Source organism: Nelumbo nucifera, chromosome 3, assembly GCF_055504915.1.
Source record: "Nelumbo nucifera cultivar China Antique chromosome 3, China Antique-T2T, whole genome shotgun sequence".
Lineage (NCBI taxonomy): Eukaryota > Viridiplantae > Streptophyta > Magnoliopsida > Proteales > Nelumbonaceae > Nelumbo > Nelumbo nucifera.
Window position 1 is genome coordinate 29,994,760 of NC_142651.1, and position 143,742 is coordinate 30,138,501.

The following is a 143,742-nucleotide window of genomic DNA, read 5'->3' on the forward strand; positions in this document are numbered from 1 at the left end:
CTTCTGTGCAATATTGGATAGTACTCAGATCTGAATATCGGTTCAATTGATATTCTGGATGGGACCCGATGGAATGATGGGTCTTATATAAGTTTTGGGGTCTTATATAGGTTACCCGTTAGCCGTCCCTAGTAATCGTCCCAAATCCACAAGCCTAACCATGCCTTGGGTCTAATCACAATTATGAAAAATGAAACCTAACCCAAGGCATGACTTAACTTTAGGAGAATAATGATTGGAGGCATTAGAATAGAGAGAGGGAGAGAGACAAATACCGTTGAGGACATCGCAAAACGTGGGATGTCGCCATTAAATAATAGGCCGGGCAACTTTTCAATGCATCCCAAATCATATGGGGCTCTTTATAATTGGGCCGCTACGGGGCCCCTCATGTGAGGGTTCTTTTCAGTGCATCTTGTCGCATGGGGAACCTAACGGTCCTACCTTATTAGTATAGATGGGTTGGGCCGTAAACGGACATATTGGATTCATGGATTTCATGAAGAACGTTTGGGATTTTCAGCTCCTTGTTTGGAGGTGGTTTTGTGCCTGGAGATGGACTTCGTATAAACGGGTAGTTTATTCAGTTACGTTGAAATGGGCGGGGTGATAATCACCTCGTGGCGTTGTGATCCTGGAAAAGTTGGAGGTGACAATTCATTCGAAGAGGAGCTCGCTGGTCGCATCACGCAAGTCGATAATTGAGTAATTACTAGGTTGGTGGAGGCAGATCACCTCTTATGCCGACTTGACGCAGTTCGATTTATCTGTAGGTCACCCTATTGAGGTGAAGCTGAGGAGTTCGCAACAAGGGTAGGGTACTTGTCATGCTTCCGAAGTATGCTTACATGATGCTAAGTTGTCATTTGGCGGTTTTGCGAAGCCACGTGTCACAATGTTATTGGAGGGCTAAACCTGCCATCATCACTATTTCTACTAGAATGACATTTATCCATTTGAGTGAATGGCTATTCCTTGCCCCTTCCTTGGGAATGAAATCTCATTCCTGTTGATTCCAATTCCTATTCTTATTCTTATCTGAACCAAACAGATTATGGGAATAGACAATTCCGATTCCAATTCCAAAGGATTTTGATTCAAATTCTGGTTATGAATTCATTTTGAAAAGAGTATACAAATACAAATATGTGCAGTGTAAATACATACAAACCAATATAAAGTACAAGATTTTGTACTCTTTGTATTTGTACTCCTTCCAAATTGAATCTAATGTAGAGTGTAAAAGTAAGGCTGCAAGTCAGGCTGGGTTAGGTAGGGTTGAGGCCAACCTTAGCCCAACCCTAAGTTTTAAACCCTAACCCTAACCCTAATCCCAACTCAACCCAACCTTCACTTGACCAACCCAACCCTAACCCTAACCCTAACCCAACCCAACTTTCTTCCCATCCCTTAAAACCTCATACATTTATCGATTTTATATCTTAACTCAACTTTCACTACCTATATTAATCTTATGTTTCATTAGTATTTGTTTGTTGACGTTTTTCTTTTTTGGTACACAATTCAGAAAAACAAGTGTTAGAAATAACTATAGTTTATTATGAGTTATGACTTACAATAGATCTTCTTGGGCGGCTAACAACATAGAGGAGATGATGAATAAATTTTTCAAAAAAACATAAAATAATATTATTTAGGTTTTAGTCTTTTTTATTAGGATTAAGTGAAGTGATTATCTTAAAAGAAATACATGATACTATGTGGTGGGGGGCTATACAAATATCATGAATTTAAACAAATCGATGTATGCTATATATTACATATAACATATATTTATATATGACATGTACTATAGAGTTGGGGTTGGGTCGGGTTGGGTTAGCTAAGGGGTCAACCCTAACCCAACCCGAAGTAAAGTCATGTTCATGAATTTCAACCCGACCCAACCCAACCCAATATTTTCGGGTTGGGTTTGGCCCAACCCGTTGCAAGTTGCAACTTTAGTGTAAAACCTTATGTTATGTGTACAAATACAAATATGTAGAGCGCAAAACCTTGTATTTTGAATTATTTTATTGTATATATATTTTGTATTATTAAAAAAAATATAAATACAAATATATAGAGTGCAAAAACTTGTATTTTGTATTATTTTGCGGCTGTTTGGCATTGATGACGTTTCCTGGAGCAACTGCACCACATCAGCGCCACGTCGGAAAAACGGTGCTCCAAGAAACGACCTCTTGTTTGGAAACATTTTTTCAAAAAATGGTACTCCAAGCCATGCCTCGGAAATCGGGAGGCCATGGCTTGGAGCAACGCCAAAATTTGGTATTTCCTGGATCTGCAGCTCGTTGCTGCCATCAGGGCACTGAAGTGGCAGTGACGTGGCATCCTATGTGTTCTAATTTGAATTGATATGGTGCATCGCAATGCACCATATCAAGAATGTTTCTTATCTGCTTTAAACGAACCCTAAACTCTCTTCTTCAATTTTTCAGCCGTTGGAGTTGGAGGTCTGGTTTAAGCAGTCACCGGAGATTTATCCGCGCAGCCAGTCAGTCGTTGGAGTTGGAGGTCGAGTGCAAGCAGTCACCGGAGGTTTATCCGCACAGCCAGTCACCGAAGTGCAAGCATTCAGCCGTTGGAGTTGGAGGTCGTGTGCAAGTAGTCACCGAGGTCACCTGTAGTCTCCTTTTTTCAGTCACCGTCTGTTCGGTCGTCGGAGATACCAGATCTGTATTCTTCAAGCATTCTGAGTTTTTTTTTCTGTTCTTTTTTGTTTTGGTCGAATAGTGTGATGTTTGCTCTGTTTACCGTTTTATTCAAGCATTCTGTTCTTTTTTGTTTTGGTTGAGTAGTGTGATGTTTGTTCTGTTTTGGTGGAGATACCAGTCTCAGTTTTGAACAGAGGATGTGGAACTGTTAAAACCTTCATACCCCAAGTGCTCATCCAAACAATGGGTCTGGTCTTCTCCCAGGTTAAAACCTGATTCAGATTCCTCTACATAAATCCCATGTGCACGGATAGGAAGGATAACTATTCTTCTCATCCTTCCATATACTCCTGATCAACTAAGCAATGGACCTTACCCAAGAAAAAAATGATGGCAGAGAAGAAGCAACAAATTAATGGTTTCATGACATTGATTTCAATGCTAGTATATACGAATTAATTCAAGTTTGGGCGTTTAGTTTAGTTGGTTGCTTTTTAACTTCAGAAGCCAACAACCTGTTTGAGGGCTAGCCCTCTCCATCCTAACAGCTTACTTGAGTCAAAAGTCAAAACCCACTTATCTTCCTTCCTCTATAAAAGACTGAAATCTAATGAGAGAATGTCAAATAGAAGCTACCATAATTCATAAAGCTGAGTCTGGGAATAATACTGAAATTTAACTACCTGTGATAAAGTTAATAAAACATCAAGGGTTATATTTTTACATTTTTCTAGAATTTATATTTATATCTATATAAATATATATTTATATTTATGTTTATATATATTATATATATATAATATATATTTATATTTATACGTATATTCTTTTTCTCCATGCAATTCATTCAATTTTTCTGATTTTCATACTTTGTTCTATATGTTTGCATTTGTCTAGAATTTATATTTATATTTATATTTTTGTTTATGTTTATGTTTATATAAATATAAATATATATTTATACTTATATAAATATAGTCTGTTTTCTCCATGCAATTCATTCAATTTTGCTGATTTTCATGCTTTGTTCTATATTTTTACATTTGTCTAGAATTTATATTTATATTTATGTTTATATATTTGTATAAATATAAATATATTTATATATATATATTCTGTTTTTTCTATGCAATTTCATTTGATTTTGCTGATTTTCATACTTTGTTCTATATTTTTACATTTGTCTAGAATTTATATTTATATTTATATTTATATAACTATATATTTATATTAATGTATGAATTTTTTAGCTTTTTCCCATGTAATTTTCAGATTTTTTTTTCATTTCCCTCATGATTTCCTGAATTTCCTTTTTTTTATAGTTTGTTCAACAATTGGGACCGTAGGATGAAATAGGTATTTTTTCCACCGTTGGATGTAAGATAATATTTACATAGTAGAAGCATTGGATATTAGGTACCAGTGCATAAAATATTTCCTGGAACATTGGTACCAAACAAAAAAGCGGCTGTTGCTCCAAGAAACGTCCTACCTGACAGCAACAGTTCCAAACAAAAAATAAAGGCACACTTCAGCAGCACCGTTCTGCAACATCGATGCCAAACATATATTTTTATATTTATTTATATTGTATATATTTGTATTTATAATGAACCATACAGAATAAACTAATGAGATAAAGTTTCAAATAAAAGAGATTATGGAGGATTTGATGTTTATGCCTTATGAATCATGAGTGACGCCAGTCTCTTGTCCATAAGCAGTAGGAAAGTGCCAAAATCTCATAAAAGAACGCCCTCCAAAAGAATAAAAATCCATGACAGTCACAAGCACCATCGTCACCGAATGATCCTTCCTGCCGTGCTTCCAAAGGTCCAAACCAATCAACCTCCCACTCATGCTTTTGATAAGCATCAACAGCAGGAGAGACCCCACTAGCTGATGTAAGTTGGACCAACTTGTTTTCTTAAGCAACTGTTGCCGGCTTTTGTAAATCCAGCCAGTCCCTACCAAACATCGCCTTTGGCATGCAAATTTGTTCTTTTTATACCTGTGAAATAATGAGAATTACAAGTAGACAACTAGTTTATGCAACTTTTTCATTCATTGTCAATGTGGGACCTACGAAAAAACATCTCCAGATTTAGGTCATGTTTGAGAGAACTGCTTATTTTAAAAACTAAGTGCTTATTCCAATAAGCACTTAATTGCATTTGGTATCCAACATACTTATTTTAAAAAATAAGTGCTTACTTCATATTGAGCGTTTGGTAGTTTTTTTCAATAAGTATTTGTGACTAGTTTGCCCTTCATTTGCTTTTAAATTTTCAAAATATACCCTTATGAAAATACTTTTATTAAATAACTTTTATAAAAGTATTTTTACATGAAGACATTTTTATAAAATTTAAAAATACTTTTGCGAAATCATTTTTATGAAAGCACTTTAATAAAAGCACTTTTATGAAAATAATTTTACAGAAATACTTTTATAAAAATACTTTTACGAAAGTACTTTTATAAAATTCAACTAGGGATAATTTTATAAGTGGTATTTTAAAATTCAATTGGGGATAACTTTGGAAGAAAAAAATTGAATAAGTGCTTATTGTATAAGCATTTAAAAAAAGCTGAAAATTTAGGCTTAAAAAAACCCTTATTTTCAGAAAAAGTCCTTATTTTTAAACTACACACTTATTTCAGGCTTATTTCCCAAACACCAATAAGTCCTTAATGGTATGGTCCCAGCCCAAATAAACACTTATTTTTAAGCACTCCCAAACATGACCTCAATTTCTACCAACGTGTGGTTTTTCATGGGTTGCATTATGTCTACAATGAAAAGCTTAGGGCAATAAACCATATTTGCTTGTCCAAATCTGAACTTGAATTTGATTATATTAAGGATGATTTCAATTCGATCCATTTATAATTGGAAAATGAATCGGGTTTGGACATAATTCAATTCGATTTAAATATATATGCTCATATATACTTAGGTTGCACTTGGCATTTCTTATTTTAAGGACTTATCTCTTATTTGTAATTAAAAATCGAATGTTCATAGGGGCATTTTAACTACAAAAAGGAGACAAGTCTTTAGAAATATAAGGAATGCCAAATGCAGCCTTAAAAATTTATATTGTATTCTTTAAGTTGGTTTTAATGTTGTGTTTTTTAATAAATTGTCATAGGTTAATGTTTCATACATGTTATTTTTTTCTTCACATTTTGTTCATGAAACTGTGACCTAAGGTTCATCTTTTTTTTTTTTCGATGGAACATAATAAGGTTCATCTTTTAGTTACATATCTGCTCTTTAGAATACTAGTAATTTGGCATATGCGTTGCACATGAGAAATTTTTCTTCATATTAGTTACTTGAATTTTAGATATATCATAGTTACGAACTTACGATAGAAATTGAAAATTAATAAAAGTAACAATATAATTAAAAATAAACTTAAATGCTTGTAGTAAATGTGTACATACATTGCATGTGAAAATTTTAAATTTTAAATAATAATAATAATAATTATTATTATTAAAATTTGTTTTTCATTGCTATCAACCTATCCTAAATAAAAATATTTTTATTTTAACAAGCATTTTTATTTAATATGATGTAACACTAGAAATGTTCCAAAATGTTTTATTTCAATTATGATATCATGAGTTTCTTTGAAATTTTGGATCGTTGACCTACCATCTAGATAAGAAAATAGATTAATTTTCTTTGGGACTAGTTTTAAATTATATATTTCATCATAAAGATTTTTTTTACTTATTACACTTAAATTTTTGTTTGAAATAATGTATCATATATTTTACTTATTTTTAATTTTTTATAATTTTATTATGGAATTATTTATTAACCAATTTGACCCGATATTGTTAAATTGCTTACCCGTCACCAAGAGGAAAGAAAATGGTTTTATTTTCGAACTACTTTTCAAAATATTTATATTTATACTATTAAAATTAATATTATGGGTTTAATTAATAGAATTTAATGATGAGAACAGTATATCTTAAATATTGGATTTAATAAGGGAATATACCTTAGAGATGAGGTTTAATGAGAGAATAGGAAAATGGTTTTATTTCCAATTGGTCTTAAAGCTTACATTCCATTTTCATCGTTAATAAAAACATTTCTTACTTATCATACTTATTATTGTTTAATATGTCAATACAATGTTAAAAATGTTCCTTTTTTAATTTCTATATATTTTTTTCATTTTATCTATTTTTTAATTTTATTATTTAATTGTGGCAGCATGAATTGACCAATTTGACCCAAAATGGTTTAATTTCATATGACCGCCTAGATGAAAATACTATTTTTTTAGGCAGATTTTTAAAAGTATAAGTTTTTATGTTATTAGAATTATTAATTTATTATGTATGAATTTAATTAATAGAATTTAATGATGAGAAGAAACAAAAAATGCCTTAAATATATGATTCAATGAAGATGAATGCAAGTTAATACCTTAAATGTTGTGATTTAATGAGAGAGAGTTGAATGCAATGATTATCTTAAAATTACCTATTTTTAACCCATTTAATATCAATAACTGATTACCCTATTTGCCCTCATTTTTTATTAATAAATTTAAACAAAGAAGGATAAATTTTGTCTTTAGAAAAATCCAAAAATATTATTGAGACTATCGTGCTTTTTAATATAGTATAGATATAGATGTTTACACACGTAAGTTTGGTTTTCTAGAGATAAAAAAAGAAACAAAAAAAAAACTTCAAGAGAAATGTGACAAAGAAGTTTGGTTTTTCATCTATAAAACAACTTTGATAAATAAGGTTTTGTTTGGATAATCTTCAGGGTTTGTGCTCCTAAAGCCTAAAAGCACAAATCCCCAATTTTGGACTTAAAAGTTTTTGACTTTAAATTATTAATCATGTTTTAAATAGAAACTTGTACCAAGTGCATAAAACATTTCTCACTCATTTTTGTTATCCAAATCCCAAAATCTAAAATCAAAAGATTATCCAAATGGAGCCTAAATGTGTAAATTAGGCTAGACAAAACACTCACCTGTGATCAATAATGTGATAAGCTACTTGTTTTGATAAGTAACTTACAATATAAGCCTTCTAAGCAACTAAATACTACTTAATTGTTGGTGGTATTTTTGGGTAAATATATATCTATACTACTATTAAAAGTTTGAATGAAAGTGTGGAACTTTTGTTTGAATAAAATACTCTAATTTTTAAATTTTGTCATTATCTCATGGTGATGAAGGGTGATTTGGCCCGACCTAGCAAAAAGGGAACACGTGGACATGGCCTGACCAAGAAATGACAACTCAGCTTGACAAGTTTAGTTTGCAACAATTGAGCTCGGGTATTTAGTCACCTCGGCTTAAGGCTCACCTTGATGTAGGGCCACCTCGGCATCGAGGCACCTCGGTATTCAAGCTAGTTCGGAACTAAAAGACCAAAGTACCAGTTCGAAACCAACAACTCGAATCGCCATGTAACTGACTCCCACGTAACCAACGCCAGAGGTCTCTCCAACGGGTCCCGAATCTCTCAAGATCATGATGATTTAACAGATCCCGACTTTTCCGGGATCATGATAAGGACTTATCCTGACTCCGCCGAAATCGGAAGTGGAATAAGATAAGCCTTACCTATATACTGCTCCTTCGGAAGTAGACTCTATCTCCACACCCCAGATATCCTGGAGCTCTTTCGTGTGCCCCATGACTATTACAGTATATAAAGGCACCAACCCCAATGGCGCAAGGTACGCATGTTTTTTCTACTCTCAAGCTCTCTAAACTCTCAAAGCTCTTCAACTCGCATCAGATTACTAACTTAAGCATCGGAGCGACCTCACCGGGTTAGCCACCCCGGGTTAGTCACGGTCCCGAGTATGCGAGAAATACAAACAACCAAAAACTCTGAGATGTTTATAAGACGGACTTTGTCCAAACAACATCTCGTAAGGTGTTTTACCACCAAGAAAGGTCGAAAGTGTCCGGTTAATCAAGTATCATGCGGTCAAAATACACTCACCCCAGAAATTGATAGGAAGATGTGCTTGAAACCTGAGTGCTCTGGCCACATTCAAGATATGACGATGTTTTCTCTCTACATGACCATTTTGTTGTGGTGTTCCAACATAAGAAGTTTGAAATAAAATTCCTTGCTCGTCAAAATATGACTTCAAGGATTTAAACTCTGTTCCATTATCACTCCTCACCACCTTAACCTTCTTATCAAATTGTTGTTCAATCATTGCATAGAAATTTTTGAGTGTTCAACCAACTTCACTATTTTCAGCCAGCAAATATATCCAAACCGCTTGAGAAATATCGTCAACAATTGTCAGAAAATATACATCAGCACAAGATGCAAGTACTCTATAAGCACCCCATAATTCACAATGAATCAATGCAAAACAATCAGTCACTTTATTGCCACTTTGAATAAAAACATCTCTAGTTTGCTTTGCCTTCAAACAAACATCATAGACTTTATTCTTATTACTATTATTGATATTAAGAAGCAAGCTAACCATTTGATAAGAAGGGTGTCCCAATCTCCAATGCCATAAATCACATGACCCAACTCCATCTGTTTTGTAAGCACGAATTGAAGCCACACCCTTGAAGACATAGACCCCATCAAGCTATTCACCCGCACCAATAAGAGTGCTTGAGATGCGGTCCTGTATCACACACAACTTATTAGTAAATGTCACAATACAATCTATGTCATGAAGTAATCGACCCACTGACAACAAATTACAATTGAGTTTTGGGACATATAATACGTGCAACAATTTAAAATTATTTCCAAGTACAACAGTGCCCTTTTTCACAGCCTCGGTGTGCACACCGTTGGGTAATCCAACAGGACAAGGTGCAACATCATAGGTGCCAACGGGCATATTTAAATTCCCCGTCATGTGATGTGACGCCCCAGAGACAATAATCCATTCAGTGGAGTATTTCTTACTAGAGAGTTTTTCATTAGTCCCGGTTTTGTAAGCATTAAGTTTGCTTACAAGAGTCTGCCATTGCTCGTCCTTAAGCCCGCTCAGTCCAGTCTGATCTCGATTAGTCACAATAGCATTAGTAGCCATCTCACGCCTCGTTGATGACTGAGCAGCATGAGCTTTTGCCGTGCCTCGGCCACGTCCACTAGAGGATCCTCCCCCTCTTCCTCGTCCCGCTCCACGCCCGACTAACGTACCGCGGGGTCTGTCTCCCCACCATTCAGGGTATCCAATCAACTGGAAGCAATTCTTTGCTTCATGGGCAGATCGACCACAATTGTTACACACAATTGATTTGTCTTTTGAAGCGGCTTTACTGTCTCACGATGTCTGCGAGGCTTGTGCTGCAAAACCAACAACATCTGCCCGTTCCTCCTTACCTCATGCCAACGATCAATGTTGATCTTCTTGTATGATCATTGAGTAAAATTTGTTCATATTTGGAATTGGCTCCATACTCAATATGTTGGAACGCACAGTTCCAAATATATCATCGTCCAAACCCATCAAAAATTGATAGATTTTCTGTTCTTCTCTTTCTTTTACTAACTCAGCTGCCGCTCCACACTTGCACCCGCATGTACACACAGGCACCTTAGAGTAGCTTCCTAATTCGTCCCACATTACCTTCAATTTTCCGTAATATGCAACCACAGTCTGTCCATGTTGCTTGCAGTTAGCAAGCTCGGATTTAATCTGATAAATTCGTGGTCCGTTGCCGATTGAGAACCGTTCCTTCAAATCATCCCAAAGTTCTTTTACCGTCTCCATATATTTGATAGTTGAACGCAGTGACGGATCGACGGTATTGAAAACCCAAGCCACCAACATCGAGTTCACAATCCACCGAAGTCCATTTCCGGAGCGTCGTTCTCCGGCTTTGTGACCTTGCCTTCGATGAATCCGATCTTGATTTTGGCACGAAAAGTAGTTCTCATCGCCTTTGCCCATTTGTCGTAGTTATCTCCTCTCAAGACCACTGGACTGATAATAATTCCAGGATTATCTGAAGGATGCAAATAGAAATGAGAGGACGGTCCAATAAACTTACTCAAGCTCTCACTGTTCTTGTCGTTGTCGGCAACCATGGTGACCGATCAACAAGATTTGTCTGAGGTTGGGTAGATCTCCAGGTTCAGCTCTGATACCATGAAAAAAATTTGAGAGCCAAAAAGTTCACTCTTTTTCAGTGTTATTTTGTGGTATATATACAAGTTCGATAGTCTATTGCTCCTAATTTCATACACAAACTTTCTAAATCAAAAATTTCTTAAAAGCAACTTTCTATAACCATAAAGACTTCCTAAAACTGCTAACTATCCAAAAAGAATATGTACAGAAAACATACAGAATATCTTCCTAAAAAAATAAAGCTGCTAAACAAAACTTCTAAAAACAAAACTTCCTAAAAAAACTGCTAAGAATCTGTACAGAAAATATACAGATTCCCTATGAACTTTCTTGCCTAAAGTAGGTGAAGAGAATCTCCTAGGAATCTCGCCCAATAGGATCCAACAAAAATCATGTTAGACTAGAGTTTGCACAGGTTTGGTAAGGTCTAAGGCTCGATTAGGTTCAAATGTCCTTTTATTATGTGTAGTACATTCTCTCTTTCATTTGGATTACATGGTCCGTTTTACATATTCTAGTGTAATGGCATATGCCAATACATGTGTACAAGTAAAGATAAAAGTATTGATATTATATGATATGATACTTTTATTTGACTTTTATGACATGCATGGAAATTAAGGTAACATTCACATTAAATAATATAGTATAGATATGCATGTACATGCATGTGTGAGGTTGGGTTAATTGCCATTACCCAATGTTGATCCCATCTATCGGGGATCTAGGAAGGGGTAGTCTGTGTTAGTTGATACATATTATAACTAATATTGTAGAAAGTAAAATAGTAGTATAAATATATAGCTGTTTAAGCCTTACCTAATGTTATTTTTTGTTTGGTCGAACTGTTTTAAATAAAATGATTGTAGTTGTGTTTCGGTTTTTGCCTCAGTTTTGATGAAAGTAATTTCAAATAGTGAGAGTACCAAACAGAACCCTAGTTGTAGTAGTTTGTAGTTGCTAGTTGCTACTATTAATCTTTTGAATGAACAAAGGGAAAAAGATTTGAATATACCATGGGTTTTCATTAGGGGTGGATTGGAGTCGAGCTAAGCTGAATATCTGTCTATTTGAGCTCGGTTCATCAAAACAATGCTAGGTTCAAGCTCAAATTCAGCTTGGCTCAAAACCTCGTAAGTTCGAGTTCGATTGCGAGCCAAGCTTCCTATAAAAAATAAAAATTATACATATAAAATTTTCAATTTTACATTCAAAAAATTAAGAATTATAAAAAAATGTGTTATCATATATATAAAAAATAAAAATATTATATATAATATTTATTATTATACATATAAAAAATAAAAAAAATATACATATACAAATTGTTTTTATTTTACATACGAAAAATAAAAATTAGGCTCGAGAGCCTTATGAGTCAAGCTTTACTAGGCTCGAGTTTGGATTGATTGGCAAACGACCCTATATATCAAGCTCGAACTCAGCTCGAAGCTTAATTTAAATCGAGCTGAATGAAGTTTTTCACGATTCATCCTTAAGTAGCTCATGAAAAGTTTGATTCATTTCTACCCCTACTTTTCATAAATTGACTTAAACTTGTGGGTTGATTTGAACTTGAGCACATCCTCCCTTATTGAAGCATGGCATTAATTTTTGTTTTAAATCTACTTTACCCTTTAACAAATGAGAATTTTGGTCTTTTACACAACATGGATTACATGAACTAAAATCTCCCATTTCATCTCATCTAATTTGACACATCGAAATGGACCACTCAAATGATCCCTGTAAGACGATTATGAAAAACCAAAGGTATGAGAGAGGGAAGTTCATCTCTTCATCTCCCATTATCCTTTGCCAAAAGGAAAGCCATGAAAGGGGAAAAGGGAAAGAACCTCCCATGTAAATCTTATTGGCTTATCATTATTTGACTTCAATTAGCAAGGAAACAATTTAGATTTCAATGGGCTCGGTGTAGATTGATTTTGATTTCTTTTTTTAGAACTTGAGGCCAAATATCTTCTTCTTTTTTCTGTCTTTTTTTTTGTTTTTTGTTTTTTGTTTTTATTGTTTTCAACATAAATGTCCTCCAACCTACAAGGAAATGATGCACATAATTAAATATAAGAAAGGAGATGCTGTTTGGAGAACTCCAAAGTTCAAAGATGAGACTCACAACACAAAAATAGGGTCTTTCAAAAAGAAAGGTATAATTGCTTTTAGCAAACTCACCCATTTTCTTAGAAAACATGGAAAAAGGAAATTTGATTACAGAATCTTCTTTTGTTCCAATAGAGAAGATCTAGATGCAAAAGAGTAAATTGTAGTCCATGAAGTGAGTTGAAAAGACAAAATCTCTTATCCAAGGACTTGTTACCACCTAGCATAATGACTATCATACTTTGGCCCCGTTTGGCGCATCTTACCGTGCGGTCTTTCGGCTGTTTACAAGCCGGGCAGACTGTGCCATGATCTTTTTCCATTTGGTTCGTAACAGATCTAGTCGGCAAAAGTCGATGCTCCAAAAAGATATAAGAAGCCCATTTTGGGTTGATCTTGGGAAGCTCCTTTCCCGTCGGGGATAAAATCTGTTCTCCATCCTTGATCCCTGACGAGGATGACCCGAATCCCCACAATCCCCACCCATGACCACGACCCCGATCGGAGATTCCTATTAATCCCCATCCCCGATCTGATGGGATCGGGGAAGACGGGTACCCTTCGGGTATGGGGAAAATTGCCATCCGTACTTTAATTCTTGATTTATTCTCGCATGGAAAGATGCACAGTAGCCAAAATATCTTCGGACTGCTCAGATCTTCATACAAAAGCTCAATGCATCTTTTGACTATCCGAGCTACCAGAAGATCTTCCCCATAAAACTTGCCAAATGGCCCCTTTGTTATTGAGATTCTTGAAAACATGTTAGGTTAACATTGAGAAAACAATACAAATGCTGAAAGAAATGCTTCATTAGAGAAGAGAATATGGAATGAATATCATATCGGAAGAATTTAAATTTGAAGAGATTCAAAAGGTTTTGCAACATTACCGTCAAGGTTGTCATGGGATTGATAAAGATGGGAGGTCCGTAAGCATGAATTTGTCTTTTCTTGAGATTTTGAAAGAAAATAAAGTGTAAAATAATCACATAATATGTTTAAATCGAATTGAAAAACACAAGGGTGTATTTTTTGCTCGAAAAACAAAGGATGTATCAACAGAAACTTGAAATAAATTCTACAATGCTAGAAGGGGGCTGCTCCAAAAAAGACTTATACAGGATGATAACTTCATTTACTGAACTAGACTATGAGCAGCCCTGTTAAAGAGGTCCAGGCATTAGACTTAGCCACTTCCAAGGCTGTATGTATAATAAAAAACTCCATTTCGAACTTGGACCCACAAACTTACTACCTGCAGCAACAAGGAATCTAATTGGTCAGTCAGATTCACGTTGCAAAAAGGTATATTTAAATCCATTTGTAAAGCTTTTGAAAAAAAAAAAACATTTAATAAGCCCAAGCTATGTTTAAGTTTTGTGCAAATTTCTTAAATTATCCTTAAGGCTTAGAAAATTGACTAACTCTATCCCTACTGTTTCAGTATTGTATTAAAGTATCCCTACTGTTTCTGGCAATTGTTTAAAACCTCCCTTACTGTTAACCGTCCGTCACACTAGTTCATACATGACATCATGTGACCGGTTTTTTTTTCAAAAATTCCAAAGATTCCCTTTAGCTTTCTCACACATACACTCTCTCCTCACCTCTTTCACACAGTGGACTGTCAACAAAGCCATTGACGCCAATGCATCCTTAGGGGAGGTGAGAGAGAGAGAGAGAGAGAGAGAGAGAGAGAGAGAGAGAGAGGAGCTTCTTCTAAACTCCAATGAAGGTCTCCAATTTCTGCAGGGTACACAAAAACCTCTATAGCAGTAAGTTTGTGGCTGTGTGAAGAAAACCACTTCTCTGTGTTGCAAGCTGCATAGAAGAACAAGAAGAGGAGGTTGCACCTAAACGGTAAGGTCTTCGTTGTTTCTACACCCTTGTCGATCGGAAGAAAAGCCGAACGGACCATCACTGAAAACACTACGCCATCTAAAACCCAAACTAGTGCCTAGCGCATGAACAGTAAGGTGGTGTTTCAAACGGTTAGGTCTATAGTGTAAAGGAAAACCTTCTATTCCTCCTCCACCGTTGCCTTGAACTAGCGCCTAGCACCTAAACGGTAAGGTCTTTGGTGTTTCGAACATATGGTCTCTGGTGCAGAAGCAAATCCTCTATTCCTCCTCCATCCTTGCCCAGGACCCATCCTCTATTCCTCCTCCATTGTTTCCTAGGAAAATGCAATGGCATAGATTTCTACTTCTTTAGGCTCAATTTGGAAGAACTACAAATGCAAATATGCAGAGTGTAAAGCCGTGTGTTTTATATTATTTTGTATGTATTTATATTATACATATTTGTATTTGTACTCTTTCCAAATTGAGCCTTAGGTCATAATTCTGGACAGATTCATAAATTAGGACTTTAGCTTCTTCAGGGCTTCAAAAAAAAAAAAAAAATCAAATGCCACAGTTTCAGCAGCAATGTTCTTCCTCTTCCAACGAGCACAGGGTGGTCGAGGTGGTCCAAGCGGCCTCAGTGGTCCGATGGACTTCGATAGGTCAAAATCCAAATTCTTGGAGGTTCTGGAGATTGGGATGACTTTTGTTGATGTTGCTGGTGTTGACTACATGACCTGGTTGTTCCCGAAACAATCCTGCATCAGGAATGATACAAAAGACACCTGTTGTTGTTGTTGTTGACGGTAGATGGTAGAGGCCGATTGTCATTTTCAATTGGAACGATTCAAAAGACACCTGTTAATTATAGAGTTAAAATAGTAATTTACTATTTAGCATCATTTGTTAATGTAAGGTTAAAACAAGGGATTATAGCTTATAAGGGCAAATTTGGGCACTAATATCAATAAAAGTAATATTTTTAGTAAAATTTTAAAAATAGATTAACTTTTTAAAAATAATATCAAATAAGGGCAACAACAATGTTCATCTTTTTTTTAGATCATTCATCAATGCTGCCATCCACCACCGCCGCCTCCGTCCACCTTCATCTCCGCCTTTGCCCAACACCGCCATCTCCACCTCCGCCTCTGGAGGTTCTTAGAGTGACGCTGCAAAAGCCCCTAGTCAATGACAATGTCCCATTATATGCTTCATGCTGCTGAAATGGCTCACCACCAGGATTTTATTAGCCATTTAAACAGCGGAAATGGTTTCTGATTCGATATTTTGAGCCTATCACTACTACTGTATCTTCATATTTTCATGAACTGGAGAAAAATCCTAGATCATCAAACGTGTTTTAGACCAAAGGACGACGTAGCTACGACTGAATTTCATATGGGAATTAGAATTGCAGTAAATTTCTTTAAAAAAAAAGTTTAAAATACTGGGACCTTGTCTTTTCAGCAGCGGGAAGCACATACTGGGACGTTGTCATTGATTGAGGGTTTTTGCAGCGTTACTCTAAGAACCTTCGGAGGTGGAGGCGTTGCCGGAGGTAGATGGAGGCGACGACGCTGATGAATGATATGTAAAAGGAAGAAGGTGAATGATGTAGCGCGATTTGGTCACTCCTAGATGGCAGGGGCCTCGCTCTTAGTTGGCAACGGACAACACCTGAGAAGGAGAAGAAGACGAAGGATTCCCGGGGAGCTCGACCGACGGGAACACTCCGATGCTTAAGTTAGAACTCAGTGGAGAGCTTAGAGAGTTGCGAAGAAATAAATGCTAAGAGTGAAATGCACAATTTTCGATTACCTTTGCTCCTTGAAAATCGGGGCCTTTATATACTAATGCTCTGTGAAATCGGGTGTAACCGCCTTTGATTCTCTGCTACAGCCGTTATTTGCCAGGCTGATTCGATTGGTGCAGGTATCCGTCGCAGAGTACGGTCCTGTCAGTTGAGAGACGTTATGCAGAGCTGACGTGCACGATGCCACTTAACGTGAGACGTGGGTGCAGTCCTCTGGACTGACAGGTGCTGTGCCGCCAGACAAGAGACGTGGGAGTAGTCTGACAGGCATGGTCTTGTCGAATAAGAAGTTTCCTGAAGACCCCGGGTTACTTAATAGCGAGCTCCCTTGTAGCGAACTCCTTCGTAGTGAGCTCCAATAGCGAGCTGCCTTGCAGCAAGCCGTCTTGTGGCGAGCTGTTCTGTTGGGATTTCAGCGAGCTCATTACACCGAGTTGTGGCCAAGCTGTCATTTACGTCGAGTCATATCCACGTGTCTCTTGGTTAGGAGGTCAGGTCAAATCACCCTCCATCAGTGAATGTTATTTTTGCCCTTATTTGATATTATTTTTAAAAAGTTAACCTATTTTTAAAATTTTATTAAAAGTATTGCTTTTATTGATATTAGGGCCTAAATATTGCCCTTATCAACAATAATTCCTTAAAGCAACTTTTCATGATAATAATTGTAGTAACAATACGAGTATTTTAAGACAATATTGAAACAATAAGAATAGAATTAGTCAATTTGGTAAACGTTAGGGATAGTATAAGAAATTTTTCTAATTATTTTACCGCAAAAACACTTATATTGGGTCATTGCAACGTGGCATTAGGGCTGACATCGTCAAAGAAAATCTTTCTAAAGTGAGTCCCAATCCCTCAAATTTCCATAACCTCACGTTATTAATGGCATCTGATTCTATCTTTTTGACCCATAAATTCGATGGCCAGGATCCATTCTTTGGTCGGCAGATTCGTGCCTCGTTCCTATCCTTCAATGGCATCCAATTCTCAATCAGACCAGAGGCAAATCGTATTATCAGCCGTTAATCATGGAATTGAATAACAACCCACAAATCCACAACGTAACGAGTCCAAATTGGCGCCCACCCGCGCATCTCAACGTGCATTAAGAATATCTCCCATGCAAATTCCAACGTAACTACTAAGGCGTCTCTCTCTACAACGTAACGAATCCAAATTGGCGCCCCACCCGCGTCCCACATACACATCTCAACGTGCATTAAGAATATCTCCCATAGGATAGGAGATATTCCCAATATACGGTTAGGACGTGCTGTGGGGCGTCCATGCAAATTCCAAGGTAAGTACGTAAGGCGTCTCTCTCTCTCTTTCCATTGGAACCCAAGCTTCAAATTTTCGGAAAACCAGGGGCGTATTTTAAACAATGCCGTCGTCTAGCTCATTGGTTAATCATCAGCCACCACCAGCCGAACAAGCCAACGCCATCTTCAATGTTGAAGTCTGAGCGGAAGTCTCCTCCCCTAAAATGCGCACAATAGGTATAAATTAATATCCAAATCCAGCCCTTACTTCATTGTCCAGAAAATTGGAGAAAGCGGTCTCTGGTTCTCCTCTTCTTGTAAGTCCTCCTCACGCGTCTTCCTGAGCTTCCTCTCATTAATCAAAACCAAGAAAAATTGTAGAAAATTCTCTTTTCTGTTTTCTTTAAAACCTAATCGTCTTCCTTCTGATATCTAATCTGAAATTTCTTTTAATGGATCGGTTGATTTCAAGCTCGTAAACAAATGAACTTTTTCATGAATTTATCTTACCAGAACCTGATTCGAGGATTTCGACCGCTAATCAACGTCGAAACGTTGGAACTTTAGGGTGTTTTGATCGGAATTGAAAATTGGTTTGTGTAGGATGGCACGAAAAGAGAGAGAAGAGAATGATTCCTCGGAGGAACCAGAGTTCGAGGCGGAGGAAATTGAAGATAGGCTCCAGTCACGCAGGGGTAATTGTAGGTTTCATTTGCTGAGGAAGGAGCTTGGACTAGATGCGACTCGGCGAAGCTGCGTTCGAGATAGCTTCAGTACCTTCGTTATTCTACCCGATGACAGGTACCACTCCCTCCCTCCCTCCCTCCCATCTCTCTCTCCCTCTCTCTCGTGGTCTTAATTTGAATTTCAACGGTCGTGCAGTCGTGGCAAAATGCAAGGTAGCATTTGTTTATTATTATTTAGGGTAAATTAATTGCTGAAATCTCCATGAGGTTTCTAACCATTAATCTGCCTGAAGTTTTATAATTGTAATGATCTCCCCTGAACTTTATAACATATTTCAATTAGACCCCTTTTATTAGAATCCTCTAAAAAAGAAACATTAAAATGTCCAAAATGTTTTATTTTTCAAATTTTCTCTCTATAATAATTCTAGATCACTTCCAATCTATTTCTTAAAATTGTTTTTTCCAAATTTGTCTTTCATATCAATTGCTAAAAGGTAAATTGCAAGTTTAAATTCTCTAGTTTTTGTTATTTATAAAGTTTGTATTGTTTTTTTATGTAGAAACCAACTTCAATATAAATTGTATGGGCATTTTAAACATTTCCATGCTTCTTTTTTGAGCATTCTAACAAAGGTGGCCTATTGGCAATAATTGTGTTAGAAAGTTCCGGATAGGTGATTGATTGCAAGTACCAAATTTCAAGAGAGGTTTAGCAATTTACCCAATTAAGAGTTTAGGTATTGAAGTGGCATAAGTTCAAGTATTAAAATGAGGCTATTGCAAAATGCAAGATTCTAATCAGCAATTTATCCTTTATTATTTGTTAAATAAACTACAGGTCTGAGGCTTATGTCTCTAAATTTGGTGAGACATGCATTTGATGTGGCCACTGTTAAAAAAAAAAAGAAACCTCTCTTCAAATTTGTCCTAAATATTGATACCTCGATCCCCTCATTTTTAACATAGACTAGGACTTCCCTTGTAAAATGACATGATCGGACAAACACCTTCCCTTTGTTGGCAATTTGTAAAGAACCATTTGCATATGACATCATCGGTGGGTGATTCTTTTAATCCCAAATTTGCCCCTTCAGATTATATTGGTTTTTATCTCTCGAGTTTCTTCCTCCTGAGATACCAATCTCTACACCAAACTTGGAAGCATACATCTTAGTTGGTAAGTGTAAAAGCCCAGTCGAGCAGAGCAGCAGAAAATGCAATTGTTCCTTTCTCTTGGTAAACCTAAACATCGACAAGGAGAGGATCTTCATATGTAGCCATAATCAACTTGGCATTCTCAATCACTCTTTTGAGAAGTCTGATAAGTCTCTTCCACATCAAAGAAGCACCTGTCCATCTTGTTTACAGTCAAGACAGGTCTAATCCTCTCACCAAGGGCATGTTGGAGGACAGTTTCGGTCTGGACACATGCACACTCACACAATCAACCACCACCAGCGCACCATCAATAATACGGAGAACAGTAGTGACCTCAGATGAAAAACCAACATGCCTAGGGGAATCAATGAGGTTTATAAGGTACTCATTCCCTTGTCTTTTCACCCTTGTAGTTCTTCAGAGATTCATCAGTCATCGAATAATACAGAGAAATACCAATAGCTTTAATAGTAATGATACACTCTGCTTCTTTGCGTGTATTTGTCATCCAAACATCTCCTGCAACTTCCTGAGCAATGATACTAGCTACAACCACAAGTGAATTGGTGAGTGGAGACTTCCCATGATCAACATGAGCAATCACAGACACATTGGGGATGTTGTGTTTCAGCCTTTCAGGTCCATAATCGTGTGAAGCTCCTGCACTGTAAACTTCACCATCTTGATGGATTTTTGTTATCACCCTTTGAAGAATCTGGAAGGAGGATGAAGAGAGGGGTGAAAAGCAAACAACGAGCTCTTGTGGTTGGAGTTACCTAACGTCCCTATGGTAGTTGAAGTGAAGTTTCCTGAACAACCAAAGCTGGGTTTACAATGCTATTGTTTTGTTTTTTTAGATATGGGAGGTCTGAGCTTTGAATGAAGTCTTCAGTCTGAAGCAAACACTTGACGTACGTTTAGTTTTCACAAGTGGTTAACTCAAAGAGTAAAGTAGTCATTGTATTAATTATGTCAAATAAAATAGAGTATTGTTTTAGCGGGGAGGTTTAAGGCCGGGTTTGATGATTAAGTACTTGTTAAAAGAAGTGTACTTTTTAATTTTTAAAAGTAATTGTTGTAACAACCCTTTAGGCTGTTTGGTAACTCACTTTTCAAATCACTTATTATGTTTTTAAGTACTTATTGGGGTGGGAATGTTTGATAAACTACTTTCCCTATAAGTGATTATATTTATTCAAATGACAATTTTAGTCCTCACTTCTCTCATACATATATACAATACTTTTCAATAATAATAATAATAATAATAATAATAATAATAAGTAATCATAATAATAATTATAAATAATAATAATAATACGATGAACAAGGGGAAGGTTGTCGCCGCTGCAACTCCCCTATTCTCCCTTCGAGCAATAGAGAGCATCGACAACCTCTCCTTAGTCTCTCTCTCTCTCTCTCTCCTTTTCTTCTTCTCTTCTTTTGTTTTTGTTCTTCTATAACCACTAAACCACGAACAAGACACTATTCATCCTCCTCTCCAAAAGAGAACTAGCGGCAGCTGAAGGTCTCTCTTTTAGTTCTTCGACACCTGAATGGCGGCGACGACTAGATCGAGCTTTGTTTCAGAGATCTGAGATCGAGCTACAAGCTCTGATTTAGAGATTTGAGATTGAGCCACGAGCTATGCTTCAAATATCTGACTTCAAAGCATAGAGGAAAGAGGCCAAACGACAGGTCCACCGGCCACGGTTCCTTGTCGCCGGTGGACCTACAACTGGTGCATTGCTGCTGCTAGGGTTTGAAGATCAAATGAGTAGAGAAGGGGGAGGTATAACCTCACGGGGGTATTTCAGTCATTATACAAATTTGTCAAGGACTGGTTCGTCCTAATATTTTGGAGAAGTATTTAAAAAAAGTCAACTTGAAGTTACTTTTTCAAAAAAGTACTTCTTTAAAAAAAAACTTTTCCCCACTTTTTTACCGAACATAAGTACTTAAAAACCACTTAATGTGTGGTCCCATCTCCCATGTCTTAAAAGAAAGAAATACTTATTAAAAGTATTTCAAACGGGCCTAAATCCACCACTCCTCTTAGGAGAGGTATAAGTAATTATTCACAACTTTGGGTAGATTTAAGTCTTTTACTCTAAAAACCACATTCTGCCCGTGGATTTTACGTCAATCCACGGTCGGGATTCATCTCCAATTCTGAACTGGGCTGATCAGTGATTCTCCCTTTTTTTTTTTTTTTTTTTTTCTCCCGGTTCAGTTAATACGGCATTATTAGTTACTGATAAAGAAGAAAATGCAGGTTATACGAACTCTGGGTGCATTTCATATTGATATGGGCCATCTATTCGTCATTCTTCACCCCTTTCGAGTTCGGATTCTTCAATAATGGATTGCCCAGAAACCTATTTTTCCTCGACATTACGGGACAGTTAGCTTTCCTTGTCGACATCGTCCTCCGGTTCTTCGTTGCTTACAGAGATGATCAGACCTACCAGATGGTCTACAAGCGCACTACCATTGCTATTCGGTCTGTTTCCTCTTACCTTCTTGGAACAATTTAGACAATATTACATCTTTTTCTTCCATTAAAGTAATAACAACCATAAGCTGAACTTCATGCTCAGCTGCGTTTGCTGATGTTATCTCCTCTTATAACAGGTACTTGAGGTCACAATTTGTGATCGATTTTCTGGCTTGTCTACCTTGGGATGTCATTTACCATGTAATATTCATTTTCCCTTACATTCTTTTTCTGGGTTTTCTGTTCTTTTAATGGTAATATCTGTTTCTCATGTTTGTTAATTATTCTGCAATTAATGGATTTCTGGTGCATTCCTGTATTCTAATGTTTTTGTGTTGCTTAATACGGAGTACTCATTAAATGAATTATACCCTTTTGCCTATTTTTAACGGGTAAATGGGGTTGGATGGATCTTCCTAGACTGTTGACCAAAAGAACAGGATAGCTACATCTCGAAGCATGTAGAATCACTGGCATTTATGTTAGCCATGATAGTGAGCTGATGGGTAAAGATGATGCTCAATATCTACTATTCATTTAAACAATCACAGAAAGAATCCATATGATCTCTAAGGGATGGTGGTGCATCTGTGCAGCTTCTTGTGAAAACTTGTATTCCTGTACACGTTGCTCTTCTTTCCTGTAAAGAAAGGGTTCTACATTTTAAGATTCAGATATATGTATTTTATTTTCTTCTCGAGGCATTTTGAGACTATGTAGATTTCTCTTAACATCTATTATTCATTCAACTGATTACAGAAAGAATCCATAAGATCTGAAAGTGCTGGTGGTGCATCTGTGCAGCTTTTTAACACTTATATATATTCATGTATACATTGTTCCTTTCCTTAAAGAAAGGGTTCTACACTTGCATGCATTTTATATACTTATTGGGGCATTTCGAGACCATGTGGAATGAAACATTTCATTTAAGGATTCTATTAACATATAGGAGCTTAATTTCATCATCTAATATGGATTAACTATAGGTCCATAAATAAAAAAGAAGATTCAAATATCTCATCTCTAACTTTTTTAGTAAAACCCAAACAAAGGGTTATCTCCTCTGATGAACTTATGCGTTCAAATGTCAATAAAAACTGAAGTGGAATGATTATTCTATGTGCTTATTCCACTTTATGAAACTTGTATTTTTCACAAGTTCTCAAAGAAGTTAAACATTCTCTAGGGTATATGTTTAGAAAGATACTTTCTGTTATTATTCTGAGACAATATGGTGTAACCAGGCCTGTGGACGGAAAGAAATCATCAGGTATCTTCTATGGATTAGGTTGAGTCGAGCACAAAAAGTAATAGATTTTTTCCGGAAGATGGAGAAGGACATACGGGTTAATTACTTGCTTACCCGAATTGTGAAACTTATTTTTGTTGAGCTCTATTGCACTCATACTGCTGCCTGTATCTTTTACTATCTTGCTACCACCCTGCCTGAATCTCATGAGGGGTATACATGGATAGGGAGTTTAAAGATGGGTGACTTTAGCTACTCAAGTTTCAGAGAACTTGATCTTTCAACACGATACTGGACATCACTTTATTTTGCCATCATAACCATGGCAACTGTTGGTAAGTTTGTTATTTCTAATATTTTAGAAAAAATAGCAGTGAGCATTTTGAATTCATGTTTTTTTTTCCTTTCTCTCTTCTGGTCTTGGTGTCTAATTTGGATAAATAAGAATAACAAAATGGAAGAAAACCATTGGATAGATATCATTCTAATAGGATTTTTAGAGCAAACCAAGATTAAGTGAGAATTGTAGAACCTAAGCAAAGACCATTTGCATAGATATGATGATGGTATAATTAGTAGTTCTTACATTTTATCCCAAAGTCTGTAGAATAAAATGTCTTAATCCAACTTGTGAGGGCCTACACTCTACATTGCTTCCCCTCTTTCTCTCTATAATGAATGAGTGCCTGAGATAATCTCTAATTTATTGATAGTATTTTTCATTTGATTTCATTATTGCTGATCTTTTCTTTCACAAAAGTAAGAAGAAACTTTCTTATACTCCATAACTTAATGATCATTCTGACAATGATTTCTCCATTGCTCATCTCTTTCTCCATGAGACCAAATTTTATCTTTCCCTCTCTTGATGCTTCCTAGTGTATCCATGTCGAGCTTGTGCTAGCAGTCCATGTCGACCTTTCTTATACTACAATGATTTCACTGTAGAACACCCTTCTGCTTCTGGCTCTTAGGAACAAGTAAGCACTTGATTCACAAAGCACACTTAGGCACACTTAGGCACACTGAAGGCAATGCAGGTACAGTGTAAGCACACAAGACACTAAGAAGGAAAGATCACTTAAATTACTCAAGAGAGGGATTACATCTCTTTGCATCATGGATTACTTATGCTGTAAAGTTCAAAATATGGCAAAATTATATGAATGATTTAGCTATTTATGATACAGGTTATGGAGATATACATGCAGTCAATGTCAGAGAAATGATATTCATCATGATCTTTGTCTCATTTGACATGGTCCTCAGTGCATATCTTATTGGTAACATGACAGCTCTAATTGTAAAGGGATCAAAGACTGAAAGGTTTAGGGACAAAATGGCAGATCTGATGAAATATATGAATAGAAACAGACTTGGAAAGGACATCCGGAACCAGATCAAAGGCCACTTGAGGTTACAATATGAGAGCAGTTATACTGATGCTGCTGTTCTTAAAGATATTCCTGTATCAATTCGTTCCAAGGTAGAAAATTACATAATAGCTCATATAAATACAGTTAAATAAGTAACATAACTGACCTAGTTCTTGTCCTTAACTTCACTAGCTAGAAAATGGTTCATATGCATCTTGGTAAGGTGAATATATGATCCTCTTGGGGGACTGTTTTTGTTAGTTTTAGGGTGAAAATAATTGTTGTAGCTCAACAGCATTGTACTATGGAACCTATGAGAATTATTTAATCTAGTTCACAGAAGTCTGTACCAGCAATTCATATAACTTAGTTCATTGATGCATTGGTCCTTGTACATCTTTTTTTGGCATATAAAATTCCATCAATCCATGGACATCAAACTACTGAACAGTGGAAGACATGAATAAATATACAATATTTTTTTGCTAGGAAAATAAATATACAATATAATTTTACAGTTTTCCACCCTTGGATCCATCACTTTCTCCCTCTCCTCTCCCCTCTCATAGATATTCATGTGTATGTGTATTTCTGTGATGTAGATTTTATAAGCTAACAAGTACTATTTAGAACACCCATGTGGAGAGCCTCTTAATTTTTTTTTGCTATTTTTGAAGATTTAAGCACTGAATTGTAGTTATCCACTATAAACAGAATAGAGAGGGGTAGATCTTTGTATTTCAAGAGAATAGAGATGAGAAACATGCTATAAATGAGATCATTGAATTTGATATTTACTTTTAAGGGCAAAATTGCAGGTTAAGTTTATGAGGAGAATCACTTATTACATTAATAAATAAGGTGATACTTAGTGTATTATTTCTTAAGGTTGTTTACAGTTCTCCATAAAATTGATGTAATAAATTTCAGACTTAAATACTTGAGTTATTATTTCCATCTCTTTTAGAGTGAACATTTCACTTTGCACATTCTAGTTTATTTTGAAGTAAATAGCAAGGAAAATAAAGTTTTCAAAAGTGGGCAAAGTTAAAGCTTATATATTTCTGCTTGAAAAATTTACTGTCTATTTTACACTGAAGCAAACCTACCCCAAGGTAGGTTTGTTCATTCAGTCGGTTTGGTTCGGAAGTGGATCCGAAATTACCTAATGGACATTTTGCTTAGGCCATTTTTGGTTTGGTTTGGTTTTAAATCGGTTAATTCAGTTAATTAAAATATAAATGTATGTTATATTTATAAAATTCTACTAATATTTATTATTAAAATATATCAATATTTATAATTAAAATACATATTATTTATTAATATTAATATATATTAATGTTAAAATTAATATTAATATTATAATTAAAATGTAAATATATGTATTTGCTTTGGTTAATTTGGTTTTTGGATTGGTTCAACTGAAAAGTTTTCTCAAACTGAACTGAATTGGCTTATTTGGTTAATTCGGTTGGGTTAATTCAATGTTTTCAACCCACCCTTGACCCAACTAGTTGAACCATTCGAACCGTCATCCGATCATGATTCCAGGTCCAGTTCTAGTAAAACCCAAAAATTGGTCAGAAACTGTCCGAATTGGGTGGTTGGATCGTTGGCCCGTACCCAATGACCAGGTCATAGGCTGCACACTAAATATGTATGCAAACCTTTGGAGGTAAAAAAAAACCCTTTTGTCCTCAAGTTACATTTTCTAATATTTTTTACAAATAAGAATTAGAAACTGAATTACAAACATAAATTGAATATAAAATAATACATATGTTACATGTAGAACATAATTATACATTGTTTATTAATAAAATGTGTTTACACACACACAATATATATATATATATATATATATATACACTTAACATGTAGAGTGCTGACATGGCACAGTCTGACCCGTTTGACCTGACGGCTGGACTGGTGACCCGTGACCTGTAGGCAAAAACGGTTCGGATGGACACAATTGTCCTTGAGAAATCATGAACCAACCACTTGCTTTCTGTTGCTTTTTGTACAAAGGTAATTAGATATAGCTAGATAAATAAAAGACTACCATGGTGGCATGGTCAAAAGGGGTTCCTGGCACATCCTCCATTTACATGCATATCCTAGATTATGTAACTAGGTCATGCTGCATCTGTCTATTTCATAAATAATGTTGCATTTGTCTTCACTTATTTGCTCTCATCATTTCCTGAATAAAAAGCATTCTTGGCTGGGCTGAAAAATCATCATCATCTTCCATGCGTTATCCCAACTATATGGGGTCGGCTACATTGAACCCTGTTTCGTCAATCCGTTCTATTTAAAGCCATATCCACTGTTAAGTTGTTAGTTCTTAAATCATTTCTTACTACTTGTACCAATGTCCTTTTTGGTCTACCCCAAGCTCTTCTAGCCCCTTTTCTGGGCTGATTCTTATACCTATGATATATCTGTTCTGATATTTTCTTTTGCTTTACCTTTTGTTTTAGTTTATGTTTATTTTTCGTATGCTTTCATTGTTTCTTAATTTTTCCTATTTGCAGATTTCACAAAGAATATATAAACCATTCATTGAACATGTTTCTCTCTTTAAAGGATGTTCTCCAGAATTCATCAATCAGATTGTAAGTCATTTCATCATATACTTCATGAAATTTATATCTTCACAATCAAATGTGAATGAACAATCTTGCATGTACAGTCCTTTATGTTGAAGTTTCTATTATTTTCTGTGCTTAAGTCATTCCAATGTAATGGAGGAATGCATGGCAAATAGGATAACTTTGTGATGTCATATGTTTTTTTTTTCTTTGATAACATCAATATTTGACCTATCTGACCTGTAATATGTCTTCAATAGAAGAATAAACAGAAAAAATATGTAGAAGAGACAAGAATTGGAGTGAAAAAATAATTCCTGTGTTCAGTTTTCAATTTATAATTGTAGATATTCTTCTTGTTCATGACTTCCTCCACCTACAAAGGGGTAAAATATTATCGTGAAATGCGGAAGATGTCTACAATGTTTACTACGAAAGGTGTGTCTATTAGGGAAGGAGGCAAGGTTGAAGAGAGATTGGAGTTCCTAAATAGATGTTTAGTAGGTAGATTTGTTCACATGGACCCTTGTATCAGAGATGTGGAGATTTGGACGAGCCAAGAGTGGGGAAACCTGAGCTTTTCCTATGTTTGAAGATTGGGGGTGCCACTATTTCTGTTCAGTTTTAGGTGGAAAGAAGATATGGAAGAAGCCCTAGCAAGGAAATGGAAGGGGAGAAAAAGAGATCCCGAAGTTTTTTCAGCCGATGGTCCACTTTCCTTGTAATGGATGCAGAGAAAATGAGATTTGCTTGGATTAATGTCTATGGGATACCGCTGCTTGCTTGGAGCACAAAGGTTTTAGGGCCAATGGAAATGCTGTTGGAAGTTTTAAAAAGTTTGATTTTAGAAATAGAAAGTGGGAAAATATTCAGTTTGCAAGAATTTTAGTTCAGGCTGAGGATGTGAGATCGATTCCAACTCTCCTCAATTTATTCTATCTTGAAGAAGTCTTCAAAACTCAGGATCATAATAGTAGGTGAAGACCCATTGTTTTGCTTGAAAGACTAGGAGGTGGCAAGAGAGGCTCGCAAAGCAGATAATTTAAAGAATCATACTATCCTAGGAAAGATGTAGCGAAAGGGGATTTTGGAGGTGAAAGGTCAGGGGCTTGTAGTGTGAATTTGAAAATTTCCAAGCCCCTAGATTGAAAAGAAAAGAAAGTTTTAAATGGCGATCCAAGTGGGTCTAGTTTAAAAGATAAGTGTTGGGTCAATTGGGGTTGGGCCAAACAACTTTTTGGCCAGTTCGATTCAATAGCGACCCGACTTTTTCTTCTAGGGCAAATTTCTTAAAGTACCCCATATGGTTTAGGAAATTGGCTAACTCTATCCTTATGCTTATATATTGTCTTAAAGTACCCCTAAATTTTCTCAATTGATATCGTCGTTAAGCACTAACGGAAAAAACAAAATGTCGAATTTGCCCCCACTATTCCTCAAAATTTCAAAATAAAACGAAATGTTGAATTTGCCCTCCACCATTCCTCAAGTTTTCTGACAACTACTTTCCTCTATCAATCTTCTTCTTCTTCTTCTTTAGTTTTGAATCAATGTCTCGCCACCACTTGTAGAACCTTCATCAGTACCAGAAAGTCTCGGTCGTTTGCCACATTGTCTTCTCACCATTCCATTTTCTTAAAATCCTCTGTCTTTCCCTCTCTTCCACGATCAAATCAAATGTGGTGGCTCCACAAAAGAATAGGTCCCTTGTCATTTGCATGTCCTAGGACGGTCCTCTCTCCTCTGTCAAATTGATCCTTTAAAGCAAAAATATTGAGGTTTTCCATCCACACTATTTTTTTTTTTGTTATTTTGGGATGAAAGTTGTTTTAATTACTGGTATTGCAGTTAACAGATACTGTCAAGAGCTATGTGGAGGAGAAGGTTGGTAAGGCCGTCCAGAAGCAAAACCACCATGTGAGAGAAGTTGACGCACGGTTATCGGTTTGGGGTGGGTGAGCTTAGCGAAGGTTCCAAGCTTCACAAATGTGAGGTGCACAGCTGAAATCTTTAACATGAAAACCAACCAGCGTTAGCCAAGGAGGACATGCGAAAAACTAATTCAAGAAGCCATTCTCCTCTGAAGAGAGGATAACTATAACATGAAAACCATGGAAGTTAATGCTTATTCACATCATGTTTTGACGAGGTAACATCTTCCCACTATAAATCTAGAAAACCTCTTACACATGTGCATGTATGCATAGATTTTCATGCATTAAATGCACCAAGAAATCTGTTCAGACTTGAGCTAAAGACACAATAGAGATTCAATGGAACAGTTTAATCTTTTAGCTGGGAAATTGCCCATTCAAGAAAAATATTATTCGTAATGCTTGTATACAGGATGGGTTGCAGGGAGCATCACAAACATGTAAATTCCATCAGTAACGAGAATACTAACAAAACTTACCACAATCCTTATCTACGACTTTAGCAGACTTTAATTTTTTGAGAGAAAACCAAGTTGGAGGCAGGGTGTTGAGGTGTTCTCCTCGGCAAGGATGGACCAAAGCAGAATCCGAACACGACCGATTAAATTGCCGGAGGCATTGAAGAATCCATGGTAATCGTTAGGGTGGAAGAGGGAGATGGTAATCTCTTCATCCAGGTCATGGACACTGAATATGAACTCCTTGTTCCGGACAGGGTTTAGGGCTTTATTCACGACTCTAGTCCGGGACTTATACTTGCCAACCCAAAGCTTGACATAGAAGCCCTCTAGGGAATCCTTCACAGGAAAATCCTTAGCGTCTAATATGTACACATATAAAGCCTCATCTCTGTAACTTCTGTTTTTACTTCTTTTGCCATTGTAAGTGACCGAAAGCAAAAGAGTGCTCTAAAGAATGTTTGGGTCGGATAGAGAAGTAGGGTGGGAGGTGCTTTTGTACATATGAAGTGTCTGTTTTTCGTAGGACATAAAAGGAAAAGTGTAATGTTACTGTTAATGAGCAACATAGCAACAACGTGGAGTCGTGGACATGAAGGAAGTAACACGATGGCAAAAGATTCCACCGCTCCAGAGAGAGAGAGGGGAAAGCGACTATCAAGACTCTATAGTCGGTTCGCTTGCAGTTGTAGAGACATGAATACTGAGTCATTGAAACATTCTTTTTTTCTTTTAACATTCGTTTTGAGTACAATACTACAGTAAAAGACTCCATTGCTCTGTTATGCATGCAGTATTATGGGGCATGCAGGAAGAAAGGAATGCGTGCATTTTTTAGAACAAGGAAATATCCTTTGAGACATAGGCAGAGGGTATTTTAGGAATTTTTAAAAAATGTCAGTCACGTGATGTCACATGTGAATGGAGTGTGATGGAAAGTTAATGGCAAGGGGTATTTTAGACAATTGTCAGAAAACTTAAGGGTACTTTAAGACAATATGTAAACAGTAAGGGTAGAGTTACGTTGATCAAATCCATCTTAGCTAATCTGCCCACCTTTTACCTTTCCACCTTTAGAATCCTAGTGAAAATCGCAAAGCAATTAGAAAAGTTGATGAGGGATTATTTGTGGGAGCCATGAGATGAAAAGAAAGATCATTTGGTGAAGTGGGAACAGGTGTGTAAACTAAAGGAGCAAGGAGGCTCGGAAATTGGAAACCTAATTTAGAGGAATACAGCTCTCTTAGGAAAGTGGTTATGGAGATTTCCCTTAGAGGAAGACAAATTGTGGCATAAGATCATTAAAAGCTTTCATGGTATTGTGGAGAATGGATGGGATGCAAAACTGGCGCTTCACACTTCTGCAATTTCCCCTTGGAAGGCAATCTCTGAGGTACTACCTACCTTTTTAAATTCTATCCGTTATGATTTGGGATGTGGGAACAAAGTCGTATTTTGGGAAGACTTTTGGCTTGGTGATCTACCACTCAAACAACAATTCCCAGTACCATACTCTCTAACAAACCTCAAGAACGAACCAGTCTCTAGGATCAGCAGGCCTTCATCACGCAGTTTAAATTGGGACTTCGGGTTCAGAAGGGGGTTGAGGGACAATGAGTGTGAATTCCTTATCCTCTTACTCTCTCTCTCTCGGATCAAAATCTCTTGGGTGGTAGAGTTTGGTACCCCTCCCTTGATGGTGACTTCTCCTGTGCTTCTTTCTTTTACCTCCTTAGTAGTTCAGAACCCTTGGTAAATCTCCCGGTGAGAGAAATTTGGTACAAACCCATACCCCCTAAGGTATAGGCTCTATGTTGGGAAAGTTTCCTCAAGAAGTTAAACACCTGTGATGTGCTTCAGAAAAGAAGGCCAAATAATTGCCTCTCTCCTCATGCGTGTCTCCTTTGCAAGGCTAGTGGTGAGACCCTTCCTCATTTACTACTTTCCTGTTTGTTTGTAACTTGTATTTGGGACTACTGCTGCTCTCTTTTTGGTTGCAGATGGGTACCCCCTCAGGATGTGGCTAGCCTATTAAACTCCAGTTTCTTAAGGCAACAGAAGAAAAGGGGAGGATGTCTATGGAAAATCACAAGAGCGGCCTTGGTATGGACCATTTGAGAGGAGAGACACCAAAGAATCTTCCAAGAAAAGAGTAGGTCAATGGAGGAAGTGATTGGATACATAAGGATCAGATCTGCACATTGGGCTAAAACATTGGAGCTGTTCAAAGATGTTTCCACAAATGACTTATTATGAAAATGGCCTGAAGTGGTACAAACAAATATACACTATACCTGTTCACGGGCCGGGCCGGGCCGGGTTCGAGCTGGACTTTGCCTCTACATTAATAGAATAAGTTTAGGCCCGAGCCTGAGCCCGGCCTGACCATCAGGCCTAGGTCTTGAGCCCGAGCCCAAGCCCGGCCCGAACCTGAGTCCGGTTAGAAATTTGGAAAAAAAGATTTTTTCCTTTTTAATTCAATTAAAATCTGTTTTATTTATACTAAAAGACCTCAAAACCTAAAAAAGTAATGAAAAGTCTTATTATTACTTGAAAAAAGAGAAGAAAAATATATTATATATGTGCTTTTTTATTATATAAAATATATTTTTATTAATATAATACATTATTAAGTCAGACTCAGGCCAGGCTTTTTTGAGAAAGCCTGAGCCTGACCCGAAAGAAGTCGGGCCCGAGCCCGCATGCCTGAAATCTTGTCCAAGCCCGACTTAGATTGGGCCAGGCCGGCCTGTTGGGTTGGGGGGGTATAGGGGCCAAACAAACTGAAATTAAATTTTGATGGGAGCTCCTTTGGTAATCTGGGGAGGGCGGGTATAGGGGGAGTTTTCAGAAACCATCAAAGTGCAGTTGTGGCCTTATTCTTTGGGCCAATTGGATTTGGCGACTTGGTTAAGGCTGAGACAATGGCTCTCTTACAAGGACTAAAACTGGCAACACAGATGGGTGTTAGAGAGCTTGAAGTGGAAGGAGTTTCCGTATTGGTTATTTCTTGGGCAAAACAATTTATTTCAGCTCCTTGGAAATATAAATTATCCTTAAGGGAAATTGACTACCTTGCAAAAAGTTGTAACACTAGCTTTGGATGGGTAAAATGAACAACAAATGGACTGGCATATGTTCTCGCAAAACAGGGAGTGGACAGATCTACTCTATTTTGGGCAATGTTGTAATCTGTAATAGTAAAAAGGGGGCATGATAATTAGGGTGGCCAATCTGGTTTCTGCTGTGTATTCTCTTCTGGAGAGAGAGATCCGATTGGGGGTCAAAAACTATAGCTGGCGGCACCCAACTTGTTATTTATATTCACTTAATATAAAAGGATAAGAAGTTACAAGTATGCCCTGGTGGCACTTCCTAATAACAAACAAATAAAAAAGAAAGAAAAGAAACTAGCTGACAACATCTTAGGCTAATAGCATACTAACAATAACTGCAGAGTAACAAATAAATAAGCTTCACAACACTCCCCCTCAAGTTGGGCTGTATATGTCAATCATGCCCAACTTGTCACACAACTCATTGTGCCGCTAGTATGGAAGTCCTTTTGTGAGGACATCAACAAGTTATTCCTTGGAGTTGACATAAGGGATGCAAATTTCTCTTTTTTTCAATTTTTCCCTTATGAAGTGTTTGTCCACTTCAATGTGCTTGGTCCTCTCATGTAGGACAGGATTGCTAGCGATGTTTATGGCTGCCTTGTTGTCACAGTAAAGAGACATAGGATTATGAACAACAACTTCAAGTTCCCCTAGAAGGTTTTTTAGCCAAATAACTTCAGCCACCCCATGTGCCATAGCTCTATATTCCGCTTCAACACTTACCTTGATACCACACTTTGTTTTTTGCTTTTCCAGGTCACTAGGTTTCCTCCCACAAATGTGCAATACCCACTTGTGGATTTTCTGTCATCCACAACACTTGCCCAATCAGCATCTGTAAAGACTTCCACCTTTAGATGATAATGTTTACTGAATAGTAGACCTATTCCTATATACTTTTTTAAGTATCTAAGAACTCTCTCTGCTGCCTCCATGTAAGGTTTATTAGGAGAGTGCATGAATTGGCTTAGGACCCCAGTTGAATAGGCAATGTTTGGATGGGTCATGAACAAATAAATCAACTTCCCCACTAACCATTGGATCTGTTTCACATCTTTCAGAGGTTCACCATCATAGTTACCCAATTTATGATCAACATCCATAGGAGTATTTGTTGGCCTTGCGCCTAACTTGCCTGTGTCTTGTAACAGATCAAGGGTGTACTTCCTTTGAGAAATGAAGATCCCCCTTTTTGAGCAGGCAACTTCAATTCCAAGAAAATACTTTAGAGGGCCTAGATCTTTCACTTGAAATTTAGATGCAAGGAATTGTTTCAACTATTGTATTTCTGAACTCTAATTTCCTGTAATGATGATATCATCCACATACATTATCAAAACAACAACTTGTTCCTGACATCTCTTCACAAAGAGTGTGTGATCAGACTGACATTGCTTGAATCCTACTTGCTGAACTGCCATATGAAACTTACTGAACCAAGCTCTGGGAGATTGTTTTAAACCATAAAGAGACTTTCTCAGCTTGCACACCTTATTTTCACTTCCCTTGGCATAGAATCCCTGGGGTTGAACCATGTACACCTCCTCCTCTTGGTCACCATTTAAAAAGGCATTCTTAATGTCCAATTGATGCAATTCCCAGTCAAGGTTAGCAGCTAATGATAGAAGAACTCGAATCGAGTTCATCTTAGCTACTGGAGCAAATGTCTCATCATAGTCAACCCCGTACACTTGATTGTACCCCTTGGATACTAATCTTGCTTTGTACCTTTCAACTATCCCGTCCGCCTTGTGTTCAACTGTAAACACCCACTTACACCCCATTGGGTCTTTCCCCCTTAGAAGATCCACAAATTCCCAAGTTTGATTTTTATGGAGGGCATTAATCTCCTCCTTCATAGCATCTGTCCATTCAGGGTATTTTAAGGCTTCTGCAACATTTCTGGGTACAGGGATGCAATCAACTGCAGATAGGAAGGTTCGGTATGAGGGGGAAATGTGATCATATGCAATCAACTGCAGATAGGAAGGTTCGGTATGAGGGGGAAATGTGATCATAGGAGGCATACTGGGTAATAGAGTGTTTGGTAGTGCTTGACCTGACTCCCTTTCTTTGAGCAATAGGAATGTCAAGGTCATCCACAGTAGGAACAAGGGTATCGATAGGTGCAACAGGGTTTGGACTTTACCTCCTGGGAGTCTGACGGTGTCGGATGCTCAATGTTTGGTAGCTCCACATCTCTGTCACATTGCTAATCTCTACGGCGTGTACGTTGGAAGACACGAAGGGGGGCAAGGTCCGGAATAGACGGAAGAGAGACTTGGAGGACTTGAACTTGCTTCTCCTCTTCTACACTACTCTCCCCCTGAGGAGAAGCAGGGAAGAACGGTTCAAACTCAAAGGACACATCCATAGGGACAAAAAACTTATGACTAACGGGATCAAAGCACCGATACCCCTTTTGAGAGGAGGGATACCCTAGAAAGATACAAGGAATGAACCAAGGGTCTAACTTACCCCGAGACGGAGACAAATCATTGACAAAGGCACAAAAACCAAAGACTCTCATGGGAATGGAAAATAAAGGGGACTGAGGGAACAACAACTGATGAGGGGCCATGTAGTTCAACACTCTAGAGGGCATGTGATTGATGACATAAGCAGTGGCAAGTATAGCATCCGTCCAAAACCTTTTTGGAACATTCATGTGTAACATCATCCCTCAAGCTACCTCAAGGAGGTGTTTGTTTTTTCTTTCTGATTGGAGGCAAAGAACTCATTGAATAGATCTATTGGAGGCAAAGAACTCATTGAGCTCACCATGGAAATATTCCTTTGCATTATCTGATTGAAAGATCTGTATTTCAACATGAAACTGTGTAAACACCATCCTCTGGAAGTCTTTCACAATCTTTGGAACTTCATCTCTGCTACGCATGGGGAATACCCATGTATAGCGGGAGAAATCATCGATCAATGTGATAAAGTACTTATACCTGCCCTTAGAGATTATAATAGTAGGCCCCCATACATCAAAATACACAATATGAAAAGGAAAACTAGATCTTTTATTACTTGAATGAAAAGTTGTTTTACATTGTTTGCTCAATTGACATGTTTGACACTGGAAATCTGACACTGAACATGACTTAAATAAAATCGGAAACAAAGACTTCACTATTTCAAATGAAACATGACCTAACTGACTATGCCACAAAAAAGTTTGACTCTTCTTTGACTGACTATGTGAATTCGAGGACGACACCGAAAGACCATCTTTATTGTCGAGAATGTAGAGACCATCCACTAGGCTTCCTCTACCAATCGTCATTCCAGAAATTAGATCCTGAAAAACACATGAACTAGGAAAAAATGTTACACTATAGTTTAAAGAGTTTGTGATACTATTGATTGAAAGCAAATTTATAGGAAGTTGGGGGACATGCAACATACTATTCAGGTTAAGGTCATGGGGAAGGGATATTGATCCTTGGCCTACAATGGAGGAGAATGATTCATCTGCAAGCCTCACTTTATCCCTTCTTAACAAAAGGCTATAAGTCTGAAACAAGTTTGGCTCACCGGTCATGTGGTTAGAGGCCCCTGAGTCATTGATCCAAGGGGAATCAATGGTAGTGGTGACATGGAATGTAGAAGCCGCATTACCTAATGTAGATGCAAATGAAGTAGTACCAGTAACTGAACTATCCATCTGTCGCAAAGTCCTACCATATGACTCCAAGTGATCACTGAAGGAATTCATGATATCTTCCTTGGGGTCAAAACTAGTAAAGTGGTCACGTGTAGTACCAACAAACTGAGTATCTTGGGTTGCCACATGTGCTGTATTCGACTTCTTCTGACCTTGCACTTTACCTTGTTCTTGGTTCTTCATTGCCCACTTGGGCTTCTCCTGAATGTCCAAACATGTGTCACGTGTATGTCTCGAGCGCCAACACTGGGTACAAAACAACTTGTCTTTATCATCAACCCTCTTGGAGTCACTTTTCTTTCCCATATTGTTACTACCCATTGCAGCCAATGCTACCTGTTTTTCCCCCTTAGTTGTAACTGTCACACTCCGCCTACTTTCTTCAGATTGAACAAGGGCATATACCTCTTTAACCGAAAGATACTCTATGCTTCCTAAGGTCTGAACTCTCAATGGTTCATATGCAGGGTTCAGTCTCAACAAGAATGCAAAACCCGCTGCTAAGAAACCAACTTCTTATAGGCCTTAGCATCATCATCATGTTTCCATTCTATAGCCTGATAATGATCTAATTCTTTCCATACTGAAGTAAGGGCTGAATAATAGGCAGACAAACTACGATTCCCCTGTTTACAGGTTGAGGATTCAGCTTGCAACTGGTAAATCTTGGCATAATGCCTTTGCTCAGAATATGTGGTTTTGGCCTGTTCCCAAATCTCACTATTGGTTCTGCCCACACAAAGTTCTTCACATCGGGTTCCATGGCTGCAAGGAGCCAAGACATTACCATGCTGTTTTCTTGGACCCACCTATCATGTTCAGCTTTCTCACACTTGGGTTCTTTCACTCTTCCATTTATGTAACCAGTTTTTCCCCTTGCTGTTAAAAGTTTCACACATTTAGCCCACTCCAGATAGTTTAAGCCATTTAAAGGGGTAATTGGTATGGGAAACATCATGTTTTCACCCCCCATACCAGCTGTGCTACGGGTTGGTGTAACCCTAGATGATGCTGAATCATAGTTTGCCATTGAGGAATAGGGTCTACACTACAAGAAACAGAACCACAAATGTAACAGACCAAATCCCACACAATCAGAATGCTAAACCCCCAGTAATTTTACTTCTGGAATGAGAAAGATACTGCTGAAATCAGTCCAGCAATAGTTCGGCATTAGAACAGCCCAGTAATTAGTCCAGCTACCAGTCTACTAACAGTATGCTGAAATCAGTCTACTAACAGCAATAGTTTGGCCACAGGCAGTCATTAAAATGGCCTACTAACAGTTCGACTACAGCACATGATGAAAAAAAAAAACACATACCCCTGTCCAGCGCCTGTACGAAGGTGTAAACCCCGAAAAACAAGGTCTTCACAGCATAGACCACAGAGAAAAACGGGGACACATACCCTTGTCCAGCACCTGTACGAATGTGCAAACCCAGAAATCAATTTTCACAGCATCGAACAAAGAGAAGAGATGTCATAACAGCATCACCCCTCTTCTACTAGGGTTTCCTTGGTGTTACGATCAAGGAAGAACCCAAAGAAAGCAGCCACATGTAGCCTGACCAGTCCGATTAGGTTTCTTGGTCTTCCACGTCCAAGAGGTCAAGAGAGAAAAAGAAACTGAGAAAGGGCTTGGTTCAGATGAGAGAAAGGGCTTGGTTCTGAAGAAACTAATAACTCCCAACAAACCATCACAACTAGCATGAGAAAGTTTAATAGCTTTATTGCTGATTGTGAGTTAAAGGAGATCCCACTAGTGCAAGCTCGATTTACTTGGTCTAACTTACAGGAAGTGCCCTTGTGGTCGAAGTTGGATAGATTTATCTTTAATGTTGACTGGGAGAACTATTGGGGAAGTTTGGTGTCTAGAGCTTTGCCTAGGGTGACCTCGGATCATTGTTCTATAAGAATAGGTGTGGAAGATTTTGTCAGTGGACTTAGACCCTTTAGGTTTGAAAACATGTGGCTAACCCACCCGGATTTTGTGAAGGGGTAAGATTTCACAAGAAACTATAGAGGATAAGAGCCAAAATAAAAGTTTGGAATAAGGAACATTTTGGAAGATTTGAGGAGCAAAAAGTGAATCTAATCTCTAGGATAGAAGAGTTGGATGAAAGAGAGTCTCAATCTAGAATGGAGGAGGGGGAGAGAGTTCTGAGGGGACAGTTGAAGAATGACCTAGAAGAGGTCCTACTGAGGGAAGAAATAAGCTGGAGGCAGAAATCAAGGCATAGATGGATTAAGGAAGGTGATGGGAATACTAAGTTTTTTCATGATGTAGCAAATGGGAGGAGGAGAAAAAATTTTGTGTCGAAGTTAGAGGTAGAGGGGGAGGGATTCACTAACCAGGATGATATTGCTAGGAAGTTTGTGGAACATTTCAAATTGATTTACAAAAGACCCTTGGAAGAGAGGAGGGAAATCGAAGGGATTGATTGGTCAAGGTTGGAGGAAGATCAGGTTAGGTGGTTGGAAAGAAACTTTGAGGAAGAAGAGATTAGGAAGGCGGTGTTTTTGATGGATAGGTCCAAAGCTCCAGGACCATATGGTTTTACAATGGCTTTTTACTAAGATTGTTGGGAGGTGATAAAAGATGATCTTTGTGAGGTTTTTAATGAGTTCGCAGAGAAGCATATAGTCAGGCGAGGCATTAATTCCACATTCTTGACCCTAGTTCCAAAGAAAGCTAATGCTCTCCATCCTAAAGATTTTAGGCCAATTAGTTTGGTGACTAGTATTTATAAAATCCTGGCCAAGGTCTTGTCTTTAAGGATTAAAGAAATCCTCCCCTCTATTATTAGTCAGGCTCAAGGGGCTTTCATCCAAGGGCATCAGATAATTGATCAGATTCTGATTACCAATGAATGTGTGGAAGAGATGAAGAGGTTCAAGTAGAGAGGCTTTGTTTGTAAGCTTGATCTGGAAAAAGCCTATGATTTGGTGGATTGGCAGTTCCTACTAGAGGTTTTGAGGAAGTGTGGGTTTGGGGAAAGATGGTGTAGTTGGATGATTGGTTGTGTTAGCTCTTGTCACTATTCCATCCTAGTAAACGGGGTGGTGAGGGATTTTTTTTCAGCTAGTAGGGGAATCAGACAAGGGGACCCACTTTCACCCTTCCTCTTTACCTTGGTAGATGATGTGTTTAGTCGAACTATCACTAGGGCTGATAGGGAAAATGTGATAAGGGGTTGGAGAGTAGGCACAAATTGAATTCCAGTCACTCACCTTCAGTTTGCAGATGACTTGATGATCTTCTGTGAGGGAGGTTTCGGTGAGAAGGTGGAAAATTTGAAAGAATTGATTACAATTTTTGAAGGAGTCTCTAATTTGAAAATCAATCTAGGAAAAAGCTGCATAGCCGGAGTAAATTTAGTTTTTGAGGTTGAGGCGATTGCAGGCTGTCTTGAGTGCTCCATTTCCTCCTGGCCTTTGTCTTACTTGGGGCTTCCGTTGGGAGCAAACCCTAGGGAGAGTAGGTTCTGGACCCCAGTCTTGGAGAAGTTAGAAAAGAGACTAGCTGTTTGGGAGAAAAATTATATCTCTTTGGGTGGGAGGGTCACTTTGATAAAAGCTACCCTCATGAATCTACCTACCTATTATCTCTCTGTCTTTAGGATATTGTCTAGGGAAGCGAAGAATTTGGAAAAATTGATGAGAGATTTTCTGTGGGAACCGGGAGAAGGTAAAAAAGACCATTTAATTAAGTGGGGGGTTGTGGGTAGAAGCAAAGAGGAGGGAGGATTAGGGCTCGGGAATGTGCTTAAAAAGAACTCAGCTTTGTTAGAGAAGTGGTTGTGGAGATGGCTATTGGAGCGGGATAGACTCTGGCACGAAGTAGTGAAGAGTATTCATGGATGTTCAGAGAGTGGTTGGGATGCTGGTGCATCAAGGAGGGCTAACCTAGCCACACCTTGGAAAGCAATTCACAAAGTTCTTCCGCAATTCCTTAGCTATGTCAGGTATGATGCTTGTTCATGTAATTCTATTCGGTTTTGGGAGGACATTTGGGTTGGAGATCTCCCTTTGAAAGACCTTTTTCCTTCATTGTACTCTGTTTCCTTGTATAAAAATGAGGTGATCTCAAAATTCCTTCCGTCGAATTTATCCTTACCAACTTTGTCTTGGGATTTTGGTTTCCGTAGAGGATTAAGGGATGAGGAAATTGAGTGTTTGTCTACTCTTCTATGTCTCCTTGATAAGGTTTGGTTGGATCCCTCGAAACCTGATAAAAGGATTTGGGCCATTAACCCCAAAGGGTCTTTTTCTTGTGGTTCCTTTTTCAAGTTCCTCTGCCAATCTCCCTCTCATCAGAGTTTCCCTTTCAAAGAAGTCTGGTGTAGGCCGGTCCCCCCTAAGGTTATGGCTGTGTTGGGAAGTGTGGCATGGTAAAGTAAACACGATAGACAACCTACAAAAGAGAAGACCCGTCCTTTGTATTTCACCAAACTGGTGCATTCTTTGCAGATCTCATGGTGAGGATTGTAATCATCTATTTTTATCTTGTAGTGTCACTGCAGAGCTCTGGGCTTGGCTTCTATCTTTGTTTGGGTTTAGTTGGGATATGCCAGCAGAAGTAAGCACAATCTTTAACCCTTCTTTCTTCTCTTGGCCCCATAAAAGAGGAAGGAAAATGTGGAGATGCTCACGAGCAGCATTGTTATGGACAGTATGGGAAGAAAGGAATGCTAGAAGCTTCCAAGAAAATGGAAGAAGCAGTCAAACCTTAAAGGACTGCATTTTGTCCAGGTCTTTACATTGATTAAAGACTCTAGAATTATTTAACCATTTTACTTTTGCTGATTGTTGGAAGTATTGGAAGTTGGTAGCAAGCTGTTCCTCCTACAAGGGAAGGGCAGTGACTAGCTGGGTCCCCCCTCCTCTTGGTTCTTTGAAGCTGAATTTTGATGGGAGTAGCCAGGGTAACCCGGGTCCCTCTGGGATGGGAGGTGTACTGAGGAACGAGGCTGGAGGGGTTGTCTTAATCTACTCTGGCCCTTTAGGAGTTGGGAACTCTATCCGGGCAGAACTGCTAGCTGCAATACAAGGAATACTTCTTGCAAAAGAAGTGGGCGTGGAGCAGCTTCTGATTGAAGGAGACTCTAAGACAGTGGTGGACTGGTTAAATAATCCGGAGGATGTCACTTGGGGCTACAAAAACGAGTTAAAGAAATTCAAATGGCTGACAAGAAATATTTCTATAACAGTACAATGGGTTGGGAGATCAGCTAATGCTTTTGCTGATGTCTTGGCAAAACAAGGGATAAATAGGGAAACATTGTTCTGGGCACAATTGTAACTATTGTTTTAGTTTCAACATTCATGTTTTCTCTGTTGTAGTTTGTGTATTTGCTGTTTGGAGAGGCTGCTCCTCGCGCCTCTAAGGGGATCTTCTTGTATCTATTCATTATTTTAATGGAATTGGTGTTATTTATAAAAAGAAAAAGGTCCTTTCTAGACCAGAATTATGCTCTGATACCATATATTCTCTCCTGGAGAGAGAGAGAGATGAGAGAGAAGAGAAGAGAGAGGAGAAGAGAAGGGAGAGAGAGATCCAATTGGGGGTCAAAAACTATAGCTGGCGGCACCCAGCTTGTTATTTATATTCACTTAATATAAAAGGATAAGAAGTTACAAGTATGCCCCTGGCAGCACTTCCTAATAACAAACAAATAAAAAAGAAAGAAAAGAAACTAGCTGACAGCATACTAACAACAACTGTGGAGTAACAAATAAATAAGCTTCACAACATGCTGTATTTGGGCTACTGTGTAGCAAGGATCTGTAAACTTTTTTCAAGCATTAATAAATAACTCATTTTGCTGATAAAAAAAAAGTAAGGGTAGAGTTAGTCAACTTCCTAAACCATAGGGGTACTTTAAGAAATTTGACCTTGTGAATGGAGTTACTTATGCTTCAAGCAAGGTGTTAAAAATTTTAGAGGATGCTGAAGAAGGTTCAAAACGATTCCTGGGAAAGACTACAAATGTTTTTGGGAGGGGTGAGTACAAATGATACGTAACAAAATACACCTATGCTAATGGGGAGTGTTTTGGAAATTGGGATCTGACGTGATTCTATCCAAGAAAATCTAAGAGCTCATTCGATTCTGGAGAAATTGAGTGTAGAGCCTAGAGCTAATGAAAGTCTAAGAGCTGTTTCCTCCTATTCTCATCTAGGTAAGGTTGAGGAAGTTTTGATTTTGTGTTTAGGGGTAGAGAAAGAGCTTATTGATGACATATCCTTCAACCATGGTACCTCAGAATACCAGTGCGCTATGATGGAGGTAGGCTTCACCGATTCCTTCTTGTTCTCAGAGTTTGATAAGGGGAAGAGTTTTGAGAATAAACAATCAAAGAAGTTGGGGGATGCTCTTACCATGACGTTGTGTACAGGCCAGACTCTAGCTTTGATTCCTGATGATGATGGGGGAAGAATAGAAGAGGGGCTCTACCCCTCAAGCTCAGAAAGGACAGAGGGAAAATTAGATGAGGGGTTTCACTCTGTTATGTTTAGCCCTGAACTTGTAGATTGGGGTGGAGATAAAGAAAGGATGGGTATCTCTTCTTCCAAGGTTTACTTAAGGAAGAGACCTTATCGAACATGACCTTTATTGAGGAAGAAAAACCTAGGAAGATAATGATTCTTCTGATGAAGCTGAGAGTTGCCTTGGTGTAAATAAAATAAAACAATTCATCAAAAAAAAAAAAAGAAAACAGAAGTAACTGCTCTCTCAACAATAGAATCTCTTGGGTTGCAATTCAAGGGTGAAGACATCCATTCTATGTGAATTTATTGACATGACAGAGGTGGAAGAAATGGAATGGGTAATTAACTATAGAAGGGTGGAGAAAGAGAGATTGCTTGAATCATGATTCAACTTCAAATTCAATTCCATGTTGGAATGGTTTGAATTGTTACTTGAGTAAAACAACCCCCCAGGGCCCCCAGGGTTCTAGGCACTGATGTCTAGTGGTCTTATGGAATTTTATGATAATTTTAATGCTGCTTCCTTTTCATGAAATGTAATTTGAATAGTAGAATAGGTGCTTTTAGTGTGCATAACTTGTCTCATTTTCCATCTTGAGTTGGTTTACTGGTCACTTGTATGAGATGGCTGACCATCTATCTGATTCTGAAAATGTTGATTTCAAGCCTATATTTTCACACCACTTCTACTTACGGTATACTCATAGATATGGTAGAATAAGCAGCCTAAGTTCAAGTCTTGAGAGTTTAAGTTTCTTCTGTAACAGGTAACCAAGCTTCATGAGGAGTTCTTTCTTCCAGGAGAAGTCATTTTGGATCAAGGAAATGTAGTAGATCAACTTTATTTTGTCTGCCATGGTGTGCTGGTATAAATCACTATCTTATAACAACTGCTACATTTATCATTTTACGTAACCAACAGCTCAAGTCTTAAAATTCATTCATTTATGTTCAGCTTTTTTTGGTTGTTTTATAAAAAACTGGATGATGTCTGTCTTCCATAAGTTATATGGCATATCTTTTGCCTAGAATCACCCTCAATAGTATAAATAAACAAAATTATTTCATCATTTGCACATGCAAAATTATGTAAAATGGATGTTCATATCAAACAAAATTTGAGCCTTTTCCAATGTTTTGGAAACTGGACCGGGTGGTTGAACCAGTTGAACCATGACCGGGGCCTTGGCTGGTACAGTCGCACACACCAAGAAATCTAATTGTTAAAAACCCCATGAAAACCAGCTGACCGACCAATTTAACTGGAAAACTGGTGAACTGGTCCTGGTTTCATGAAACTGCCTGGGTGATTGAGTGATTGAAATTTTAAAATGTGTGTAACAAGATTTGAACCCATGACCTCCTATTTTCATGTTTTGCTTAATTATCATTAGTCCACCTCTTTGTGTTAATTAATGACACTTTATTGTATATATTACTCTATTATATATGTATTTTAAAAAAAATGTAAAGTAAGAGACTTGAACCCTGGTCATTTGCATTAAAAATTAAGAAACTTGCTATCCATCCATCATATTTAAGTATAATAAAAGTTGTAAAATATATTATATATTGTATTTATATGACCTGTAGTTTATAAAAATATATGCTACATCATCACGGTTCGACCCCAGTTGAACCTCTGACCCGTGAACCTCTCCCTTCCGGTTCTATGCCCGGTCCGGTTTTTTGAACTTGGTCTTTTCTTCTCAAAACTCAGGTCTTTCCATATTTAATTAAAACTTTAACCTATATAGATTCCTTTTTAGTATGATTTGTTAAAACAGACCGTTTTACGCATTTTAAAAGTATCAATGCTACAAAATATACCTAGAAATGACCATGCGATACCTGTTGTTGTATGGGGTATGTCATGTCCAACACCAGTACGCTAGGCATGTACTGGTATCTTGGTATCATAGAATAAATGATCATATATGAGGACATTTTTTCACTATATGTATTCTGTTCACAGTATATTTGTGATTTGTCTCCATTTGTCAACCTCACTGTATATGCGTTTCTGCATTTTTCAACAGTTTGTACTGATGCAAGATGTTTCCATGTACAGGAGGAGGTAGGCATAGGGGAAAATGGAACAGAAGACACCATTTCGATTCTAAAACCTAATAGCACATTTGGGGAGGTTTCGATTCTTTGCAACATTCCTCAGCCTTACATAGTTAGAGTGTGTGAACTCTGTAGGCTCCTGCGACTTGATAAACAATCATTCATGAATATTCTACAGATATACTTTTTTGATGGGCGGACAATTTTGAACAACCTTGTTGAGGTTAGCCATGTACAATTGTAGTTAATCCCATTTTCCTTTTAGTACTTTTTAGCACTTCCTATGTAGTTGAAGTTCTTAGAAATGCATACAATGCATTTGGCAATATATATGTAATGCATTGTTAAATCTATTCTATCTGTTTATTATTTATTTACAGAATTATTTTTATTGCAAATAAGATTTTTTTTTTCATTTATAATATTCTCATTGATAGAAGTAACTATATATTATATTTCTAACAGCATGTCAATTGATAGGGAAAAGAATCCAATCTTCGGATGAAGCAAATTAAATCTGACATAACATTTCACATTGGAAGGCAAGAAGCTGAGCTTGCTTTGAGGGTGAATAATGCTGTTTATCATGGAGACTTGTACCAGCTGAGGAGTTTAATCCATGCAGGAGCAAATCCCAATAAGACAGATTATGATGGAAGGTCACCTTTGGTAAGAATTTCATCTATGGATATTCTTAATAATTCATCCAGTTAGTATTTTTTTTTTCATTGTGCAATTGAAAATGAAAACTGAAGCATCCTTTTGTTTTATATAAGAAGAAAACGAGTCCAACAATTTCTTAATTGTATAATAAGAAAAATAAGGAAGAAGAAGAGGGAAAGAGCTGTTCAGGAGAAAGAAGAAGAAATTGGATGAAAAGAAGAGAAGAGAGAAGAAATTGTATCTCTCACTTCCATAATCCCTTTATATATGTGCTGGAATAAGTATAAGAGAAATTACATGGGTGCCCCTGGTTAGGGGCTAACCCAAAAAACATAAGAAATAAAGATGTTAAGGGTCCATAGAGATAGCCCATTACAGCAGAAATAAAACAGTAAATAACTGAACCAAACTAAGGCCCATTCGACCTAATCTCTCTACACTCCCCCTCATGTTGGGCATAGATGTTAATCATGCCCAGCTTGCTTACATAGTGTTGGAGCTTTACCTTAGGTACTTCCTTGGTCAAGATGTCTTCTAGTTGTTCCTCTAAAGAGATGAAAGGGGGGTACACTTCGCTTGAGGCCACTCTCTCTTGTATGAAGTGTCTGTTGACCTTAATGTGTTTGGTTTTGTCATGCTGAATCGGGTTATGAGCAATGTTGATGGCAGCCTGATTATCACAATACAACATCAACGGCTTATCATTGTGAAGAATCCTAATGTATTGTATTACTGTAGTCCCTGCTGTACATAGTCTTGTCCTTTTCATATTCTTTGTATTTCTATTTCAGCCGCTCTAAGGGCTCTTTTGTATTTTCTTCTTTTTATCTTTTAGTTCTCCAAGGACTCTTATGTAATTCTTGATATTACTTAATATATATGCTTCTTTGAGGTAGGGGTCAAGTAACCTGTTTAGACACCCTTGAAAACTCTTGCTCTTCTCCTTCGGACTGGTTTGGTGACATGGCATCAGAGCAGGTCGTGCCTACCAGTTGTGGACATGTTTTGTTTCCTGGATATTAGAGGATTGTTTGGCTTTTATTGAACTCAGTTTGGACTTTGGAGATTGTTTGAGGACTATTCTGATCAGCCGAAGGTGATAAGTTTTCTCTGGAAAAGATGCCCAGCCCAATAGGTCAGTGTTTATTTGATTTCTTCAAATTGGCTGGTTCAATCAGCCCAAGACTCTATAGTTAGTGTCACCCTAGACTTCTCTCATTGTGGGTTTTATCTGATTTGAAGTCTGAGTTGTTTTTGCTAGGGTTTTGATCCCATCTGGTGTGTAACAGTCATGAAACATTCCTTTTTTGGACTGTTTTCGACTTAAACTCTCCTTAGTAGGATTTCTGCAGTGTAATCACAATTTGTTTTGTGAGATATTTCTTCAGCAATTGTTTTGAACTATATCTGAGTTTATTTGGGTGATTAATCACTAGGTTTTCTATTTAGCATCGATTTCAGTACTGTGAAACTTGTTTTGAACTGTGGTTGTAATCTGGAATGGCTGAGAAGGCTGATATTATTCCCGTAAAGTTTGATAGAACTAACTGCAACATGTGGAAGTTCCATTTCGATTTCTTTGTTGAGGAAAAAGGTTTGGGGGGATATTTGAATCGTAAGGTCACTATGCCAGGTGAGGCAGATGTGGAGGCCTATTCACAGTGGAAGCTTGATAATGGGAAAATTGTCTCTTGGATACTCAGTTTGGTAGTATCTCATATTGCAGTATCCATGAGAAGAATGCATACTGTCTATGAGATGTATGCATACTTGGAGTAAGTGTATTATCAATCCAATATGCCAAGACAATATCAGATTGAGTCTGAGATTTTTGCTTATTGTCAAGGAGGTAGGAAGATTCAAGAATATTATGCTGGTTTCCTTGACTTGTGGGGGAATATGAACTTGTCCACATAGAATCCTTAGACTCCGCAGAAAATGTCAAGTATCTTCAAAAGCAATTTTAGAAAAGGAAGGTGAATCACTTTCTTATGAGATTGAGACCTGAATATGAAATAATCAGATCTAACAAATTGAGTAGAGGAACTCTTCTAGATTTAGATTCAGTGATGGGTGAACTTTTGAGGGAAGAGACTCAGCTACTTACTACTGCAAGGGAGTAAGAAATCTGGTGTTAAAGACCTTTCAAAAACTCATTGTTACGAATGTAAAGTATTTGGACACATTGCTTCTCATTGCAAGAAGAGGAATGTTTGCACAATCTGGTGTTAAAGACCTTTCAAAAACTCATTGTTACGAATGTAAAGTATTTGGACACATTGCTTCTCATTGCAAGAAGAGGAATGTTTGCACCTATTGCAAACAACATGGTCACATAATTCCGAACTGCCCGGTTAGGCCATCTAAGGGTATTTAGAAAAAGAACCAGCCACGTGCATATCAAGTACCTGAGGGGCAAACCACTGACATCTCTTTTACTAAGGGTGAACCGTCTACATCCATGGATGAGGAAAAAATTCGATAACTGGTATCCTCTGTTATTTCCTTTGCCTTTTCTGCTATCGGCTTGTCTGGTGAGTTTCTGGTTATTGTTCTTCTCAGTTTCATATTTGGATCATTTTTGCAGGAACAACTAATCCTATGAGTGCCTACCTTAAACCCCCAAATAACACTTCTATGACCAACCATAGACATCATTATGGCTAATGGTGAAAAATTGAATATCATTGGTTGTAATGACCTGTCCCTTAAGTTTTCACCTAATGCCTCCTTTCCCCTTTCCAAAACCTTTTTTGTTCCTAATCTTACTGCTAATCTGATTTCTGTTGGACAACTTGTTGATGAAGGCCATACACTTACATACATACCGGTCATTCTCGCAGTCATGGCCAGATGTAAGTGACTGAATTCTTCTTATTTTTTATTCTAAATACTTTCTGTATGCTTGGAGACGGGTTCGAAGTTGCTTATCAGATCTCACTACTGAATGTGTAATAGATGAAGAGGTGATTATCTGACTTACCACTTTCCTCTCCTTTACTTCTCAAAGGAAAATAGGATATGCTTTGGTTGTCCCACCTGAAGTACATTCAGTTTAGTATTTCTATTGTTCCTTTTTTGATGAGGGTCCCAGCTAACCAAGTTGGTACAATCTGGGAATTGAACCCCATGTCTCAGAACAAACCACAGAAACATATATATATATAGGCAAACACACACACATTCTAATTGAATCTATGGAGATATACTAGGAGTTTGGCTATATTATCTATATTATACAATTTTTTCTCAGCTTTCAATTATAATAGCAGATAGAAATATTGGTATCTTGCTAATGTATTAAGTTGCTATTCCATCCACAGGCAGTTATTTTAAAGTTCACATTTATTTATGTAGACCATGAATCCTTTTGTAGTGCCCCACTTAGCTGTCTGAGGATCCATGTCAAGGTACTATTGCAAGAGGTATATTGATACAACTATAAAGATAATTTTAAGCAAGTCTCAAAGAAAGAAATTGAAGAAAAAGGGTCAGATATTAGACCTGCAGAATGTCAACCAGAAAGAGTAGACTGATTGAAGAAGGGTCAAACCTTGTTTAGTTTGGTTGAAATTCGGTGGCAAAGTACCCTTATAGTGCTCAAATACTGTAGATTTTCAGTTCAATCTAGCATGTGGAAGTGTCCTAACTAAAGGCTTCAAGATGACTGATTTTTGGATTCTTCAAGCTGTGGTCAACATCAAAGTCAACAGGTTGACCTGTGGACCTACTGGCATTTATAATAATTCCCATGGTTGTGATTTATGGTAAGTTTCAGAATTACTTTTTTTTGTAAATCCTGGTTCTTTATATTAATTTTCTTTTATTAGAATTAGAAAGTTAAGTGTCATAGTTTGAAAAAGAAGTTTCTACTTATTCTGAAGTTTGAATCTAAGTGCAAGTTGAAAGTAGTTGTTTTCTGGTCTAGAAAAGAGTGTCAGCAGGTATTGTAGAGAGCATTGTATTCTGTTCAATTCTTTTTTATTGGTCTTGCGAAGGAGTGAAGAACGACTTAATTTCCTGTTTTTACCATAGCCAATAGCTATGGTAGAAGTTATTCTTGATACCTCTTTATTTTCTCTTCTTTATTTGTTTGTTAATACCTGTTGCTGAAGCTATTGTTGTGTTGTAGATATTTTCTTCTTCATTATATATAGGTCCTCTATTACTTCATTTTGAAGAAATAGCAACCATGTAGCTTTGTCCTTGTCTATAAAGTTTTGAACATTCTTTGGTTTGTGGATATTAGACTGTATCACTAGGGTAGCCCTTTTACTGTCATGGTAGCATGAGTATATATGACATTACATGTAAGATATATTTAATCTTGTCTTAATTATTGATTAAGACTATAAATTATCTCCTCATTCTTCTTTTTCATTTTTCTAAGACTTTTAACATGTTTTTTTTTGGGTTGACCTTGTAACTCAATTGAAACTCTTGCTTGGCAACCATGAGATCATGGTTCGTTTACCAAAGAGGAAGTGAAATATTGTAGCATTTTATATATGGAAATAAACCTTATTGTAGTTCTTGTGTAGGTTTATATGGTCGTTACTCTAGAAGTTTGAAACTGTTAGGCCTTGTTTGTTTTTCAAAAAGCTATTTACTTGGGTAAGTTCACATACCTAGGTAAGTGAACTTACCTGTGTTCTTTTGGTTCTCAGGTAAATTAAAATTATAAAATGACTCTTTTATCCATAAAAAGTCGTTGTTAGAATGGGAAAAATTGTCCCAGCATATTGTGTCAACTTTTCCCTTAGGTGGGAAAGTTACTTACCCCACCTGGGAGATGGGTATCACCTACCTGGGTAAGTGATACCTAGGGAAAGTGATTTTTCCTTGAGTCCTACATGAACGTGAAAGACAAATTTGGGAAAAGCTGTCAATGAGAACCACAATCCCATTGACCGACTCCCCCCTTTAGAATCTGAAAAAACAAATGGGGGGCCTTAAATAAATGATTATTTATGCATCATATATTGGAAAGGTTCTGTATTAAATTTGTTAAGTGTTTCATACATAACCAAAGAAATATTCATTTTCCTGATTCAAAAGGGCTTCTTTTGATAGCATCTTGCAGCATCAAGAGGATATGAAGATATTACATTTTTCCTTATTCAAAAAGGGGTCAACATCAACAATTCAGGTATCCTTCTTATGCTTTACATTCTTGCACTGCCTTGGCTTTTTAATATTCTCTTTGGCATTTTGTCTTACCAATATATTTTATGAAAATCATTGTCAAATAGATAAATTTGGAAATACGCCCTTACTAGAAGCCATCAAGAACGGACATGATCGAGTGGCTTCTTTACTTGTCAAGGAAGGGGCATCACTAAATATTGCTGATGCTAGTAGTCATCTTTGTCAGGCAGTTATAAGAGGAGACTCAGATTTCCTGAAAAGAGTTTTATCCAATGGCCTCGATCCAAACTCCAAAGATTATGATCATCGAACACCACTTCATGTAGCTGCTGCAGAGGGATTATATTCGATGGCAAAAATATTGATAGAGGCTGGGGCAAGTGTTTTCTCCAAGGACAGGTATTATTGACATATCCAACCATTAAGACATGAAGAACCCATGTTTATATGCACCTTTTTTTAGCATGCCATTTAAAATCATAATAGGCTAGAGATGATGGTTTCAAATAGTTAAACTACTCTATTATCTACCTCCATTCATTTACATATTGGAATACTCATTCTAAATATATCTGATCTTCTATTTGTTGCTAGGATTCTCATTTATTTTATTTCTTTGACTTGGGCTTCAAACTCTTAGTCTAAGCATCTCTTGTTTAATCTACTCAATTAAATTTTGAAGTACTAAGAAGAAAACAGATATTAGAGGAAGAATAATAAATGAGAGAAAACCCTAGGAAAAAAATGAATGAGAGAAAATATAAAGAGGGGAGAGAGGTTTGTGAGTCAAAAAGAGAACATTCAGACAGTTATTGACTATCCTCTTTTCTTTTATTCATAATCATATGTGTGGTTACAATCACCGATAGAATTACTAGTCTTCCCTTCATTGACACATAACAAAAGCCCTAACTAATCTTACTAAGAAATGACTTATATGCCCGATAAAAGAAAGGTAAAATACCATACTACCAAATCAATATCAGAAATTGAAGAGTAACTAATTTATTCTATACAGTCCCCCTCAAGTTGAGTGTAGATGCTAATCATGCTCAACTGCTGAGATTATCATCAAACCAAGGTTTAGCAACTCCTTTAATGAAAATATCAGTCAGCTGTTTTTTGGATTTCTCAAAAAGTGGGCAGACTTCTCTATTATAATCTTTTTCCTGAATGAAATGCTGATCCACATTGATATGCTTGGTTCTTTAATATTATACTGTATTTTGAGATAATATTAATTGTTTCCCAATTTAACAAATACAGCCAAAGATCCTTAAACATGGTACCTAATTCACTAAGAATTTTCATCCATAATAAATCTGCAACATTGTATGCCGTAGCTTTTATACTCCTTTGGCATATCACCTTGAGATTGGGCTGATAATATTTGTTTTTTATTTTTAAAGTTTAGCTAGAGTTATTGGACCTAAGGCCTATTAGTTTATGTTTAGTTAAGAGTGTTTACTTGTGTCGTTAGTAATAGCTGATTTACTAAGGGTACTTGCCATTGTATTCATTTTTAATTATGAGTATATAAGATATGAAAGGGGTGGCCAAATGGTTTTTTTTTTTTTGGTTTCTCCCCATTCTCTTCAACCTTTCTCTTCTTCTCTTCTCTTCACAAATTTTCCCTTTCTTGTTTTTTTTTTCACAGATTTCAAAGCAGATCAGATTTATTGAACTTTCAACTTGGTATCAGAGCAACTTTAGTAATTTTTTGAGCTGTTCCATCATGCAGCTCTAGATCAGCCGATTGCATGACGAGTTAAAGAGCTGATCGAGGACTTCAAGAGTGCCTGATTTTTGGATTTTTTGGAGGATCTACAATCCCTTGTAGCAGGTCTAGGGTTTATCACCAAAATAAGGAAGAACTGGATAAACGGGAAGAATCCTGATTGCAGTAGTACTCTTCAATTTTGACCTAGGAAGTGATGCACCAGTTTTTTAGGTTTCTAGGCATTTTCTGAGGGTGGTTCAAGTCCCAGGATTTTTGGAGGTCTCTAGAGGGAGTGACAGCCTCTTCTTCTCTTTACCTACTCCCACGGAGAAGGGAATCTTGGTGTTTGAGGCTTCTAAAGGGGATATTTTTTTTCCTTTCATATCCAATTGATTTCCTAATTTGTTTTGGGAGTTATGGAGGGTTGTGGTGTTGAATATAAATCTACAGGTGAAATGAAACCAGGTGGAAGTGGTGCTAGTGACTCCTTCAGGGCAGGGACCATCACTGTAGTCAAGTTGGATGGTACAAACTACTTAGAATAATCACTATATGCAAAGATGGCCATTGGAGCTTGTGGAAAATTGGGGTGTCATCGGTGAAGAGAAGAAATCTGACTAACTACTCCCGGTGGGTACAGGAGAACTACATGGTGATGACTTGGCTGTGCAATTTCGTGTTACCCCATACAAGTAGCAGAATTGAAAATGTTTTTTTTTTTTTTTGATAGGAAACGATAACTTTCATTAGAGAATTGAAAAGATTACAGGCTTACCACCCACAAAATGGATGGAAAAAGAAAAACAAAAACTTATAAATAGGCCCAAAACAAAGCCTCCCTAGTAACTCCTTGCTTAGCTAAAGTGTCGGCCATTCCATTTTCTGACCTTCTTACCTGTTGAAGTTCGACCTGCCCTAGAATTCTGTCTTGTTCGTTGACTGTAAAGTAAAGTGAACAGCAAGAAGTAGAAGTAGGAGAGGAAAGAAGAAGAGAGAAAAGAGAGAAGGTCTGGCTCGAATTAGAGAAAAAGTTATCCCTAGATTCGGCCAGACCTGTTATTATATTATTAACTTATTGGAAAAGACTTAAGTGCCCTTATTTAAGTAAGAGGCACTCGAACTAACATAACAGTACACATCAACATTCTCAACAAGTGCGAAGACCAAAATATCCCTTCACTAACACCACTAACACTCCCCCTCAAGCTGGTGAGTATATATCATATAATCCCAGCTTGTTACATATGTAGTCCACTCTCTCCCGACTCAAACCTTTTGTAAACAAGTCTGCCCACTGGTTTCCCGTACTAACATATGCAGTTTCTATCACTCCATTCAGCACCTTCTCTCTCACAAAATGACAGTCAACTTCGATGTGCTTGGTTCTTTCATGAAACACCGGATTGGAAGAGATGAACCGCTGCCTGATTGTCACAATAGAGCTTCATTGGAGTACTGATGTCATATCCTATCTCCTGTAGAAGGTTCCTTAGCCACACTAATTCACAAGCAGTATGTGCCATGGCCCTATATTCTGCTTCTGCACTGCTTCTTGCCACAACTGTTTGCTTCTTACTTTTCCACGTTACCCCCAGAAAGGTGCAATAGCCTGTGGTAGATCGTCTATCAGACATAGAACCTGCCCAATCAGCATCAGTGTACCCTTCTACTACCAGTTTTCCACCACTCCTGTACAACAAACCACGACCAGGAGCTCCTTTCAGATGCCTCACAATCCTTAGCACTGCATTCCAATGTGGGACCAAAGGTTTCTGCATGAACTGACTCACCACACTAACCGCAAATGAAATATCTGGCCGAGTAATGGTTAGATAGTTTAGTTTGCCTACAAGTCGTCGGTATCTGCCAGGGTCTTCAAATACTTCACCTATATCACTGCTCAGCCTCGTATTTGTTTCCATAGGTGTCTCAGTCGATTTAGTACCCAACAACCCTGTTTCTTCCAGTAAATCAAGCACATATTTCCTCTGACACAAATTAATGCCATGCTTAGATCTTGCTACCTCTATGCCCAAAAAGTATTTCAACTTGCCAAGGTCCTTTGTCTGAAAGTGTTCCTGTAGGAATGCCTTCAATCTGCCAATGCCCATGTTATCATTCCCAGTCACAACGATATCATCCACATACACCACCAATATTATTTTGCTTGCCGAAGAGTCAAGACTGAAGACAGAATGATCAACTTGGCACTGTTTCATACCAAACTTGACCACCTCACTGAACCTCGACAACCTGCTTCCCAGGAGGAAGAGCGGTGAGGTCCCAAGTGTGATTATGATGCAGAGCAGAGAGCTCTTCTTCCATAGCATGACACCACTCTGGAGAGGTAAGGGCTTCCTGGACATCCTTAGGAACAACCACGGAGGACAACAAAGAGATGAACTGGCGATGGGAGGCGGAGAGGTGAGTAAGTGAAAAAATTGGAAATAGGGTGAAGGGTGCAGGTGCGCTTACCTTTCCAGAAGGCAATAGGAAGATCTAGGTCGGAAGCTGGTGTCGGAGCTGGAGCTGGATCTGTCGACGGTGATGAAGTCAGAGGAGCTGCAGCCGGTACACGCGGGCGATGTGTATACACGTGACGGATGGGTGGACGGTCAACAGACGGTGGCACCGGAGGCAAGGACGTAGGCATGATTGGAACCAGAGGAGGTGGATCAGCCACAGGAAGAGGAAGAGGAGGTGGTGATGTGGAGGAAGCAGCATCACCGGACCCCACGAAGAACGGAGTAGACTCAAAGAATGTAACATCAGCACATACCAAGGAACGACGAGAACTGGGATGATAACACTTGTACCCTTTCTGAGTTCGGGAATAGCCAAGGAAGATACACTTCAGGGAACGTGCATCTAACTTGTCAGTCCCGGGACCCAGATTATGAACGAAGCAGACACACCCAAATACCCGAGGAGGAAGCGGAAATGGAGACATGTTGGGGAATAAGACACTAAAAGGAGAACGACCATCAAGAATAGACGTGGGCATCCGATTAATTAAGAAACAAGAGGTGAGCATTGCATCGCTCCAAAAGGTTTTGGGAAACATTCATGTGGTGCATGAGGGAGCGTGCCGTTTCTACAAGATGTCGGTTCTTTCTCTCAGCAACCCCATTTTGTTGCGGAGTGTAGGCACAGGAAGTTTGGTGTATAATGCCATGTTGGTCCAAGTATTCTTGAAAAGATGAAGACAAAGTATTCACGACCATTATCAGAACGGAAAATTTTGATGTGAATGCCAAATTGATTGCGGATCTCAGCATAAAATTTCTGGAAGATGGCAAATAATTCACTTATTTCTTTCATTAAATAGAGCCACATCATTCTTGAACAGTCATCAACAAAAATAACAAAATATCTGTATCCATTATATGACATCACTTTATAAGGACCCCAAACATCTGAATGAATTAAAGAAAAAAGACTCGACACACGGTTATCGACCCTAGAACGAAAGGGAACATGATGGTGTTTCCCAAATTGACATGACTCGCAATCTAAAATAGAAAGTTGACTCAATGAAGGGACTAAGGACTGCAACACTTTCAGCGAAGGATGACCAAATCTACAATGCCACTAGAGAGGAGAAATGGATGACTGAAGGGCCGTTGACGTTCTTCCACCACCATCAAGATAATACAGTCCACCGGCTTCATGCCCTCCACCAATCTTCATCCCCGTCTTGAGATCCTGAAAAACACACATAGTGGGGTAAAATGTGATGGAGCACTTAAGGGACTTGGTCAGCTTACTAACAGACATAAGATTAAATGGAAGCTTCGGTACAAATAAACAAATGATAGGGATACAGGGTCTAGGTCAACATTACCAACACCATAGATAGATGATGTGGAGCCATTAGCAAGGGTAACAGATTGTGATGTTGAGCAATGGGTGAGAGATGAAAACACACCTGGAGTTCCCGTCATGTGATCGGAGGCTCCAGAGTCAATAATCCAAGGGTTGGGTGTGGATGCCAAACAAGCCATACCTGAGTGTGCAAAGGTAGCTGTGTTCTGCTGTGACTTGGATTGAACAAACCTTTCATACTCATCCCGAGGAACACTCACCATCTCCTTGCCTGGACCATTTGAGGGAGTAGAAGGCATTGGATCAGCTGACCGGTTCTCCTGTCTAGAGCTGAAACTGGTGTCACTAGTCATGGCATGATTGGCCCACGTCGAGGGAGGACCATGTAAGTCATAGCAGTAGTTAATAGTATGTCCATCCAAACCGCAATGAGTACACTTCCGTGGACCCGAGCCACGTCCTCTACCATGAGCTCCCCCTGAATCTCTGCCTCCAGTACGACCACCACCACGGATATGTGTAGGTCCACCACTACCACTCCTGCTAGGCTGGGCTCCTCGAGCCCCACTTTTGACACCTCGACCTCTCGATACTGCAAATGCTGATTTATCTGAGACATTAGAATCCATAGATCCAATGGAAGCCCTCCGAAGACGAGCAAACACCTCCTCTAAAGATGGAAGAGCAGATCCCCCTAGTATCTGGTCTCGTATTGGTTCATACTCAGACTTCAGCCCCACCAGAAACCGTGTCACATCAAGCTTCTCTCGCTGTTGCTGTTGAACTTTGACATCAGAACTGAGAGGATGATAGACGTTTAACTCATTACGGATATTTCTCACACTGGCATAGTACTCCTCAAGGCTTTGATTTCCCTGTTGCAGATTGAAGTATTCCTGATACAGTTGATATACCCTAGTGGTATTATCCTGACATGAATACACTTTCTTAGCATGATCCCACACCTCTTTGGCTGTGTCAAGAAACATGAAGTTCACACTGATTCTGGGTTCCATACTGTTCCACAACCATGTGATGATCTGTGCATCTTTCTGTTCCCAGTCTTCCTACTCCTGAGAATTAGCGGGGGGTTTCTCCTCTCTTATGTGCTTCACTTTCTTCTTCGCTTTCAGAAAAACCTCTACAGACTTGGCCCAAGGGACATAGTTCTCTCCATTCAGTTTAATGAAGGTCATTTGGACATTCAGGTAGTCAGTAGATATCATGACACTAGGTTTACTATCACTGTTATCTGCCATTGCCGAACTCCCTTATCACTGAATTCTGAGCACTACACACTGCACACTACACACAAACACTTCACCGAAATCTGCACACTGATTTCAACAGTAATAAATGCTGAGAACTGCAACACCACAAACCCTACTCACCGAAATCTGCACCCTGGTTTCAGCAATATTAAATGCTGAAAACTGCAACACCACAAACCCTACTCACCGAAGTCTGCACACTAATTTCAGCAATATTAAATGCTGAAAACCACACTTGTAACACCACAAACCCTAATCCACAGCTACCGGAAGTTTCACCATTAAGTAGACACTATTGCCCTTCGAATCACACACAAACCAGAATAAACCCTAGCATAAACCCTAGCATACTGCAATCTGAAAACCCATCATACGAACTGTACTACTCCTCTCATGTATTCCATAACAGAAAATATGCATAAAAAAAACTTTACCTCATCGCCTGAAGGCCAACCACACGAAGGACTGAGACACCACTGCACCACATGTACCAGCCCTAATTAGGGCTTAGAAACCACAACAACCAATCACCAACGACACAATCGGAGGCATAGGAACCTCCAAGGGAAGAGGGCGATCACTCCTTTTCATCCCTTTTCCCAGTCTCCAACTCACAGCTGAGAAACCCAAGAGAAATCCTAGTTCGAATGCGCAGAAGACAGAATTCTAGCAAGTCTGATTTGTTCAATGTGGCTCTGATACCATGTTGAAGTTTGACCTGCCCTAGAATTCTGTCTTGTTCGTTGACTGTAAAGTAAAGTGAACAGCAAGAAGTAGTAGGAGAGGAAAGAAGAAGAGAGAAAAGAGAGAAGGTCTGGTTCGAATTAGAGAAAAAGTTATCCCTAGATTCGGCCAGACCTGTTATTATATTATTAACTTATTGGAAAAGACTTAAGTGCCCTTATTTAAGTAAGAGGCACTCGAACTAACATAACAATACACATCAACATTCTCAACAAGTGCAAAGACCAAAATACCCCTTCACTAACACCACTAACATTACCCATTTAAAATGCACCCCAATCTCCCTTCCTAAGCTAATAATCTCTCTTAGAGGCTGTCTAAGAGACCACACTCTCAGGTTTCCAGCTTGTATCCACCCCATTACCAACTTGGTCACAGAGTGAGAATGTTGCTAGAGCCTATTAGATGAGAAATCAATTGATTACTACTAGGCCAGGAGATAAGTTTATTGCAGTTTATTTTTCATGCCTCAAAACCTTATGGTAGGAGATAGATCATTTGGAGACTATGGTTTGGGAGTGTAGCAAAGATGCACCAACTTATTAGAAGTTAGTAGAGAAGAATAGGGTATTTGCGTTTCTAGCAGGACTCAAACCTGAATATGACATTGCATGACAACATATTCTTTCTCGAGACAGTGTAACACTCTATCAAACATTTGCCTTTGTGTCTGGAGAGGAAAGCAGGAAGAATGTGGTTATGAGAAACCCAAGCGTTGAGCATTCGGCCATAGTTAGCATAGTGAAGTCTAAGCCGAGTGGGGATAAGGTTGGCAATGAATCTAAGAAGGAGGACAAGAAGGACTTGATCTGTGACTACTGTAAAAAAACCTAAGCATACTAGAGACACCTGGTAGAAACTTTACCCATACCTTATATCGAGTCGGCTCAGAAAAAAGAAGGGAAATGTTAATATGGTAGTGACTAGTGATTTATTGGGACCACCTACAACTTCTCTAGAGTTTGTTGTAGCAATTGCAGTTAGGGCCAAGTTAGAGAGATATGAGCAGTTTTTGAGTCGGGGATACAACCAGTTCCAGCTCATCATTAGGTGGACAACAAGGTGTAGGTGGATCAGGAGGTAGTTATTCTACCTCGTTTGCACATATAGGTAGTTCACATGCCATTGCAAATTATGCATCCACTACAAGGAAGGGGGGACTTCCTTGGATTATAGACTGTGGAGCATCATAACATATGACCAATGTTTTAATTATCTTCTCCTCATACCACCTCTGCTCTAGTAGAGATAGAGTTTCCATAGTTGATGGATCACATGTTCCCATTGCTGGGAAATGGTCTATCAAGATAACCAATACAATTACTTTGCCTTTTGTACTTCATGTCCCTAGACTGAGCACTAATCTTTTATCTATTAGTAGTGTTATAATTCAGGTCTGCCTTAGAGTTCGGCCTGACTGAGTTCAGTTATGTAGAAGAAGAAAAAGTGATAAAGAAAGAGAGAAAGAGAGAAGAGAGAATTCTGGTTCGAACTGAAAGAGTCAACTTGACTTCTCCCAGTCGGCCAGTAAGTATTTATATTATTATTAAGACATAACTGAAAAGACCTATGTGCCCTTACTTAAGTTAAGAGCACATGTTTCAACACAACATTACAGATCAGCAACATCAATCAAGGTATAAAGACAGAAATACCCCTACGCTAACACTCCCCCTCAAGCTGGTGAGTATATATCATATACTCCCAGCTTGTTACATATGTAGTCCACTCTTCCCCGACTCAAGCCTTTTGTAAATAAGTCAGCCCACTGATTTCCTGTATTAACATGTGTAGTGTCTAGTTCTCCATTCAGCACCTTCTCCCTCACAAAGTGACAGTCAACCTCAATGTGCTTGGTTCTTTCATGAAACACTGGATTAGAAGAGATATGAACTGCAGCTTGATTATCACAATAGAGCTTCATTGGAATGTTAATGTTGTACCCTACTTCCTGTAGAAGGTTCCTTAGCCACACTAATTCACAAGCGGTATGCGCAATAGCCCTATATTCTGCTTCTGCACTGCTTCTTGCCACAACCGTCTGCTTCTTACTTTTCCATGTCACCAGGTTACCTCCTAGAAACGTGCAATAGCCTGTAGTAAACCACCTATCAGACATAGAACCGGTCCAATCAGCATCATAATACCCTTCTATTTCAACTTTTCCCCCACTCTTGTATATCAGACTGCGACCCGGGGCCCCTTTTAGATACTTCACAATTCTCAGAACTGCATTCCAATGAGGAATCAGAGGTTTTTGCATGAACTGGCTTACCACACTAACTGCAAATGAGATGTCTGGTCTGGTAATGGTTAGGTAGTTCAGTTTGCCCACAAGTCGTCGGTATCTACCAGGGTCTTCAAACACTTCACCCATATCACTGCTTAGCTTTTGGTATTTGTGTCCATGGGTGTTTCAGCTGGTTTGGCACCCAACAAGCCTGTTTCTTCCAACAAATCAAGCACATACTTCCTCTGGCACAGGTTAATCCCATACTTGGATCTCGCTACCTCTATCCCCAAGAAGTATTTCAGTTTACCCAGATCCTTTGTCTGAAAGTGATCCTGCAGATAAGTCTTCAGCCTGTCAATACCAATGTTATCATTCCCAGTAATAACAATATCATCTACATACACCACCAACAGTATTTTTCCTCCCGGAGAGTCATGACTAAATACAGAATGGTCAACTTTGCACTGTTTCATGCCAAACTTCTTTACCACCTCACTGAACCTACCAAACCATGCTCGAGGAGACTGTTTAAGCCCATATATAGCCTTCCTTAGTCTGCACACCTTACCATCCTCCCCCTGAGCAACAAACCCTGGAGGTTGCTCCATGTAGACCTCCTCGAGTAAGTCACCATGCAAAAAGGCATTTTTGATATCAAGCTGATATAGTGGCCACTCATACATGGCTGCAAGAGAGATCACAACACGAACTGACCCTATCTTAGCAACCGGTGAGAAGGTCTCTGTGTAGTCAATGCCATAGGTTTGGGAGTACCCTTTTGCAACTAATCGTGCTTTCAGACGTTCAACACTACCATCAGGCAGATACTTAATCGTATAAACCCACTTACAACCAACAGCTTGCTTCCCAGGAGGAAGAGCAGTGAGGTCCCAAGTATGATTATGATGAAGGGCTGAGAGTTCTTCTTCCATGGCACGGCACCACCCTGGAGAGGCAAGGGCTTCCTAGATTGTGAGTCATCCACACGATGGTGTTTCCCAAACTGACACGACTCACAATCCAAAACAGAAAGCTGACTCAAGGATGAAACTAAGGACTTCAAGACTTTGAGCGACGGATGACCAAATTGGCAGTGCCACTGGAGAGGAGAAAGAGATGACTGGAGAGCTGTTGAAGTTCTACCACCACCACCGTCAAGATAATATAGTCCACCTGCTTCATGCCCTCCACCAATCTTCATCCCCGTCTTGAGATCCTAAAAGACACACATAGAAGGATAAAAGGTAATGGAGCAATTAAGTGATTTGGTCAGCTTACTAACAGACATAAGGTTAAAAGGCAATTTAGGAACATACAGAACTGATGAGAGGGATACAGGATCTAGGTCAACATTACCAACACCACAAATTGAGGATGTGGAACCATTAGCAAGGGTAACAGATTGTGATGTTGAGCAATGAGATAAGGAGGAAAACACACCTGGATTCCAGTCATGTGATCGGAGGCTCCAGAGTCAATGATCCAGGGATTGGGTGTAGGTGCCAGACAAGCCATACCTGAGTGAGCAAAAGTCGCCGTGTTTTGCTGTGATTGGATAAACCTCTCATATTCATCACGGGGAACACTCACCATCTCCTTCATGGGACCATCTGTGGATGTAGGAGGCAACTGGTAAGATGAATGATTCTCCTGTCTAAAGCTGGAACTTGAGTCACTGGTCGCGGCATGATTGGCCCAGGTTGAGGGAGGACCATGTAAATCATAACAATAGTTGATGGTATGTCCATCCATACCACAATGAGTGCACTTCCTCGGGCCTGAGCTACGTTCTCTACCACGGGCTCCCCCTGAATCTCTGCTTCCAGTACGACCACCACCACGATTATAAGTAGACCCACCATTGCCACTTCGGCCATATGCAGAACCACTACCAACACCACGGCCAGACTGAGCTCCCCAAGCTCCACCTCTACCACCACGGCCTCTCGATGCAGCAAAGGCAGATCTATCTGAGATATTAGAGTTCTCAGTAGATCCGATAGAAATCCTCCGAAGTCGAGCAAATACCTCTTCTAGGGACGGAAGAGCTGATCCCCCTAATATCTTAGCCCGTACTGGTTCATTTTCAGACTTTAGTCCCACCAAAAATCTAGTCACATCTAGCTACTCTCTCTGTTGTTGTTGAATCTTGACATCAGAAGTGAGAGGATGATAGACATTCAACTCATTACGTATGTTCCTATGTTGGCATAGTACTCCTCAAGACTCTGATTGCCCTGTTGCAGATTAAAGTACTCTTGATAAAGCTGATAAACTTTGGTTGTATTGTCCTGCCCCGAATACAATTTCTTCGCATGGTCCCACACATCTTTGCCAGTATCAAGGAACATGAAGTTCACACTAATCCTGGGTTCCATACTGTTCCACAACCATGTGATGATCTGAGCATCCTCTTGCTCCTAGTCTTCATACTCGTGAGAGTCAGAGGAGGGTTTCTCCTCTCTGATGTGTTTTACCTTCTTCTTTGCCTTCAGAAAGACTTCAACGGATTTATCCCAAGGCACATAATTCTCTCCATTTAACTTAATGGAGGTCATTTGAACATTCAGGTAGTCTATAGGCACCATCACACTAGGTTTATAATCCTTATTGTCTCCCATTATGTTATCACCAATTCTGCACACTTGTTGAATTCTATTATCACTGAGATCTGCACAGTACACACCAATAGGTCACACCTGTCACACTGATTGCAGCACTAATTGTTGCTGGAATGTGTGCTCTTTACACCACAAACCCTACTCCTACAACTACCTGAAATCTCACCAGTATATGATCATATCTCTTCCTTCAAAATGCACAAAGAAACCAGCATAAACCCTAGCTCTTACTGGTCGAAACCCTAGCAAATGGTCTGAAACACACCTCCTATTTAATCCATAACAGATATCATGCACTGAAATCCCTTACCTTATCGCTGAAGTAACACCCATGCGAGCAGGAGAGCAGTCCACACACAACAGCCACACACAGTTCGGCCCTCTATTCTTCCTCTACTAGGAGAGGGCGATCTCAGAAATCACAGCAACCGACCACATACGACCTGACTGGAGGCATAGAGACCCCCAAGGGAAGAGGGCGATCACTCCTTTTCAGCCCTTTCCCTTATCTCCAATCGAACACAGAAAAGAAAGAAGAAAACCCTAGATAGGGTGCGCAGAGAATGAACCCTAGGCAAGCAGAAATCTAGGCAGATTTAACCTGGCTCTGATACCATGTTATAATTCAGGTCTACCTTAGAGTTCGGTCTGACTGAGTTCAGTTATGTAGAAGAAGAAAAAGTGATAAAGAAAGAGAGAAAGAGAGAAAGAGAGAGAGAGAAGAGAGAATTCTGGTTCGAACTGAAAGAGTCAACTTGACTTCTCCCAGTCGGCCAGTAAGTATTTATATTATTATTAAAACATAACTGAAAAGACCTATGTGCCCTTACTTAAGTTAAGAGCACATGTTTCAACACAACATTACAGATCAGCAACATCAATCAAGGTATAAAGACAAAAAGACCCCTACGCTAACAAGTAGTTTAACAAAGAATTTGAATTGTTCAGTGATTTTTTCTCCTAGTCATTATGTTTTGTAGGATCTAGAATCAAAGAGGATGATTGAGAGCGGTCGTGAGGTGAATGAAATCTATCTTCTTGATGTGCTTCCTAGTCATCAGAGTCATCATGTTAGCAGGGATAATGGGTTAGAGTCAGTGGGTTAGATTAGGGCATATATCTTTTGCTTCTTTGCGTTTTTTGTTCCCAAAGTTATTTGAGTCTGTCAGTTTGTCCAGCTTAGAGTGTGAGGGTTGCCAACTTGGAAAGCGTTGTAGACATTCATTTAAAGCAAGTAATAAAAGATGTTCTTCGTTTTTTTATATTGTTCATGCTGATGAGTGATGAACATATCATATCTCTTCTATAGGTGTCTATTGGTATTTTCTTTTGTTTATAGATGATTATTCTTGATACTCTTGGATATATTTGATGACATCCTGTGATGAGGTATGTTCTTTGGTACAACAGTTCCATCAGATGGTATTGACGCAGTTTGGGGTACGTGTGAAATTGTTTAAATCAGACAATGCCAAGGAATACTTTGAGAAAAACCTGGCATCATACTTGTTGGAGCATGGAGTAGTCCACTAGAGCAGTTGTATGTACACTCCACAATAGAATGATGTAGCCGAAAGGAAGAACAAACATATTGTGGAAGTAACAAGAAGTATGATTTATCAAAAAAAAGTAGCAAGAAGTATGATGGTGAGCTCTACAGTTCCAGTTTGTTTTTGGGGTGACGTAGTCCTTACAACAGTTTTCTTGATTAACCAGGGTACCCTCTCGTGTTCTTGGATATAGTACTTCATTTAGCCTTCGTTTTCCTGAAGGGGAGATGTTCCATGTTCCTTTAAGGGTGTTTGGATGTGCATGCTTTGTCCATATTCTTGGCCCTCACCGTTCAAAGTTGGACCCTAAGGCGAAGAAGCGTGTCTTCCTTGGGTATGTAGGAAATCATAAGGGGAATTGTTGTTATGATACAATTTTAGGGAGTCGGTATATTACTATGGATGTCACTTTTTTTTGGGTTCACATCTTTTTTCTTGGGAGGTTTTTCTCAGGGGGAATATTTTGGGGAAGGAAGTGAGCAATCTATACCACTTCCTGTTCTAGCTCCTTTGCCCACTCTAGTGCCAAACTCACCTACACCACCCACTTTGCCACCTTCATTGCGTCTGGTCTCTCAGTGTCTTACATGACAACGTATACGACAACATAGGGAGGTTGATTCCACAACAAAGGAACCCATGTCATTCCTTATCGGTAGACCTTTTCATGGGCTGGGCCGGGCCGGGCTTTTGCTCTTTATTAACATAAATTTTTCAGGCCTGACCAACGGGCCTAAAACTTGGGTCCGGGCCCAACCCTCATAAAAGGCCCAAAGCCCGACCTGGGAGTCTGAGCGCCAGTGCCCTCTAAGGATTGAGAGAATGGTGCCTGCTGAGTTCGCCGATTCCTGGGAGTCTGAGAGTGAGAATAGAAACTGAGAAGGTGAGAAGATAGAAGATGACAACAGTGCCGGCCAGAGAGAGAGAAAAAGAGAACTCACCGCTCAAGAGAGAGACGATCTAGATCTGGTGGTGCCAGCCGCCGGTGCCCGAGTTCGTAGAATGAAAACGGTGCGCCTGGGTTCTGGTGGCGCCAGCTGGAGAGAGAACTGAGAAGATAGAAGACCTAGTTCTAAGAAGATAGAGAATTGAGAATGAGAAGAAAGAAGATGAAAACGGTGTTGACTGGAGAGAGAGAGAGAGAGAGAACTGCCGAAGAGAGAGATGACTAGTTCTGGTGGCGTCTGCCACCGGTGACTGAGTTCGTAGGTGCAGCTGGGTTCGCTGGTTCTGAGAGTTGAGAGGGAGAAATGAGAGCCGCTTCTGAGAGTGAGAGTGAGAAAGTAGAATGAAAAGAAAATTTTTAAGTATTTACGGTTAGGGTTAGGCAGTTTAGGAAAAGTCGGGCCGGGCCGGGCTCTTTTAACAAATCCCGAGCCCGGTCCGTAAAATAGTTGGGCTCGGGCTTTTAGGCCCGAGGTCAAGCCCGCGGGCTAAAACACATGCTCAAGCCCGTCCGAGGTACCCGACCCATGAACAGGTCTACTTATCGGCTCATTGGAGATTCTAGGATTGATTGACATAGACCTAGTACCACTTGTTTCCTCTAATGGTTTAGTTCCTGTTGATACTACCACCCTTGTTCCTAACACTGTTGCATATGACTTAAATCTTCCTATTGCACTCCGAAAAGGGTAGAGGAATTGTATTGCTCATTGCATCTCGCACTATCTTTCCTACAATGGGTTATCTCCCTCCTATCGGGCCTTCCTTTCTTCCCTTGACTATGTCTATACCCAGGAGTGTTAGTGAGGTTCTCTCCAAACCTGAGTGGAAGACAACTATGCAGGAGGAAATGAAAGCATTAATTAAAAGTGAGACATGGGAGATTGTGGATTTACCTGATGGCAATGAGACAATTGGATGTAGATGGGTTTATACAGTGAAGTACAGGGCTGATGAGCTGTTTTGTAATTAATTTACGGTTTGTGTGCATTGATGTATTAGGGAGTTAAGATTTTTTAGCTCCTTTGCTATGTAATTTCTCAATATTTAATAAAATGCAATTCATCAAAAAAATATTTAATAAAATGCACTGTTATTGATAAAAGATATAAAAGTACAAGGCTGATGAAATCATAGAAAGGTACAAGGCGAGGCTGGTTGCAAAAGGGTGCACTTAGACTTATGGGACAGATTACTTCTAGACTTTTGCACTAGTGGCAACGATGAGTTCAGTTCGGATTCTCCCATCACTAGTAGCTATCTACTCTTGGCTCTTCTTCCAACTTGATGTGAAGAGTGCTTTTCTTAATGGAGACCTGCAAGAGGGGGTGTACATGGATCTTCCAGCCGGTTTTTATAATGATGTAGCTAAAGGAATGGTATGTAGATTAAAGAAGTCTTTACATGGTTAGAAGCAATCACGTAGAGCTTGGTTTGACAGGTTTAGAAGTGCATTAACTGTATTTGGCTATACTCAAACTCAATTTGATCATACTCTACTTGTGAAATGGAGGGGATCATTGGTGTCCATGTTGATAGTGTATGTGGATTACATTGTAGTCATAGGAAATGATCTGAGTAAGATTGATACCTTGAAGAGGAACCCGGACAAGGAATTTGAGATTAAAGACCTTGGGGAGCTGAAGTATTTCTTGGGCATTGAGGTGGCAAGGTCCAAGCATGGGATCTTCATTTCATAGAGGAAGTATGCTTTGGACTTACTATAGGAGACATGAAACTAGGGGTGAGGGCAGCTGATACTCCTATTGATCTGAATCACAGGATGAATGCTTTAGACGGTGAGCTAGTAAAGGATGTTGGAAGGTACCGGAAATTGGTGGGCTGGTTGCTGTACTTATGCCTGACACGACCCGATATCTCTTATGCAGTGAGTGTGGTGAGTTAATACATGCATGCTCCACAAGTTTAGCATTGGGAGGCTATTGACAGGATACTTGCCTATTTGAAGGGACGCCCAGGTAGAGGCATATTGTTTGTTGATCATGGACATTTGAAGTTAGAGGCTTATACAGATGCCGATTGGTTCAGGTTTTAAAGTCTTTGAGGGTTCAATACAACATTTAGCAATGTCTGTATTGATTAAACCCTAACAAATAAGATAATAATAAAAAGAAATTAGTATATAAACACACAAAATGAATATTTTAGTTTAATAGTGCCCATTTTATAACTATAATGTCAAAAAATAAAGAATAAAGAAGTATTTTATAATACATAGTACAAAACTGCTTGGTGATTAGGCGAAGCGAGCCTCAAAGGGCGCCTTGTTGCCTAGGCACCCACCTAGGCATCACCTTGACAATTGTGGAGCCTATTTGTCACAAATGGCCTGTAACTTGGAATCAGCTGAGGCTTCATGCTTTATAAACTCCACTAGGGAATAGACTGGTTTGGATATGGTGGTCATGTGAAGTTCATGGACCCGAGAGAGAGCATCAACCACTCTATCAGAATCTAAGGGCTTGTATTTAATGACATAATCAAATTCATGGACCCGAGAGAGAGCATCAACCACTCTATCAGAATCTAAGGGCTTGTATTTAATGACATAATCAAATCCCATTATTTTGTATACCCATTTTTGTTCGTCTATACTGCCAGTTTAAGCCTCTTTCAAATGCATCCACTCATGACCAGAAATTCATAATGACCATCAGCTGGGTTCATGTGAACTTGATGATATCCGGACCTTAGGTCTAACATTGAGAATATAGTGGCCAATTGCAACTCACCAAATAGCTCAACAATGAGTGGAATTGGAAAGTGATCTTTAACTGTTATTTTGTTGAGCGCTCTATAATTGATGCAAAATCTCCATGTGCCATCTTTTTTCTCAATGAGGAGCACCGGTGAAGAAAAAGGGCTGGAGCTAGGTCAAATGAACTGCTTTCGGAGGATTCTCTGCACTTCTTTCTCGATTTCAGCTTTTTTGTGAGTGAGGGTAATGGTAAGGTCTGACATTTGCTGGAGGTGCACCCAACATAATTTCTCTGTGATGGTCCTTTACCCTGTGTGGAGGAAGCTGTTGTGGTTCCTCAAACACATCAGCAAATTCAGCTAACACTTATTTCCACTGTTGCTGGCCGAAGTCAAGTATGAGTTTTGGGTGATTGGATCTAAGAACTAGGCTGGTGGCTCAAGCCCCGTCTGCATGAATACATTTGGCTAAGCTTTATGAAGGCTTCTCATGATTGTTTTCAGGCCTTGGGCTTGCATTGGAGCTGGTTGCAACCCTTGTATATGGTACTATTTCCCTCCCAAGGAGAATTCCATTGTCATTTTTGTTTTTGCTAGTCACTAAGTATTGGGCCCAATTGTTTGAACAAATGCACCCCAGTACAATATCCACACCACTAATTTGAAGGGGTATAAGTCGGCTCTCACCATGTAGTCCTGAATTTGAATTGGTACATTTTTGCAACATCTTGCAGACTTCTTCACACTTCAGGTGGTTTCCATCTACTACATGTACCTTGAATGAAGGGAAAGAATGTGGTTCAAGGCCCAACCACTTGGTAAGGGCTAGGGTCACAAAATTTAAAGTACTGCCACTTCCACTAGTAATAGAAACTTGCCGGTCCATTAGCAGCACAGCTACTCACATGGTTTGGGATGACCCTTGACCTCCTACGACTCGTAAGGATACCTTTGGGATCGATAACTCCATGAGGTTTTCTCCTTCATAACCCTTTAATACAAGACTAGAGGGTTTTGCATCTATTCCATCCTCCGCCCATAACAAGAAGATTTGTTGGGTCTTACAGCGATGGCCTGGTCCAAATCGTTCATCATAGTTATAACACAACCTGTGATCTCATTGAGCCTGTATCTCAGCCCACGAAAGTTGTTCATAGGTTATTATGGCCTGTGTGGTATTAGTTAGGTTCTTAGGTGACTCTACCTCAATTCTTGGTGGTGTTTTAAAATTGGGCTTGGGAGAGGTTCAATCTTGGGTGCCAGTGGTTCAACAAGAAGGTTGTGGGTTCAATTCTGTAAAACCTTACCCTTCTTAAATGACTGAACTATTCTTCTTGTAACCGTGCGAGATCCACAACAGCTAACTTGGAGGTAGGCTACATTGCCTTCATCTCCACACAAATTTCCTCCCTAAGCCCTTTGATAAAGTATCCTAATAGAGTTTTTCCAGCCACCCTTGCACCTTAGTCACCAGTGTTTCAAATCCCAGATAATAATCCCTGACTGAGCCCTATTGCTGGAATTCCGATAGGGCTTCGTCAAAACCCTCAAATCCCGATGACTCAAAATGAACACATAGGGCTTTAGTCAAATCAGCCCAATCTACTTGGGGGTGGGATTGTTGGAACCATTGGAACCATAAAATGGCTTTCCCCTCTTAAGTGAAACAAAGCAATAAGGACTCTTTGATTATTGGGAGTATCGTGGAATTCAAAATACCTCTTAGCTTTAAAAATCCACAAAATGGGATCGCTGCCGATCAAAGTTGGGAACTCCAGTTGCGCTATAAATGGTTTGTTTCTTCTAGTATTGCCTTCATGACCACCATCTCCACTAGTTCCTTCTTGTTCACCATCACGATTACTGATTGTCGCCCCCTTTTGCAACTGCACCACTACCATTGACAAGGTTTCCTTTAACTTCTGAATGTCGTTTGAAACTTTATGTTGCCCTACTTCTAGTCGATCGATCCATTTGTCCACCATCTTTGACCTCGTGCTAGGCATTCTGATCAGCAAAGCTTGTTGTTGCAGTCAAGCTCTAATACCACTTTTGTTAGGCTTGCCCAGGTTCTGAGAATAGGTATGTTACAGAGAGGATTCAAGATAGGGCAAGAAGAAGATGGCTGAAAGTGATGATGATGATGCATGAATTTGGATCTTATTTCTTCTCATTTTTTCCCATTACATCTTTCACTTATATTGAATTGACTCTTGATTGGTTACAATAGAGTTCATTCTTGATTAGTTGTAATCTCAACAAATTCTTCAATTTCCTTGTTAACTTTCTTAACCGACTCTTGAGAACTTGCTAACTTGCTAACTAGCATATGCTGATGTGGCTTTGTCTTTTTTCCATCTAGAATAAACTTGCTGTATGATTGATTTGTCTCTTGATCCTCCATCCAATGGTGTCCTAACTTGTTCTCTAGTGGGTGGCAGCTGAGAGAGAGAGAGAGAGAGAATTCTCATTCATGCCCTAAAACCATCGAGCTCCCCCCTTTTTATAGAGTGGGTGGCAGCTTTTACAGATTATTCTTACTAACTATTTCAGGATCGAATATTCTAACGAACTACTGGTACGAGCTGCTCCCCTCAGGTGTTGGGCATGGCTGATATGGCTTGATTGATAACGGATGCATGCAAACGTCCCATCCTCTTCTTCTTACGTCCATAGACTAACTCGATGGGAGGTCTGGGCTTGGTGAGCACTTGGAATGAGCCTAGGAGATTAAGAAACTGGTTCTGGAGCTGCCAATAGGGCTCCCAAGTAGCATCCTCCACGGGCAGGCCAGCCGACTAGACCAGTGCTTGTTGGGTGAACCTCTTTCTCGTCTTTACCCATCTGAAATCGATGATGCGCAGATGTTCGATGACTAGGCTGCCATCTTCTATGAACTCTGGTAAGCTGGGGCTGGTGATGGCGTCAGATCCGACAAACCTTTTGAACATTGCATGTGGAACACTAGGTGCAGTCAGGTGGAAGTGGGCAAATCCAAACGGTAGGCGAGAGGGCCGATTCTTTCCAGTATTTTGTAGGGTATGAAATACCTGGGAGAGAGTTTGGGCCAGGGTCACCTATCGGTAGGGCTGTATCTTAAGATAGACAAAATCTCCGACTTGGTGTTCCACGAATCGTGCTTCTTGTCATAGTGCCTTTTCATCCTTTGTTGGGTTCGATAAAGGTTCTCCTGTAGTAGCTTCAATATGTCATCCCTGGCTGTCAACTGAGCTTCGATCGCTGCTACAGTGGTGGAGCCGGGTTCGTACAGAAATATGGATGGCGGTTCCCAGCCATACAAAGCCTTGAAGGGGGACATTCTAGCAGTTGGTTGGAAGGTAGAATTGTACCAATACTTGGCCCATAGAAGCCATTTGGTCCATTGCTTGGGTTTGTTGTTGGCGAAGCACCGCAAGTAGGCCTCGAGACATCTGTTCACTACCTCTATCTGGATGTCGGACTGGGGGTGATAGCATGTGGAGTGGCTTAATTTTGTTCCTTGGAGGTGGAAATACTCCTTCCAAAACTTGCTTAAGAAAGTTGGGTCACGGTCAGAGACGATAGCTTTGGGTGTTCTGTGAAGTTTAGCTACGTCCCTAACGAACACATCGGCTACCATTTCTGCGGTATATGGGTGGGGAAGTGCTGAAAAATGTCCGTATTTGCTTAGCTGGTCCACCACGACCATGATGACTGATTTCCTCCCGGATTTCGGCAAATCGGTGATAAAGTCCATGGAGGCTTCCTCCTAGACCATCTCTAGGATCTTCAGTGGCTGCATCAACCCTAGTGGTGCTTGAGAATCATACTTGTGCTGTTGATAGACTGAGCAAGAGGCTACATGTTGTCGAACCCTCTCCTTCATGCCAGTCCAGTAGTAGTGGGCTGCCAACTTTTTGTAGGTTCACAACACCCCTGAGTGGCCCGCCTTGGGCTGAGTCATGGAAGAGCTAGAGTAAGGCAGGGATGTGGGTCGAAGAAGCCGGTAGAACAAACCGTCCCTTGTAGAATAAGGTTGGGCCGTGCACTGTATACTCTTTAACTGAGGTAGGGTCCTGATGGCATTTCTCCCTTGGGGGTTCCAACCCTTTAGATTCATGAGCTTCTCGTCAGATTGCTTCAAAGAGGGGGTAACTGGGTTGGGAGCTTACCAACTGGCTTAGTTCCACCACCCTAGACAGAGCATCTGCAGCCTTGTTTGTTGGGCCCGGTTTATATTCTATGATGTAATCATAGCCCAATAACTTGGAAATCCATTTTTGCTGATCAATTGTGTGGACTCGCTGCTCTAGAAGATACTTTAGGATACATTGGTACATTTTGATTATAAATTGTCGGCCTAGAAGATAGGCCCACCATTTTTGAACTGCAAATACAATAGCCATGAGCTCCTTAACATAAGTGGATTGGGCTTGGGCATGTGCCGACAAGGCTTTGCTAAAATAAGAGATAGGCTGCCCCTTCTGCATCAGGACAGCACCCAACCCGGTACCAGAAGCGTTATACTCAAGTATGAAGATGTCGTTGAAGTTGGGTAAGGCCAGCATTGGGGCAGTGGACATGGCTTGTTTAAGGGCCTCAAAAGGCCTGTTGGGCTTCTGGGGTCCAAAAGAATGACTCCAACAATTGGATTAGGGGGCTGCCAGCAACCTGTATCCTGCTATAAATCTCCGGTAATAGCCTGTTAGGCCCAAAAATCCCCTTAGAGCCTGCATTGGACCTGGGGTGGGCTAGTCTTGCATACTTTTGATCTTGTCTGGGTCTGCTTTAATCAGTCCAGCTGAAACTACATGCCCCAAATAATGGATCTGGGTCTACCCCAAAGTGCATTTAGACCGTTTTGCAAAAAATTGGTTGACCCTTAAGATTTCTAGTGTTATCATTAGGTGATTAAGGTGAGAATCCCAGTTCTGACTGTAAACAAATATGTCGTTGAAGAAAACCATAATGAATTGTCGCAAATAGGGACAAAAGAGGTTGTTCATGATGGCTTGGAAGGTAGATGGGGCCTTGGATAACTCGAATGGCATGATAGTGAACTCATAGTGCCTGTCATGGGTCCGGAAAGCGGTCTTGTGCACATCATCCCTATGGACCCGTATCTAGTGATATCCGGATCTTAGGTCCATTTTGGAAAATATTCTGGCATGGACCAACTCATCCAGCAATTCATCAATCATCGGAATGGGGAATCAGTCCTTGACAGTGATTTGATTTAAAGCCTGATAGTCCACAAAAAATCTCCAATTCCCATATTTCTTTTTAACCAAGAGGGCTGGGGAAGAGAAAGGATTGGTGTTGGGCTGAATGAGTCCTTTCCCCAAAAGCTCCCCCACTATTTTGTCTATTTCCGTCTTCTAGTAATGAGGGTAACGGTAGGGTTGGACGTTGGTAGGGTCGGACCCGAGTAACAAGGGAATGCGATGTTCTTGGCTTTGGTTTGGGGGCAATTGCTGAGGTTCACCAAAGACCATGGAGTACTGGTCCAAAATCTTGTTAAGGGCCTGCGTTTGTTCGTAGCTGGGCTGCCAGTCCTCGCTGCTTGTGAGGGTGGGTTGTATGGGTTCCAGGCCCATTTGTAGCAATATCGGGTGAGCCGTGGGGTCACACAACTTTAGAAATGCCTAAACTCCTTCGTATGTAGGCCCGTCGGGATTGTTTCCTTGCAAGTGGCACAACTTTTTGTCCACATGGAAATCCATGGTCATAGCTGTCCAATCACATAGGGCGGGGCCCAATTGTCGTAGCCATTGGATTCTAAGGACTACATCGGCCCCACTAAAATCCAAGGGGTGAAGGTCCAAGACGAAGTTGTGTCCTTGTATGTGTAAGGTCTCATTTTTGCAAACTCCTTCATAGTTGATTTTTTTACCATTTGCCACATGGACATCAAAGGGGTGGGTGTATTGAATGGCCATACCTAGCTGGCGATAGGGGTGTCCATGAAAATCTAAAAAACCAAAAACCGAACCGAACCGAGAAAACCGAACTACAAAATGCAGTTAACCAAACCTATCGGTTCAGTTTCGTTTTGGAATTTTTGAAAAACCGAAGGGCTGGTTTGATTTTCGGTTAACCTACAAAAAAACTGGTGGTTAACCGAACCGTTGGTATATATTTATATGTATATTTTATATATATTTTTAATATATGTCACATACTTTCTATATATTATATATAAATATATACTTATATTATATTTATAATTATATTATATATATTATATATTTTAAAAATATTTATAATGTATTATATATAATTTATTATTTATAATATAATATTATACATATATTTATATAATATATATTATAAATATAAAAAACTGAAAAATTGAAGAACTGAAACCGGTCAAAAATCAAAACCGATGGACCAGTTAACCGGTGGTACCAGTTTGGTTTCGGTTTGGAGAAATGGAAAAATTGGTACCACCGGTTCGGTTTGCAAAAATTGCCCATGGTTCGGTTAACCGAATCGTGGACACCCCTAGCTGACGAAAGAGCACCTGAGTGATGAAGTTGAGGGAGCTCCCACTGTCGATGAGGATGGATATGATTCTTCCCCGAAGCTTCCTACTGACTTTCATGGAATGAACTGAGGTTCTGTCGGTGAGGGCCTGTAAGGATATCTCCGGAGCTTCGTCTTCAGCCTCACCATCACCTTGAACCGCTCCTGCTATATCCACCTCTTCTAGCTTCCCTTCTGGCTCATCTGTGTGCAATAGGATGAACTGTTGTGCTTTGCATCGGTGGCCTGACCCGAACTTCTCGTCGCAATTGTAGCATAATCCCTTCTCCCGTTGGGCTTGCATCTAAGCCCATGAGAGATGTTTGAAGGGGACAATGCTTTTGGTGGTCAAATTTCTTCCTGCGTCTTTTGTGGGCCGATTGGTGCTTGCCTCCCCAATTGGTCGAGGTAATAACCCATCAGTTTGGGGAGGGGTCTTTAGGAGTGGTCAATTCTATTGCCGCTAATAGGGTCATGGGACATAGTGCCTTGACCTCCAAGCGAATGTCATCTCGCAAACCCCTGATGAAGCTGCCGACCAGAGCGTTATCCGGCCATGCATGAACCCGTGTTGCTAGCTTCTCAAACTCTACCTAGTACTCTTGCACCACCCTTGTCCGCTTAAGCTTGGAAAGGATTTCATCGTAATTTTCATACCCAGTTGGTCCAAAGCGAACACAGAGGGCATCAATGAAGTCTGACCATGCGACTTGTGAGTGAGTCTGCCAGAACCACTGATACTAGAGTATGGCATCCCCATCCAAGTGGATGAAGGCTACAACGACTCTCTGGTGACTAGGGACCTCATGGTATTCAAAGTACTATTCGTCCTTGAATATTCAGGGAATCAGGTCCACTCCTACATAAGAAGGGAAATCGATCTTAGTTGTCCGTCCTAGCCATGCTCTTCCCTGTTGTTGACCGCCTTAACTGGACTCCTCTTGGTCTCCATCCTTCTCACCTTTAATCAAACAGTTCCTCTGGGATAGGACAGTCAACGCCTCCTTTACCTCCTTCATATCCGCGGCTACTTGGTGTAGTCCGGTCTCTAGCCTGTCCACCCTCTCACCCATGGCGGCGGAACGGGTGTTAGGCATCTTCAACGAGGACCTTGAAGGCTCTAATACCAAAAATGGTGAGTTCTGCTCATCTCAGGAGCATCTCCGAGGGGCTCAACCTCCTAAGAGAGAGAGAGAGAGGGTGGCAACTTTTATAGATTATTCTAACTAACTATTTCAGGATCAAATATTCTAACGGACTATTGGTACGAGCTGCTCCCCTTAGGTGTTGGGCGTGGCTGATGTGGCTTGATTGATAACAGATGCATGCGGATGCCCCATCCTCTTCTTCTTACGTCCATAGACTAACTCGATGGGAGGTCTGGGCTTGGCGAGCACCTGGAATGGGCTTGGGTTGTCAGTATGTGGCATGTGGTTCGCATCATTCTTACTTTTCTTTATTTATTTTGTTAGTTTATGGTTGCTGCATTTATTTTCTAGGCAGCTCTTTTCCTTATCTTTTATTGTTTGGGCAGACAAGGGTATTATAGTCATAGTACTTGATAGTGGCCTTTGATATAAATAGAGATGAAGAGAGCAACAGTTACACTTTTTGAGCCACCCATTATTCTTTCATTCTCTCTCTCCCTTCTCATATTCTTGTTAAATTCATACTCTTAATTCTTGCTATTTTTTTCTTTTATTATTATCTATTTTACGAATCAACTATACTATTCATCCTATGAGATTATATTTGATAATAAAGCAGCAATTAATATTGTCGTTTTCTTAATACGAAGTGTTACTTTCCAAAAAAAAGAATCAACAATTATTATTGCAAGTTCAACATGATAGAACCAAGCATATTGAAGTGGATCGGCATTTTATCGAATAGAAAGTTGAGGTTCAAGAAGTTTGTCTACCTTTTATAAAGGCTAATAACTTGCTTGCTGATTTCTAAACAAAAGGAGTTGTAAAAGAATAATTAGTTGAAATTCATGGGAAGTTGAGCATGATCAATATCTATGCTCCACTTGAGGGGAGTATAGAGAAATATAAATGTAGGGAAAATTACTTATAGTGACACTTATAAATTTTCTCCTACAATAAAGGAATGTGAAACAAAATCTTTACAAAAGTTTCCAGTTGAAATTTGTGCCTACTAGGTCCCATTTATTCCTAAAAGGGCTTTTTAGACATGCAATGGCATGTTCAACGTGATAGAACCAAGCATATTGAAGTGGATCGGCATTTTATCGAATAGAAAGTTGAGGTTCAAGAAGTTTGTCTACCTTTTATAAAGGCTAATAACTTGCTTGCTGATTTCTAAACAAAAGGAGTTGTAAAAGAATAATTAATTGAAATTCATGGGAAGTCGAGCATGATCAATATCTATGCTCCACTTGAGGGGAGTATAGAGAAATATAAATGTAGGGAAAATTACTTATAGTGACACTTATAAATTTTCTCCTACAATAAAGGAATGTGAAACAAAATCTTTACAAAAGTTTCCAGTTGAAATTTGTGCCTACTAGGTCCCATTTATTCCTAAAAGGGCTTTTTAGACATGCAATGACATTCTTTTGATTGTTATTATTGTTTAGGAGAACTTAACAAAAAAAATAAATAGTTTTTGTTTTATTTTCCTTCATATTTCTCTTTTTAATGTAACTAGAAATATCATTTTTTATTTTTATTTTTTATTTATTTTATTTAATTAATTATTACCTGTTTGTGTTATGGACAACATATAATGATATAATTCTAAAGATTAGGCTTTATTTCTAACAAACAGGGAGAAAGAATATAAATGTATGTTCTTTTTATTTTTTTCATAATTAATAAAATATTGAACACAAAAATGGATTTGTACTAGATTAAGGACTTAGTGAGCATAGCTTCAGAAGCATGGGAAATTAGTGCAAAGAGTTCACTATCGCTAGTGTAGGAAATTGAAATCATACCCTTTTGGTAATTTTCCTTGTAATTTAGTGGGTGTGGGTTGTTTCAATGAGTATTTTTGTAATTTCCTTGATATGCATGTTTTACCAACCTAAAAATATAATTGAGCGGGTATAATAACCAACTCAATACTTTCACCTTAAATTCAACTCTCGTATTTCCTATTTATCTCCCTTCTTTCTCTTTAATCTTCACAAACAACGTTTGTAACTTGGTGTTCATATGAAAACAAGTGTTGAGGATTGTGATACATTTCAGTTTTTTTTTTAGTTTTATACTGACAGTGTGGTCTTTAAAATGGAAAAAGAAGGAAAAATAAAAGAAGGAAAAGTAATCAGATAAAAGCTTGATGTTGGGAGGTTAAAAGTGAAATTACATTCATACATTGTTTCATAAGTTGTGAGGATGTAATTAGAATTATATTATTTTGTTACAAGAAAAAGGACTGTTTGGCAGAACATTATGAAAGGTGGTAGGAAAGCTAACCCTTGTTTTACATAGGTTATATAGACAGAAGGAATCGTTCTCAAAGTCGTGTTTTGGCTTTGTTTCAATTTCACATTTCTGAATTATGCTCATTTTAAATATTCTAGAAGCAAGGTAGGTTAAATATGTTCTTTTTTTCAACTTTGAGATTATATTTGATTTTGCATATTGATGAAAAGGTTTTCCTAAATATGGTTATTCTTTAATTGTTTTTTCTGAGGTCTGTATGTTGGTTTTGCATGTATAAAAAGGCAAATGTTGATCTCAATATTCTGGTGCATGTATCTATGTACTTCAATATATAATCATGCATCTTTCTTGTGCATGCACTTTTTGTTGTTACTACTTATTCTTTTGCTCATGGATTCTGACACATAAATGGAATGGGGATATGACTCCTAAAGCCCTGGACAAATTACTGGCATAGCATCCCATTTAATATGCTTATATCATACTTTTTATCTAGTTTTTGAAACTAAGGGGCCATTTGATAATGGCTGAAGTGGCTGGACTGAATGGCGTATTGCTTTGTATTTTAGTGGATGAATAATTAAATAATAAAATATTTGAAGGTACACTGATTTTTTTAAGCATAATTTTAAAAGTGTCGATGCTATAGAGTTGTTCATATTGGCAAGTATTCTGTCCAACTCCACTTGGTAGGAATGTTAGGCATCCAGGTAACATAACTTTTGCCAGAAAGATCCTCATTTATTGACCATTATCATTCAGTATTCTTGGTGTTTGTATTTTCAACCATTAAATTTCCAACATAGCTCATTTTGTTAAATAATTTTGACAATAATATCATTGTTGGGTCATATGAACTTCGCAGATGGGGAAATACACCACTAGATGAGAGCCACATCTGTGGAAATAAGAATTTGATTAATCTACTGGAAGATGCAAAGGCTGCTCAATTGTCCGAGTTCCATGGTTACTCCCATGAAATCCGAGGTATCAAGTTTTTCATATTTCCGGAAGTTTTTGGTAGGCAATATTTTGAGGGTCATTTAAAGTGGCACATAAACAGTAAAAAGGAAAATTAAAAAAAAAAAGACCACCAGAAAGGATTTGACCATCATCATCATCATCATCTTACAATCCTAACAAAGGTGGTATTGTATTTCTAGAAATTTTCTTTGTAAAATGGTACCACAGTTATTGGTAATTATCTTTCTTGTTCCAACCATCTGTTTGAGAAAGTTGTTGACGGGTGTTTATGTTGCTTGAAAAAAAACACAGATAAAATGCACAGAAGGAAATGCACGGTGTTCCCTTTCCACCCATGGGATCCACAGGACAACAGAAGGGAGGGAGTGATCTTGTGGGTCCCCCACACCATGGAAGAGCTCAGCAAGACGGCAGCAGAGCAGCTAAAATGCTCTGATGGCTCTTGCTTTTTAACAGAAGATGCAGGTAAAATACATGATATAGACATGATATATGATGGTCAGAAGCTGTATTTTGTATGTCAAAGACCAATGTTTTTTACTGAGAAGAAAAATAAATAACATAATAAATATGCCTTCCGTAATTTACTTTTTAGGCCAGTGTGTTTCCTGTTGTATAATCTCCTACATCATTGATCTTACATGCTTCAGAAAATGTTGTTTTTCTGCATTTCTTGGCTCATACTAAAACACATATTTCTAAATGCATAGCTAAATATATTATTGGTACATTTTCTTGCACAGCACAAGAATCTAAAGTAAAAAGGAATATCGCTCTTTGGGGGTAAAAAAGTGAAAATTTTCCTTCCATGTGTACATAAAACATGTATATTTTATTTTGTCCTCTGAGCAGCAGTGTCAGAAATTATTAGAGTTGCCTAATTTACAGGAAAAATCCGTTTCAATACTTGTACATACAGCTCAGCACCAAACTAATGATAATGCCATTTCTCCTCGGGAAAGATTAATAACCCAAAACTAGATTGGAATCAGGAAAAGTGTTCCCCAAGCTGCATGAATAGTCAGAATTAATTCCCCAAGCATAAGGTCAGAATGAAGAAATTTATTTTGCCACTTCACCCATTAGAAAATATTATGGTATTAAAAGTAGCATAAAATATTAGAAAACGTTCTTAACCAAAGTAGTTATTTTGACAAATGAATGGGAAGTATTGAAGGATATTCTCTGAAAGTAAGTTCCTTGGGAGAAGAGAGAGAGAAGACAGAATATTTGGAGGCTCAAGCCTTGTTATATTAGGGAGAACATAATTACAAGTGGAAGGACAAAACTACCGGTAAGACATTACATATACAAAAAAACATTACATAAATAACATTTTCCCTCAAGTTGGGTCATAAATGTCATTCATTTCCAACTTATTACACAACTCAATATGATGTGGAGTAGTTACTCCTTAGAAAGAATGTTGGCCAACTGATTTAAAGAACTAACATAGGGAGTACATATATCACCCACTTCCAACTTCTATCTAATGAAAATTGTCCATTTCGATGTGCTTTGTCCTATCATGAAGAATGGGGTTATGTGCAGTGTTGATGATTATCATTATTTTGTTATTACGATAGAGAGAGATATGGGTCTGGTTACAAGAAAGCCTAGCTTAAAAAGCAAATTCTTCACCCACAACATCTTAGTAACATTATGATCCATGGCACAATATTTAGTTTCTGTATCTGATTGGACAACTACAGATTTTTTTTTGCTTCTACATGTGACAAGATTACCTCCCACAAAAGTACAGTAACTAGAGGTTTACCTCTTGTAGTCTTATTTGTTACAGATTCAGTCTAGTTGACATTGTTAAGATTCTAACCTTCAAATGCCGATTATTAATAAACGAGATGCCTCTAGGATATCTCTTCAAGTACACTTGAAACATGAATAGCTTTGGGTGTATGCATGTGGTAACTAAGAACACTTGCAGAAAAAGTGATGTTTGGTCTGGTAATAGACAAGTAAAGCAACCACCCACTAGTCTTTGGAACTATTTTACAAAACCAACAATTTCTCCATTATAATCACCCAACCTTTGGTTGGGGTCAATTTGAGTGTCATCTAGTTTGTACCCTAGCTTGCTAATATCCTGTAAGAGATTTAGGATGTATTTCCTTTGGGAAATGAAGATGCTTTTCTTGGACCTAGCAACCTTGATCCAAAGTACTTAAATGGGCCTAGATCTTTCACCTTAAATTCAGAAGCAAGAAACTCTTTTAGCTATTGAATCTCTATTTCCTAGTCCCTTATTATAACATTGTCATCTATATAGATGATAGGAACAATCACTTTCTTCCTCTCCCTCTTCAAAAACATGGTGTAATTAGACTAGCATTGTTTGAACCCTATTTTTTGGACAATCTTGTTAAACCTACAAACCAAGCCCTTGGTAATTCTTTCATCCTGTACAGAGATTTCTTAAGGTGGAAAAACTTTACTTTCACTTCTTTTTGCATGAAATCTAGTTGGCTTCTTATACACCTCTTCGTCCAAGTCTTTATTTCCGGAAGGGCATTCTTCACATCAAGTTGATGAAGATGCTATCCCAAATTAGTTGCTAAGATAAATAGAATCCATGTGTAGTTCATTTTGGTTACATGAACAATGGTCTCCATATAATCCACACCATGCATTTGAGTGAAACCTTTGGAAACCAGCCTTCCCTCTATAGATCTATCAACTGTATGCTTCACAGAGAGCATTCACTTACATTCAACAAGTTCATTCCCTTCAAGAAGATCAACCAGTTCCCACATGCTAATTTTATGTGGGCATTGATCTCTTTTAGCATAGCATTGATCTACTTAGAAGATTCCAAGGCTTCTATAAGAGTTTTAGGAATAGAAACACCAGAAAAAATAGAAAAGAAAGCGCGACATATAGGAGACAATGAATCACATGAAGTATAATGAGCAATAGGTTGCTTAGTGGTGCAAGATCCAACACCCTTTATGATGGGAAATAGGCATAACAAGGTCATTAATTGCAAAGGGAGTAGGCAAAGAAACAAAAGCTAATTGAGGAGAAGGTGGACTGAAATTTGGACTTGGCTCCTAAGAGTTTGTTCGCATAGATTGTACAACTTTTGGTTGCTACACACACCTTGAGATGCATGTTGGACCTTTTGGTGGTGGCAAGAGAAGCAAGAAGAAACTTGTAGAGGCTTAAAGACCAAAAGAGACAAAGGAAGCTCAACTTAGGGTTGTTAACGTGTTGGGTTTGGGTTGGGTCTAGGTAGAACCGATCCCAAATTGATTATTGGGACAAAATAATGAACTTAGAACCATCCTGATTAATAGTCGGGTCTTATTGGGTCTTACCCGATAGATCTGATTATTCTGGAAATTTTATTTATTTTTTAAAATAATAACTTAGAACATTCATTTTTGGTAATATAATCTTAATAAAAATGATAGTAAAATACTAAATTGTTTATACATTAATAAACTAAATATTTTTATCTAATATTATCATATATTATCTATCAAATGTACCATTTCAAACATAAAATATAATGAAATTAGGGAAATGTTATATATGTTTAATAAAATAATTGGTTAGGGTCCTAATCGATTTGGGACAAGCAAGAATTAGAACTGACCTGATCATTAATCAGGACAAAATCAAGGAACCAGAATTGACATAATTGGTTCAGGCAATTGGGTAGAACCGACCCAGTGACAGCCCTATCCAAACTTGCCTCTCATCATTACATGTCTCCCCTTAAGGAGAGGTGGGGAAATAGGACTGAGACTCAAAAAAGGTCACATCCAAAGAAACGTAATAAAAGCAAAGTCCATACATTAGAATGAACAATATGAAAAGAAGAATCGAATCTTTTATTATTCAGCAAAAAATAAGTTTTTCAATGTTTATTCAATTGACATAGGGATGCTCATAAAAAATTGAAAAATTAAAAAAACTGAACTGAACTGAGAAAACCAAACCAAAAAATGTGGTTAACTGAACTGACCAATTCAGTTTTGGTTTGGTATGTTTGGAAAATTGAAGGGCTGATTCGATTTTCGGTTAACCTAGAAAAAAAATCGGCAGTTAAATGAATCGACCGGTATATATATTTAAATATATTGTATTTTAATACGACACATATTATCTATATATAATATATAAATATCTAGCATTATATAAACATATATTTATAGTTATTGTAGTTTCTTGTGATGATTGAGAGAGAGAGAGAGAGAGAGGTACGAATGATAGAAAGAAAAGCCAAAAAACTCAGTACTGGCAGCCGCCAGTTTTCTATTTATATTAGTCTTTATAAAAAAGGCAAAATTACAAGTATGCCCCTGGCGGCATATCCTAGGATAAGAACAATAAGAAAAGAAAGAAAGAAAGGACTAGTAACTGAAATTGTCCCACTAACATCAGTTACAAGGAACACTCAAGCCTTACAACACTCCCCCTCAAGTTGGGCTGAAGATGTCTATCATGCCCAGCTTGTCACATAGCTCATTGTGCCACGAACACGGAAGTCCTTTTGTGAGGACATCAGCAAGTTGTTCCTTGGTGTTGACATAAGGAATACAAATTTCCCTTTTTTCCAGTTTCTCTCATATGAAGTGCTTATCCACCTCAATATGCTTAGTCCTCTCATGTAGGACCGGGTTGCTGGCAATGTTTATTGCAGCCTTGTTGTCACAGTAAAGAGACATAGGATTATGAACAGCAACTCCAAGCTCACCTAGGAGGTTCTTTAGCCAAAGGACTTCAGCCACCCCATGTGCCATAGCTCTATACTCAGCTTCTGCACTTGATCTTGCTACCACACTTTGCTTCTTGCTCTTCCAGGTCACCAGATTTCCTCCCACAAATGTGCAATACCCACTAGTGGACTTTCTATCATCCACTGCTCCTACCCAATCAGCATCTATAAAGACTTCCACCTTTAGGTGATTGTGTTTATTGAATAGTAGGCCTGTTCCTGGATGTTTCTTCAGGTATCTAAGGACTCTCTCTGCTGCCTCCATGTGTGGCTTCTTAGGAGAGTGCATAAACTGGCTCAAAACTCCAACTGAATAGGCAATATCTGGACAGGTCATGGATAGATAAATCAGCTTTCCCACTAACCTTTGGAACTACTTTACATCTTTCAGAGGTTCACCAATATAGTCACCTAGCTTGTGGTCCGCATCCATAGGAGTGTCTGTCGGCCTTGCACCTAACTTACTTGTATCCCGTAATAGATCAAGGGTGTATTTCCTTTGAGAGACAAAGATACCCCTTTTTGAACGGGCAACTTCGATCCCAAGGAAATACTTTAGGAGTCCTAGATCTTTCACCTCAAATTTGGATGCAAGGAATTGTTTCAATTTTTGTATCTCTGAACTCCAACTCCCTGTAATGATGATATCGTCTACATACACTATCAGTACGACAACCTGCTCTTGACATCTCTTCACAAAAAGTGTATGATCAGACTGGCACTGTTGGAACCCCATCTCTTGAACTACCATGTGAAACTTACTGAACCAGGCTTTGGGAGACTGTTTTAAGCCGTAGAGAGACTTCCGTAGCTTGCACACCTTGTTTTCACTTCCCTTGGCGGAGAATCCAGGAGGTTGAACCATGTATACCTCTTCTTCCAAGTCACCATTCAGGAAGGCATTCTTTATGTCCAGTTGATGCAATTCCCAATCAAAGTTAGCAGCTAAGGATAGGAGAATCCTAATCGAGTTCATCTTAGCCACCGGGGCAAAAGTCTCATCATAGTCAACTCCATATACCTGTGTGTACCCTTGGGCTACTAGTCTTGCTTTGTACCTTTCAACTGTTCCATCTACCTTGTGCTTAACTGTGAACACCCATTTGCACCCCACAGGTTCTTTCCCCTCTAGAGGATCCACCAATTCCCAAGTCTGATTTTTGTGGAGGGCATCAATCTCCTCCTTCATGGCATCTATCCACTCGGGGTATTTTAAGGCTTCTGCAATATTCTTGGGAACGGGGATGCAGTCAACTGCTGATAGGAAGGCTCGGTACGAGGGAGAGATGTGGGTCATAGGAAACAAAGTGGGTAATGGGATGTTTGGTAGTGCACGACCTGACTCCCTTTCGTTGAGCAATAGGGATGTCTAGGTCGTCCACAGTGGGAGAAGGGTTAGGGGTTGGACTTACCTCCTGGGATTCTGATGATGTCAGTTGCTCAATGTTTGGCTGCTCCACATTTCTATCACACTGCTGATCTCTCTGACGAGTATGCTGGAAGACACGGAAGGGAGTGAGGTCCGGAATAGAAAGAAGGGACACCTGAACCTGCTTCTCCTCTTCCACACTACGGCTCTCCCCTTGAGGAGGGAAGAACGACTCAGACTCAAAGAAGGACACATCCATAGACACAAAATATTTATGACTGATTGGATCAAAACACCGATACCCCTTTTGAGAGGATGGGTACCCCAGGAAGACACAAGGAATGGACCGAGGGTCTAACTTACCTCTGGATGGAGACAAATCATGGACAAAGGCCCGACAACCAAAGACTTTCATGGGGATGGAAAATAAAGGTGACTAAGGGTACAATAACTGATGAGGGGCCATGTAATTTAATACTCTGGAGGGCATGCGGTTGATGACATACATAGCTGTAAGTATAACATCCACCCAAAACCTTTTTGGGACATTCATGTGGAACATCATCCCGCGGGCTATCTCAAGGAGGTGTCTGTTTTTTCTTTTTGCAACCCCATTTTGCTGTGGTGTTCTGGCGCATGAGCTTCTATGAATAGACCCATGGGAGGCGAAGAACTCATTTAGCTCCCCATGGAAGTATTCCTTCGCATTATCGGATTGGAAGATCTGTATTTCAGCATGGAACTGTGTAAACACCATCCTCTGGAAGTCTTGCACTATCTTTGAAACCTCGTCTCTGCTACGCATAGGGATTACCCATGTATAGCGAGAGTAATCATCAATCAATGTAATAAAATACCGATATCCACTCTCAGAGGTTACATTTGTAGGCCCCCATACATCAGAATACACAATATGAAAAGGAACATTTGATCTTTTATTGCTGGAATGAAAGGTTGTTCTACATTGTTTACTCAACTGACACATTTGACACATGAACTCTGACACTGAGCACGACTTAAATAAAAGTGGAAACAAACATTTTATTACTTCAAAAGAAACCTGACCTAAACGACTGTGCCACAACAAAATTTTACTCTTATTTAACTGACTATGTGACTCTGAGGATGACATAGAAAGACCAGCTTTGTTGTCGAGAATGTAGAGACCGTCCACCAGGCTTCCTCTACCAATCGTCCTCCCAGAAGTTAGGTCCTGAAAAACACATGAATCAGCAAATTTATGGGAAGTTAAGGGACATGCAATACACAATTCAGGTTAAGGCCATGGGGAAGGGATATCGATCCTTGACATGCAATGGAAGAAAAGGAACCATCTGCAAGTCTCACTCTATCCCTTCCCGACAAAAGGCTATAAGAATGGAATAGGTTAGGCTTACCGGTCATGTGATTTGAGGCCCCTGAGTCAATAATCCAAGGGGAATCTGTGGGAGTGACATGGAATGCAGAAGCCACATTACCTGAAGTGGATGCAAAGGAGGTAGAGGGAGTACCAGTGACTGAGCTATCCAATTGCCGCAATGCCCTACCATAAGATTCTAGATACTCTCTGAATGAATTCATTATATCCTCCTTGGGGTCAGGTTTATTAGGAGAGTCCCGGGTACTACCGGCAACCTGAGTGTCTTGGGTTGCCACATGTGTTGCACTCGTTCTTTTCACGTGACCTTTACCCTGTTCTTGATTCTTTGCTGCCCACTTGGGTTTCCCGTGGATGTCCCAACAGGTGTCACGTGTATGTCATGACCTTCTACAGTGGGTACAAAAGAGTTTATCTTTATCATCTGCCTTCTTAGGATCACCTTTCTTCCTTGTTGGGCTGTTATTCACCGCAGCCAAGGCAACTTGTTGCTCCCCCTCGGCAGTAACCATCACACTCCGCCTGCTTTCTTCAGATTGGACAAGGGAGTAAACTTTGTGTACTGTAGGCAATTCTTTGCTTCCTAGAATCTGCACCCTTAATGGTTCATATACAGGGTTCAGCCCTAACAAGAAAGCAAACACTCGTTGCTGAGAGATCAACTTCCTGTAGGCCTTAGCATCATCCTCGTGCTTCCACTCTATGGCCTGATAATGGTCCAACTCCTTCCATATGGAGGTAAGAGCCGAATAATATGAGGACAAGCTACGGTTTCCCTGTTTACAGGTAGAGGACTCAGCTTGTAGTTGGTAAATCTTGGCATAATGCCTTTGCTCAGAATAGGTACTTCTGGCCTATTCCCAGATCTCACTGGCGGTGTCTACCCACATAAAAATTCTTCTTCACATCAGGTTCCATAGCTGCAAGGAGCCAAGACATCACCATACTGTTTTCTTGGTCCCACCTATCATGTTCAGCTATATCACCCTTAGGTTCTTTCACCCTTCCATTGATGTAACCGGCCTTACCCCTTGCTGTTACATAGAGTTTTACACTCTTAGCCCACTCCAGGTAGTTCAGACCATTCAAGGGGGTGATTGGCATGGGAAAAACCATGGTTTCACCTCCCATACTTGCTGTGTTGCGGGTTGAGGTGTTCCCCGGTGATGTCAGTTCCTGACTTGCCATTGAAAATTACAACCAACCAGTCCAAATGCCACCTAACAGCACAGCCGCCACAACTGGAATGTGGCAACTTAGGGTTTACTCCTAGAATGTGAGCAACAAGCTATTGAATATTGCTGAAAGCACAAGAACTACTGCTGAGAATGAGAGATCAGTCACTACGACGTCCAAACAGAACAATAAATAGTCCAGTCATCGGTTCAGCACCACCAATACAGACATTACTGTCAGTCCGAATGTGGTTCCCCCACTCTAACCATCCAATTATTCAAACTAGTAATCAAATAATCAAGGTCTAAGCCCTATGCACCATTGGATAAAGAATACTGAGATAAACTGAAACAAAACCACACCTGTTCAACACTAGATCAGAACCTGCTAGGGTTTCATTGCACCATCAACACCCTCCTTTGATTAGGGTTTCAGCAGACCAGCACCATCCCATGGCCAGACACAGCTAGGGTTTTCAGTAACTGTCGCATGGACCACTAGGGTTTCAGCAGAAGTACAGCCGCAGGGCTTACTAGGGTTTCTGCAAGCACAGTCGCCAAAGAAAATTGAAAAACACTAGCCGCCGCTAGGGTTTTTCTCCTTTTCCTTCTGAAACAAAAGTAGCCACGTCCAATCCCCTTTGGAAAGACTGATGCTAGGATCGTAGGTCTTCTCCAGCCCAAAAATTCCGCTCTGATACCATGTAGTTTCTTGTGATGAGAGAGAGAGAGAGAGAGAGAGGTATGGATGATAGAAAGAAAAGCCAAAAAACTCAGTACTGGAAGCCGCCAGTTTTCTATTTATATTAATAAAGGCAAAATTACAAGTATGCCCCTGGCGGCATATCCTAGGATAAGAACAATAAGAAAAGAAAGAAAGAAAGGACTAGTAACTGAAACTGTCCCACTAACATCAGTTACAAGGAACACTCAAGCCTTACAACAATTATCTATTTATAGTATATAATATATTGTATATTATATATTATATATTATATATTTATAGTATTTATAATATGATATGCATATTAATAATATGTGCTATAAATATAAAGACCAAAGAACCAAACTGGTCAACTGATTAACCAGTGATACTGGTTTGGTTTCGGTTTGGGGAATTGCAAAAACTGGTAGTACTGGTTCAGTTTCAAAAAATAGCCCAACCAAACCTTGAGCACCTCTAAATTGACATATAGGACATTGTAAGTATGGCATAGACATAAACTTAAACAAGGAAAAAGGCACTTTAATTCATCAAAAATTGAATGACCCAAATGGTAATGCCACAAATAGATCTAGCTCTCAACATGACCTTCATCATGCTTCATGTAAACAATGGGGGAAGGAGCCTTTAGACAAGCACCGCCGTTTAAGATATAAAGGCCATTGACCATGTGACCCCCTTATCAATCATCCTCATAGTCAAGAATTGGGAATAAAAAATACATGAAAATTCAGGAGTTTTATAAGACTACTGATAAAAAGCAAATTAATGGATAATTTAGAGACATGGCGAACATGAGATAGAACAATGCCAACAGGAAGGGATATGGTTCCTTGACTCATAATAGAGGAGAATGAACCATATGATAGTCTCACCTTATCCCTTCCAAAGAAAAATTGGTATGAAGAAGGAATAGGCTTTCCAATCATATGGTTGGAAGCCCTGAAGTCAATAACCCAAGAATCATTAGGAAAAGAGGTAGCATGAAAAGCAATAGCCTAGTTACCTAAGTTGGCTACAAATGAAGTACAGGGACCACTAGAACTTCCCTCTAAATGATTAAGAGCCCCACCAAACTACTCTAATTGATCATCCTGAATAGGTAATATAAGAGTTTGAATAGTTTGATCATCATGAACAGGACTACTAGTCGTAACATTAGCCAAAGTGTTTTTTTTTTTCTTTCTTTCTGACTTCTCCTGGAATTTCTTGGGCTTTTCCACCAGGTCCCAGAAATTCTACTCAGTATGTCTGTCTACCGTAACTCCTTATCCTCCGTGGCTCCACCTCAACCTCTTAGATTGATCACCTATTTTCATAACTCCCCTTCCCGCTATGGTAATCTGCTCTCCCTTAGATTGAGGTGGAGGATAAGGAGTTATGGTAGTAGTCCTGTTATGGTAGCCAACCTAGTTACCTAAGTTGGCTACCAAACTACTCTAATTGATCATTCTGAGTAGGTTAGCTGAAGTGTTTTTTTTTTTCCCTGACTTCTGGAATTTCTTGGGCTTATCCACCAAGTCCCAGAAATTCTCCTCAGTATGTCTTTGTCTACGATTTTTTTTTTTTTCTGACTTCTTCTGGAATTTCTTGGTCTTATCCACTAAGTCCCAGAAATTCTCCCCAGTATGTCTTTGTCTACCATAACTCCTTATCGTTCACCTCAACCTCTTAGATTGATCACCTTTTTTCATAACTCCCCTTCCCACCAAGGTAATCTGCTCTCCCTTTGAAAGATTCATGGCCTGCCTTCTACTCTCCTCTGACTGAATGAGAGTATACACCTTCTGCAAGTTAGGTAAATTCTTACTACCCAATATGTTAACTCTAATAGGTTAATATATAGGATTAAGTCCAACAAGGAAAGAAAAAACACACTATTGGGAAAGAAGCTTCTTATAAGCTTTTGCATCCTCTTTGTCCTTCCAATCTATAGACTGATGATAGTCAAGCTCCTTCATCATGGAAGTTAAAGCAAACTAGCAGGTTGACAAACTCTTATCCCTTTTACAAGGAAATGATTCCACCTGTAACTAATACACCCTAGCATAACGTTGCTGTTTAGAGTAGGTAGCCATAGCTTGATCCCATACTTCTTTCGCAATTTCAGTCCACATAAAGTTCTTCCCGAGGAAGGGATGTATCAATGATAGAAGCCAAGACAGCACCATGCAGTTTTTTTTAGTCTGATTTTATCATAAGCAAACGCCTTCACCTAAGGTTCAGGACTACTAGTTAGATAACCTGTTTTTCCCTATCCACTAACAAACAACTGCACGCTCTTGGCCCATTCAAGGTGGTTTAAACCATCTGGAGAGCTAAAGAGGCTAAATCTTTACTAGCCATCAAACCACTTCACAAAGGCAAGACAGCACCAATAAACTAACCCAACAGCCCAACAAAACTCTAAAACACTTAAATCAACAATTGCATGAATCTTCAAGGGCAAACCACACCATACACAAGTCGGCCAAGCCACAGAAATGGAAGCTTAACAGGTTTGTCACAACAGCCGAGATACCTCTTCATTTGCAGCACCTTCTCACCAAGAAACAAGGCTACACCACTGCTAAACTGAAGTACCAATTAGAAACACCACCAAAAAATTAATTATTGTTCTCCCTGAATACTAAACCTGAACCAATAAAGGTTCTTAAGCACACCAACTATGCTGTAACTAACTACAACAAGAGTCGCACGGCTTCGACAATAGCCCACTCGGACCTTCCAGTCCCTTCTACACCAAGCACAAAAAGGGCTGTTCGCAGGTACACACGTTGTGATTAAGGCAAATACCCAAAAACACCGATGCAAGGTGATTGCAGCAGCAGGCCATAGGTGTTGCTGCCAAATCTGGAGTTGAGGGCAGTGAGGTAATTTCCGATGCCCGAGGGCTGTGGGTCCCACCTGCTAAGAGTGAAAATATGTTAAAGGCCCCGGGAGTATTCCCAGGGGCAGGGACTCCGACGGTCAAGTTAGCCGAGGGCTCAGAATAAGCCAAGATCACCACAATAGAGTGAGTGATAATTCAAGTGTGTCTCTTACCTTTGCAATCATGTAGGGGGAGTTAGAGAGGCGTCGGCTGACCACGACCCCTTAATTAACAACCCAGAAGTAAATGTGCCAGGACCGTGCACCCGCATTAAAAATGCTTTGCAACCAGTCGGGGCAGGAGTTACCCCGCTACCCTTTGTTGGATTGCCAATTGATGGAAGTACTCGACCGGTGCCATGTGTCAGGGTCTGGTAAGTCGACCAAATGTACCTACTTAGGATACAAGTGCAACAACCCGTTGAAGAAAAATGGAAAGCTATCATTTTGGGAATAGAGGAAGTAAGTAAGTTGAATATCAAGAAGACTACTGTATTTGTGATGCTCTAATTATTGTTAATAGTATAAACAACCTTGATACCAAATCCAACTGGACTGAAAAGATGTACAGGGATATGATTAGTGGCTTACCTTTGTGTTTCGATATATGTCAAATATGCTATGTAAAAAGACAGTATATAATGACATAGCTCATAGTTTAGCTGCTACAGCATGCAAGAAGGGAGTTGACTTGTTTTTCCAACTCCCTTCTGAGGGTCTAGATGTAAGTACTTTCTCTATTTTAATATAATCTTCTCTTGTTTTTGCTCAATACCCCACCCCTTTCAAAGAAAAAAAAAGAAAAAGAAAAAGAAAAAAAACTATGTTCACATCAATAGAGACTCTTTGGTGTCATCACTCAATGATAAAAAATAATAAAAGAAACTCTACCTTCGATCCAATCAAAGAACCAGCTCTATACCATGTTTTCTCAAGTAAATTCCTTGGGAGAAGAGAAAGAGAGAAGGCAGAATATTGCTCGAATAGAGTGGGTGGGAAACTGGAAATCCGGATTTACTCATAGAATGCCCCTCAGGGCCCAGAATGAAAACATACAAATATGGGAGATTCCAGATGTGCAGCTGCAACCTGCTGAGGTGAGTGTGAGAAGGAAACCCGCTGTATTATATTAGGATGAACATAATTATAAGTGAAATGACAAAACTATGCACATAAGGCATTACAGATACAAAAAGCAATACATAAACAACAAAGGCTAACTATTATTTTATCCTTCAAATAGGCAATATCGTCTCTTTCATTTTAGCTTGGTACTACCGTATTAGTTGGGGCTGTGGCCTTGTATGATGCAAGAGTTTTTTTAAGTAAAATTGAAGCAAAAGATCTACTGGCTGAATTGGTCCAAATTTGTCACCTGTTAAGAAGAGCGATGTGTTACAAGGTGAAGGAGCTAAAAGATGTGGGGGCAGACCAAAAAAAGGTCGCACTAAACAGAATGAAGCGGTGAAACAGGATTCATGTAGCCAACAACAACACATAGTTGGGACAAGACTTAAATGATGATAATTTTTAAATTATTAATTTTAAAATATTAAAATTTTGACTTTATAAAAAATTCAAAATTTAATTAATTTTAAAATGAGTTAATTAATAATTTAGTATTAGTTAATTTACCCAAGTTCTATTTGATTTAAAATTTATTAATAATATTATAATTAATTATTATATCAAGTCCTAATGTTATTAATTAATATTATTTATGTGGAGTTTATATAATTATTATCAACAACTAATATTTAATATTGTTTGAAACCTGTACAAGACACGGTTTAACTTGCACCCGTATATTACATTAGATAAGTGAGTATTGTATTCTACACGGTTTACTTAAAAACGGGTGTGAAACAATTCATTTAATTTAACTGCGCACACAATGGACTGATCATTGAAAACAGCCAGGTCTAATGAAAACTAATTTTAATAGTGTCTTCACCCACTTGAGAAAGCAGGTCTCTAAACCCATCACACACACACAAGCACACAGGCCAAGATTCTTTCTGAACCAAAGAACATCAGAATCCCAGCCTTTATTGTGGATGCAAAAGAAGCATACATGATGGGTACAAATATTATGTAATAATTACATGGAGTTTTTTTTTTTTTTTACAAGGGAAAAAATTAACTGTTCTACTTGGCCATGTGTTAAATGAGTTCAAATCAGTCCCCCACAACGTCCTACAGTACATTTCTGTCGTGTATTAGGAACATTTTCTGATGAAAATACCAAGAATGGTGATGTCATCATCGGGAGATGTTCCAAATACACGTCAGGAATGTGCTGTGGGATGTTGTGAAGGGCAGTCTTGTGGGAGGCTGATTTGGTCTCATGTTAAATCCACACGGTCCATAATCAGCTATATACGAAGCCTCTTTATTTGGAGTGTTCACCAATTGATAATATCCATTCATATTTTTAATTTTTAGTATGAAAATTGTCTAGGGAGGAGGTTTATTATTACCACGTAGCATGATCTTCAGAAAGATTTTTTTTTTCATTAATAATGGGTTAAACGAGGAAAAGAACAACTCAATTTGACCTAAACATATATTATATAAAATTAGAACTCAATTCATTCACTAATAATGGTTGCATGTTAAATCCATATCTCAATCAATTATATTGAAGTCTATTTTTCATTAGTTCATGTTTCACAAAGTGTAATTACTATCATGGTCATGTCTTTTACAGCACAGTCGGGCCTATTCACCATAGATTTTGCCATAAAATTAAAATTAATGTACCATTTAGAAAAGCTTCCATATCAAGCAAGCCAAATTGTATATCATACAAGGATGAATGGGGTCTAGTTGGGTGGGTAATTAAGTATTTAAGTAACATGACACCTTAATGGTTAAGAGGACCGTGATTTATAAAAGGGTAAATCTCTCAAACTACCCTTAAGTATTAGGAAATGGATAAGAACTTTCCTTGATATTTGTAAAATCCCTTAAAGTATCCCTAAGTTTTTTAACAATTGATTAAATCTATCCCTACTTACAGGCCTACAGTTAGCACAGTTAGCACTCTGTGCATCCATTGGCATGTGATATATAAGCACGTGACTATTATAATATTTTAAAACCCCAATTTTTCCTGTTCACTCTTTACCATCTCTAACCACCAAAACTCATCTCTGCTATCACTGAAACCCAATAGTGGCTCTACTCTTTGTTGCCCACTCTTTCTTATATATTCCTAGCCATGCAATGACTGCACTCAAATTGTCATTGGAAAAGTTCTCTGTAGTTGCAATCACTGCTCCAATGGCTGCACTCAAATTACAAAGGCAACTTATCCACCAATGGCTGTGACAGCGTTTGATATATGGCAGAAGATTCACGATAATTGTGGAGGTCATATTATGGAGACCAGATCTGCTTCTCACACCTGGCGTCTCACAAGTGCCTCACACGCCCATTTGTGAGGAACAGATCCCACTTCCATATTATGGGGTTCGCATTGGCACCCCACAACACAGTCCAATTGTACTTGTGTTAGGAACATCTCCTTATAACAAGTACAGGAGATGTTTCCAATGCACGCTGAGATGTGCATGTGAAGCTAAAGTTGGGTGCTGATGTGATCTCCATATTACGAGGAAAGCTATTGGGTAGCCTTCAACAGTGACAGGTTGAGATATCAAGCTGAACATGAACAAGGGAGTAAATTAACCGATGCTTAATTTTAATCAATAAGAAGCATATGATATTGGTTTAGGTTGGGATGGGGGGTCCTAGCACTTGCAGCCATAGAGACAAACGCCTACCAATGACTACGCGAGTTCTGGTTTAATTTAACCATAAATAAATCGAACTTCATAACTTCTCGTTGAATGTTAGTGGAATGGAGAAATGAAGAAAGAAGAGGGGGGTTTGCACAAGAAAGTGGGAAGAGAGATAGAGTGAGTAAGTGAGTGAAGGAAAAAAAAGAAGAATAAAAAGGAGGGAAATGGAAGTTAGGCTGGCTTGGGTTGAATGGTTGTGGTCTTAGTGAAAGTTGTGACATGCACAAGGTCCAATTTACTTGGGCCTTGTTCTTTTTAATTTGGTTTGGTTTCGGCCTCTAATGTCTTAAAAACAAAACTTTTTAGACATAAAATTTTTATTTTAATACCTCTTATTTTTCATACTTCAAACATCAGACCTGACATTTTTATTATTTGTCCCTCAAATATCCTTCACTCATTTTATTCACTATTTATTTTAAGTAACATACTGTTACTATATAAAACTTTATAAATAATAATGTTAACTATTATTTTAATACAAATAAAATAGTATAAAAATATTTTTTTTATTTATTGAAATAATAACATTTATTATTAAAATAATAATAATTTTATTTAATTATTTAATAATGGATAGATGGTGATTATTATTATGAAGGGATCCGCCCTTAGGAGTTGGAGAGAATGTTTTGAAACGTCTTCAATCAAATGAATATAAAGTTCTTATTAGTGGATGATTAATAAAATAGTTTATCAATTTGATTTGGAAACTGTATCATATATATGTATATATCATGTATTTTGAAATTATTTTCAAAATGGCTTTGAGACATACATTTATGCCTAAAGAGAATAAGTTTTTCCCTAGGTATACATTTATGTGGAAAGATTAATATACAAACATTTAATTGGTATGTTGCATTTCAGATGAAACCTTTGGCCCTTAAAACTGAGATGAAAGTGGCTTCAAACATTTCTGGTTCTACTACTACAATCATACAGAAATCTTCTACCTTCATAGAACTGTATATGTATAGTGATTCTATAGTACAGTCAATTAGGGAATCCTTTGAATCTCACATAAACCAAACAACCTCATCATTACTTTCTTTGATATATTCCAAAAAAATTTAAAATTTTCAAAGTATTTTTTCTCAAATTCTTCATGAGCAAGAACTGGATCGAAGTACCCCCACGATGAATCTCATCAAGCATTTTCTCAAAAAAGAAAAAGAAAATTTCATCAAACATGCCCTTGATCTTTCTACACTGACTTTTTTTTTCTGGGTTTCATCTCTAAAAGAGTGAAAGTTTGGATTTGAGACTAGCCTGAAAATAAGGACTTCTAGACAGATATATATCAAAGTCATCCGATTGTCTTGCTCTCATAGTTCATTTTTGTTTATAAACATTTTCTAAGCTTAAAATTCAAGTATTAAATTCTTTTATCTACCATAAATGGTGAAAGCTTAAAAAGATAAAGTTAACCATTTTACACTCATTAAAAGAGGATTAATGAGGGTCTAGATACAATAATCAAGCTGCTGTACATTGAGGTTGCTCTTGGACTAAAGGCACGTGAAGGTTCCTTGCCACAAAGAAAGAACAACCCCCACTCCAACCAGTACAGGTACTTATTATTTCTACTGCAAACTTAAATTCATTATAGACATTGTTCTCCAGACAAAAAGAATTGAGAAGTTGGAGGAGTTTGAGATGCTTCAAAGCATCTTTATCTCTATAAAACATTGCTTTTTGGGTTTTTGTTTTTTTTTTTTTTGGTTCAAAACAATTAAAACTTTGGAAAAACTAGTCCATTTAAAGCCCAGTTTTTGACTCCTAATTATAATCACATTCAGTTCATTAATCCAACAAAAGTCCAATCTCCAATTCATCCAACAGCTCAAGTGGTTAGCAAGATTCCAAAACCATTTACAGTCACAACCCCAAATAAACACAAATATGTAGTACACAGAGGAGCTCATTCTAAGATTTTCATTGCTTCTTGTTTTGGCTGTTTTTCAATGAAGATTTTGAAGTGTCTTCATCTCTCACATATTTCAAAGTTCTCAAGCAAACACTCAAGTGATTTTGAAGAATCATACCCCTTTACATCATCTATGAATCTGTGATGACATCATCCAATATAATGTGGTCGCCCCCACCATCCTGGGTTAAAATTGTTTCACCAAATTTGTTACTTCTGGAAGATGTATGTGCAAGTGCAACCCTAGATTCATGTTGGCTTCTGGTGTGGGACCCGTCCAGCAGGGCTTCACTCGCTTGGTAAAATTTTGGTTCCCATCATTTCAACTTTGCTCCAAAGCAAAGCCTTCACGCTTGGGTGGATTCATGAATCTTGATTCTTGACCTTTGTCAGCAGCAATTTTACGCTGTGGGTGTTATCTTGATTCAGACAAACAGAGTCATTACTTTAAGTAAATTGACTTAGATTGAGTTGGGCAGATAGTTTACTTGTCTGAGTTAACTCCGAATCAATGCAGAAACAATTAATAAAAATAATAGAGGAAATTTACTAATAAGGGTAAATGAAAAAACAGAAAAAGAAAAAATAAATAGAAAAGAAAAGATTCCTAAGACTAGCTGCATTTTTTCCTCCTTAAAATGGGTTTAAAACTTCTCAAAATGAAATATATATTTTAGCTATTTTTTCTGCCCTTTTATTTACAGCTCAAATTTTGTTTTTCTCCTTTTTTATATATAGCATGTTTTGATGTAAAGAAGAAGAAGAAGAAATCAGATCACTTTGATTATCACACATACTAACAAAACAAATACAGCTTAAGTGAATTGATTATCTGCAAATCGACCTCCTCAAGTGAATCCAACAGGCATATATATTCTTGTGGTAGAACAAGGAATGTCCATTAATGGGACGAATTTTCCCAGACTCACCAGCCTTAGTTAGAATAAGTATCAAGCCGAGTTGGGTCTGTACATATATATTATCAAGTCACAAGCCCTCTCGCTCTCCCATCAGGCCTTCAGTAGGATAAAAGAATGGCCTCTCTGACTCGGTGACTCGCGGTCATTTCAGATTCCTAATGATTAATTTCTACAGAATCAAGGTTGGATCTTCTAATAGGTTAAATTCGGTGGCAACTTTGTAACTGTATAGCAAATAACGTGAGAATTCCGTGAAAGACAAATCCAAGCCTTAACGATAAAGACAGCCAGATGCCACGTGGCAAGTTCAGAAGCCAAGACGTCAATAAACTAGGGTAGCATGATCATATGAGACGAGAACCCATAAAAAGCCTTTGCCCGTGACTTCTTAGACCGAAACAAAGAACATGAGATTCCAAGAATTCGAGGATGTCATTCTCCGATGACCACCGAGAAAGCAAGGGCGCCATTTTCCGATGATTCCATGATCTCCAAGGTTAAAACTCTCCGGAAAGTTCGAGTTTCCGGCAAGACTCCGGCCTAATCTGTTGATATCAACTAAGGTGTGTGGGGAGTGTTGTCTGGCTCGAGAAGCTGCGTAGTAGAATAATTACGGACGGATTCTCGGACCAGGCTTCATTCCCCACACAACCTTCTGTGCAAAGAGAGTGTTTGTGATGATGCTTGGGCCGGGCTTGATGGGATTATATATCATCAGGTAGTTATTCCCTTCTCTTTCTGTTAGAGCGCGTTTGGTTACATACTGCAGTTGTCATTCTAGTTTGAATAACTCCAACCAAAATAAAAAATAAAAATAATTCTAAAGACATAGCTTCTTTGGCTTGGAATGGTTTATTTTTTATTTGTTTTCCTTTGCTACAAAAGAAATTCATGAACCCAAATGAAAAACCTTGGAGCTCAACCTAATCACTGATCCTCTATCAAAATACAATACAAAATTGAGCTGAATGCAATTGAATGATTCATTAATTTGTCTTTTAGTAAAAGTTATTAAGAGATTATATATGAGCTCCTTCATGGATGAATGACATGTTGGGTTGATTGCTATGTCCCTAAATACTTTGTTAAAATGAATATTTCATCCAAATTATTAAGACATTCAATTCAGCCACTTGATCCGTAATCAAAGTAGAGTAGCCCTATGGTGCATTCTCATCCATAATATATCTAGTTTACATGGCTAAAGAAGTTAACTTTGTGATCGAACATTCATTAGAATTTCCCTAACTTTTGTCTCTTGTTTTATATCAAACCAGACATATGATTTGGTTGTTTCGGATTATGGGGTCAAAGTGAAAAAAAATAGGGGTTTTTTCATTCAGTCCACCCTTAGGTGGAGCTAGGATTTCTAGGGGCGGACTGAATCCTGTCCGTGGATTGATGTTAAATTCATGGGCAGGATGTGGTTTATAGGGGGGCTACTAATAGACTAGGGCTGCAAAAAAAAATTTTGAGAGGGATTGTAGTCCAAATATGGCAGATTAATTCCATGATTTGATAAATAATATGAATAATTAGCCACCCTTACTCACAACAACAAGGAGCAACAATTTCTCATCTATCCGAGCACTCGTCATCATGGATAGAGTCGTGGGATATATAATCGGAGAGTAATTCTGTTCATCTAAAACATTCTACCAAGAGGAAAGTCCCAAGTAGAGAGGAAGTTACTATAATCGGAGAGTAATTCTGTTCATAGGCTGGGCTTGGGCTTGACTTTTGCCAAATTTTAAATGGGGCCCATCCCAAAGTCCGAGCCTAATAGAGTGTAAGTCAGCCCCGAAATCCAGCATATGAACAGGCCTACTGGAGAGCTTATGCACATGTACACACATGGGATTTACATAAGAAGGTGGTCTCATCCCCAATAGGCATCCATTCCAGATGCTGCACCATGATCAGTAGAGGAGATAGATAATTCAATTCAAGGGAAAAGTACACACATATTAAAGGCATCATCTATTCCACATTACAATGGAGCATTTGGCAAATAGAGAAAGGTAGCTTCTCTGTCTCAGGTTATCCAACAAAGTCTAATATGATAACCAACAATCCAATCCAGATCTCCTACCCACGGGACACGGAACATCTTATAAATGTTAACATGTAAATACTGAAGATGTTCCCCAGCTGTAGTGTCCTGTGAGGGTAAGAGATCCGAGCTCGATAACCAATCCATCCAATTCCAATTAGGGTATGAGAGTCAACATAGAGGCCCACCAGAAAGGCATGCCAAACCATGTGAGTGATTGGACAAGAGAAGAGGTGGTCCAAAGATTTTTCAGCTTCATGGCATATGAACTGCATACTGGATCAATATGTGTATGTCTCTTAACAAGTTGATCAACACTAAACGAGAGATAGAATGAATAATACATTGCCAAATGAATATATGAACCCTCGAAGGTATATGATTAAACTTCTAAAAGCATCACCAAGAAGTACCATAAAAAACTATTGAGTAGGGGTGTAATTTGGGCAGGTTGGGCTGGGTTTATGGTCAATCCAGGCCCATTCTTAAAACTTGGGTTTAAGGTCCGAACCCAAGGTCAAGTCTGAATTTTCTAATTCAAACTTAACCCGCACTGTAATTTGATGCACTCAGTTTGTACTTGAGCCCGGGCCTGCTTCAGATTGATCAATGGACCCATTCTAAAAAATACATGTATATATATGTGTGTGTGTAAATATTTATGCAACATTTACATATATACACATATGTATGCATAAATGTATATAGTTGGATCGAACTTAGGCCGGGTTTGAACTACCTAAGGGCTAGGCCCAAGCCCAACCCAAAAAAATAAAAAATTCTGACTTTTTGAACTTGAATCTAACCCGAAGACCAAAAATCTAAGCCCATCCTATGTAAAATTCTGGATTGAGCCAATTCGGATTCAGGCCGGGCCTGTCCATGTTACACCCTAGCATAGAGAAAGCCAAACTCTGTATAGATTGCTGCTTAAGGAGCTTGCATGTCGATGAAGGAGTAAATTTATCATAAGGGTTGCGCATTTCCAGACCAGGGTATCCTCCAAAACCTACCCTTGAGTTGGCAACACCAAGCAATAAATAGCTTCTAAAATATAAGTGGTCAAGACTCTTCCAATAATCTCTTCTTCCATTGCATGGTATCATGGTCAATAAATTATGGAAGCAACTCTACAACTAATAGTAACTCCAGTATATTTCACCACCTTAGGATTCCAATCTTCAACCTATGGGTGCTCTAAAGCATGGATCAGCAATCCAAACCCAACTACCCATTGCAAACCCTATTTAATAATAACCCGGCACAAAATGCTACCCAAGTACCAAATGAATAAACCACCTTCTCTTGATAGTCCAAAATGTCTAACCATGGTTCGAACATTTGGTTAACAAGACTTTCACCCATAAGCTATTTGGGCTAGTCAAAAAGCATAAAATCAGTTTTATCACTGTTAGTATCCAATTTTTGTTGATTCCAGATTTTCTGCCCACACAAACTATGCCCACATCTACTCATAACACATTACTCCCATGAATTGGAAATATCTCTCCCTGCATAATACTATGTAGGAGGATGACATGTTCTCCCTATGTGACTGTAATGTTGTATGGATAGACATGAGCAGAATTTGCATGGACAGGAGATCCGAACTCATTTTTGTCTGGCCTCTTCACTCTATCCCTTATCTCATTTGAAAAACTTGAAACATGAAAATACAACTAAATCCATCAAAACATGCTAAGAAGACAAAATTCTCATCAGTGAGTGACACTATTGCATATCAAATGCCTAATTAAAGCACACCAAATAAATCCATAACACCTTAAAAACCTTAGGATAGAAAACTTCACCTTCGATTTCCACAATTTAGTGTTAGAATTGAAAGTTTCCCTTTCGAGGGTCAACAATGAAAAAAACAGATTCGACACCTTATGCAAACACAATACCTAATCAAGGCATCCCATTATCCTCAGAATATCCCCAAAATAAGAAGAGACTCACCTTTGCCTTAAACTCCCTAGATATAGCATCAGATTCTCTTTCCACGAACCTAACCAATGAAATTGATAAAATCAACATCTAACACTATACAGGCACCTATTTTGAAATCAAATACCACCATAAAATTTAGGAAATTAATACTTAGGGATCGTTTGACAAGTCTTTTGGGAAATATCTTCTAGTAGGTTTGACAGTCAAAAGACGCATTGAGTTTTTGCATGAAGATCTGAGCAGCACGAAGCTAGTTTGGTTATCACACGTCTTTTTGTGCATCTTTCTGTTTCTTTCCGTGCAAAAATAAAGCGAGAAAGACACACAAAAATTCTATTTGGAGTTTCCCAAAATCAGCCCAAAATGAGCTTCTCGCTTTTTTTTAGTGCACTAGTGACTTTTGGCGACTAGATCTATTACGAACCAAACGGAAAAAGACTGCGATATAGTCTATCCGACTTATAAACAGCTAAAAAACCACACAAAAAGACATGCCAAACAGAACTTTAATTATATGCCAAACTTCATGACCAAACTCAGCATTAAATCTCGTAAGATACCCTCTTTTATCATGATCAATGAATAGATATATAAAAGCCAAATATTCCCATCATACACTTCAGTCATCCCTATCATCACTATATCAAATCCCAATCTAGAAATACCCATTCTCATTCCAATATTTACCAATCAACCACTTGGTACGTATACCAAGATATCATCTTCTCAACAGCCATGTCCCATGCAACGTCAAACCTCAACTTCACTAAAATCATATCCAAAACAGAAAACACTCATCCCTGAACCTAAAATATGATCATATACCAAAATTCCATATCAAAACTTCAATAAAAGGATTCCATTTTAATAAATGAACAAAACCAAAAGAAAACAATATTAACACATGCACCCTCTATCAGATTATATGAAGCCTCCTTTTGATCTTTTTGATGTAACACCTCAATTTATGCCCATACACCAAATCGCAATTCAAAATTTCTTCATTTGACCTTTTGATGGATAAAGATTCAAATTCAACATCAACGACAAAAAAAAAACAATAAAGAAACAAAAATGACAAATTAAACATTGAAAGGGAAAGCAAAACTATGGTGGCTGAATTGAATTCGGATTAGCTGAATGCTTTAGTTCTTAAGCAGGCTGTGGATCAATCATGAAGTTCTATGCTAATAATAAATTCATAGGCCCCACTATAAAAGATATGGGCCCCATGTATTTAAATACTGAAATGGAACTGCTAAATCGTTTAGCTAAACTTTGCTTGGCTGAACCACCCTGCTATCACAAGCACTACCATCAACAACTAGGGGTGTCAATTGGATTGGATTTGGTCCAATCCGATCCAATCCAATGAATGTTTTGGACCAATCCAATTCAATGTCTGGACTGTCCAATCTGTTCGAATTCATTTTGATTTAGATTGGTTTCAACCCAAGCCCGATCCATTACACATATATTCTTATCTTGTACTAGATATTGACTTAATCTAACCCAATTCAATATAAATTTGTTACAGACAGACTAGGTCCAATCCAATCTAATAAATATTTTAAACTGAATTGGTCCAATTCAATTTGTCTTGTTGGTTCGTCCAATTCGTCCAAATTAATTTTGGACTGGACGGAGTCCAATCCAAAACTGATCCATAGACACCCTTATCAACAAAATCTAGAAGAGGAGCTAACCAAAGGGGGCTCCTCTAACTGAACAAAAACTTGAACTTCCTTTTACAACGAGATCATGAGTCACACAATTCAGAGCACAACCAACAAAGATCAGCCTGACCTCCAACTTGACAACTTGTAAATATCATTTAATAGCAGCCAGACAATAGCATCTCTCAACATACTCAGCTGATTTGACCTTAAAAGGTCCATACCTAGCAACCAAAAAGGAACCAATTTCATTTCTAATCAAACAAGCAAAACCACTGAATCTAGACTTTGAGAAGCTGCCAGCAGAACTTGTTTTACAAAAAGACTTTAGATTGTTAGACCGCCCAACTATTTGATTAAGAAAGTCTTTAAGCTGAGAACAAACGACCGATTCTTGAAAGGAAATGGTCCTTGCTTCCTTCACTCACTTGTCCATAGATAACAAAGAAATAAGAAGATTAGGCTGAACTTCATTGAACATCATAACATTCCTTGCTTTCCAAATAATCCACAGAAAAAATGCAGAATATTCAATAACCAAATAGCCATCCTCTTTAATATTTGGTACTTGGTTCAACCACTAAGTCCACGAATCTGTAAAGGAGGAGAAATGATCCACATTACTGCCACACCAGGTTTAGACCTCTATTAGCCAAAACCTGGTGTGGCAGTAATGTGGAAACATTTCTCTATTAGCCAAAACCTAATTCACAATAATACTGTTGTGGAAACATTTCCAGATGAAATGCTTTACCTTTGGGGGACGTTTAGGTCCAAAATGTTCTTTCATTGACTCATGGCCAAGCTGCCTGAAACACCTATTAAATTCTGAAAAGAATTAAATTTAGCCTGCCTTAAGGATCCAGTTAGGGTCCAAACCAGTTTATCTTCTCCCGTAACCTTGGGAGATCCAAGTCACAAATCAGAAAGGAAGCCCATCTAGCAGCCTTCCTAGATATCAACATTTTCCCCTCTTGTAATACTCTAGCATGCTTCTTCTTTCAAAATGTCCCTGCTAGCTATTAAACTCCTAAAACCCCAAGAACTATTTGGTGGAGTTTTCAGGCTCCAAAAGTTTTTTGTCTTTCAAATATTTCCCTTCTATAATTTTTACCCATAGGCCATCTTTGTTTATGATGAATCTCCAAGCCAATTTTGTTTGGAGAGCAAGGTTAAATGTTGTGGATGCCTAAAGCCTAAACCATAACAGAATTTACTCTTACAAATCTTCTGCTAACAAATCTAACTTATTTTCTTTTGATTTTTATCGTCACCCACTCACCCCACATGGATTTCCTTTGGGTTTTTGTTAACCGATTGCAAATCCTTTCAAAAACCTCAAAATAAATTATCCATCCCATCTCAACCATAAAATCATTTATTTTCTTCTAAAACAACTAGATTACATTTCAAGCCATCTTATTAGTTGACAAGCCATAAGCCAGAATCCTAATATGAACTAAATCTCTTAATTCACCACTATGGATTACGAATCCATAATTTCCATTAGAATCTATATGTTCAAAGATGTCCATACATCAAAACTCAACCCTAAACCTCCTCATTTAACCTATCATCAAGTAAATATTTTATTTCAACAAATCTCATTGGCTCAAGCCTATAATTTGTAGATTCCTATCGCAGAGACTTATTTTAATCAATCAAACTTCACAATCATGATTAAAGATCCAAAAAAACATTAATACATTAAATTTCATGACTTAATTCCACCATTTGACAACTAAACTTGAAAGATTCTATTTATGCGCATTGGATTAAAATTGACCTTGATCTACCCTAATCTAGGTTTTCAAGATGGTAGGTATGATGCCAAGGCTCAACTTGGACCCCACTTGGACAAATTATAATATGCCTAATACACTTAAAACACCCATAACTCAAAGATTCCTTTACCTAAACCCTTGAAATTAAATAACAGAATGACCTTTATGACTAGTTCAAAGTTACATTTTTTGCCACCGGGAGCCTTAAATTTGACCTAGCCTTCGTTTGGCACATCAAAGACTTGGCGATAGAAACTCTATAAATTATTACAAATCAAGAGAGAATTGATTCATCTAGTACTCATTACACACTAAGGGTCCGTTTGGTTCGTAGACAGAATCGAAATCAAAATCCTCCGGAATCGGAATCGGAATGATCCATTCCTATAGTCTGTTTGATTCAGACAGAAATGAGAATGAGAATTAAAATCAGTAGAAATGGGATTTTATTCCCAAGGGAAGGGCAAGGAATGGCCATTCCCTCAAATGGGGGAATGCCATTCTAACAAGAATGAGAATGGGATTCCAATTCCGCCCAACCAAACAGTTGGAATCGAAATAGCTCATTCTGATTCCAATTCCAGACCCCTATTCCTGCAAACCAAACAGACCCTAAAGCATTCGATAATATCAAATTTTTTGCAGTCCTGAAATCCTGGCAACATGTAGAACAAATTTCATAACTTATTCCCTGATTTTCTCTACAAAATAGACCCTCATATCAAGCCAAAAGTATAAAAGTAATCATCCTAGAACATCTCCAATCATCCAAGATAATATCCATTTGGCAACCAAGTAGTTTTTGGTGAACTCTTTGAAGAAACTCAAAGAACAACGAAACCTTAGTTTCAGTACACCAAGAATCTATCCAAAGCAAAGTCCTCCTTCATATGTTGCTTTGATTAGGCCAAAAGTACAGTGCAAACCTTTAAGATATTATTCATTGATTGGAAGCTTTTATTCTGTTGCTAAAGCACACCATTCCATCAATTCTTTACATTGAAATTTTTATAGGAATTAAGTCTCGACAAAACTCAAGGTTGGGTTGCTATTGCAACTTGGAAGAGGGGTGAAACAATAAAAAATCCAACCAATAATCAATGCTTTATTTCTAATTTGAGTCCGATAGCACCATCTTGTTTTGTTCGCATTATTGAATCCCACTTCATATAATTGAATTTGTCCTTATCCAAGCAACCCCACCAAAAATTAGATGTGGATAGAAAGTAATTAGGGAATGGCTTCAACAATGCTTTTTAACAATACACCTCTACCAAATTGAGGTAATAGCTTGGATTTCTAATTTTGCAACTTTTGGCTAATTTTATCAACTACAAAATCTTTGAACCTCAAAGCGGGATCCCAAGAATAGCATGAAAATTTGGATGGACATATGAGAATCTGTGAGAAGAAACATGAAAACCAGTTACAATTCCCAATTTCCCATATTGAGGACATGTGGCATAAAACCGTGAGCTGCTTGGGTTGTTTGTTAGTAGTTCGATCCAGACCCCCGAAATGGGTGAAGGTAAGCTAGGTTAATGAAAGAAGGGGTAAGAAGAGAATATATAAAAAGAGGGTAAATTACAGATAGCCACCCGTACTTAGGGGTAGTGATAGCCCCCGAACTTTGTTTTGTGACAAAGATCCCCCGATGCCAACATTTTGCCCCCATTCGCATTCGGTCAATTAACTTCTCTCACATGTTTTTCTTAACTTCCTTTCATTGAAGTTCATCTTGAGAATACCTTGAGAATTATCAATTCATCAATGCCTTGAGAACAATTTGTGCTTTAGAATGGCTACTTTCACCATTATCGACTTAACCATCTGGTTTCTTTAGGAAAAGTATTCAGTTGAAGCAAGAACCGTGTTCATTAAAATATGAAAAGGGAACTTGTAGCAGAAATTGTATACGGGCATTCCACATTACCATTGGAACAATCAACTTGAAAAATGATTCTGGGACAACCAAGCATTCTAAACAAAGTTCAATACCAATAGAAACAAATTTAACTAAAGAAGGTATCGTCAACCACTCCCCACCAGAGAAAAGATATACAACAAACTGGAAAAAAAAGAAGAAAATGACATGGAACTGAGATAAAAAAAATATAACAACAGTGTGATTATATAATACCAAGTTTTGCATCATCAGGAGAAGAAATTGACACAACAGGAGACTCCCTAGCTGAAGGTTCATCAAGATGAATTTGTGAAAAATCATTAATAATCCCTGTCTTCTCTTGATGAATTGTCTCCTTCTCCTCCTCAGCCTTCTCAACTTTCTTCCTTGTCATCAGGCTGACATCCTCTGCTGCCTTGGCAACCATGCTTAAGGCACTTGACACCCATAATGCCCCAATTGATACGTAAGGATTGCTCATGAGTGCAGACCCTGCACTGCTTGCCTTCTGTTCAACCAATGAAAGGGCTGACTTTGTCTTCTCAATCACTTGGAATCGCTCATCCACCTCCCTCACCTTCTCATTTACCACAGCAGTCCCAACACTTATTTTCACACTAAGGCCCATCTTCCGATCAAGGGATGCAACTGTGGCAGATGCATTTGATGTCAGCTGGAACCTCTCATCAAAGGCCTTGGCCTTGTTGATAGCATCCTTCCCCAGTATGAAGCCCTTGGCCAGCATGGTACTCATCACATCCTCAGCCTTTTTAACAGCAGAATTGGTACTAGAGGGCTTCAAGAACATTTTGAGATATCATTAGAAGGATTTAATCCGTCAATATGTGCAGAATTGACATCAAGCTTAAAATATAAATATGAATATGCAACCTACCTATTTAATACTTACACAAATTTGAATATGAAATCAATAGTCAAAATCTACTAAAAATAATACTTACTCATGAGTCGTGATAGTACATAGGTGAAAAGTTTCAATTTCATTAACAAATCATATTTCCATCTAATAAGAAGAGATAGTTCCAAGCACAAGGCTTAGCACAACATGCTTCCATATAAATAATTAAATAACAAATCCAAGAAACAATCAGAAATTGCATATGTATATGCTCTCTGATTAGTTTAAACTGTAAGAAGAAAGATCCTCAAAAACTCACTGGGACTTCAAAAACTCCAGAGCATTCAGAGTGGGAAAAGGAGATGAATAGGCTTTTGATAGGAGCTTTATTGTGGTGGCAGACTGCTTAGACAGGCAGTCCCCTTTCTCTTTCAAATGGTGGAAGAAAAATGCAACTTTTATGGATGGTTATGAGTTGATTGTCAGTGAAGTTGTTTTAAGTTCAAAATTTTTTAGTCTTCACAATGACTGGGAAACTAATACCTTTTTTTTTTTTTTTTGTTCGGCAGAAACTAATACTTAGTTGGCTTATTAGCAAGGCTCTGCTGAAAATATATTTCCAAGAAAGTGAAGACACGAGACTATGATCAACTACATAGTGGTATTTTTTCTTTCAAACCCTTGTACAGCATGCTGATTGGGGTACATGGATCTTTTTTGGAAACAAATATGGTTTCCACATTTTCCATCAAGGATTACTACTTATGTGTGGACAATAATTTTTGAAAATTTCCTTATATCCCAATGAATATTGTATGGCGATTGCCTGATTGGCCTGAATTAGTATCATCAACCAAGTTAATTAATCTTTCTAATGATAAAATGGCCAGGAAAACAAAAATAGAAGAACTATTCTCTGATCTGATACCAAATAATTTAATCAATAAAATAAATCCAGCAAACAACCAGAGTATTAAAGGAGAAAGAAAAGATAAAGTGAAGAAGAAGAAAAGAGAACAGTACTATTCTCTGATCTGATACCAAGTGATTGATAGTTGATGAAAGCCACCCTTTATTTTATGAACTCTGTAAGAATATCCTTTAATTTAGCTACTACCATCTCTATTCTATTTCTAGCATTGTCCATTTCTTCATGTAGTCATGTATCAAAAAGCCTGTAGTGATAAAATTCCTTGCCTTTCCCATTAGCCTCTCATCTACCTTTTTTGTTACTCAAGACCAATTTTATGCTCTTTTATTTCAAGGTTTTTCAATCATGTGACAAGTGGAATCTTATTCTCAAAACCAAATCTATGACACTTTTCTAATCTGGTAGAAGGACCATGGACTACTTATTGTAGTAATGCAACAAAGTCACAATGCTACTTATGGTCAATGCCCTGGTTACCCTTCCTGTTTCCTATTTTTCAGTACCTATTTTGTAAGGAACAGCACAAGCATGAGTGATATGGTGATGCATTGAGTTCAGTGCAGGTTGGGTTTACTCTTTGACCCTATTGGAGTCAATCTCAACCCTTAGCTGGCTCACTTCATCCCATAATAAATTAGATGTTGCAATACCAAACCTGACCTACCAAGATGCTTACAGAAACTATTACCTCCACACCCAGTTGAAGATAAAATACCAAATAAAAAGGGAAAAGAATTGATAGACCTATGTAAGAGAAAGGAAAAAAATTACACTATTTAAACAAAAAAAAATGAGAAAGTGAACATGAGGGGAAGAGGTTGAGAGAGAATACTCACTCTGGTGTCCAGTATCCTACCAGAATTTGAGTGCTTCCACCCTTGAGAGACTCAGAATCCAGCATTTCTAGATTCCATACCCAATAACATTCAAAGGTACATAATCATATAAATTGGTGCATATAACTATGTACTATAGGATATATCGAAAGTGATATATAGAGAATATTAATGGAAATACATTAAAATACAAGCCAAGTCCTTTTCCTAATTAGTTTCATTAGCATTACTTTGGAAAGAAACATTCAGTATGACACATCATTATTATATGGGTTTTTCAAATAGAATGTTGTTGGGTTGGAAAATAGCTTTTGGGAGTTTAAAAAGAAAAAACAATCAATTTCTTTGCCTACTTTATCCAAGTTGCAGTACCTTCACCTTAAAATTTGTTATCAGGTTTAGTTACCATCATGATATCTATAAATAATAGGCATTCAAGTGTTCTACAACCAGTTCCTTTTGTATCCACAAACTATACAACTATGGGTCAAAATCATGTGCTGCTAACTTAAGAGACAACCAGATCAATTACTTACCAAATATAACAACTGCAGCAACTTCAATATTTTTAAGTGACAGTACACTATAGATACAAAAAAAAAAAATATGACAACTATTTGACAGGAAGTCTAAGAATGTACCTCGTTTGGTGGAAAAGCTTCAGGAGGCAATTGGTAGTTTTCAACAGGTGTTATGGTGACAGAATGATCAATAACTGTGGCACCCTGAATCATGTAAATGTGGTAGTCAGAGAACTTCCAGAATAAGGGTTGTATATTCCTTTGCTTGAAAGTCATCAGAGAATTTTAACCATAAAATTCAAGGTCCAGATAAAATTTTCTATAGTAGAAAAGGTACAAACCGACAGAAGTATTGCTGTGTCTGCACCCTGTGAATCCATGAAAGTAACATATGCAAGCTGAGACCTTTCCGATTCACTGCAAGTAGAGATTCTAAATTAGAGTCAGTTACAATAAGGAAACAAGTAATAGAGTTAAAACATGAAACAAAACAAACCTTTGCATTTCAATATATTGAATATCACCAGTGAAAGAGAAAAATTCTTTAATATCGTGTTCAGATGCAGCTAGTGAAATATTGCTCACCTTGACTGTTCTTATCTGTAATATAAAATAGTAAGTGTGATGAAAATTCAAATGATGCCATCAAGATTTTTTTATTTTTTTCTTTTTTGTTTTGAACAGCCTTATAAAAAATCTAATACATAACAAAAGAAAAAAATTAAAATGAAAAAAAATAGTTTTATTGAGATCAATGGATGCTTATGACATAATGGTTGTGTAAAGTGAAGCAGCAGACAATGCCAGTAACAGAATCAGCTAATTTGATTTTATATAGTATCTTCTCTCTTTGTGCATCAAAGCAGAGACTTTATAAGTCAATGGAGGTGCAAAAGCATCTCCCTTTGTATTGAAGGATGGCATAGAGACTCTGCTGCATCACTAGTAAAAACCCAGCATGATCATGAATAGAAAGGTATAGTAATGTGCACCAACTAATAGAATTCCAAATAAGCTTTATCCTCACATCCGAAACATTGATTGTCCAATTTGATAATGGGAGATCTATTCCCATTCTTGGATCATGATGATCCATTGGGACCTGCACATGACAATGGCCAATTAGGTGATTCTCAGAGAGTAAAGTAAAACAATGAAGTACAAAAGGCGAAGAAACAATGATAACAAGAATATGCTTAATTGAAATTGTGATACATGATTAGCTGCACCTATAAAAAACAACATAGTGGAAAATATGTAGATAATCATCAACAATAACTGAACTTTCAGAGTGGAAAGAACTCATCCCAAACAACAATGGTGGTACTTTAGCATTTTACAGTAAAGGTCACTTTGATTATAGCAATAATGAACCTACAAATTTGCTTAGAAGCTGCCTCAACCATCCACTGAAATGTTGGTCAAATCAGTCCCAATATCCCCCATGTGACATGAAAAAAAAATGAAGAATGAACACTCTAATCTGGGAAGGTTCATGGTGGAACCAATAATGTCAGAACATTCTCAGAAGCACCAAAACTTAAAACAATTTTACTATCTTCAGGCAACACCCTTTGTTATGCAAATTAATAAACAGTGGTCACCGACTCTGACTGTAATGAGCGTAAAAATTTGTTTACAAATCTGCCTCAACCAACCACTGAAATATCAGCCAAACCAGTCCTAAAACCCCCCATGTGACACGAAGAGATTGAAGAATGAAAATTTTAATCTGGGAAGGCTCATGGTGGAACCAAGAATGTCAGAACATTCTCAGAAGCATCAAAACTTAAAACAATTCTGCTATCTTCAGGCATTGCCCCTTGTTCTGTAAATTGGTAAGCATTGGTCAACTTTCTGATTGCACCTCAAAACTTGAAACAATATCATTACCCCTGCCTTCCTCAAACAAACCTTCAACTCAACTGTAGCCTAAAATTCAAAACTCTCTCTCTCTCTCTCTCTCTCTCTCTCTCTCATTGATGCCACCCCTTTAAAATCAATATGAACATCTACAAACAATCATCCCAGATATTTGAACAATCTTATTCAATACAATGTACAGTCCTACAAATCCTGAACAATACCTAAACATTACAGGATAAACCCTTCCAAGAAACATACGGATTCATCAATTTACTGCTGCTAATCTCGAGGAAGAAACTGAAACCGTCTGTGGCGAACCTGTCAACTCTCTCCAGCTACAAAACAAAGAGCAATGCTTCTCGGCCTGATTATATTACAAACAACCCCACAGGAAACCTAAACACGGGTCTACAACCGATGAAGCATAATCATCTGCCCATCAGAATCAACTCTTCCTCTACGAGCACGCAGAACACAACTAAACTCCCAGATCTCTAACAATGTACATGTCTAAACGATACATCAAAATTCAACTAGAAACCTGTTCGAAAACAATCAAACCCAATCTCACATGCTACACATATGTAACAATATCCTGATTCGTGAAGTAATTTTCCAACATAGAGCATCCCTGAACCCAGAAAATAAGTATCGAGAAATCAACAACATACCGACATTTGAAGGGTATTCGCGGAATCCGCAGAAATAATGGCGATCTCTGAAGAAATGTTAATCGAAAGGGAAAATGCCGTAGAAGTGGGGAACGAGAAATCGGAGAATATCAGAAATAAAATTCTTCTGTTGAGACTGAGTAACAGAGAGAGATGGGACGATGATGGAATGAGTGGTTTTTTCGTTTTAACTGACGACACGTTGGCAGCGAATTCTCTCAGCAACAACTTTGCCGCGCGCCCCCTAGAGAGAACTTTGGCCGTCCACGTTCGATAGCCTGGGCTGTCGATGGATTGTGTAACAGTATCGCTGCCGAACGTATTGTTGGGTTAGCTAATGTGTTAGACAAGGTTTCGAAAACCGGACTGAACCGGGCGGTCGGACCGTTCGATTCGAGACCGGATAGATCACTAGATCCGATTTTGCTCTGGACCGTTAATTCTGAAAAAAAACGTTGAAATGGTAAGAGAACCGCTGACTCAGATGGTCAAACCATCAAACCGTTCGACAAACTATGGTGACCAGTCACCGGCGGTTTTGCAGCGGCAACGTACTATTCTTTCTCATTCTCTGTTTCTCAATTGAGTTGTCGAGCGGTTGAGACCATCTACCTCCGACCCCCAATGATATCCAAAGACCTACGACAACCTACAACGATCGGCGGTTTTGTAGCGACGACCTCCTTACTCAGTTTTTGGATTTTTTCCTCCTCCTCCGGTTCTGCAGCGACGACCTCCTTTCTCATCAGCTTTTTGATTTTTTCTCCTCCACCAGTTCTGCAGCGGCAACCTCCTTTCTTAGCTTTTGATTTTTTTTTCTCCTTTGCCAGTTTTGCAACGACGACCTCCTTTCTCAGTTTTGCAGCGGTTATTTTAATCTGCAACTAAACCACAACAGCATTCACCAACGGTTTCATTTCCCTCTCTCTGTGATTGTGACACTAGCGGTGACTTCTCTCAATTTTGTAATTTTCATTATTTTTTTATATTTGCTGCATTTTATTTTTTTATATTTATATTTTTGGTTTTCCATGTGATTTTTTTTTTGCATTTTTTTCTTGTATTTTTTTAATTTTTATGGTAATTTTTATTATTTTTAATTTTTTTGTTTTATTTTATTTATGACACAATTGAATCACTGAACCAGAAAATATAATGATCAGAACGGTTTCATTTTCAATTTGATTTTTAAAAAATTAGTGTCAGAGTCCCTTCTTTTGACAGCCCAAGCTGTCAAAAACGTAGACAGCCAAAGTTCTCCTTAATTATCCAAAATAGCCCACAATTACCAATCACTCAACTGATAATTTTTTGCTAGGTAGCGGTAGAATGAATCAAGTTATCCGTGAGCCATTTAAGCTCGTCTAATAAAATGTGCAATTCAAGACCCAATATATAGCCTCAATTACTAAACGAGTCCAACTTAAATAGTATAAGTTTTGGTTTGTGAAGTTTCCTATCGAGCCTAATTGAACCTTTTTTGATACTCAGTTTTATGTTTTATTATCGTTGTAAAACAATACGAACTTGATGTTTTAGGCAGTAATTGTTCTACAACGTGTGAAAAATTTTTTTTTTCTGTTTATATTTGTTTTTGGAATTTCCAGAAAAAAAAAACAATAACATGTTCTTCAACTGTATTATTTTAAAAAGGATAAACAATATGGTTTTATTTTAAAAAGCACTTCATGTTCTTGAAAAACAAAAACAAATTTTGAAGTAAAACATGTTTTTCAACCCATTTTTGAAAATGAAAAATTTTGGATTTTAATTTCATTAAAGATTAAATCTAATGGGGTTTGATTTATCAATTACATGAAAAAACACATTTGCACATATGTTTTGAAAAATAACTTTTTCTCTTACTAAAACCGGTTTTTAACTTGTCCCATATTGAAAAATTACAAAATTTGTTTTGGGTTTTTTAATAAGAGCTGATTTACACTTTTTAGATATAAAAAGGAGAGTATGGAGGCTTGCGGTACATGCACAGCGCATTGAGGCGCTTTAGAGGTGCACTTCGTGCGTACTTGCATGGCTCGTAAAATGTGGCTTTGGCTTTTGGTGCGAAGCTAATCGTTGATATAATCAACGGTCACAATTCAATCAAATGTGATCAAGAGGCACCATAGGAGCCTTTTCTAAACCAACACCTTTCTCTACTCCATAGCTCTTCTACTGTCTCATAGGAATGGACATACAACCACTAACATGTTTTCTATATATTTGTTGTTTCAAGGACCAATTTGTTTTCAAATCAGATGATTTATTTTTAAAACTTATAACAGGAAAAAACAATTAATATCGAAGAACACTCACTTAACCAAGGTTTAAAATTTTATCATATATTGGCCCGTATTGGTGGGTCGATATACCAAATAAGAAGAGTTGGTGAGTTTGGCCTATTTCAGGGGTCGACAGGCTTAAGACCTACCCTCTATCCTATTTTTGATTAAAAAAAAAAAAAAACTAAAAAAAATAATGAGAGAATAACCCTCTCCCAAAAACGGATCATTCCTAGCCCATCTTAGCTAACGAATTTCCTTATCTAGCCTAGTTTTTCCCTTACGGCTACCCTGGATTCGGGCTTGCACCAGGACCAAAGAAAAAGGGTAAAATACAAAAACTTCCTCTGAAATTTCTAACAATCAAAAAACTTCCTCGCAAAAACCTCCTTTGAATTTTTAAAGAATTCAACAAAAATCTCCCTTCCGTCGATGACAAAGATAGAAAACGTTAGATCAATGAATCAATTTTTCAAAATACCTATTTTACCCTTTAAAAATTAGTTTGCATCTATTTTTATTGATACCATCACACGGTTGCTTGTTCTCCTCATTTCTGTCATCACCGTCGAAATCAGTGTCCCCTTCACTGGCCACAAGATCGACCCACCCACCCACACTGTTGAAACCACCCCAAAGGAACTCCTTAGTTTTTTTAGAGACATGGCCATCATTCACTGTATGGAGATCGTTGCGGACTCACTCTACAAGGCTAAGCTCATCCACAAATTCTGTCATCTCTATGATGGCCAAGAAGCCATCTCTGTTGGCATGGAAGCTGCCATCACGAAGCCATTACGAAGAATGACTGCATCATCACCGCCTACCGGGATCACTATATTTTCCTCGGCCGGAGCGGGACCCTTATTGAGTGCTTTGCTGAACTGATGGGTCGTCAAGGTGGTTGCTCTAAGGGAAAGGGAGGCTCCATGCATATCTACAAGGACTTTGGCTTCTATGGTGGGCATGGAATTGTTCGTGGAGAAGTACTCCAAATATCATACTGTCACGTTCTCTATGTACGGTGATGGTGCAGCCAATCAAGGCCAGTTGTTCGAAGCACTCCATATGGCAGCTCTTTTGGATCTGCCCGCAATTTTGGTCTGTGAGAACAACCACCGTAAGTGAATGAGATAAAGAAGTAATACAATTTTACCTCGGTTGAAACTTGAAACTTTTCTTTCATTGGTGGTTCTTATGCCGGCGGCGGTTACTAACCTCCTCCCTTTTAGAATCCACAACATCATCAATACAAAGATCACTGTCAAATGAAGCCTGTAGTTCGTGCCAGCAAACTGGGCAAGAATTGTGAATTTGCAACCAGGGAACAATGCAGTCGCAATGGTAAACTCACTTACACGACATATCCCTAACTTCCTCATCAATCTTAAACTCCTCCTTACAAACTGGACAATGTGAATCATCCTTCAAATGGGTATCTATGATTTTCACTCTCGGCATGGCATCAATGGCTGAAGTAGGTGCTGGAGGCGGACCTAGTCGGTCATTCTGGGTCAATTCCTCAAGCAGCTCATTCAGCCTTGGCCCGACAAATTAATCTCTAGGGTCAGCAGCCCGGGAAAGCAGATTTTCCAGCGGGGACATGGTTCCAGTCGGATGAGGATGGTTAGTGGGTCAAACTATAATCAAACGTCTGGGCCAGTTCCGAAGTTCAACCTCCGGTTCCAAGCGAAACCTCCCGTCGAAATCATGAACAAGCCGACGCATTGAGGGGGTCAAGCATGAGAGACAGCGATTCCAATAACCGGGCCTTAGGAGAGGAATCAAAACCAATGAGGTTAAGAACAAACCTACAGGGGCAACCTTGATTGTTCGTTGGCACTGGTAACAATAGTAAAGATGGTAGCTCCTGATACCACTGACTCTTACACGAGGAAGGCTAACAAGCATAATTACTAGCTTCCAAATTCAAATGGGATTTTGATTTTTTTCTGGGTTTTGGGTTTGTTTTGTTTGTGGAGAGAACACAATGAAGAGAGATTAATAGAAAGAAGGCATACGTGTATAAAGATCGGGAAGGAAGAGAGAAAGGAATGGCTTTTGGAGTTGTAGAAAGCGGTTCTCTATTTCCCTCACCGATCTGCCTTGCTGCTTAACCCTCCATCTTCGATCTCCTCCAACCAGAGGAAAGGACGAGTGAAGGTATTTCAGTACGGGAAAGGAAAAGAGGATATAACATGTTGACAAGGTATTTAAGTAAAAGTAGATGCAAACTAATTTGTAAAAGGGTAAAATAGGTATTTTAAAAATCTGATTCATCGGTTTAACGTTTTCTGTCTTGGCCATCGAAGAAGAGAGGTTTTTGTTGAATTCTTTAAAAATTTAGGGGAGGTTTTTGCTAAAGTGAAACTTCAGGGGAAATTTTTATGATTATCAGAAACTTCAAAAGAAGTTTTTGTATTTTACCCAAAAAAATGCAAGTTGGGGTTGGACTCCCTACTTTTTGGTCAGTTCTGAAAACTTGAGTTCTTCCCTTGGAGTCTTGGACTTTGTCCCATGTAGGACTGAGCTTGGGCATATTTTTCACCCTTAGTCTATAATTGCTCATCCCATCGGCCCATCCTGTGCCAAGTCAATGATCACTCCTACCAAAACCCTAAAATTAGGGATGGAACCTGCAAATGGATTGAATTAAAATTTGGATAGGAGTAATATCTGAATCTGGTAGATAGATAAACCTATATTCAAATCCAATTCATTTAGAATATTAATAAATTTTTATACTTAATTTTTTTAAAGAATTTTAATACAAAAAAGGTACTTTTTATATGCAGTTATGATTGGGTTCAGATTGGATCAAGCAATATCCCAATTCCATTTAATTAATTTATACATTATATTGTAAAATCCAATTTGATCCGATAATCCTATGCCTTGAAATCTTGAATTGGTCAGAAGTATGCTTCATATACGCAACATCAAAATTTAAAACAGTAAAAAACTAAAACATATTAATAAATATTGTTCTCCAACGTTGAAGAAAATTTGGTTATTTATTTAGTTATGCTCGAAAATCTCTCATAATATAATGTAATTCTAGATTTAATATAGACTGTAAATTTTTTTACTTTAGAATGATGAATGATGGATCAAATGCAAAATTAATTAGGTTTATAGACAAATACCTTATAAACAATGGATTTCAAAATAAGGATTAAACAGAATATATACAATATAAATTTACGCTTAGTTTTTTTTTTTTTTTTTTTTTTTTTTGGCATTGAACGCTTAGGTTTAGATGCCATGAGATGACTCAATGTAAATTTACCTTAGTTCAGTAATCGGTATATGGAAGAGATAATATTTATGGAGCACAAATAACACGCCCAAAAATAGATTATATATAGCAGAAATGTGAATGAAATATATAATTGCTTATCTTTATGGGGTGATAAAACAATGAATAGAAATATAATTTTGATTCTCATTATATTCCCTAAATTCTTAATTGAAAAATGGTGTTTTAAGATTGGCACTTACTATTTCTGCTAAGAACACATTGCAACCAAGGATTTTATATCTGTTTAATGGGTTGAACTTGGCCATCCAGATGGTTTTTCTAGAGCCAAGGTCGGATTTGAACGTAACCAATTTGTCATATAATGAATCAGCGACGACCTTAATTAATTAGCATTGTACGATTTCATAGTTCCACGGCGTTTGAAATCTCATTTGCATGAATACAAATGCATAAGAATGTAAATCATCAGAAGGGTGTAAATTCTGGTTTAGTTTTATTTAATCGAGGTTTACACTAGTTACATGTCATAAATAAACAAGAAAAAGCAAAAATGGAAAACAAAAAAAAAAAAAAGAGAAAAGAAACAAGACAGTTTGCATTCATCAACTCATTTGCACTCACAGGCTTTTGCACCAGTGCAAATAAAGTTGATGGGCATCCTAAAACTTCTCTCTGTAGCACTACACCCTTTGTAGCAGGTCAGAGGAAGATGAAACCGGCAATGGCGGTAGCAACACCAGCGAAAGCGGAAGAGATCTCCAAGGTTGATGTAGCGCTTTTGGTGTCATTGGCAGAAGGCCCCGCAGCTGCTCCTGAAAGGGCCTCAGCTGCTGGTCCCAGTGATGCTGCTGCTTCCCCAGACAATGCACCAGCTGGCCCAGCACTTGAATTGGCAGACGCTTCCGGTGATAAGGATGCAGTTGCGTTGGCTCCTGCAGCCGGAGTGGACCCGGCGGGAGCTGTATCGGCAGCAACGCCGACGACGACGAAGAAGACAAGGGCCAACAAGACAATTTGACGCACCATCTCTATCAGATACTTTTACACAAATGAAAGACTTTATTGATTATGCAGTTATAAGACAGATGCCGCTGAAGAAAGTAGTGATGAAGAAGGTGATGAAGGAGGGTGTTTATATAGGGTGGGCGAGTGGAGGAGAGGATTTCTCGTTGTTGGTGCGGACTGATATCTAAATACCTTATAAGCAATCAACCAATATCATTGAAGTGGTAGCCAAACAATTGGTAATTTGGTATTGATCAAAATTTAAAGTTTTCCGACATATATGCATTTTTCAACGATATTTGTGTACTTTCCTTTCATCATTCACTCCTGACCTGAGCTTGGCCCCAATTTTTTCTGGGTTAAACTTGGATTGATGAGACTAAGTTGTAAGGCTCAGTTTGGAAGGAGTACAAATACAAATATGTAGAGTACAAAACCTTATATTTTTGTATATATTTGTATTTATACTCCTTTCAAACTGACCCTAAAGTGGAGTTTGACCTTGAGTTGGGCTTCAGTTGACCTCAAACTTGGTTCAACCTGCCTAAATTACACTTCTAATCGGATTTAGTTGAGCATTTGTTAAATTTTGAATGGTCCTGAATATTAACCCAAACCCTTTATCCAGACAATCCAACTTGCATTCTTATCTTCACCTCAGCTCACCTAATAAAAAATCCCAATTCAATTAGATCTCAAAATCCACACCTCAAATTAAAGATTCATCTTTTCCATAAAAATTCCGACATTCAAAAAATGTTTATTTACTAAATTTCAACCCAAAATTCTATCATTCACCATCCATCAAACCAATATTCCATTTCAATAATTTCCATTCATCAAAACATAGCAATCGTAAATCTCCATCATAAAAAGCCCATCTAATCAATCAAACCTCACCATCAAATACTCAAAAAAAATAAAAAACTATTACATCAATTTACATGGCCTAACTTCGCCATTTGATCGTTGAACCAAAAAGAATCCATTTATTCACACCAAATTAAATCGCTCTTGATCTACCTTCTTTTAAGACTTCAAAAGAATTGGGGCTGATATTAGCACTCCACTTGAGAACTCAAACCACTTGGACCAATCAAATTACACTTAGAAGACCAAAAGCAGTCTGAGTTCTCAAGTGGAGTGCTAATTTGATCGGTCCTGCTGCCGGTGAAAGCAGTTTAACTGTCCAAGATCTGGCCTTAATTTTGTCACTTAGTTCCCTGTAGCCTCCCCCGTCCCGTCTCCCTTCTTCCCACCTATAGTTTCGAGTCCAAATATTTGTCATTTGTTGACAGCCGATCCATTTGTAACCTTTGGGTCAAGAATCTTCTTTCGTCCGTGTACCCATTAATGTAAACTCCAATCAATAAAGTCACATATTGTTGGTCCTAAGTGGCCGGAGTTAGCACTTATGACGAGGGCTATAACTCGGGCTTGGGCCCAAGCTAGTTTTTGGGCCTATATATTTTATACAATTACAATAATATATATAAATATTTATGCATTTTATGCTATAGTTAATATAATATTATGTGCGTCATATTGTGGACCGGGCCGGGCTGGGCATTCGGGTCAGGCTAGAAATTATCACCCTCAATTATGAGAGAGCTACTTAGTTTGCCAGCAATTGTGTCATCAACTGTCTATCTAACTACTAACTGAAATCTAACGGCCTTAATTAATTTCTTCTTGGCTGTGCGACTCGCCACTTCCTTGCTTGACACTCCACGCGCTCCGGCTTCCGGATTGCAGCGACAATGGCAAATAGACCAGAGTAAACTGAAAAATTCCCATATTTACTTCACTACGTATCTTGCTCAGTAGGGGTAGTTACGTAAAATGACATCCCATTCGAAATTAAGAAAACGAGCGCGCAATGCAACTTGCAAGAGCTTAAGACATTCAGTTAGAAACCGCAGATTCAAGCTCTGCAACAAACTTCGATTCTCGAACCAATTGAATTCCAAAACTCTCTCTCTCTCTCTCTCTCTCTCTCTGTATGAGAAAGATTCAAGAAGGAAAGTCTTGGAGAAGAAAAGAGGAGCTTCTCCAATGGCGATAACAGTCCTTGATGCCTGCAAGAAGAGAAAACGCAAGCCCAAGCTCTATGGATTTCACACATTCGCCGATCCAGGATGCCCGATCATTCTCACTGGACCGTTCCGAGACAACATCCGTTCCTTCATTGAAGAATGCGGGGAGATTGAGGATTACAACGTGGAAGGTATGCCCACCTGGTCCACGTTGCTCGTAAACGAGAACAATGGCGTCGTCGTCCCTCTCTACACCATCGAAGAGAGCGTGAAGCACTCGTTGCACCCTTTCTGTGATCACTGCAGATGCGTCGGTAAGGAGGAAGCAAAATTCGAATTTGATACGATTTTTTTTCTTCAATTTCTCTTCAGTTTGGCCTTCTGACTTCGCTGCTTTTGTTGATTTAGGGTTTACGGTTTTGAATTGGGGATTTGGGCTTGTTTTGATTCGTGCTGAGGTGCGTTCTTGATTTCATTGCAGGTTGGAGTCACCATTTTGTGTCGAAGAGAAGATACCATATGATAATCCCTGAGGATGCCGAGTGGAGCAAGCCTCTTGAAGGAAACGTTTTCGATCTTCACACCCATCTCTTGCACGGACTCATCCACTGTAATGGCTTTGGGCATCTTCTCTGCCTCAATGGAGTCGAAGGTGGATCGAAATATCTCTGTGGAAGAGAGATCATGGATCTTTGGGATCGAATCTGCACAACTCTCCGTGCCCGGTAAGCAAGAATCACCCAACAACAATGAGAAGAAGAGAAAGAAACCGATTCTAGATCTGAACTTAGTAGGGCTTTATTTTTATTTTTATGTTTTCTGTAGGAAAATTACAGTAGTGGATACATCGAAGAAGAGATCCATGGACCTCCGGCTACTCTACGGCGTCGCTTATGGACACACTTGGTTCGGGAGATGGGGTTACAGGTTCTGCCGGGGGAGCTTCGGTGTCACAGAAGAACAATACAACGACGCTCTCGAGATTCTCAGCTCACTGAATCTCGATCATATCATGGACGAGTTCGTCAGCACCAGCTATCACAAAAACATCATGCGAATCATTCGCAGCTACAGAGACGTAAGTGAAACCCAGTTGATTACCCTGCGAGATCTCTTCCGCTTCATGCTGGCTCTCAAATCTCGACCTCCCGTTCAGAGAAAATCCCTCATGGCAGCCGCTGCTGTAGGCCCTCCTTCAAAATCCTCAATTAGCATCTACCGGCAACGAAAATCGCCGTCGAAGGACAAGCCAGTGAAGTACCGAAAATTCGCTCCTTTTGCTGCAAACATGGACAGCAGGTGGCCTGCGAAACGATTACAGTACGCCGCGGAGGTCATCGTCGAAGCCCTGAAAGAGAAGAAAGCGAGGAGCATTGGCCAACGTGGGATGTCTAGACAGGACGTTCGCGATGCGGCTCGGCTTCACATCGGCGACACTGGCTTGCTCGACTTCGTTTTGAAGTCCCTCAACAACTTCATCGTCGGCAATCACATCGTCCGTCGTACCGTTAACCCGGCGACGAGATTGTTGGAGTACACAATTCACGAAGTCTGCAGCGGTGAGAGCGCTGTCGACGAGTCACCGGAACCCACCGTCGAGGATCCCCCTCCGGATCCTGAACCGGGAGCCGACGTTTACGGCGACGTAGTGTTTTTGTACAAGAGAGTTCTGAAAGGATTCCCGGAATCGGAATTGCTAGGGTTGGCGAGTCGGGTGGTGCTGGACGGGAAGCACTTCATGAAGGAGTGGCCGTTTAAAGATGAGCAGGACGAGTTGCTGAGATTCGTGTGCCGTTTCATGCCGAGTGTGGGCGAGGTTGAGTCCGAATTGACTCGGCCGCTTCCACCGGGTGAGGTGGTGGTGGTCCCGCCGTATGCGACGGTTGGGGAGCTGAAAGTGGCAGCGGAGAAAGCACTGAGGGACACTTACGGCATGCTGGAGTGGTTCGTGGCGAAGGAGGTTGAAGGGGTGGGTGGAATGGAGGATGAGGAGGTGCTATTTGGCGCCTTGGAGTCGGGTGCGCACATATGGGTGGAGGGTAGTGGGGTGGACTTACGGACGGATTTGAGGTACGAGGGTGGGGCCGATAATTGGACGGTGGATTGCAGGTGTGGGGCCAGGGATGACGATGGGGAGAGGATGGTGGCCTGTGATGTGTGTGAGGTGTGGCAGCACACGCGGTGTGCTGGTATAGTCGATGATGAAGCTGTGCCAGCGCTGTTCGTCTGTGAGAGGTGCCGAGCTGATATGATTCCGCCCATGTCTGTGAACCTGTATTTAGAGCCAGAGGCAGAGTATGAGTATGCATGAAATTTGAATTGGGGGGCATATGGTGCCAGGATGCGCGGTAGGATGTTAGGAATTCTTATGACTATATGTTGGGAACTCGGTGGCAGCTGACAGCTGTGCAGTGCTATTGGTGTTGGTTGCATGGGAAGGGCACTTCGTGCACCCAAGGTGCACATTAGAGAGAAATCAGGAGTTTCTTTCATCATTAATTCTTTTTTTTTTCACCTGTTTTGATCCGAACAAAACAAAGAAAACAAGGTCTCCCACTTAATTTTGTTTTTGTGCTCTCTAATCTCTTAAGTGATGCCATTCATTTCATTTGTCCTGTGCGTTCTAATACTAAGATTCAAAAAATAAAAATAAAAATAAAATCTTTTCTGTTCTTTATTGCTCGGAAGCCGGAATTTTGTTAAATTGGTTTTCAGTTTATTTTTCAGGATTCTAATGGGCCTTTTTGTGCAGCTCCAGGAATCCTAGTGGATGCAGCCCACCCAGAAAACAAAACTGAAGTGCATGGACGCAGCCCAATTTAGGGATGTCAATGGGTCGGGTTTGGCACGGGTTTGTCTCAATCTTAACCCGACGATACAATGTTTCAACCTGAACCTGATCCAATATGCTTTAAAATACATAATTTTCGAATTTGACCTTATAGGGTCTAACCTGATATCAACCCGATTTAACCAGTAGTATTTCAATTATATTTTATTAACACATTTTGAAGACCTAAAATCCATTAATTTAAGTTAGGAATTTATTTTATAGAATCTAAGATGTCACTTTTCCCATTTAAAAAAAGAAAAAAAAATTAAAACCAATATGTAAAGAAGTCTTAAACTTTAAAGCTATAGAGTTAAAAATAAAAAAGTTACAAGAATATTTTGTATATATGCAGGGTATCATGACCCGATGGGGCAGATCAACCAAAACCTGAATCCGACTCAGGTTGAAGAATCAAAACCCTAACCCGAGCCGGATTTACCATTTAACCCGACCCATTGACATCTCTAGCCCAATTCGTCATTAAATAACTAATATATGCTTACTTTAAAAATAGGTGAGACAATACTAAATGAGGTTGCAACTTGGGCCGGGTTGGCCCAAACCCAACCCAAAAAAGTTGGGTTGGGTTGATGTTCGGGTTAGGGTTAGGGTTGAAATTCATGAGCGTGGTTTTACTTTGGGTTTGGGTTAGGGTTGAAATTCATGAGCGTGGTTTTACTTTGGGTTGGGTTAGGGTTGAAATTCATGAGCGTGGTTTTACTTTGGGTTGGGTTAGGGTTGAATAGTTAGCCAACCCGACTCTATAGTACATGTCATATATAAATGGGTTCGACTATGATATGGAAAAGATATGATATCTAAAAAACTTTTGACCAGTTAACTGGAATCATAAACATGATAGCCAATTAGGTGTTATTTATCAAAATTAATGGGTGGATTTTGATTGGTCAAAACTCTTCTCATACCATATCTTTTCTGCATCATAGATTTTCCCTATATAAATATATGTTATATGTAATATATAACATACATTGATTTGTTTAGATTCATGATATTTGTATAGCCCTCACCACATAGTATCAAGTATTTCTTTTAAGATAATCACTTCACTTGATCCTAATTAGAAAGAGTAAAACCTTAATAACATTATTTTATGTTTTTTGAAAATTTTATTCTTCATCTCCTCTATGTTGTTTGTCGCCCAAGAAAGATCTATCGTAAGTCATAACTCATAATAAACTATAGTCATTTCTAACACTTGTTTTTTCTGAATTTTGTACCAAAAGAACAAACAAAAAAATGTCAACAAACAAATACTCATGAAACATAGGATTAATATATGTAGTGAAAGTTGATTTAAGATCTAAAATCAAGAAGTTCTATTAGGTTTTAAGGGATGGGAAATCCGAAATTGACTTCAGATTGGGTTGGGTTAGGATGGGGTTGAAGAAATTTAGTTAGGATTAGGGTTAGGGTTGGGTTGGTCGGGTTGGGTTAAGGTTAAGGTTAGAGTTTAGAACTTAGGGTTGGCCTCAACCCGACCTAATCCGGCCCAACTTGCAGCCCTAATACTAAACTACCAAAGAACTGATCAATAGGTGGTACCAACATATAGTCATATTGATCACCCGGTGGGACCCACTTATATATAGGATAAAAAATGTGAATCCGGGACTACTGATTTAGAATTCACTTCCTTGTACTGAAAATTTTCTTTACTAAACCAATAGCAATATGCCATACGAAACTGTTATTCTGTTATTCTCATTTTCAAATTAAAGTGGACTTTTTTAAATGGTATAAGAGATTATTATTGGCCTGGTACAGTAAATTTTTTTGTACCAAGGGTACAAAAAAAAGGGTTCAAAGGTTCAAAATATCAACAAGGCAAAATAAGGTGGAAAGCCCTGATGGAGAGACGACTTTAATGCCTGTCTCAACTTATCTTTTCCTAAATCGGAGTCACTCTCATCCAAGAACCAAAGTTGACACTGTCAGTTTTTTTCCTGATAACAAGCCATTGCCATTTGACAGAAAACAGAGAAAAATGACCATTATTGGAGACTCCCAGTCCCAAATTGGCATAAATGCCCCACAAAGTGCACCCAAACACGTGCCACAGCATATCTCAATCAATACATATTATGTATTGAAAACACTTTTCATGACAAATACGGAAGATGTTCCCAATGCAAAGTAAGATGTGCATAGATAGTGATAGAGGGCATACTCTGTGGGGTGCCAATCTGAACTACCCAGTCCCAGCCTGATTGCCTCATAATGAAATTGCTGGCCCTGAGCAAGAGCCTCTAGGCCAGCAATGGCATTTAAAACACTTGTAAAGTGGATCTTGGGTTTTACAGTAGATGCCCACATATCTTCCTTCATCCAAATTTATGGCTTCCAGCATGTTACTTAACCACTGTGGGCATACTTTGAGGTCATGATGTTCCATTCTACAACATTGGTATTGGGCATTTCGTCAAATAAACAGCATGCATTGTCATATATGCCTAACTAAACTAAAACAAACGGTTGATATAATGCAAATATAACCTGGTTCTGGTTTGTTATACGACGACCTAACTGCTGCAATTCGTTGAAAAGTTTGAGTGCTCCATCCAACAAATCATTCACAACATAACCAGCAGCAATCATGGCTATCCAAGAACTCGTATTAGGGTCTGTAACTCTATAAATGTTTTTCTGAGTATCAATAAAACAATCACATTTAACCTACATGTTGAACAAAGAACCCCCATATAGTTTGAATCCCATCTTACTAACATTGTAGTGAGCTTACTTCCCAAAATGAACAGCCCTCATCTGTTTGTTACAAGAAACAAAACGAAAGAAATAAGTGAACTTATTCATAAGCCAACCTATTTCTATCATCACGTGTATAAAAAGGTCAAATGTGCAAAGTCCAAATCCCCACGTAACCAGGAAGTTTCCCATAGCTTCTTCCCTTTCAGTCCAAATGCAAATTTTAGATGTTGGGCATCTATAGTTTTGAGCTTGCGTCAGACCATATCAACCCCCACAACGTCCCACAGCACATCCCCACCATGTATTAAGAATATCTCTCAATGATGACATCCTCATTTTTTATATTATCATCGGGAGATGTTTCCTATACACGACAGGTATGTGCTGTGGGACGTTGTGGGGGGGCTGATTTGGACTCAGCTTGCGTGCTATTTCTTGCCAAGATTGAACTGGATTGCATTCTCATGAGCAGACTTTCAGGAGATAATTGTATATGTAATGCTCAAGAGTTCGCCTAACCTAATCTTTCAATTCATCTCTTTGGTTGCTTTTGAGAGGGTTTGCAATTAAATATGACAAAGGGGATTGGATTTGGTTTACCTCTTCAGTCTTCACATTCACAGTGAGATAGCTAGGGATGATCAGTTATGACCGATCGAGCCCGGCCCACAAATTTCTAATCCCAAACTTCCTATTTCTGGCCCATGCCCATGATCATGCCTACTACAGTCGAAGTTAAATATGATTGAAATGGGGGATTGTAAAGTGAGGAACATGAAATAAGGGAAAGAAATATATCAGAGACAATTTTTGTACGTAGTTTGATTACAGTTTTTGTATGTATGCATGCATACACACAATACAAAGAAAATGCTAAACGCCATCCATCGGCTATCAAAACCGACTTATGCATACATACATTCAATAATACATTTTTTGTTCAATCCGATTAACTTAATAGATTTCCAAATTCAACTTAATTCATAGGATTGGAACAAAATCAAGTCCATTGACAGACACAGCCATGTCTGTAGCCCCTCAACAGAATGGTCCACAAAGATCGCAATCCTACTTTAAATTCTATCAAAATTCCAATTTTATCCTAAGACTGCATTTGGGTTTTTTTTTTTACAAAAATTATTGAAATTGGAAAAGTTGGAAAATCTTTAAGGCCATGTCAATTTTATTTGCACTAGTGCAAATTCTTGTTTAATTTTGTTTTGGATTTTATTTTATTCTGTTTCATGTCTTAATTTACTTCATTTATACTACAACCAAACAAAATAAGCAAATATTTGAAACAAAAATAGGTCAGAATTTATAGTAAAATCATTTGCACTGCCATGGTTTTGCATCAGTTCAGATTCATTTGCATTGCAACCAAACACAGCCTAAGGGATACAACTTTTCCAATACCAAGGTTCTCAGAAATAGCCTAATGGGAGTATCTTTGACTATCATATAATGAATACAAATATGCCTATGTCTTTTTTGCATATATATTCCGTGTACGAGTAGTCGGGTTATTCGGTCAGAGAATATAGTAGGGACACGGATAGGGATAGAACAGGGAGCATGTGAGACCCAGTGGCGATACTAGGAAGAACATATGAGATCATGCACCGTACTGTGAAGCTTATGGAATTTTCGCCCTTCAGTACTGAAGAAGCTGCAGCTGCTGGAGGGAAAGCACTTTCAGGATAAGTCTAGAGCTAGAGTGCTAATGATCTAATAGTTGAGATGGTCATTCGGCTGTCGTCCAGGTGCGGCCAAACCCAAACCCACACAAGTGTTCTTCATCGTATGCTTAATGGGCCTTATATGCACCTTGAGTAAGTGAAATCAATCAAGGCCATTCTGCATTAGAATGCTAATTTGTGGGATTTGAAAGAAAGTTGATGCCTCATGCTTCTCAATTTTGGTCGGACAGGTTGTAGGACAAAGCTCAAGATCTATACATTACCATTAGAATACTCCCATTGCTCTTTTGAATTAAGTACAATTTACATACTTTTAAGGGTTGTAAGTCAACATGATTTTGATGATGTGATGGTAGTTGCTTTTATGTTGAAAAACAAATTCATGCATATTGATGAATACCTCCTTAGGTGTTGTTGATGTAGCAATATAAGAAAAAAAAATGCTTCCAAGTGATTAGATGTAGAGAACCATTTCAGAGGTCAGCATTGACTTATGTAGCAAATAGTATATTTGTTTGCACATTGAAGGGGCAAGAAGAGCTTGGGGTAGGGGTGAATAAACAGTATATGTGGTTAGAAAACCAAATCGAATAAATCAAAATTGAAATTTTCAGTTAAAACCGCAGATAGATAGATAGATAATAAATTAATTCAGTTTTTTTTTTTTTTTTGTTAATCAAATTTCTAAACCTAAAAACCAAAACCAAATTTTTTAGTTCGATTTTTCAGTTTTAACTACCTCATTTAGGATAGACAAAAAAGAACATGGATAAAAATAGTAAGAAATTAAATGATTTAAGCACTAATAATTTAATATTATTATTATTATTATTATTATTATTATTATTATTATTATTATTATTATTATTATTATTATTATTATTAATAGTTGAAATAAGGCTTTGAGTTAAGGTTGTTTTACATAGAGTTAGAACTTAGAAACCCCCTAGAACTAGATGCACCCCATCTGCGTGAGGCCATGAGCCCATAAGACGCTTTGATAAAGCCACTCTTTGTGAGGTTACTAATTGCTTCCCCAATATAAGTCTCCTTAACGAGAAACATTTTCTCAGCAAGGACTAGGAAATCGTATCTACAGCTCATAAAATCTCATCAATATATATGTTTGAGGTAGAGAGAGGGGTCCACTTGTTGCTAAATTTCAAGAAAGAGATATATTATGATTTCGGAGCCATCATGCTATGATGGATTTTATCATATATATTATCGTTATTTTGATTTTCTCTTTTCAATCAACACATACCCCACTCTGATTAATGAATTCAGAGGCCACATATCCCACCCATGACCCGTCACGGCTCACGGGCCCATCAAGGAAATGGATCAAGACCAGCCAGTTGGTGGGCCTTTTCTATTGTGGTTCAAAAACCCATGATTTCATTAAGGGTTGTTGGGTGCAAAATGATGTCCAGAATTTTCCCTTCTGCCTCTTATATTCATGAATGAAATGATCCAGGCCTAAACCCTTTTCACATTAGGTGCTTGGAAGCAGACATAGGAAAGGTTATTAGGAATCTCCCATCTTTGCTGAAATAAGAAAAGTAGTATGCAGGCCTAAACCCTTTTCACTATTGCTATCAGAAAACAAAAATGAGAACTTATTACATTCGAAGCAAACAGATTGGGTAAAACTAGGCATCTCCATCCTAGCAGAAAGAAAAAACTGCTCCTCTATCTTACGTGATGCATCTGATGTCTCTCCGCTATCTCAAATAACTAGCCGAAAGAACCAGCAAAACAAGTTTGTCATTCATTCGAGATTGGCATCAGTCAGTGCAAGACCTGTTCGAATGATAAACAGCTTTACAGCCTTGTATTAAGAATACTCCGTACTTCTGTGCTTTATTTTATGGGAAGATATTCCCGATACAAGACTATAAAGGCTGTTCAAAGAGGCCTTGCACCAACTGAATTCCATTTCCATTCATTAATACATTATTCCCTTTTTCCTTGAACAAATCGTCTCTAAACCATTTTTCTCTTGGGTGGGAGGTGGGTAGAGATTTTTAAGACAATGCAAATGGTTTTGCTTTTCTAACTAATTATATAGAAGGCTATCTAATGACTAACATTCAACGTATGGACTCTCTATATTTCCTTAATCCTTGACACTTTGTTAAGTAAGACAATATAAGATTATTTCTCAATAAAATCTAAATTTGCAACAGTAGGCTATTTTTGGATTTATGAAAATTTAAAAGTAAACCACAATAATATTCTATTAAGGTCTTGTTAAGAAAATATATGCAATAGGAGATTTGTAAGCCTATTTTCCCAAGGTAGGGGAAGTTTGAATCACTTTCAAAAAATATATGGGAAATTTGAATATTTTTTCCACTAGTCATAATAAAATGAGCATTGATCTTGCAAAAGAGTAACTTCATCCCCGAATTCCAATTTTTAAATGAAAGTAGAAAATCCCAGATTGGATATTCAAAGTAGGAATATGAGTCAAGGATGCAACTCCAACAGATCTGGGTTAAGCATTTCTCAATTTCTTTAAGGGGGCGTTCTTTTTTTTGATTTTGAGAGGAGGGAAAGTTGGTTAATAGGATTTTGGTTTCCATTGACCAAAAATCCTATGTTCTTTTTTCAGATTTATGTGGTGATCAGGGAAAGTTTATTTTACCCATCTCCTAGATAGGTAAATAACTTTCCCACTAAGGGGGAAAGTTGTCAACACTTTAATAGGATAAAAATGTCCTTTTTAATAATGGTTTTTTATGGCTAAAATGGTCATTGCCTTATTTATATGAGAAATAAAAGAACATGGGTAAATGTACTTACTTGAGTGAGTGTTTCACAGCAAAAATTTACCCAAGTAACTGCATTTACCCGGATAAGTAACTTACCGAAAAGCAAACGAGGCATAAAGGTTTTGTTGGTTTGTATTTCCCAAATTTTGTAACGAGTTCAGTTTTGCATCCATTTATTTGTAGGAAAAATCTATGATGTTAGAAAGACAGTGTACCTAACCCTTATTTGTAACTATGATTTGTACTCTTACCTAATGGTACAAAATTTGCACCAATTTCCTCTTACCCCTGTTCCCTCATATAAAGTAGAGACCATATAATCTTGCTGCCTACCACATACTTCCAAACAAATAACCTTCCTCCTATTTCCGTTCTCTTTTATATATATCAGAGATCACAAGAAAAACCAAAATTTACACTCAGTCTATTTGCACTCTTATGCATTTTACCAATGCTGCAAATAAACTGAAACCAAAAGGCCTAGGTCTGATGCAAATGAAATTCTTCAATTAGGACACCCGGACTTGCACTATTAATAGTAATAACTAATAACAGGTGCTGCTCTCTATGACCATCTAAGAGGAACAAAATCCAAGGACCCTGGGTGTATGCGGGGGCCCAAAACTGTCACATTTTGAATGTTTTGGGCATAGATTTCCACTTTCATATGGGCCTACTTGAATTATTGTTTGGGCCAATAATTGTACAAATTGGTATATATCAGTGAATTTTGTAGATAACTACAGATAAAAGAGAATATCTGTGTAAATAACTTGAAATTATGGACAGATAGTCTTTGGACTACAGATGTAAACCAGTAATAGTAAAATCCACAAATAATTTCACGAATCCAATGTGTGCAATTTGTAATTCATATGTCAAAGTTTTTTTTTTCACTAAAAATCAATTCAATTGAATGAACTAACCAATTTCAAGATTTAATCCTATTTGAATAAAAAAAAACAAGGATGGTACACTTTGAAAATTATCCAAAATATTTTATAGTTAAAGATATTCAATTTATGTTATTTTTTATTTACATTTAATCTGAAAGATCCACAATATTAGGTTTTCAGAGTATAATATTTATAATTTAATTTCGAGGATTCGATTATGACAACAAAAAAAATTATAACCAATCAACTCGTATCACAGAAGTGGTGGTGGTATATTTATCAAAGTTCACAGCGGGGGTTTTGATTGGTCAACAAGGCTGTCAACGTGGGGTGTGATTCAGAACATACTGTATTAGTCTTGAACTGGTTATTTAATCAGGACAAAACATAGACCCAGAGCCGTCCTGATTAAATAATAATGACTGACCCAATTATACTAACATATATAATTATTTTATGTAAATAATAATTTAAAACTTGATTTTTGATAATATAACTTTAACAAAAATAACAGTAAAATAATCATGTTTGTATGTTAATAAATCAAGTGTTCTTAATCAAAATTATTTAATTATATTATCACTCAAATTTATTTTTTTAGACAAAATATAATAAAAATTATAAAAAAATAGAATATAGAATACCTTTGTATATTAATAACAAAATATGATCAATTCGAAGTCTGAATCGAATCAGAACAAGCAAGAACCAGAAATGAGGAAACTATTAATGTAGACAATATGACAACCAGATCCAATAAAACCAAAAGCCACAAGAAGAAAAACCTACCCTCCATATGGCTTCCCCCTCAGCCCCCAACCGGTGTGAAGGGGGAACTCGATCAGAGCACGTGTTGGCACAACCAGCCAGCCTAGACACTTTTGCCAGCTAAGCATGCTAGCTGGCACCTTCGTAGGGTCAACGATTTGATTAAAAAGTTGAATAATTGAATTGATTTTTGTTGAAGTCAAGTTAATGGCTGGTCTGATCCTTGAAACATCCAAGAGGTGGCAATTTTTAGGGACCAGATCCATATTACCAATCCAGTCCAGTGTCTCGAGATCCAAGACAAATAGACAATCACCTTCTGTTCTCTCTCTCTCGAGTCCGGATCTGCTCTTGACACTGCGCGCCTCACACTGACCTCTCAGCATGTCGAGGCGTGCTATGTGAGGGGCAGATCCCAGTTCCTCTCCTCTTACCTAACAAAGGGCTCATTAGAAAGGAAGCTATTCACCAGCCGGGTGGGCCGATTCAGCAATTTTTTACTGGGCAGCATAATAAGAAAAATACAAAATGGGGAGTAATACTTACTCAAACAGTACCACCCTTGTATTCACCGTTTACCTTTATATGTTAGGCTGTGTTTTGTTTGCAATGCAAATCTGAATCCATACAAATTTTGTACCTGATTCAGTTTTGCATCTATTTAAAATTATGATTTGCACTTTTATTTGATGTAAAAGTTAACACTTTTTTTTTATCTTGTTTGCATTTATTAGCAATGCAAATTTTGCATATAAAATATTAATGCAAATATTGCATTTCATTCTAATAAAGATTGTGACCTTGGTCGCATGTGACACCAATGAATGCACCAGCATTTGAAATGAAAAAATCAGTTGATAGTGATGTTATCTCTGGTGTATTCATATTTCATTGGGGGTTGCATGCAACCATTGTAGGAGCAGATATACAAATCTCAATTTGCTTCCTACCTACCTTATTCCCCTAAATAAATAACCTTTCCTCTCCATCATTTGTCTCATACAAATTAGGGACCACATCATTACACTTCTATACAAACAAACAAAATAAGGTCAAAATCTAAAGCAAAAAATAACCAATATTTACGGTCAGTCCATTTGCACTTGCATGCATTTGCACAAATGCAAATGAAATTCGCACTGCAATCAAACCAACAGTGTGGATTGATGAGCCCGTTGTGTTACATCTGCCCCATAGTGAGACTGTGAGAGTGAACTGAACCCCACCTTTTTTTATTTAAAAAAAAAAAACTGAACCCCACCTTGCCACCCACCCTGTAGAGTCTGGGGTGGAATTCCATTGATCACATCACCGCCGGTTTCAGATTTCTGGCCTCCATATTCTCTCAAAGTTTCTGAGTTCTCACCTCTTTTTGTCTGGCCATTCCGCTCCTCCGGTCTGACTTAAACAACCTAATTGACCATACATAAACAATGTTTATTAATTCTTAAATTAATACTACTGGGTTGGACTCCATTCCTTTCCGACATATCAGCCAAAAGACCGAGAAGCGCCATCAATTATTTTTTTATCACACGGCCGACCGACAAAGATCGCGACAACACTCACAATCCGCGATGAACGAAAGCCTTTCCACAGTCTCCACTCTTCCCCACATCACATATTTCCATGTCATAACAAGACAAAAGCGACGAATCATTCAGACCCGTCTACATCCAAACACTTCTTAATTAATACTCAAAAAAGTATTTGAAGAAGCAAAATCAACAGGATTTTCTTTATTAAACAAGGGAATAATTCATCTCTCATACACAACTTCTTTTCCTACGCTACCCGAAAAGAGAAAGAAAAAAAAAATTTCCGAATACCCACCACCATTCTCCACCTCCCCCCCGGCCTTCCTAACGCTGTACAAACAACCTACATCTCTACTCGACAATGGTGAAGCACAATGTGTTGGGTTCCAGCTTGAGAGTGATTTCCTTCTCTGAATTATATATAATACTATTGCCACTGAAAAAAAAAGCTTGAAATGAAGAAAATAAAAAATGTGGGAGTCTAGAACAGAGGAGCTCTCCGGGGGGTGCTTTTCCTTTTATGCAATTGCCTCATTGGCTTCAATGCTGAATTGAACCAGGATATTTGATGATTGTTCTCCTCGCTTGACTCGGTTGTCAAATTCGATGACTCGTCTTCTTTCAGATTAGGTTCCAAGTTTTGATTTTGTTTAGCTGATAAATCACTGAATTCCGGAATTGGGAAGGTGAGATATGGCGGGCTCTGGTCCCTCCTTGAATTCTGTTTCGCCATTGAAATTGAAACCTGCTTCCATTTCATCACAGCAATGTAAGCATTTCGGGATTTATTCTGTACACCCGTGAAGGAAAACAGTTTTTATTTTTTTCGAAAACCCCATTTGGGAAATGAGGCTTTTACCTTGCAAGCGATAGAACAGAAGCAATTTGGTTCTGTTAAACCTCTCTCGCAGGCCAAACAGGAGACGCCACTAGTCGATTTGGAAGGCTTGGATTGTGGCCGTGGATTCAGAAATACGACCTTTGCGCCATTAATTGTATATGGCTACAAGATAACAACCATAATTGCAGAAAAATCGTGTTAACAAAGAAAACAAAAGAAACTTTAGAATTTTCAATGGAAACTAGTTAATTTGTTGAAAAAATGGTTATTGACTTTTTGGTATTTTCTATTGACTAATTTATTATAATTTGAGCTAATCACGGATTAAAGATGCTTTAATTGACCCAACAGCTAAGCAAGGAATTAAGTTCAGGAATTACTGGAAAAGTCTACAAATAAGGAACTAAATGAATTCTTATAAATTAAATGTTCAATAAAGAAATTAATTGGTGCAATTGAATGGAAATTAGGGGCAGAAATGGTTTCTTTCCTCGTCCATTACTCCTAGAAAATAATTGAAACAACTGCATATAAAATTAAGGGAAAATATAAGCAATAACCAGTAAATAATCAGCTTAATGTTCAATGCAAGAAGCCATTTTAGTCTTTTCAACTACACAGAAAAACCCAGGATAGAAAACCCCTAATTGATTCTGTAATTAATCAAAGACCAATAATACCAACTACAGATTCAAATAAGATGAAAATCCCAAATTAGCTTGAGAATTATTCCAAGTAATAAGCTTTGAAATTGCAGAGGGAACTGTAGGACTAACCTGAACTTTAGAACAGTCAAGGTGTTTCTGCATGTCGTGGAGGCGGACGACGTCGTTATAGACATATCTGCGGATCTGAAGTAGTACATGAAGGTAATGTGCTGAAGAGGAGAGGCAGTGCTGGCAGACGCATTGGTTACAGTTGACACAGTACACATTCATCTCGTTCTTCTTGAGGTCTTGATGATCGAAGCAAGGACCGAAGAATTTGCTCTTCAGAAGCAACTCCAGCCATTCTGGCTTTTTTTTCTTCAACCGAATCGTTAATCCAACCTGTGGATGAAGGACAAGAAATGTGAGCGAGTGAAGCCACTAAAACACTAAAATTCCAACCCCGATCAACAACGAAAACAAACTGAAACCGAAATTCACGGATGTAACCACTACAAAACCCTAAAAAACAAGAAATTTCATCGAAAAAACAGATGACACGAGAAACAGATAAGCCACATCGAAATTCACAACTGTAGGCCAGAAGAAAATGCTAGAAAACCCAGTTCCTATCAAAACAGAGCAAATTCTATGTCAAGAAACCAAAAGAAGACGAAAAAAAACTAACCATTTTTTATGCTTCCAAACCGCTTCTGCCTTGATTCCGTCTAGTAAATGAATTGCAGAGAAGAAATGCTGAATTCGACAATGAAAATCTCTTATTTTCAGGGGGAGAGAGGAAGAGAGAGAAGGTTGTTGGTGAATTGGTAAGAACTGAGAAGACGGCTGAAATCAGAGCGACAAAATAAACAGAAACTCTGGTCTCATCTCTGGGTTCCCACTTATAACAAACCCACTCATGGGCGGGAACACGAGGCCGCTCAGCCAATCAGATCCGTCGGATGGTAACGAGATACACGGTAAAGATGGAATAAGCAATTGGGAAGTTTGAGATATCAGGACCGTCGGATGCGGATCTGATCTCTCGGATTCTAAAGTGGGCCGTGGTCGGAATTCAGAAACCCAAACCCTAGGAAACGCAAGAAGCCAAAAGCCAAGAAGGAAGATGAGGTACGTCAATCTGCGCTGCCAACTCAATAACCGGAGAAAAGCTATATAATTACGCCACGTGGCAGTACTCGCGGCTGTACCCGATTCCTGAATCCTGAGTCCTAGAGTTCCTACTCACGTCTCTTCCCGCCAAATTCTACCGGGATCTCCGGGATCTTCGAAAGCCGTTTCTTTTAGGTGATGGCGGGACGCGCCGCTTTTAACTTACCCTTTTCTAAATTAAATTCCATAAATCACTTGAAATACCAAATATACCCCCGTTATTCCCTCCATAAATACTTTGAACCACGTGGAAAAAAGTATTACTATGGAGACTGGTATGCAACTCAGAAAGCTTCATCTTAACACGTGAGGTGAAAAACTGGTAATAGAATAGTTTTTTACTTTTAAATGTGGTAAAAAGGTAAATATTGTGTGTTTTAACTTTTAACCAAGAAAAAAAATTATTGCTTTGTCCAGAAAATCTATACATTCATTCTATCAGCTTTGTCAAGAAAATTTGAAAAAAGGTTACCAAAAAAATAAAAGAAAATTTGACGAAAGTGAAACTCTCATATTCTCATTTTATCTAGATATAGATAAGTCGGATATAGATATAGACATGCTTTAAAAAAGCATGGATACGAGATACGCTAATGAAATGCGTATAAATACATAATACATTAATCATATTAAACCAAAAGCTGAATTATTTATGAATAAGATATAAACGCATGAAAAATGCATACTTCAATAGGTTATATGAACAGAAATATTACAATAAACAATACCGGGACTCTAGAACATTCAAACATTGTATAATAATTATCACTCTTTCAACTTTATAATTATAATTTTTAAATTTTATTAATTTTTTGGAATATTTATTAATTTAGTATTTTATTTAAATAACAACTATTTTTTAAATAATGAATATAGTTTCGATTTTAACATATAATGTTTTATTTTACACATAATTGTAAAATAAAACAAATAAATCATTTAAGGTAGATAAAATAAATTATATTTAATTTTCAGTCTTATTAATTTTTTGGGGAAAATTAAATCTTAAATTATTCGTTTCAGTTTTTATAATTACAATTTTCTGTTTTTCATTAATTTTGTTGGGAAAATTTATTTATTTAGTATTTTTATATAATAACTCTATTTTTTCAAATAATAACTATGTTTTCATTTTTAATATATAATTATGAGTAAAATAAAATATATAAATCATCTAAGGTAGATGAAATATATTATTTTTATAATTTTTAGTTTTTATTAATTTTCTTGGAAAAATTAAATCTTAAATTATTTATTTTAGTTTTAATAATACTATTTTTTAACTTGTATTAAAGATGAAAAACAATCCAAAAGTACTCAATGTACAATACTGTCAAACTAGACACAGATACACCTCCATATTGGTGTGTATTGGACCATATCCATTGATACGATGCGATACGGCCCGATAGGGAGGCGTACCATACCGATACACACAATCCATAGGATACGTATCCAATCGTAGTGTATCTTGTATCCATGATCATGGATACATATACGATACGCTCTGTATCAGGGTATTGTATCGATACCTTAATCCTTGGTTCTATCCAAGTTAAATTCGATCATTATTTTTTAAGTTATTTTTATTGATCTAACCACAATTCAACTTGTGCCTTCATAAGAGTGGCCAAATATTGTATTATTTTTTATTATTTTCAAATAAATTTAAATAGAATTCAATTTAATAAAAGAAACTCTAAAATTAATACACTTTCATTAATAATAGTTTTTATTAATATAAAATTAAAATTAATTTTAAAAAATTATTGACATAATTATTTTAAATGGACTTTAATTAATAAAAATAATTACAAATCTTATTAGTTTACATTATAAAATTAATTTTATTAATAACTTTTATTCATTTTATTAATTTTAAATATTGATATTAGTTTTAATTAAATTGATTTAAATTTTACAAGTAGTAAATATTAGAAGGTTATATAATTAACGTGTTAACTCCCATTCTCCCTCCTTAGATCCTTTATTTGATTTTTTTTTTTTTTTGGTTTCTAAAGTTTACTAATTAAATCTATACCCAATCATTTTGAAAAATACAAAACCTATATGTTCTCTTTTTTTTGGTATTCAATGCTATGCACCATTAATAACTTCCCCTTGACCCCCTTTTCTCTAAAGTGTTGGTTGCTGGATTTGATTCCACGTCAACGTTGGAACAAACCAGCTAACACACCAACGAGCTAGCCCTTGGTCAATAACCTATGTGTTCAAACCCAACATGAAAACCGCATTTTTGCCTTGTGTTAGGTACATACTTCAATTATTTGGGTCAATGGGTCAACCCATGGTCTCGTAATTAAATACTAATGGTTTAAAAATAAATAAAAATTACAAGAGAAGGAACATCTTTAAAATTATATATTTATCATGTCAAACAAAATTAAATAAGATAAATGAGAAGCATTTTTATTAATGATGGAAATAAAATACAAATTTTAAAATTGGCCTAGAATTAAATTAGCCAACCCACATTGTTGTAATCAAATAACAAAATTTTTAAAAAATAGATAGGAACAAAAATTGTTAAAGATTTACAAAAGAAAGATGCAGAAAACATTGGGGTACGTCTCTAACAGTATGAATTTCATCATATTAAACAAAATAAGTGTGATAAATAAGAGGTATTATTGTTAATCATGGAAATAGAATAGAAAAACCAACTAAAAAAGAAAACTATTTTCCATCTAATTGGTGGTTAGTGCCCATATGGGTGCAAATTTGGCAGGCTAAATTTGAGCCTGAACAAACCCAACTTACAATTTTAGATGATTTGTGTTGGATTTTTGTTCCTCAAGTTGGGCTTGGGCCTAGGCCCAAAAGTTTTGGCTCTTCAATTTTTCGAGTTGTCTAAGCTTAGCTTTAGGTATCTCAAGCCTGACCTTACTACATACATACATACATACATACATATGCATGCATGCATGCATACATACATACATACATACATACATACATGTACGTATATACACATACATTTATGTCAAATTTTAGCATGGGATGGTTAATCAATCCAAGCCCAAGCCCAAACTGAGTGCATAAAATTTCAACATAGGTTGGGCTTAACTTGGATAGATCAAGCTTGATCTTGAGCTTGAGCCTTAGACCCAATGCATAGAGTTGGGCCTAGGTTGAGCACAAACTTGGCCTAACCTACACAACTTGCACCCTAACTGATGAAAGAAGATTTGGCCCGACCTCGTAACCACTCAACACGTGGCAAAGGCAACAGCTCGGCACAACAACACGCCCAAGGTGCGAGCTCCGAAGGGAGGAACCAGCGGTCTGAACTCCCTACAAGGAGCCTGAACTCCCTACAAGGAGCCTGGGCTCTCCCTTAGGCCCCGAGCCTTACGAAACAACCCGAACTGGCCCGGCCCATGGCAGTTCGGGCCACACCTCTATCCGAACTCAAGACTTAACCTCGCACACCACTCCAGCACTTCGCCTCTAGGACGCCGAACTAAACAAGCCGCACCGTACCTGACACCGAAGGAGTCCGTATCCAGGGGCAGCGCACTTGACTGACTTGGGATCTGACGCTTGACAGCCGCACTTTAAACGGCCACCTGCCACCGCCATCTCCAGTTACAGAGACGGCTCCGACAAAGAGAGCAGTGGCGGTTCTATCCCAGCAGAGGTGATGACACCCGAACTGGCAGAAGCATAGAAGTAATCATACCCGACCTGACATAAGCTTAGGAGTGAGTGCGCGAAGTGGTTATAAAAGGCTCTCTACCCCCCAAGAACAAGATATGTGAACTTTGTGCCATCTGGTTTTATCTTGCCTTTGAGGAAATACTGACTTGAGCTTCGGAGCATACTCACTGGGTTCTTCCCCGGAGATTACTTTCTTTCCCCTTCGTTTCAGGCACCTTCTGCTCCAGCCCGAGGCAAGATCTTTGACAGCTAGGACCCGCCGGATTGCGCACCATCAATTGGCGTCGTCTGTGGGAACGCTTCTAAAAGCCTCCCTCTAAAACTCTCATAACCTCTTTTTTCCAAAAACCTCAACACTCATGGCTTCTTCCAGCAATGCCGGACGTGGCACGAAGATGAACACCACCGGGGAACAACTTCAAGTCCCCATGGTGTGCATCGGACAGTTCACCATCCCCCTTCCGGTGGATGGGATCCCCAGCCTGAATGCGCCACGAACAGTGGCGCCCGTAAACCTTCCTGCCATGAACGTCCCCTTTCCTCTCCCTGTCGAAACAACCTTTACTGAACCAATTGTTGTCCCCCTGGCGACTAGCCAGAACCAGTTGGATGACCTAATGCAATGCATGCGGGCAATGCAAGCCCAAATGCAACAATTCCAGCAACATCAACTCCAACAGCACCAAGTACTGCACCACATCTCTCAGTATCACTATCGATAGTAGTTCCCCCAACTACCTCTGAACCAACCACTGCTTCCACCTCGGCACCCTGCTCCAAAGCCGGTTAAGCCCTCACCTCAGGGTGGACGCCATCACCGAGGAGAGGCCTCCCAACCTCAGAACCCCCACAAGAGCCATGCCTCATCCCCGGACCGAGAGGAAAGAAAAATCACCCCCGCCTCGCAGCTCGCTGACGGGTCAGGAACCTCGCCCGCCAAGTCAGTATCTCGACACTCCAAGTCTGAGCTCCCGTTGACAGAGAATCGATTCAGCGTCCTAGCGACAGACTACCAACAACCTGGGCCCATCGAGCTCGGCAACACAGAGGCCAGTAGTGCCAGCACCAGGCCCACTCAGCAACGAAGGCGCCGGCGAAGTTGTTGAACTGCCACTCGTGTCCTGCCCGATCTCAGAGGTAAAGAAGAGACAAGCTCGGACGAGGTAAAAGCTGCCTCGATTCTCTCAGTTCCTTCCCCCTCGCATCGGAACTCCTGGCAGTCCCCATGCTCAGAGACTTCAAGCTCCCACCTTTGGACAAGTATGATAGGTCCTTCGACCCCAACGACCACGTCGATGCTTTCTAGTCCCAAATGCACCTAGGTAGGGCCAGTGAATCGTGCATGTGCGTGGTCTTCACCACCACCTTCAGGGGGGTGGCCCGCACTTGGTACAGGAACCTGGCCCCGGGTCGATAAGAAGCTGGACCCAGTTCGTGCAGGTCTTCACCGCACACTTTGTCACCAGCAAGCGATGCCCTAGAACCGAGGAAAGCATCTTTGGAGTAGTCCAGAGGAAAGGAGAGTCCATCCGGGGCTACATCAAGCGGTTCAATGACGCATGCTTGCAGATACCGCGATTGGACCTCGCGGTGCAGCTCGCGGCGGCCAAGAGAGGAGTAGCACACAAGGAGTTCAAATGGCACATGGTAGCTAACCAGCCCGCGACCGTAGCCGAATTCCTCAAGCTCGCGGATAAGTTCATGAGAACAGAGGAAGAGATCAACCAAAGGACCGAAAGCGGGATCGAGAAAAGAAAGAGGGAAGGCGAGCCCTCCAACCCAGTCGACAGAAAAAAAACCCGGCCTGGGAGCCGAAGTCGAGCCAGCCGTTTCGAGCTCCCTTAGTAGTTCGGACGGACTACACACCATTAAACACGAGATGGACCGAGATCTTGATGACGATCAAAGACGCCCCATACGTAAAATGGCCACCTCGCCTAAAAGGGAACCCAAACGAGAGAAATAAAAACTTGTACTGTAGTTTCCATAGAGATCACGGTCATAGTACCGAACAGTGTAATAATCTCCGGGACGAGATAGAGGGACTCATCCGTCGCGGATACTTGAGAAATTTTGTACAACATAA

The 143,742-nt window shown here is 38.5% G+C and overlaps 5 protein-coding genes and 1 pseudogene across 10 annotated transcripts; 2 read left to right on the plus strand and 4 right to left on the minus strand.

The window, feature by feature from the left end:
• Window positions 1-10,065: 10,065 nt before the first annotated feature.
• LOC148801087 (uncharacterized) lies at window positions 10,066-10,623 on the minus strand. Its single transcript, XM_088900316.1, has one exon. It carries the CDS (start codon window positions 10,621-10,623, stop codon window positions 10,066-10,068), a length of 558 nt encoding a protein of 185 aa, XP_088756442.1.
• A 7,142-nt stretch (window positions 10,624-17,765) lies between these two features.
• On the plus strand, window positions 17,766-80,108 carry LOC104612424 (potassium channel SKOR-like). 3 transcript variants are annotated; one of them, XM_010279869.3, is made up of 14 exons: window positions 17,778-18,171; window positions 18,458-18,655; window positions 21,977-22,204; window positions 22,336-22,399; window positions 23,446-23,785; window positions 24,641-24,936; window positions 27,367-27,447; window positions 43,870-43,968; window positions 45,174-45,395; window positions 45,653-45,841; window positions 50,909-50,984; window positions 51,088-51,382; window positions 79,396-79,517; window positions 79,806-80,108. In XM_010279869.3, exons 2-14 carry the CDS (start codon window positions 18,459-18,461, stop codon window positions 80,072-80,074), a joined length of 2,478 nt encoding a protein of 825 aa, XP_010278171.1. In that variant the 5' UTR covers window positions 17,778-18,171; window position 18,458; the 3' UTR covers window positions 80,075-80,108. The 3 variants fall into 3 exon arrangements, with proteins under 3 accessions (XP_088757154.1, XP_010278171.1, XP_088757153.1); XM_088901028.1 differs by lacking the exon at window positions 45,174-45,395 and having other exon boundaries at window positions 17,766-18,171; XM_088901027.1 differs by lacking the exon at window positions 17,778-18,171 and having other exon boundaries at window positions 18,444-18,655.
• A 27,776-nt stretch (window positions 80,109-107,884) lies between these two features.
• Window positions 107,885-113,791, minus strand: LOC104612502 (binding partner of ACD11 1-like). 4 transcript variants are annotated; one of them, XM_010279975.3, is made up of 6 exons: window positions 113,485-113,777; window positions 111,975-112,049; window positions 111,444-111,547; window positions 111,289-111,364; window positions 111,068-111,151; window positions 107,885-108,596 (listed from the first exon to the last, which is right to left on the minus strand). In XM_010279975.3, exons 1-6 carry the CDS (start codon window positions 113,488-113,490, stop codon window positions 108,024-108,026), a joined length of 918 nt encoding a protein of 305 aa, XP_010278277.1. In that variant the 5' UTR covers window positions 113,491-113,777; the 3' UTR covers window positions 107,885-108,023. The 4 variants fall into 4 exon arrangements, with proteins under 4 accessions (XP_010278277.1, XP_088756103.1, XP_010278341.1 ...); XM_088899977.1 differs by lacking the exon at window positions 111,444-111,547 and having other exon boundaries at window positions 111,940-112,049; window positions 113,485-113,791; XM_010280039.3 differs by lacking the exon at window positions 111,444-111,547 and having other exon boundaries at window positions 113,485-113,789.
• A 2,775-nt stretch (window positions 113,792-116,566) lies between these two features.
• Window positions 116,567-117,933, minus strand: LOC148801088 (E3 ubiquitin-protein ligase RZF1-like; annotated as a pseudogene).
• A 3,906-nt stretch (window positions 117,934-121,839) lies between these two features.
• On the plus strand, window positions 121,840-124,716 carry LOC104612675 (PHD finger protein MALE MEIOCYTE DEATH 1-like). The gene is made up of 3 exons (XM_010280236.3): window positions 121,840-122,386; window positions 122,554-122,797; window positions 122,898-124,716. Exons 1-3 carry the CDS (start codon window positions 121,879-121,881, stop codon window positions 124,381-124,383), a joined length of 2,238 nt encoding a protein of 745 aa, XP_010278538.2. The 5' UTR covers window positions 121,840-121,878; the 3' UTR covers window positions 124,384-124,716.
• A 10,769-nt stretch (window positions 124,717-135,485) lies between these two features.
• LOC104612807 (protein RGF1 INDUCIBLE TRANSCRIPTION FACTOR 1-like) lies at window positions 135,486-137,679 on the minus strand. Its single transcript, XM_010280426.3, has 4 exons — window positions 137,491-137,679; window positions 136,932-137,204; window positions 136,174-136,317; window positions 135,486-136,059 (listed from the first exon to the last, which is right to left on the minus strand). Exons 1-4 carry the CDS (start codon window positions 137,491-137,493, stop codon window positions 135,796-135,798), a joined length of 684 nt encoding a protein of 227 aa, XP_010278728.1. The 5' UTR covers window positions 137,494-137,679; the 3' UTR covers window positions 135,486-135,795.
• Window positions 137,680-143,742: the final 6,063 nt, after the last annotated feature.

Bases quoted from the DNA above. Each gene is read 5' to 3' on its own strand.
- LOC148801087 (XM_088900316.1), bottom strand. From the start codon at position 10,623: ATGGGCAAAGGCGATGAGAACTACTTTTCGTGCCAAAATCAAGATCGG.
- LOC104612424 (XM_010279869.3), top strand. From the start codon at position 18,459: ATGGCACGAAAAGAGAGAGAAGAGAATGATTCCTCGGAGGAACCAGAG. The intron at 22,205-22,335 runs GTCTGTTTCCTC...CTCTTATAACAG, and splicing joins CGCACTACCATTGCTATTCG to GTACTTGAGGTCACAATTTG. The intron at 51,383-79,395 runs GTATTATTGACA...TGAACTTCGCAG, and splicing joins AGTGTTTTCTCCAAGGACAG to ATGGGGAAATACACCACTAG.
- LOC104612502 (XM_010279975.3), bottom strand. The intron at 111,548-111,974 runs GTGAGGATAAAG...TTTATATTACAG, and splicing joins GGACAATCAATGTTTCGGAT to ATAAGAACAGTCAAGGTGAG. The intron at 111,152-111,288 runs GTTTGTACCTTT...TACATGATTCAG, and splicing joins ACACAGCAATACTTCTGTCG to GGTGCCACAGTTATTGATCA.
- LOC104612675 (XM_010280236.3), top strand. From the start codon at position 121,879: ATGACATCCCATTCGAAATTAAGAAAACGAGCGCGCAATGCAACTTGC. The intron at 122,387-122,553 runs GTAAGGAGGAAG...ATTTCATTGCAG, and splicing joins TGATCACTGCAGATGCGTCG to GTTGGAGTCACCATTTTGTG. The intron at 122,798-122,897 runs GTAAGCAAGAAT...TGTTTTCTGTAG, and splicing joins TGCACAACTCTCCGTGCCCG to GAAAATTACAGTAGTGGATA.
- LOC104612807 (XM_010280426.3), bottom strand. The intron at 136,318-136,931 runs GTTAGTCCTACA...GTTATCTTGTAG, and splicing joins TTGACTGTTCTAAAGTTCAG to CCATATACAATTAATGGCGC. The intron at 136,060-136,173 runs GTAAAAGCCTCA...AAATGGAAGCAG, and splicing joins TCTGTTCTATCGCTTGCAAG to GTTTCAATTTCAATGGCGAA.